At 44.8% G+C, this 141,214-nt stretch overlaps 3 protein-coding genes and 1 non-coding gene across 16 annotated transcripts in view; 2 read left to right on the top strand and 2 right to left on the bottom strand.

Annotated features, from left to right (window-relative positions):
- CNOT1 (CCR4-NOT transcription complex subunit 1) overlaps window positions 1–52,302 on the top strand; it is a 93,114-nt gene extending 40,812 nt beyond the window's left edge. The window contains exons 13-49 of one of the 9 annotated variants that reach the window (XM_051974586.1): window positions 1,629–1,869; window positions 3,762–3,881; window positions 4,786–4,908; window positions 5,146–5,297; window positions 15,123–15,273; window positions 16,411–16,612; window positions 17,859–17,987; window positions 19,514–19,638; window positions 19,946–20,232; window positions 20,834–20,912; window positions 24,899–25,135; window positions 25,226–25,366; window positions 26,475–26,654; window positions 28,617–28,733; window positions 29,268–29,378; window positions 29,783–29,860; window positions 30,118–30,295; window positions 31,162–31,292; window positions 34,163–34,459; window positions 34,909–35,049; window positions 35,152–35,256; window positions 35,867–35,986; window positions 37,847–38,038; window positions 39,324–39,466; window positions 40,506–40,614; window positions 40,725–40,894; window positions 41,167–41,398; window positions 43,697–43,945; window positions 44,723–44,886; window positions 45,126–45,243; window positions 47,507–47,608; window positions 48,055–48,228; window positions 48,479–48,628; window positions 49,380–49,560; window positions 50,179–50,311; window positions 50,661–50,795; window positions 51,158–52,302. In XM_051974586.1, coding sequence (XP_051830546.1) covers window positions 1,629–1,869; window positions 3,762–3,881; window positions 4,786–4,908; window positions 5,146–5,297; window positions 15,123–15,273; window positions 16,411–16,612; window positions 17,859–17,987; window positions 19,514–19,638; window positions 19,946–20,232; window positions 20,834–20,912; window positions 24,899–25,135; window positions 25,226–25,366; window positions 26,475–26,654; window positions 28,617–28,733; window positions 29,268–29,378; window positions 29,783–29,860; window positions 30,118–30,295; window positions 31,162–31,292; window positions 34,163–34,459; window positions 34,909–35,049; window positions 35,152–35,256; window positions 35,867–35,986; window positions 37,847–38,038; window positions 39,324–39,466; window positions 40,506–40,614; window positions 40,725–40,894; window positions 41,167–41,398; window positions 43,697–43,945; window positions 44,723–44,886; window positions 45,126–45,243; window positions 47,507–47,608; window positions 48,055–48,228; window positions 48,479–48,628; window positions 49,380–49,560; window positions 50,179–50,311; window positions 50,661–50,795; window positions 51,158–51,236 — 5,776 coding nt within the window. In that variant the 3' untranslated portion in view covers window positions 51,237–52,302. Of the gene's footprint in view, window positions 1–1,628; window positions 1,870–3,761; window positions 3,882–4,785; window positions 4,909–5,145; window positions 5,298–15,122; window positions 15,274–16,410; window positions 16,613–17,855; window positions 18,003–19,513; window positions 19,639–19,945; window positions 20,233–20,833; window positions 20,913–24,898; window positions 25,136–25,225; window positions 25,367–26,474; window positions 26,655–28,616; window positions 28,734–29,267; window positions 29,379–29,782; window positions 29,861–30,117; window positions 30,296–31,161; window positions 31,293–34,162; window positions 34,460–34,908; window positions 35,050–35,151; window positions 35,257–35,866; window positions 35,987–37,846; window positions 38,039–39,323; window positions 39,467–40,505; window positions 40,615–40,724; window positions 40,895–41,166; window positions 41,420–43,696; window positions 43,946–44,722; window positions 44,887–45,125; window positions 45,244–47,506; window positions 47,609–48,054; window positions 48,229–48,478; window positions 48,629–49,379; window positions 49,561–50,178; window positions 50,312–50,660; window positions 50,796–51,157 lie in introns of all 9 variants that reach the window. The other 8 variants (XM_051974581.1, XM_051974583.1, XM_051974579.1 and 5 more) reach the window with 8 other exon arrangements.
- On the top strand, window positions 15,566–15,701 carry LOC127552666 (small nucleolar RNA SNORA50). The gene has a single exon (XR_007951521.1). It is a non-coding gene; the product is annotated as a small nucleolar RNA SNORA50 (small nucleolar RNA).
- A 1,094-nt stretch (window positions 52,303–53,396) lies between the features above and the next one.
- SETD6 (SET domain containing 6, protein lysine methyltransferase) lies at window positions 53,397–62,947 on the bottom strand. The gene is made up of 9 exons (XM_051974593.1): window positions 58,036–62,947; window positions 57,784–57,870; window positions 57,329–57,473; window positions 57,098–57,239; window positions 55,855–56,049; window positions 55,353–55,476; window positions 54,251–54,431; window positions 54,005–54,147; window positions 53,397–53,871 (listed from the first exon to the last, which is right to left on the bottom strand). Exons 1-9 carry the CDS (start codon window positions 58,060–58,062, stop codon window positions 53,563–53,565), a joined length of 1,353 nt encoding a protein of 450 aa, XP_051830553.1. The 5' UTR covers window positions 58,063–62,947; the 3' UTR covers window positions 53,397–53,562.
- Window positions 62,948–63,045: 98 nt separating this feature from the next.
- NDRG4 (NDRG family member 4) lies at window positions 63,046–131,426 on the bottom strand. 5 transcript variants are annotated; one of them, XM_051974596.1, is made up of 17 exons: window positions 131,411–131,426; window positions 99,907–99,998; window positions 92,618–92,662; window positions 77,389–77,494; window positions 76,323–76,443; window positions 75,115–75,177; window positions 74,857–74,917; window positions 74,356–74,442; window positions 74,075–74,131; window positions 72,556–72,659; window positions 71,642–71,698; window positions 71,487–71,538; window positions 70,499–70,546; window positions 70,062–70,097; window positions 69,833–69,884; window positions 68,268–68,306; window positions 63,046–65,958 (listed from the first exon to the last, which is right to left on the bottom strand). In XM_051974596.1, the coding sequence occupies exons 2-17, from the start codon at window positions 99,973–99,975 to the stop codon at window positions 65,804–65,806; spliced, it is 1,152 nt and encodes a 383-aa protein (XP_051830556.1). In that variant the 5' UTR covers window positions 99,976–99,998; window positions 131,411–131,426; the 3' UTR covers window positions 63,046–65,803. The 5 variants fall into 5 exon arrangements, with proteins under 5 accessions (XP_051830556.1, XP_051830554.1, XP_051830555.1 ...); XM_051974594.1 differs by lacking the exon at window positions 131,411–131,426 and adding an exon at window positions 130,426–130,660; XM_051974595.1 differs by lacking the exons at window positions 68,268–68,306; window positions 131,411–131,426 and adding an exon at window positions 130,426–130,660.
- Window positions 131,427–141,214: the final 9,788 nt, after the last annotated feature.

Below are 141,214 nucleotides of genomic sequence, written 5' to 3'. Positions count from 1 at the left end.
GAACTGTCACATCATACTTATAAAGAAAACAAAGTTTCATAGTTGTAGTTCCATCTTGAAGTTGTTAGGATAAGTAACCTTGAAGACTTTAGGCTCTATTATGGGTATAAATAGGTGTCACTCTTTTTGGCAGTTAAACCTGTGAGATAATGCAGTTTAGCCAAAGGATTGCTACCTTTGATTTAAAGTTTGTTAATAGAGGCATGGCACTTAAAAAAAAAAATACTTCCCAATGATGAGATGCAGCATGATATGAGTATGGACTTAGAGAAAAGACAACCTAAGTTCAAATCTGGCCTTTGTTGTGTAAACTGGGCAAATTACTTAAACTAAGTCTCAGTTTCTTCTGCATGGTAATGGGGGGTTGGGATGGGGTATCAAAGCAATGAATTCTAAAGTTCCTTCCACCTTTAGATCTGCGGTCTTGTAATTCTGTCATGACTTGTCCTTTATTGTCAGTAATGAAAGTCAAGCAAAATAAATGACCACAATCAAATATTCAAGAAGTGTCTGTTGTGTGCTTGGCACTGTGCTAGGAGTGCATACATACATGAAATGAAATATTCCCTCCTTGTGAATATCATACATTTTAATGGGAAAGACAACAAATACACACTCACATATAATTATGTGTATGCATATATGTATGTATACAGAATAAACATTAAGACAAATACAAATAAGCTGAAAGTTGTATAAAAATTGGGGTATTAGGAAAGGCTTCACATAAAAAGTGATGCATGAGCATAAGGAAGAATGACTGAGGTTGAGATGAGAATGGTTTGCATTGCATGCATGAGGGATAGCCAGGGCAAATGAAGATAAAAGTAACAAATGGAGTAAATACATGGGAAAGGTCAGTTTGGCAAAATTGCAAAGTTTTTGAGAGGAAATGATGTTGATATCTTGGAGCTAGGTTGTGTCAGGTTTTAGTAGCTGAATAGAGGACTTTTTTTTTTTCCTAGAGGAAAATTAGGCTTCTATTGGGGTTATTTGAACAGAGTTTGTATATTTAGATTTGTCTTTAATGTTACATTGCTAGTGCTTTGTGTAGGATGGATATGTTAGAAGTATGTAGTGGGAAGAGACTCAAGACACAGACTAATAGGGAAGCTGTTAGAAGAGTGTAGGTGAGCAATGATGACAGCCTGAACCAAGATGGTAGCTTTAGGAGTGGAGAGAAGGGATTTTTGGCAAGATATAGGAACAGAGACAGGCATTAAATTATGTCAAACTTAGAAATGTGGAAGATGGAAAAGGATTTGGGGGAAAGTTATTGAATTTAGGATCTCTTTGGGACATCCAGTTTGAAATGCCTAATAGGCAAATTCTGACAAGAAGCTGAAGTTCAGGAGATAGAAAGATTCACGGAGATCTGGGGATCATTAGTATAGAGATGATCATTATTCTCTTTCATTGATGAAATATTAGCATAAGTTTAGCCAAAATAATAGTTTTTAAGAAATAAGGGCCTTTGGTTTCTTGTTGAGTGTATAACCTTAAGGATAGTAATATTTTTATATTATAGAATCTTGGTCTAAATAGCCAAAAAATGGTGGCTTAATTTAGAAAACTTAATTTTTGGGGATGTTTATTCTCATATGCTATCTAACTTCTATTTTGGTTAGGAAGAGCCTGGACTTGATTGAATCTCTCTTGCGACTAGCAGAGGTGGGACAGTATGAGCAGGTCAAACAGCTCTTCAGCTTTCCCATCAAGCACTGTCCAGATATGTTGGTATTGGCCTTACTACAAATCAACACTTCTTGGCATACACTGCGCCATGAACTCATCTCCACCCTGATGCCAATTTTCCTTGGAAACCATCCCAACTCTGCCATTATTTTGCACTATGCCTGGCATGGGCAGGTAAGAATTCACCACTTTGCCTGTTTCACTTAATTATTTTTTCCTCTGAAAAAATTCTTGTGTTTTAAAATGTCTCCATTCTGTCCCGAAACTTCATGGTACTAAGTGACTTAGGAAGACCTGTATTTAAGGCATAGACTTCTAGCTCTGTGATCCTAAGTAGGTAGAGCTCTTTTTGCCTCAGTTTTGTCAGCTGAAGTCCTTACTAGCTGTAGATCTGATGCCATTTCTCTAATGATGGAATATTTTTCATTGTATTTGATAGGCAGAATTTTCTTGAACGTTTCCTTCTGACTAATCCTTAATAATCCATGTTTCTGGTATTTGTACTTGTTTCCAAAAAATTTCCAATATTCTTTTTTTCCCCCTTAACTTCTGTATGCTAACTTATTGCCAAAAGAATTCACCCACAGTTCTAAAACATGTTGTGATTCTACTTGTTTGTTACACATGCATGTATATTGTTAATCTTTGAGCTCTGTTCTCAAAACAAGATTATATTAGAACATGGAAATCATGTATGCTTTATCTTTTTTTTTTCTTGGCAAAGACATTAAAAAACAAACAAACATTGTTTCTCGAAGTAGCTAGGAAATCTTTTCACTTTAATCTAAGCCTTGTAAGTATGACCTTCCTACTTTAAGGCACTGAAGACTGTCATTATAAAAATAATTTTATTTTCAGATGTGCAATTTAATTTCATTTAGCTTAATAATTGCTGTTTAAGGCTCTTTAAATAGTTATGTATTTTAGTTTGCTTATTGCTTTCTAGTCAGTGAATCTGCATTCTGGTGAATAAGAAGTACAATCTTTTTTTCTTTGAAAATTGTTTGTTTATACAATATTGTCATAATTTTTTTTCTTGTGTTGTACTCATTTCATTCTGTATCAATTTATGCAAGTTTTTAAGTTTCCTCTGAACCTGTGCCCTTCATTATTTCTTAGAGCATAATAGTATTCCATTATAATTCATGTGCCATAATTTGTTCATCCATTTTTTGATTCACAGGTTTCCCTAGTTTTTAATTCTTTGTCACCATGAGAAACAACCTGTTGTAAACATTTTTGTCCATACAAATTGTTCTTAGATCTCCTTGGAGTGTAGCTCTCATAGTTGGGTAACTGGGTCATAGGTTATAAAATTTAATGGGCCCAATTCCAAATTGCTTTTCAGAATGGATGGATCAGCACCAAGAGTGCTAATTTGAATTTCTTCCTCTGAAAACTGTGTTTATAATTCCTAACCATTTATGTATTGAAGAGTGGCTCTTAGACCATCAAAATCATTTCTTGTCTTAGAAATGAAACCTTTTATCAGAAAAAAACAAAAACACAAACTATGGATGTGTTGTCTTCTCGGTCAGTTTAGACAAGTTAAAGTTTCAGTAGAAATAATAGAGGCATTTTTATAATTTAAGAGTGAACTATTTAAAACAGTATTAAGAAATAATATAGGTGCCATAATTAAGTGCTTGGGCCAGTTTTGATCAGCCTTTACAGTTTAAAAGAGTGAAAAATTTTTATGTTATATTTTTCTGGTCTTTGAGAATTAGACATTTTATTATCTTGAGATTTATGGTACTTGAATGAATTTACCACAAGTCTCACTCAGAGTGTAGCGTATCTTAAAATTGCTTCTATTTTACTATGGTAATAGGCTTTCTTTTAATTGAACTAAAACTTCTAGGCAGAGACAAACTTAAGATGATGGAATCTGTTTTCTTAACTAAGCTTCTGGTTTTTATCAGAAAGTTCATATATTTTGATTGGGCTGATTCACCAGATGCTCATGCTTTTAATGTGTAGATAATCTCTGGTAAAAAATTAAAATAGAGTTGTGTGATAGTTGTTTATAAAATCGCCTTGCTCCTCTGCCCCTTCCTCTCCTTTAGGGACAGTCTCCCTCAATTCGCCAGCTTATCATGCACGCCATGGCAGAATGGTATATGCGAGGAGAGCAGTATGACCAGGCCAAATTGTCACGGATTCTTGATGTGGCCCAGGACTTGAAGGTGAGTTGGGGGTTATACTTTGTCATTGCTTTTTTTTTTTTTTTTTGGTTTATGATAATACTCTACTACAAACGATTTCTCTAGGAATAATTGACAATATAACAAGCTTTGACCATATAAGGATTTAGACTTTTTTTTTCCTTGTTAGGTCAGCCAGCTTGTTAATTTTGCTCAGCAGGTACTGCACACTTAGTTTTCCTTAATTTTCCTTAATTGTTATCAGAAGGTGATGGTATTAGTGTGCTTCTAGGAGGTTTAATGTTTTTTAACCATTCATTGTATTATAGCTTCTGTGGTCTTTAAGCCATCTGAAGGTTTTCAATTTTTGGCTATTTTTATGTGTGATGTTTTTGTTACTGTTTCTTTGAGGTATCTATCGCCTTTCTATGGACTTTTATTTATTTGGGATGCAGCTTTTGGTAGCATAGCTGGTCTGATAGGACCAACAGGGCCTCCTGAAAGGTAGTTATCTTTGTTGCATCATTATTGCTCTCTGGGTGTGCTTTATATTTCTGATGTTTCAGTTGAGTTTTTGTTAGAGTAAGTTTGTGCAGAGATGTTTTAGATGGGATATAGATTATGGCTTCAATTTACCATTTGAGTAAAAAGTCGTTGTCTTACTCTATGCTGTCACTTAGCTGTAGGTTTTCAGGTATTTTGGAAAGCACAAGGTCAAGTTTAGTTGGAAGGTAGTGTCATGCTTTTACATTTAGAACATTAGTTCTTATTGTAAGCAAGACATAATGCTATACTAAATAGTACCAAACTATTTTTGTTGTTGCCAAGAAAATAGTAGCAGCATGCTTTAGACTTGTTTGTGAAAATGAGAGGGATTAGAAAGAATAAGACAGAGAGGGAAAGTTACTGATCTTTTGACTAGTAGTCTCTAATTTTTTTTCTTTAGGCCTTGTCAATGCTGCTAAATGGTACTCCATTTGCCTTTGTTATTGACCTTGCTGCACTTGCCTCTCGTCGGGAATACCTCAAACTTGACAAATGGCTCACAGATAAAATTCGGGAGCATGGGGTAAAGCAGGATTTTTCCTTTCATTTCTGAATTTTAATTTTGGTGATGAAAAATTGCTAAAGAAGTGATCTAGTTATGTAGCATTGAAGATGTGGAAAATGTTTTTGGTCTGATAGTTCAGTTCCCCATCCCTTGTCCCCTTAAAAAACCCTATTGAGCTGTAGTAGCTTAGTGCATTATTCTGTCTGATAACAATTGAGATGAAATTCAAATAGATTGAGACTTTCTCTTCCTCAGGAGCCCTTCATCCAGGCGTGTATGACTTTCTTAAAGAGACGGTGCCCTTCCATCTTGGGCGGCCTTGCCCCAGAGAAAGATCAGCCAAAAAGTGCTCAGCTTCCTCCAGAAACACTGGCAACGATGTTGGCTTGTCTGCAGGCTTGTGCGGGGTAAGAATGTTTGTGGGAAATGTACTTGAAATATGGGAATGAAACAATAACAGTGCTTGTTTTTATATATCAGTCAGTCTTGAGTACATTCCTTCCCTCCAGGTAAACCAATTCAGCAAAGTTAATGAACACACTGACCTTATCTTAGTGTAGCCAATAGTATTCTACATGCTATTCTTTTGTGACTAATATAAATAATAATGTTAATATTATAAATTAAAATAATAAATAAAAATAAATAACATTGTTTCTTTTTTTATCCTTTTTTTACGTTGTGGTAAATTAAAGTCATGTACAATACTTTGTGTAGACATTCCCCAATTTTATTTTACTTTTTTTTAATATAGATATTTTCTATTACAAAATGTTCTGCCTATGATTATTTTGCTGTAAATGGAAACTTTTGGTCTTTGGCTTCCTTAGGGTCTTTGCTCTGGTCAGATCTCTTTGAATCAGTCAGGATAGGTTAGGCATATTATGCAGAATCATTATGCTGCCTCATAGCTCCACCAGCTGTGTACCACTGTCCTAACATAAATAATAGCTTTTTTTTTTTTTTGGAAAAAAGTCTTTCTCCATTTCGTTTTCTCTTAACACTTAGAGGGTTTGAAGGCAAAGGCTGTTCTTATGAAACGAAGACTTGAGCCAGATCTCTTTAAAATAATAATTATCAGTCCTACATTCTTATTATAGAAGGGCTTTTACTTAGAACATTTTGATGAATTCTCTTTATTTAGTTTATATTTGGAAATAACAAACATTTCATCAACTACTGAATATTTGTCTCCCAATTACTGTGACCTTATAAGGGTTTTACTATTTAAGTTTTGTGTCTTAAAAGAACCCCTCCTTTCTGGCCCCTCCTCCACTCATACTGCTGTCACCTTCGTCTAGGCCTCCTCTGGAGGCTTCTTCTTACATATCCTTCTGGTCTCAGGTGTTGTTCTCTCTCCCGTGTTCTGCAATTTAGCCACACTGTTTTTTCTTCTCATTCTTGATTCTCCAATGCTCCATTTGCTGTCTTTGCCTGCATTTACTGTTGCTGTTGCACATTCTGGAAATGCAGGTCCTTCTCAGCACTGTTTGCTAAGGTCATTCTCTTTTAAGACACAGTTCATGCACGACTTCTATTAAGCCTAATGCTCTTCCTTCCAAATTACCTTGGATTTAACTGTTTTCAGTTTATGTGTTTTTCTCAATATACATGTGTGTATTTGTGTGTCTCGTCAGAATGTGTGATAAGGAATGTTTTATTCCATGTCCTTTTATTCCCAGTTCTTAGTATGTAATACATACTTTATAAATGCTTCCATTGATCATAGATTTAGAGTGGGAAGGGACCTAAAGTCATTCAGTGGTTTGCCAGTGATCAAATTAGCATTGAGAGTCAGATTCTGGACTTCAGCTTCAGCACTATTTGCAGGACATGGTCACAGTTGCTTCTTAGAGTTTATATTAAGGATTGTGGCTCTGGGGATATTTGGATGATAAAATTATAGATTGAATTGTAGAGGACCTTAGATAACATCTCTTTTGAGTCTTGACTCTTTTTTTCTGATGTGGAAACAAACCCGGGAGGGTTTAAGTGATTTACTTCTCTTCTCACACATGGCCAAAAACCCAAACCAAAATTTAGGGGGTCTTCTCTAAATGTTGCTTTTTGTTTTGTCGTGTTGTTTTCTAATGGATGTTTCTCACTTTGACAGGTTGTGGTTAGGTAGAAAGTATTTTTCCTATTGTATTTTGACCAGTCATTATGCTATTAATGAACCCTATTTTGGATCCTGTACAAAAATACTGGGACCTGCAATATACCTAAGTAAGTTTATATATGTAGTTTTAGCACATTTATTCAGCATTTTGAACTGAATTGGAAAAGGATTCAGGAATTACCAATATTGGCTGGAAGTGTTTCAGTTTAGGGATAGAAGATATCATTCATATTACTTTACATCTTTCTTTGAAACTATGATTTATTTTTGCTCTGTTAGTTTATACATTTGGATTAAAGAACTCAAATTCAGTCCGTGAAATTCAGAAAGTAATAGGTTAAGTAGAATAGTGGATCTGACTAAGGTAAATCCGAGGTACAAGAACTTAATTTTTTAATGAGTACCTGGCATGAGAGCATTCTAGAATATATTTTGCATATGTCCTCCTTTTCTCCAGTTTCCAATAAATCTGGTATGGTGCAGCAGTGCCACCTCTTGGACAATATAGGAAGTTTCCTTGCTTATTAAAATCTTTTCTAAAACTAAAGATAATGGACTAATCCCATTTTTATTTTGTTAGTTAAATTGGAAAATTAGGAACAACTTTTTGCGTGAACATACTGACAAGTGGTCATTGTCTGCTTGAAGACCTGGAAGTCTTGGAAGGAAGGGGAACCTGTCATTCTTTTAGGGCAGCCAATTCCATTCTTGGACAGCTCTAATTGTTAGCATGTTTTTCCTGGTTTCAAGCTTAAATTTGTCTTTTTATGTTGTCTAACCATCATTGCTACTGGCTTTCTGAAGCCAAACATAAGTTTAATCCTCCCAAATAAACAAAAACAAAAAACAAAACCCAAACCCTTCTCCCTCCTCACCTATGTCTTTTTAAGACTAAACATACCCGAAGCGGTTAGCAGAATGGATTAAAAGCCAGAATCCTACAAAGACTAAACATACCCAGTTCCTTCAACTCATTCTCAAAGAATAGAATTCTGGATCCTTCAGCAATCTATTTGAACCATTATTACCAGCTCCTTCATCTTTCTTGTTTTTAAAAGACAAAAAGTCTAGGCACAGCCTTTGTTATGATAAGTAATTTTTGAAATGGAGTTAGATATGAGGAATGAGTACTGTAAATCTCTCAAGCTCCTGAAAGAATACAACCTGATAACATGAAATTTAGTTTTCTTTGTAGGCATTAGGAGAGATAAAGTTAAAATCTATTATTGCAAATGTATTCTGCATTAATGTACATTTTACTTAAATTATGGATTAAATAGGCTTTTATAGATTAGCTTAGAAACCTAACTCCCATTTCATAATTTTTCTGCAGAGGAGTTTTCTTATGTCATTTGCATGTTATTTCCCTCACTGAGATGTGAAGTCTTTGAGGGCAGGGTTTCCATTTTCCTAAATAACTGAGTTCATATCCAGCCTGTCACTAGCTGTGAGCCAATTATTTAATCTCTTTGTGCTTCAGTTTCGTCAACTTGTAAGATAGTGATGATAATAGCGCCCTCCTCCCAGGATTTATTGTGAGGAACAAATAAGCTAGAATTTGTCAGATATTTAGCACAATGTCTGGCACACAGTAGCTAGCTATGGTTGTATCCCCCTGTGTTTAGCACAATATCTAACACATAAGTAATACTTAATGAATGGTTTTAGATTTGACTTGAAACCATGAACTTAGGAAATTTTAAGATAGAGCAGTCTGCAAATTATAAATGGTCAGATTCTAGTAGAAGATTCTGCTCTTAACTTTGTTCTTAAATATATACTACATGGTGAAAATAGACTTGCTCTGGAGCAGTCAATTTAGATACCATTCTTGTCCCCAAGGCTTCATTTTGTGGGTCATTTGTACCCTTTAACTTTAGATCTAAAAAACCAAATGCTAAATGATAAGAGTTAGTGGTCAAATGGGTCCCTTTATAAAAGAAATAGATTTGAGTGTCTTCATAAAGAAATCTATAATGCACTTTTCTCTTCTGTTTTTTCCTGACTTCTTTCTGCCTCTCTGTATTTTTCTGTGAAGATCAGAACAGTAACTCATATTTGATACACAGAGTCTGCATTCTTTATGACTTAAAAGCCCCAAACTTAAATTGAGGTGAGTTTGAGCTTGTTTGCCCGAACCTCATTGACCTTCAAGCATTTTACATGAGTTGATGTTTTAAATTGATATAAGGATGTGAAGGATAATGTATAAGCCATTTTCTAGAATAGTGTTTTTTGATAAAGAGTTAATGGGGAATTGCCTAAGTTTAAGAAATCAAAACAGTGTTAGAATTTTGGTGTTAATCATTTAAGTGATTCTTTATAAGAAGGGAATAATATGTGATATATGTGACTTCTTCCAGTATATGCCAATGAAATGGTTCATCTTAGATTTTGTCATCTTTCTGTCCTGATAACTCACATTTTTTATACTTCTACAATAACAAAACCATTTGTAACCTGTTAGGCATTATTAGCTACTAATCTGCTATAGCAACAATAATTGCTAGCATTTTAAATAGCAACTTCAGATTGGCAAAGCTCTACATGTGTTGTCAAGTTATTACTTGAAACAATCCCATGAGATGGATCTATGTTATTGTTATCCCTGTTTTTCAGATGGGGAAACAAGTAGAAAGAAATTTTAAGTGACTTGCCCTGTAAGGTGGAAGCTGAACTAAGTCCTGACTCTAGGTCAGAACTCTTATTTCCTTAGAGAAAAAATGCCACACATTATCTCCCAAGCATGAGACATAGCTTCATGCCTGTTGTCTCAATTTATTTTGGGTGCCACCTTTTCATAGGAAACAAAGTAAAGTACTAGTGCTTAATTGCATTTTAATTGATTTATAGGTTTTTAAATTTTATTTATTATGTATAGTAGGTTTTTTATTTTATTTTTCTAAATTTTCTGAAGCTTTGTAAGCTCTTTTTCTGTCTAGTCATTGAGACTTTGTTTAATTTTTAGGTATTTGGAGCAAATTTCTAAAGCCTTTGGTTAGAACATTCATGGACCAAGCTTTTCTTTATTTTTGTTTATTTTCCCCCTTATGATCTTCAAATTTTTTCTTCTTTTAAAAAAAATACCTAAAAGTTTAAAAAAAGTCTTTTAAATCAGCAGTATTTGTTCCCTTTCCTTTCTCCTTCCATTTAAGGGGGAAAATAAAAGAAAGCATTTGTTGCAAAAATAGTCAAAGAAAACAATGATTTCCAGATTGACCATTTAAAAAAGGTCCTAGTTTATATTGTATCTTTTTTTGTCAAGAAAAAGGTAGCATATCTTATCACTAACACTCTGGGATAATATGAGCTTATTAAGCTAAACAGAATTCTAGAGTCTTTCGTAGTTTGTTTACAGTATTTTTTTTTTTTTAATAAATTATTTTGTAGTTTGGTAAACCCCTTGCTTTGCATTAGATAATTTTTTCAGAAACGTATCACTTTTATTATTTCTTACATTGTATTGGTATTTTGCTCCACATTTATATCTATAACTCCTTTATCTATACTTTAATAAATGGGGATTGACCCCTTCAGTTATCAGTTTGCCATGAAAAAAAAATCTATGAATATTTTTGAACACTTTATACTAACCCCTCCTTTAACATTCTTTCTTTAATTCTATATAGTTTCCTTTCCCCCTTCTGTTTCCATGTTGGGTAAAAAATATTTCTGTATCTGGTGTATTTTTGTGTTCTTCTTTTGAGCAGATTGGCTGAGAGTGAGATTTGAGTGTCGGCTTTACTATTTTTTTTTTTTTTGTTTGTTTATATAGACTTCTTTTGAAGTCCCTCAATTATGTGATATAATCCTAACTTCCTAAACTTGTTCCCTCTTCTTCTTCCCATTGCATTCTTTTTTTTCCTTTTCCTTTTTGTTTTTAATATTAATACATAACAGAATCACTCTGAGGTTTGCTGTTGAATATTACAACTGTGACCCCTAATGACAATAGGTGTCAGAGGGGATGTGTGTGAAACCTCCTCCTATTAGAACATGAGCAGTATATTCTTGTTTAGTGCCTTGTGACTTTCATGGTTCCTTTTGGATTTTTCTCGTCTCCTCTATTTGCTTTTCAGAGTTTTTATTTAGTCTTTTCATCACAAATGTTTGGGAGTCCTTTTTCATTAAAAGTCCATTTTTTTTTTCTCTATAGGATTTTGTACTCAGTGTTTCTTGGTAAGTTATTCTTGGCAATCAGCTTATATCCCTTTGCCTAGTGAAATATTATCTTCCTACCTCTCTCCTTCTTTCTAGTGATGGCTGCTAAATCATGTGTGATCCTACTGTTGTTCCTTGATGCTTGATTTCTTTATTTCTGGCTGCTTAAAGTATTTTTTCTTTGATCTGGAAGCTCTGGATTTGGCTATGATGTTCTTGGAAGTTTTGATTTTAATGTTTCAGGAGGTGACTGATGAATTCATTCTGTTTCTAGTTTGTCCTTTAATTCTAAGAGATTTGGTCAGTTTTTTTTTTTTTCTTTTCTTTTTGGTTATGGCTTTGGTCTGGAAATGGTCTGATGATTTTAAATGCTTTCTCCTTGATCTGTTTTGAAGGTCAAGTTATTTTTTCTGTGACATACTTTACATTTTCTTCCATATATTGAAGTCTTAATATTTCTTGTTGTCATATAAAGTCATTAGCTTCTATTTGGCCCATCCTAATTTTCAAGGAGTTTGTTACTTAGGCCAGATTTTGTACCTCTTGTATCTTTCTAATTCTGATTCTTATTTCCACAGCTTTTCCTATCTTTTTTTTTCCCCTATAGTACTCCCATTTTGTTTTTATAAACATTTTAAAATTGTTTCTTAGCTCTTGCTTTGTCTCTTCCAGGAATTCTAGTTGGATTTGTGCCCCAACTATGTTTTTCTTTGAGCCTTTGCTTGTGTTTTGGAGTCATTCTCTTTTGGGGTTGTGTCTTGTGTGTCCTTCATGGTAATAGCTTTTTATGATGAGATTTTTCTTCTGGTGTGTCCTTCATAGTAATAGCTTTTTATAATGAGATTTTTCTTCTTCTTTTTTGGGGGGTTGTTTGCTTGTTTTTCCAGCCTAATTTCTGATTTCAGACTTTATGTTTGAATCAGATTTTGCACACTTCTGGAGGGACTGTTTGGCCTGTTCTTGCTTCTACAGTTCAGAGTAAATGAGCTGCAGGCACCCTTTTGGTTTGGGATTTCTACCTTGGTTATTCCACTTAAGATGAACTAGAAACTGGAGCTGAAATTACCACCCCCTTTCCCATTGAGTGAGCCCATGGCTGTGGCTAGTATTTAGACTTGCTTCTTACTCAGCACAAACACATAAAAGTCTAGATTGCTCTTTGCCCAGGAGTGTCAGTCCGATTGAGCATGAGAGCTCAATCCTCTCTTAGCCCACTCGGCATCTGTGGTCTTTGATGGGTAGTGAGGCTGCCAGGAAGTATACATTTTCCCCACATGAACTTGTGGAAGGAGCTCCAAGACAGTTACCCTGTGCTGCATCTTCTTTCAGGCTCTGGACTGGGACACTACCTTATTGTGACTTTTTCTTGGATTTCCTTATCAAGCTAAAGCCTGATGCATTTCTAGATGTCTCTGGAGGGAATTTGTAGAGAGAAGCTTTTTATATGTTTTCTTGGTGCTTGGGCATCTTGGCTTCACTCCCTTTTAAAATATACGTAGAGGCTCCTTTTTATGTTGTTGCGATTTTTTCTTTTAATGATTAACAATGAATTTGGAAATGAAAGTATCTCAAAAGTCCATGTAATTTTAAGTTTTAATAATCCTTAAAGCTATTTTAATAATAGCTATTTAAGCTAATAAAGCTTAAAGCTTCAGTAAAACTTTCAGGTCTCCAGTATATTTTCCTCATAACCTTTTTTTCCCCAGGGAGCTATCATCTTTTATAACTAAGAATAAGAAAATGGGAAAAAAAGAATTGGACAAACTCCTCAGGGTGGCGACCACAGCTAACAAATCCCAGTTCTCCAGAAAAGGGAGGATTGCATTTTTTCTCATTCATATATTATAATAATGTGCTCTTCAGTTTATTTTTGTTTATATTCTCAAATTGTTTATGTTATTTGAACTATTTACCTTAGACTGAAGTGGCTTTTGGAGATTCAGATGGCTAACATCAGCTAACTGAATCACAGATATTTGAATTTGTTTTAGTCATATAACAGTTGTCACACTTTTTCTTTATTATAGACATAAAATTTTTTTTTTAGGACCAACAAAAAGACAAGCTTAAATTTAAAATATTTATAATTACCTGAATGGAATCATGTTTCTTCATGTGTTGTCCAGGACCTTTTCAGGAGTAACTATAATGGTTGAAAATGTAAAATTAAATTGAATTTAGAGAAGGGTAGTGAGAGGAAATTCTATTTTAGAAGTTATTGAGATCACATATTGACTACAAAATAATCTACAGTCGATGGACTTTAAAGAAAAAAAATGTGGGACATTTGATATACCAGAAGTAACTAGTATGACAGTGAAAGAACAAAGAGAACAGTTAAGTTACTACTTTGTATAGGAGTCAAGGGATATAGTAACACTTTAATCTTTTGATTTTGCAATACTTAAATCTGTATCTATTCCATGGATTATATTAAGGAAGAGAAAGAAATTAAAAAAATATATGTAAGTTTTGTGTTTGTTTGAGTAAAGGAAAAAAGACTCCTTATAGCTCATGAGAATTTAATAACTTGTTTATGTAGTCCAATTCAGTGATCACTGCTAGGCACTCAGTAAAAAATAATTTTTGTAGTGGGAAGTTTTTTTTCTCCTTGGACAACCTGTCCTATTGTTAAGCTGGAGGATGAGATAACTTATAAAGTAGCTGTAGACTTTGATAGATATGGGCCTGATAGACTTTTGTTCTTCTCAAAAATATCTGTATTCTGCTGTCATCGTTATATACATATATGTTTCTCTTCTAATCTAGTATTGTAAATTGTTTCTAAAACAGTTGTGATCTTGAACTTGTTTATATTTTATTGCTTTGTTGCTTTGGTTGGTTCATAGTTCCCTCCATTTGGTATTCTATTTACCATATGACTATAGCTAACTTATCATGCCATCACTGTTTTGTGAGAAAATGACTGTTTTTAAATGTTTTGAATAATTTCCAACTACTTTTCCCTTCAAACATCTAGAAATTCAACTTTTTCTATTGCCATAATGGAGAACAATTGCTCTCATAAAACTAATAATAATCATTGTTACTATAACTAAAAGTTTGCCGGGTTTTGTTCCCACCAATGGTTATATTTTCCACTAACCAATGTTTTGACCACTTATCTCTTTAGAAAACCTGGGCTTTGTAAATGTAATTGGTAGATTCATTTTATTTTTTCCTTTATGCTTCATCTCCTACCTGTTAATTTGTATTATGTTTTTAGCTCAAAGGATTGTTAAAAACAGATCTTAGATTTTTAAACTGTCATTCCTCAGTTGGTATTATAAAGAAAAGCTTTTCATAGACTCATTCACATTTGTCTTTGAAATTAGTTTTCAACTGAAAATCAGTTTTGTGATAACTTCTCTTCCTTTCCATGAGGGGATTACCGTTCTGAGATAGGATAAAGTAAAGAATGGTTTCTTGTAAATGCTTAAAGAACAAAGTAAATGGAAAAGGGCACAGCTTTTAAGTATTGGTGTTTCTCCTCTTTCTTCATCTGTTCTCCGAATGGTGGGGGAAAGTACTTGCTTAATATAGGGCTGAGAGACCCTTACATAGAATCTATTATAAACTCATCAGTTAATATTTGAATGGTTTTTGTTGTGGTGTCATACATAGGTGTAGAATATGTTTGTGTATTGCTGCAAAAATTATACACATTTTGACAAAGTGGTAGAGATGGAACTAGGATTACTTCAGACTTTTTGGCTCCATTGTCTTTAATTTTAAAAGGTTGGTAATTTGATACCTGAAAAAAAAAATAATGACTATGACTTAATTTAATTTTTTTAATATAAATCCCATTGTACTATGTCATAGGTAAAGAGACCCACACCAGAAATCTATAAGTTGACATTTTCAGGAAATCATATATAGGGATATGTTAAGAATATTATATGGTATATTTATTAATGTGATATATTTGACTTTATTCTTTCTTTTTCAGGAGTGTTTCTCAAGAGTTGTCAGAGACTATCCTGACCATGGTTGCCAATTGCAGTAATGTTATGAATAAGGCTCGACAGCCACCACCAGGAGTTATGCCAAAGGGACGTCCCCCTAGTGCAAGCAGCTTAGATGCCATTTCTCCTGTACAGGTATATAAGTTTTGATAATATACTACCATCAGTGAAGGTACTCTTTTTGCCATCCGTATTGATTAAATAAAGTGAATTTTTACAGTAACACATTAATGGGGGGGGTGGGGGGTGAGGGCAGAATTTAACTTAATTGCATGTGAAATAAATTTAAAAGTAGATCTGTATGGCAATATGGTTAAGCATTATTTTAAATCTTAGGGACTGCAAATCTTTGAGGTTATTTTTTAGATAAATGGATAAAGATTTCTTTTTAAAATAAGAAAACTGCTTAGACTCTTGAGCAATGAATAAGCACTGCCTTTGAACCTGATATGTCTTGTTTGTAGCTTCTCAGGCCAAGCAACAGTGCTAGAGCATAAGGACTTGTTATAACTGGGGCTCTTCAGGTTTCAACTGAACTGCTCTTTTAAAAACAAGGTACATTTAAGTTACTCCTTGCCACTGAATACCCTTCTCCTCTGAGAGCAATTTACTTCTTCTCTCAGCTATATTGGGGAGATGGGGATTGAGGAAATTTTTCTTGAATGAATGACATGAGTTATCAAACTCTTAAATTCAGAAGGAAGGTATAGAATAGTATGATAATCAAAAACCTGTCCTCGTGGAAAATTTTCTTATAGATATTCTAAAATAATTTTTACAAAATAATATATACCAGTATGTTAATCAAGACCTCCAAATTTTTACTAAATTTGTTGTGCTTTTGAATGAGATTCTTGAATGAGCTTTACTTTTATCAGCAAAGGAATCTGTAACTCATTAACTCCTGCACAATTTATCTTCTGGCATGTAACTTTAAGAGGCCAAATGAGCTCTCAAAGATAATAGATTTTTTTTTTTAATTTCTTGATGTTAAATTTATTAGGTGAAATAGTTTTGGTGTGTGGTCAGTTTGATACTCTATGTGCTTTATGGTTCTGGAATTTGGCAAATCTTTTCTAAAATAAATGCCTCAGAGTCTCTACTTTAGAAAATACAGACTTTAATAGTATTAAAAATGTGGCTGCTGATTCTAGTTTTAGAATAATTAAAAACAATTTTAAAAAGTTTTGGAAAAGTTTGCTTTAATTTACACTGTCAGTTTGTTAACTCTCTTGGCTGAAGCCCCTAGTGATATTCTTTTGTCTTTTTTAGATTGACCCCCTTGCTGGAATGGCATCTCTTAGTATAGGAGGTTCAGCTGCCCCACACACCCAAAGTATGCAGGGTTTTCCTCCAAATTTGGGTTCTGCTTTCAGTACCCCTCAGTCACCAGCAAAAGCCTTTCCACCCCTTTCCACTCCAAATCAGACTACAGCTTTCAGTGGCATTGGAGGACTCTCTTCACAGCTTCCAGGTATGGAAATACTTGTAAAAACTATGTGTTATTAGTGGATGGTCAGAGTCATGATCATGTGGAATTACTATGGTATATAAACTAAGTAGACTTGATAACTTAAGATTATAAGAAATTTTCTAATGTAAGAAAGAAACTTTTAAAAAAGTAACAATTCAGATTAACCTCTCGAAAGTCAGGGTGGCCATATTTTCATTAGAGAGTAAATGACTAATATAATTAGTGTAATTTTTAATTTGTGAAGTTCACATGGCATTTGAATTGTTATTTTCCCTTGAAGGTTGATTGAAACAAAAATTTCATTTCAATTTGAAGGGGTATACGATCAGTGCAGGGTGTTGATCTATTATTAATCCATCAGTAACAGTCCAGTTATACATATTAAGATTTTACAAACTTATCTGTAATTCTTTCTCTTCCCAGTGTGTGCCTTGACATTGAAGGGTGTGTGTGTGTGTGCGTGCGCACATGCACGCACATGTGCATATCCATGTACATATATAGACACATATGAATCTGTGTATATTTATCTTCTTATTTCTCGGATAAACAAAAGGTCTAGAATCTCAAGGGAACTATTGAAAAAGGAATGAAAGGGAATGACAAGTGAGTTGTCAAGTTATACCATAAAGTAGTAATTGTCAGAACTGCTTGGTACTTTGAAAAATAATGGAGCAGACTGAATGAGGAAGAATACGAAAGAATTAATTTCGAGAACATGCTTTTCTCTTACGTCTGAAACTATAAATTACTTGAGGAGAAACAACTCTGCCAAAAACTACTGGAATAACTGGAAAGCTTTCTGGCACAAATTGCATTTAGACTATTATACTTTTTACCACAGTTAGCTGTAAATGGATACATAAAACTTTTGATAGACTTAAAATTTCAGAGCCTTTTCTTAACTATCTTAGCCATCACCATGCTCTTTTTTTTCTCCCTCCTCACCACTCACTTCCCTTGTGTCTGTGTGTACTTATGTTGTTTAAATAGCCTTGGAAGGCAGCATGGTGAACATCTTTCTTAAACCATAATACAATATAGCTTTGCTTTTGGTTTTTGGGGAGTGATGGAGATCTGTGTTGTTCTAAGTTTAAAAAATGCACCTCTGAACTTCTTACACCTAAGTTTGAAGAAAAATGTACTTGTGCTTTAAGAACACAATGTAGTTTTACATTTGAAAAAGGTGAATATACTTAAAAACATACTCATCTATTCATCTAACCATATGCTTTCTTTTCAGTAGGTGGTCTTGGCACAGGTAGCTTGACTGGCATAGGAACTGCGGCTCTGGGACTCCCTGCAGTGAATAATGATCCATTTGTGCAGAGGAAGCTGGGCACCTCCGGACTGAACCAACCTACATTCCAGCAGAGTAAGATGAAACCTCGTAAGTGGTAGTGTTGTCTGTGGCTGTGAATATGACTGGACCTTAGTCAAGTGGCACTTGGGAGGTTGGGTCAATTTTATTGGACCTAGATATTTCGTAACAAAATAGTTGTTAATTGATAGTGCTTCAGAGGGGGAGGATATTAGGGCTTATGACATGGTTGGGGTATATGTTGGTAATGTAGTTCTCTATTGCATTCTTTAAATTTTCTAAAAGTAAAAATTTATTGATTAAGGTTATTGAGATTTAGAGCATAACCACTCAAAGTAAATTTTAGGAATAGATGAGTGATGGCTAGGACTGGGGGTTTTCTTTATTAAGTTTGAACTTAGACCACTGAGTGGCCTAGTGAAAAGTCAGAAAGATATGAGTTCAGATCCTGCCACAGATAAGGATTTACTAGTGGTGTGACCCTGAGCAAGTCTCAAAATCTTTCTTAGTCTGTCTATCTGTAAAATGAAGATTATAATGGCAGCTATCGCTAAGGGTTGTGATGAGGAGAGAAAGGGCATTGCTAATGTTAGCTCTTATATTGACTTGCTTGGCAAAGTTCAGTAGATTTCCTTTCAACTTTAGGTGCAAAAAGTAGTCTTTAAGATTTTAATTAGTAATTGTTTTGTTGCTTGGGAGTTTGATGTACCCAATTTTAATTGTTTTTGAAATATACTGTTTCATTAACTAAATATAATGCATTTTTTTCCCCACTTATCTTTGTGCTACCTTCTTAAAACTAAGTCTTCTGGAAGGTGGACAAGTCACACATTACAAGGTGTGAATGACCCCTTGCCTTTTTAGGCTGAAAAGTAATAGTGATTTTGTGTGAGTAGTGCTTTGCATCAGCTGGTCACCCTGGAGGCTGGTGTGAAAGATGTCTACATGTCCGTGTGTTTGGGCATGCCAGCTTATTATCCAGCTTTGTCTTACTTAGAGAGTAGATCATTTGAATTCATCAGTCCCTGCTTTAAGGCACCAGAGGATAACTTTAATATAAAGTTGTAGGTTAGGCTTAAGGGTAAGTAACTTATGAGTGTGAAACCTAGTGACCCAATAATAGAATGTAAAATGTGCTCATGAAAAAAATCTGACTATGCGGGGCAGTTAAGTGGCTCAGTGGATGGAGCACCAGCCCTGAAGTCAGGAGGACCCGAGTTCAAATCTGGTCTCAGACACTTAACACTTCCTGGTGGTGTGACCCTGGATAAGTCACTTAACCCCAATTGACTCAGCAAAAAACAAATTTTTTAAAAAGCTGGTTATGAGAGGAAAAGGATTTGGAATAGATCTTTTCAGGAGAAATATTTGACTATTCTCTTGAATAGCATAAGTTTTATATTGCTGTCATTGTGTTTATATTAACATAAACACATAATTCTTCAGTTTAGTTTCATATTGGTCCATTCTTTTATCTAAGTTTTTAAATCTTTTTTGGTGTTTAAGGATTGGTAAGGGATGCGGGAGAAGAAAAGGTAGGAGAATCACATGCCCAGGAGTTACTTTTCATTTCTCAATAGCGGACGTGTCTCAGGTGTGGCCAGAAGCAAACCAGCACTTTAGTAAAGAGATCGATGATGAAGCAAACAGCTACTTTCAGCGCATCTATAATCATCCACCGCATCCAACCATGTCTGTTGATGAGGTAAGTACCCAAAATGATTTGTACAGCTGATGGAATAGGACCAACAAACCCAGTAATATCTCACATCATTTTAGTAGTTCTAAACTAGTAGCTTACACTTAATTCTTTTGTTATATATCTTAGTCATTTTGGTTGCTTTTTTTGTTTTCTCTTGTCTCAAACTTGGTTTAAAATTCTGAGCAACATTCATTACTGCAGTACAGATTGTCACCTTATATTGTTTCTTGGCTTCAGTATTTCTTGTTGCAAAAAAGTGTGAATTAATTGAGTAAATCTTCAGAGCTCAACATTTTTTTTCTTTTTGCAGGTATTAGAAATGTTACAGAGGTTTAAGGACTCCAATATTAAAAGGGAACGAGAGGTGTTTAATTGTATGCTGAGGAATTTGTTTGAAGAATATCGGTTTTTCCCCCAGTACCCTGATAAAGAGCTGCACATAACAGCCTGCCTGTTTGGTGGGATCATAGAAAAAGGACTGGTTACTTACATGGCACTTGGCCTGGCCCTGCGCTATGTTCTTGAAGCCTTACGCAAGCCTTATGAATCCAAAATGTATTTTTTTGGGATTGCTGCACTAGATAGATTTAAAAATAGGTAAGTGTTCTTGTTCTTTTGGAATGTTCACCCTCCTCTTAAGGTTGTTTTAGAGAATACATAGCATGCTTTCTAGGAAGAAAATTGTTCAGGAAGACCTGAGATTCAAGTTCTGCCTTAGACAAATACTCTTTGTAAATTTATGAACAAGTCACAGAATTTTTTTGGATGTCTCCTCACAGTAAGTTATTAAGAAGTGGCTGATTTGCCTCATGAGAAGTTTTTATACCATGATGGAAGCATAGATATAGGTCAAAAAACCCAGATGCCATCCTGGCATGATGCTATTTTGAATATATTCATTTCAGTGCCTATTCCTATCCAAGATTGGTATAAGTCAAGATTATAAATAATCTCTAACCAATTGAAATTAAATATTAAATTTTAATAATATTTTGGGGAGTTGTTACTGTTTATTTATGATTATAATGATTTTTATTAATAAGAACTCTTGAGTTGCTTACTTGGTGTGTGTTGGTTTTTTTGGGGGGGAGGGGGTGGGGTAAGATTAGGGCCCAAGACTGTGGTCATTGTATCAATAGAAGTCTTTTCTTTCCTGCTCCTTATGTCCTTCAATGAGATGACTCTTTTTCTTTGCTAGATTGAAGGACTATCCCCAGTACTGTCAGCACTTGGCCTCCATTAGTCACTTTATGCGGTTTCCTCATCATCTGCAGGAGGTAAGTGTGCTGCTTGATGGTCAAACAGACAAAAATTATTTTAAAGGGCTTCACTGCTTCGATTTTGAGAGCACTTTTTGTATTAGGTCACAGCATAAACAATTTTTAACCAATATTCATTGTTAAACTGCTAATGAATATTTTCCTCAGGTTTTAACATTCTGAAAGATTGGATAAACATTTCACATTGACATGATCTGTTGATCTTTTAGTTTATTTGTCATTCACTTTGTAATTTTGTTTCTTTCCAGTTAATTGTAAATGTGTTATAATCTTTTTTCCTCCAGGAGTATATTTACATTTTTTGCAATTTTATTGGGAAGTGGGGAGTCATTAGTCCTGCTAATTAAAAGCATAGACTAGTATCTAATTTATTGAATCTCATAGAATTCAGTCATGTGATCCATTTTGTAAATGGATTATTTTATGCCTTTTGTCACTTTTCTCCACTCTTGTTCATGGTGATCTTATATGTTCCTATTACATTCAGTTATCACCTATATGCATATGAATTTTCAGATGTACATCTTGAGCCCTGATCTCTCACAAGCATTACGCACAAATTTCTAGCTGACAACTGCGTCCCATTCATTAATTTGTCTAGAGAAGTTAATTCTCTTGGACTTCTCTACCACCAGTTTGGGGCAATGGCCAACTTATCCCTTTTCTTTTCCTCATTGGAATTGATCTAAGAGTAGACAGAGAGCTTGGAAGCATCAGGTCCAACTCTGGTGAAAGGGCTCCCCAGAGAAGCTGCCAGCGACTTTCCAGGAAGAAGGGTTGTCAGCTCTGAAGGTCAGCCACTCATTTCTCTTTTGGACAGCCTTCATGACCTGGGGTCGCTGACATCATGCCTGAATTTACATTTGTGTAGCTTCTTAGCATTTTTCCTAGTTGTGTCTTTGTGTGGGATTGTCATTCAAAAGAGCCCCCACCTTCTTTTTCTTAAGGCTCAACCTTAAACCAATTCTCTTATGATTTAGGGTCAAAAGCCTTGACTCTCTCCAGGACACTTTTCTGGGTATTCTCCATTTCCTCAGTGTCTTTTGAGACAGCTGAGGGTGTTGGCACGTGCACAGTAAGGAGGGGGTGGGTTCTGATCCAGCATCAGACTTTTAATAGGTTTGTCACCTTTGGCAAGTGATTTAACCTAAGTGAGGACAGTAATAGCACCTATTTCATGTTGTGATTTTGAGGATTTAATGAGATAACATTTGTAAGACACTTAAGATTTAGCCTACCATGTGCTATTGTATAAGTGCTTTCCTTTGTGTCAGTTTCTTTCTCCTCCCATCCCTTAAAAACAAATATTTCAGGTCATGTGACCAGGATAGAGTACCAAGAGATCAATACCTTTTTACTCTTGGGAGCTGGGATTTTCTTAATCTAACCCAAAGTTATACTTTTTTTCCTCCCTTTAAAAACGATTATCAAAATATAGAAAAACCATTCTGAGGCTCATTTGTTTAATCTCCCTTTATGATTCTTGACAACCTTAAAAGTTCTAAGGGAACATTTGTATTTTCTCCCCTATTAGAATTTAAACATTTCAGCCTTTTTTGTATCTGTTTATGATTGCTTATTTGTATTTCTTTTTTATGTTTCTTTTGAATACAGTGTTTGTATTTCAGTTTCATTTGAGCTTTGTTCTTTTTATCAGAAATTCATTGATGTCATCATCCTTTTCATTAAAGTTCTAATTTAATCATACCTACTCCCAAAGTCTTACTTGCTTTTGATGAGTAAGTTATTTTTGGTAGTAATCTTACCTTTTTTTGCTTTTAGAATATCATTTCCCAAAACTCTTCCCATCATGTGTGTTTTTGCTATATCCTGACTGGTTCCTTGGCACTTGAATTTTTCTTTTCAGTTGTTCACAATATTTTTCTTTTGACTTGGAAGTGCTAGATTTTGGCTATGATGTTTCTGCAAGTTTTCATTTTGAATTTCAAAAGGTGACTGATGGATTTTCTGTTTTCCCTTTGCCTTTTGATTCTAAGAGAGCTGCTTTGATAGCTTCATTGAAAAGTGGAATTTGAATTAGTTCAGGTCATGCAAGGATTGGCTGATTTGCTTTTTAGCAAAGATTTTTCTAGCAGCATTTGAATAATTAAAGTCACTACTATATTATTCCTTTGTTCCAAGTGTGAGCTATTTTCTAAACTCACATTTTCTTTTTTCTTTCTTTTTTTTTTTTGACATATTAAAATTTTTTTTTCATTAAAGCTTTTTATTTTTCAAAAGATATGCATAGATAATTCTTTGACATTAATCCTTGTAAAACCTTATGTTCCACTTTTTCCCCTGCCCCTTCCCCAGATGGTAAGTAGTCCAGTATTTGTTAAACATGGTAGAAGTATATGTTAAATATTTTGCTGTACAAGAAAAATCAAATCAAACTTGGGGGAACAAATTGAAAGAAAATAAAATGCAAGTAAACAACAGCAAAAAGAGTGAAAACGCTATGTTGAACTCACATATTTTCTTTTACTTCATGTGTTCTTTAAATGTCCCACATTCTGAAAACCAGAAACGTTATTTACCTCATTTGCTCCAAAATGATTATACTTGGAGGAAGCTGGGTGGTTCAGGGGATAGTGCCCTGGCTCTGGAGTCAGGAGATCTTGATTGCAAATCCCTTCAGACACTCACCAGTTTTGTGACCCTGGGCAAGTCATTTAGCTCTGTTTGCCTCAGTTCTCTTATCTGTAAAATTGAACTGGAGAAGGAAATGGCAAACCAACCACTCCACTGTCTTTGCCAAGAAAAACCTACGGACAATGATTTTGATGGTGACGCAGCTATGCTTGGCTGGCTTGCCTGTCTCACAAGCACTCTGTGGGGTTAGGGTCCAGTGTGAGACCATGTTAAAGTGGGGTTAAAATGCTATCAGTCTCTGGTCTCTTTTATGTCGGCCTTGCCCCCTCAGCATTGACCTTTCCCTCATAACAAAGAAAGCAGTTCAATGAACTGTGAACAAGAGGACTGTCTAACAATATGGGAAATACTCTCTGGCAGGGATCGTCCACTTCTGGAGATATGTGTGTGGTTTGTGCACTTCTCATTGTTTGTTCTCTAGTACCAGGATTGCTGTGTGATTAATCCCATTTTGGCTGGATGTCAGGTTTTTAAAAAAGAGATCTTAATGACTAAACATTTTGATTAGGTTGCCACTTTGCTAAAAGTTTTAGTGTTGGTCTCTGTTTAGTAAGAAAAAAGGATAATCAGATTCAAAAGTGTATTCTATGTCGTTACACTTAATTCCTGGAGTTTGGGGAGAGCTTTTCATTCCCCTCTTTCCTAGCAATGTAAGTTAGCCTCAATAGAGGGAAGGAAATTATGATGTGAAGGAAGGATTATGTTCTGAATGCATTCAGATGGTTCCAGAAGTGAAGGGGGTAGAATAAAGATACCTATTTAGTGCTGACTCTGCCCGGGTGCCAGGAGAGGCAACTGCAAACAATTAAGTACAAACAAGATGTATAAAGGCTAAATTGTAGGGCTGACAGAAAGTGGAGAGGTTGGGTCTTAGCTTAGACTGAACAGAAACCAAGGAAGTCGGTAGACGGAGACAAGAAGAGGGCTCCTAGAAGGAGGAACAGACAGCGTCAGAAGGTGGAAGGAACAGCCAGGCTGACACCATGCTGAGGGAAGAGAGAAGTACAGAAAGGTGGGGAGAACCAGGTTATCCAGAGCAACTTGTATTTGATCTTGCTGGTCTTAGGAGCCCCACTGGGTTTTATTTATTGTGGTGAGGAAGGGTGACACTATCAGACTAGAACTTTAGGGAAAACCCTGACTAGAGGATGGATTGGAGTGTGGACAGATCCAACGAATAGATGAAGAGGGTCTTCACCAGCGTATATGACTGAGCTAATTTGAGAGGTGTTGAACAATATTCCTCTTTTCCTTTTCACTCTCATATTTCCCAAACTAATGAATTCTTATTCCTTTTTTTAAAAAAAATTATTTGTTTTTTTTTGAAGTACATCGAATATGGACAGCAATCTAGAGACCCTCCTGTGAAAATGCAGGGTTCCATTACTACCCCTGGAAGTATTGCACTTGCTCAGGCCCAGGCCCAGGCCCAGGCCCAGGTTCCAGCAAAAGCTCCTCTTGCTGGTCAAGTCAGCACTATTGTAACCACCTCAACCACTACTACTGTGGCTAAAACCATCACAATCACCAGGCCCACAGGAGTCAGCTTTAAAAAAGATGTGCCAGTAAGTGAAATTTTTTTCTTAGTTAATCTGCGAAATAGTTACTTTGTGAACATGAATTTTCTTGGAACTTTTGTGTACTTTGCCTTCTAGCCGTCTATTAATACTACAAATATTGATACCCTGCTGGTGGCTACGGACCAAACTGAGAGAATTGTGGAGCCTCCAGAAAATGTCCAGGAAAAAATTGCTTTTATCTTCAACAACCTTTCTCAGTCAAACATGACACAAAAAGTGAGTGTACATTGGTTTTTCGTCCATAGTGAACATAAATTTTCCCCTAATAACTTCCATCTCTTGAAAGGGGTTTGTGTGAATGCTTTCAGTTCCTGGTTCTGATATATTATAAATTTGTTTTTTCAGACAAAATGCTTAATAGTCTAAGAGATGCATATTTAAATTTTAAGTCACAGAATCCTAACTCTTAAACTGATGAGGAATCGCAAAGGCCCTTGAGTCTTATATTGTATGGGATAAGACACAGGCTCATCAGGAGTGTAAGGTCACAAAAATAAGAAATAGAAGCAAGATTTGAATTGCACTCCAATTACTTTTTTCCCTTCGTAGTCATTTTTAGTGTTGGCCTGCCAGAGGTTTAAAACTTAATGAACAAAGTCTGTCAAGGTCTACCTACAAAGAAGTAGATTTCAATTAAAGCATATTTCTAGAACTTGCAATCTCAAACTTTGTATTTCAGGCACAGAGAATTCATCCCCAGCAGCTATCACCACCTTCTCTGAGATTACTTTCATCCACAATTTACATACAGGATAACCTAAAAATCTTAGTGTAGTGTTAAGCTACTAAAGCCTGTGGTTTTTTAAACTCACCTAATTATTTATCTTTGTTTAGAAAGTTCCTTCGACCATCAGTAAACACTTAATATCTGCTGTAATTCAGTCAATGTGTTAGATCCTTAGAGTACAAATGCAAATAAAACCAGACAGTCTCTGCTCTCAATTTGCTTAAATCTGTTGGGGAAAGACAGAAAAGTTGAAATGGGGGAATGTTATCTTGCAGGTATATTTAGAGAAGTCCCAAAGTGGTGCAGCTGAGTGGGGAAAACAGCCACAGAATAAGATCATTCCCTCCTTCCTTCCCCCCTCTTAGCCTCCCCCTCAGCTTCTAATGCAGGTAGTACACAGTTGGAATCTCTGTTATCAAGTGAATTTTTTGTAAGCACAATTTGTAATTAGTTATTAGCATATGGTGGCATCTTTCGGTCAGAAAATGGCTTCATAGTTATTTAAATGTGACAGTTGAGCTTTTGTTCATTTGGGTCACTTAATCTAGTTTAATTTCATTTATGCTTTAAACATTTTTATATCAATACTTTGTCTAGGTTGAAGAGTTGAAGGAAACAGTGAAAGAAGAGTTTATGCCTTGGGTTTCACAATATCTTGTCATGAAGAGAGTCAGTATTGAGCCAAACTTTCACAGCCTTTATTCAAATTTTCTTGATACTCTTAAGAATCCCGAATTTAATAAAATGGTTCTGAATGAGACCTACAGAAATATTAAAGTAAGTAGTAGAACTTTTCTTCTACAATTTCTTCTATTGACTAATAAATGCCTGTTCTTACAACAATATTTTAAATCAGAAAATGTACTTTTTTATATAGTTTGCATTTAAGTGAATAAATTGTTCTTTGTTTCTAGCTAAAATAGCTTAAAGATAATAATTGTTCAGTTCCTTAGAAACCTTCTTTCATTGTATCTTTCTGCTGGTGGCTAACTACCAGGATGATGAGAAATGTTGCCTGTCATCTAATATATAAATAAGTCGTCAGAGGTCTTGCAGGATGTGTATTTTTATATGTATTTATTTAGTATAATATAACATTCAAGGGTATTTAATAATTTTTCTAGGTGTACTTTTTATATCAAAAAATTTATCTTTCTTTGGCTTGAGTTCTTTTGGCTGAGCATTTTAAAAATTGATCTCATTTTGGTTATTTGGTGTTTAAGATCCATTTTTGATAAATCTGTGTAGTAATAGAAAATTCCCAATCTTTTTCTTCTCCCTAAAAATAAGAAGCCTGGTCTTTTTTTTTTTTTTTTTTTTTTTTTTTAATCTTAATTTTTTTTTAAGTTAATATATTTAGTTTTAAGATTTTATTATCTCAAAATCATATGATGTGGTTATGGTATAGTAATATGAACATGGTATTGATAATGGTTAGATTGAGGGAACCCTTTCAGATCACTTACGTGCCTTAGAACCTTTCTTGATACAATTATTTTTGCTTATAATTAACTTCATTCCTACTAGCCCAAGTTTGGTTTGTTGTGCTTTTAATAATTGATTTAAAAAGTAGTCTATACTAAAATTTAGCAAGTGTTCAAGAATTGAGCAGATATCTCTCCTATAAGTGCATTTAAGTTTTTTCTACTTAAAATAAGAAGTCCCAGACTGAATATCCTTTTCCCCGTCTTGCTGCTGCTTTCTTTCTCATTTACCTATAGCCACCTCATTTTATATAATGTAGTCATAAACACCCAGTCCCCTTCTCCTTTCCTCCTCCCAAGTAGTGTCAGTGAAACTACAGCACAAGCTATTTACCTTGTGCAAAATTCATCTTTTGTAAGATTCTTGTTAGAAAAGAGCATGTTAAGTATAAGGAAAGTCTGCTTATTAGGATTACTCATGAAACATTTCTGTTTCATATTTGTTTTTTTCTTGAGTATACTAAACACTTTATGAAAAGCGCCAAATAAACTCATTCTTAAAGCACTATTTTTTAAACCTATTGATGGAATTTTTACCACTTTAGGTTACGCTGTAGTGCCAAAGAATCCCTTAATGCCTATCCTAGCACAGTTGACAGTCCATTCAGCTCGTGCTCTGGTGGTAATATTAAGGAACATGACTGCTGCATGCAGCTTTTTAGAAGAGGTGCGATTTGGCTTAATGAATACCCAGATTAAAAAAAAAAACTATAGAGAAATCTGAAGCTGCTAGGATCTTGATAGTGGCAGGCAGAGCACAAACTACATGGGTTGGGAAAGGATGGGGTAATTTACACAACTACACTTTGTTGTATAAAATTCTCACTGTTGTGGGAGATTGTCAGAAATTTCTGGAGAAGAGTAGAATGTCTTGGATAACTTGAAATGGCATTGTTCTAATTTTTTCTGTATGCTTTTTGTCTCCCCTGTTACTCAGGAAGTTTTGTTGGCACCACTCTCTGTTTAGGAGAATTGGCTTTAGTTCTTCAAAATAGATTTGAAGTCAGGTCACTGTATCAGTTCTATAGTGTTCAGAGCGTAAGATTTCCCAATGTTGCATGATTCTGTGTAAAGATGTTAGGTGACAGAGAACTTAATTTGACCGGTGGGTTGTCTCCAATCTTAGTTCTTGTCCTTGGAGCTTAAAAGGCTAAGTTCTGAATCTATAGTCTTTTAGGGTAGAGAAGTAGTTATTCTCACTACCCCATTTTTAAGCTTCAAGCCTTTCTCAGTTCTTTAAAAAAAATTTTTTTAGGTGCTTTTGACGTCAGATAAAGCAGCAGCCAACTTCTCAGACCGTTCCTTGCTGAAGAACCTGGGCCACTGGCTGGGGATGATCACACTAGCCAAAAACAAACCCATCTTACATACAGTGAGTTTCCATTCAAAACTCTGCATGTGGCACAACTATTCTAACTTGGGCATAGAGGCTTTATACTGGGAATCTGGCCCGGGTTTTTGCTACTCCCAGAATGTAGGTTTCCAGGAAAAGGTGATCTGCCTTTCTGAGCTCATGAAACGGTTGAATTAATCTAAATGATAGCTCCCAGTAACTGTAAATGTTAGCTCATATGAGTCTATTGGCTTGATGTCTTTTTAATCTAGATTTTGGCCTATTGGTGGGTTTTGGGGGCAAGTAGACACCTGGGCATATGCTAACACTCTTCTCCATTTTCCTTAGCATGTCACATTATTGTAGGTAAAATTACAATGCAGTTTTATCTCTTGATTATATTCTCTTCTGGAAAGAAGACCAGTAGGATGTAATAGATGTGGAAAAAAGCTCTCCCCATCTTATTTTTCTATAGTTTTCTCTTCATGTCTCTCAGCTGTGTGAGTGTTGGATGCATACTTAAAATGACTTAAATGTGAAGTTCTTTAGATATTTTTTCCTTGTTTGTTCCAGGACTTAGATGTAAAATCTTTACTGTTGGAAGCTTATGTTAAAGGACAGCAGGAATTGCTGTATGTGGTGCCCTTTGTTGCCAAAGTCTTAGAATCCAGTGTTCGGAGTGTGGTAAGAAGATCTTCATATTCTTAAATGGAACTATCTAGGATCAGTCATTACCACCTTGCAATTTTAGTCAATACAATGTCAATAGCATCAAGAGTTGTTTCGTTTCCATACAAAGGGATGAAAATAATTATTTAAAATAAAGCCTCTCTTTTTAGTGTCTCAATATGCTTGTAAGAACACTAGACCTGGTAATTGGGGTGTTTGGGCACATGTGCTCAGGGGTCCTGCCATGAGTTTGAAAACTCCCACTGAGGCAATGACAGTTTCCCCAGTTTTTTTTTTTTTTTAATATTCTGTTCATTTTATGCCATAAAGAGGATTTGAAGATTTTGAGTATAAACATGACTTTAGATGTAAATGTTTTAAAATAAGGTTTTTTGATCAACTGACTGTTGTTGCTTTAGGTTTTCAGGCCACCAAATCCTTGGACAATGGCAATTATGAATGTACTAGCTGAGCTTCATCAAGAACATGATTTAAAGGTAAATATTTATTACCATTATGTTGTAAATTGGTACTCTGTCAGGACATTACATGAGAAATTGGTTTATTTGGGTGTCGTGTACATAAATGAGAATAAAAGCTATTGTTCTGTGGTATAGTGACCCTTGTATTTTCATCACAGCCCTGCCCTTTGAAGGCAATCTGTAAATACTATGGGAAGGGGGGACAAATTAATAGGTAGTGGATGAAGCTGGAATTTAAATGTTTGAAATCTAATTCAACTGTAATGATGCAGTTAAACTTGAAGTTTGAGATTGAGGTTCTCTGCAAGAATCTTGCCCTGGACATCAATGAGCTAAAACCTGGGAGCCTCCTGAAAGACAAGGATAGACTTAAAAACTTAGAAGAGCAGCTCTCTGCCCCCAAAAAGGATGTCAAGCAGCCAGAAGCACTTCCTCCCATCACAACTACCAGTGAGTACAATTAGTAAAAGCACATTTCCCCTGCTTTTTATATCAATTAGAATATTCTTTGTGGGAGATACACAGTGATTCATGGGTATTGATAGTGATGTTCAGGGTATCCTGTAATCCTGATGGGCTTTCTGAATATTCATGGAAAGATTCACTTGTTTTGATTCTGTAAATTTCATTTGTTGTTTGTTTTTTTTTTTTTCTTACCAAAAGTTGAAAACATTTATGTGTGCATGTGTATATAAACAGCAACCACCTAAAAAAGAAAACCCAGTACTACTACTTTGTTGAATAAGTAAAGTTTATTCTCTAAAAGAATTTAGAAGTCATAATTGGAGCTATATTTTTCCTAAGACTGGCTGGAACTCTTACTCCCTTCTATAATGAGCAAAAGTAGTTTCTTTCTGGATTAAGATGATTCTAATAGCCAAGGCAGCTTGTGTTATCCCTTCGATGCCCGGTGATGTTTGGAGAGAATATTATTGTTCTCAGTGCAGCCCAAAGCTCTTCAGCTGTATGTCTTTATCAGGGTCTCTCAGTTCCTATCATGTGGTATCAGCTCATATGACTCCAGGGTCTTGAACATGTGTATGTGTGTGTGTGTCTGTGTGTTTTCTGGTAAAGTAATTAGCGTTCGGGTGTGTGTGTGTGTGTGTGTGTGTCTCAGACAATTCCTGAAAATGGGTCGGTACTCTGGAGGAAAATTGACTAGATTTAGCCATATTTAAGGTTTTTTCCAGATTAATGAACCAGCTGATTAATTTACTCTGAATTCAAATTCAGAGCTACCCAAGTTCTTCTATAACATACTTGGTTTTATTTTCTAAGCAGTTCTAATTTTACTTTTTATCCTTTTTTGCATCAAGCTACTTCTACCACACCAGCTACCAGTACCACTTGTACAGCTACTGTTCCTCCACAGCCTCAATACAGCTACCATGATATCAATGTCTATTCCCTGGGAGGTCTGGCACCACACATTACTCTAAATCCCACGGTAAGTTGCCAGCATTACCCTTCTCTGTATTTTTAAAGGTTTTTCTTCTTTTTCTCCCTCCCCCATGTTTTTTTCTACACCTCCATCCCCTGCCAAACAAACAAACAACAACAATAAAAAAAAAAAAAACTCATCTTTGGAGTTACATTGTTGTTTAGTACCCTCTTCTCTATTGTCTTCTCTTTTATCCTTTTCTCCCTGAATTTCTCTGTTAATATTGTCCATTAATAGGACTCAAGAACCACAAAATGTGTAAGGATGCTGTAGATTTTGGTAATGTTAATAGGAGGTTAGAAATTAATTTGTTTGGGGGAGAAGGCATAGGTAGGCCATTTGTTTCCCTCATATCTCACCTCCTTTCCTTGTTAGCACAAAAGATACCTAGGACAACTTAATAAATTTGCTCTGTTTTTTCCTTTCCCACTCAAATGTTCTCCAATATATTTTTGGGGAAGTGAAGAAGAAAAGATATGAAACAGGGGTCCTCAAACTATGGTCCTCAGGCCAGATGCGGCAGCTGAGGACGATTATCCCCCTGACCCAGATCTATGAAGTTTCTTTATTTAAAGGCCCACAAAACAGAGTTTCTGTTTTTACTATAGTCCGGCCCTCCAATAGTCTGAGGGACAGTGAACTAGCCCCCTATTTAAAAAGTTTGAGGACCCCTGATATAGAACTTAAGAAATGGGAAATAAAGGAAATGGAAGGTAGGAAGAGACCAGTTTGCTTAATAGCCACTGAAATATTTATATTTACTAGTTATATTTCTTGTTACTTTGGTGAATGTCCCAAAAAGTCAGAATGCTAGGTCATCCCCCTCTGGTTTGGGAAGAGTTCGGTTCCATTGAAGAGGAGTTTAGGAGCAAGATTGAAGTAGGCTGGTTTGGGCAGGAAACTGGTGAGTAAGATAGGCCATGTTCTATGTGACTCACCAGTGTGAATAGTTGTATTGTATCTGTCTCTACACCCAAGAAGTTTGAGAGGCACCAGCTGTCATGTAATCTTCAGTGACCCTGTCAACTCATCCATTAAGAGGATTAAATTGAGAATCATGAGAATTTCTTTTTAAAAAGCACAAAGCTTTTTTTTCCCCGAAGAGGCATCTTAAACTTAGTAGTAGTATTAATTTAATGTAATTATCCTTTTCTTTTATACTTCAATTCATAATCTGTTGTAATACAGAACAACCATAACATTTTATTTAAAAGCCATTAGAAATTTAAGACACTAAGCTAAGTTCTTTTGTATGTTTGAGTAGCTTTTCAATAAATCTGATTTCTCTCTACTTTCCATTTCCTTTGCACTATTCTACCTGAAGCATTGGGCATAGCCTGTGAATGTTGAGTCAGCCTACATCAATCTCATCAGCTACAGTTGAGAGGTGGAAATCATTCTGGGCCCATGTGCTGCTGTTGAGCACAGATTCTTTTACCTTTCTGTACTTTAAAATTTAGCAAGTAGTTAACATGGATTGTGGCATTTTAAATGCTTTTTGCAAAGGTAAGCCCCAGGATGAATTAAATCATGACTTAATGTTGGTTCTCAGGTTCTCCTCTCCCACTTGGCTCTTCTTGGCAAGCCAAATCAGAAGGTCTTCTGAGCCTGGTCTTAAGTCTCTACCTCTTCTGGCAGATACCTGGAACTGAGCTTATCTTTGTATATATTCACCTTAAAATTTTCATCCTCATTTTGAGGTAGGGGTTAGTGATTTCAGCATCTAGCTGGAATCCTAAATGTAAAGTTTGTTTGGTAGGGCAATCTGTAGATTAGGCAAGTCACACAGCTTAGCAATATGTTCTATTCAGCCCTTTCCTCATACAGATGCACATGTGTGTGCATATCCCCACACCCCTTAACTACTTAATAGATGTTGCCATATTATGGTAAAAAAAGTACTTATTTTTTGATTATACTATATGGAGTTGTCCTCATGGGGAAATAAAAATGTTCCCAGTGAAAGGACCAATTTGAATAAATTATACTTTGAAATATATCACTTCTTTTTCATCTTGGGGACCATACTTAGGGTTTTATATAGAGCCTTTGAGATTAGCTAGTTTAATCTCATTTGACAGAATTGGAAATAGCCCCAGAAAGGCTAAAGGATTTTAACCCCACACAGCTAGTTATTAGCAGAGCAGGACAAGATAGAGCTCAGGTCATCTGACTTTTAATTCAGTGCTCTTGACTGTCTTGGTTTTTTGTTTGTTTGTTTGTTTTTAAATGAATTCTTCTATATCATTTCCAGAAGTGTGGGTATTCATATGTTTCTTACAATAGTAAATTGAAACTGACTTTCATTATCAAGCAAAAAATTAATAAAGGGCCCAAATTTAAATTATTATAGTATATGGAAGTGAGCTTTCAGGTAATGATGCAAAAGGCTTAAAATAGAAGCTTTGGTATATGGTACATTTGCTCTCTTAAAAGGATGGTCTGTATTGTAAGGCTAATGAAATATGAAGGTCTCAAAAAGAAGAGACAACTGTTCTCTGCTTTGCCTTTTGTTTTAAAAAATACTGCATCCTACTTGTCAAGTCACAAATTCCAATAAGATCACAAGGTAGAAAATTGTGCTTTATGTGGATTCAAATTTGTCTCATTATAATTGAAATTTGGTTTAAAGAAAGATTTATAAACTATAGCATACCAAGGGAGAACTGGCTTTTTGTTGTCATTGTTGTTTGGGGTTTTTTGGTTACTAACATCTCAAGTATTTTTCAAAATTTTCTAATGTGTGGTTTGATGTAGCAATACACCAGTCATTTTAGTTACAAGTGTTTTCAGTTGTTTGTCATTTTTTAGTTTGATTGATTTTGAAAAGTTTTAGTTACTTAACTAGAAGTTGATTTAATGTTTCGTCGTTCCAGATTCCATTGTTTCAGGCCCATCCACAATTGAAGCAGTGTGTACGTCAAGCAATTGAACGTGCTGTCCAAGAGCTTGTCCATCCAGTAGTGGATCGGTCAATTAAGATTGCCATGACTACTTGTGAACAGATTGTCAGGAAAGACTTTGCACTGGATTCTGAGGAGTCACGTATGCGGATAGCAGCTCATCACATGATGAGGAACCTGACGGCTGGCATGGCTATGATAACTTGCAGGGAACCTTTACTCATGAGCATAGCTACCAATTTGAAAAATAGCTTTGCCACAGCACTGCGAGTAAGTGTTAGGGATAAGATTTGTAATCTTAGATTTGGAGAGAAGTCTTGCTTCTCCAGGATTAAGTTGTGTGTTTCATTTTTGATTGTATATAGTGACAGCAATGAGATTCAGTTCTTTACTATGTGTTAAAGACTACTTTTGGGGACTGTGGGAGGGTGGTCTTAGCTATGTCTTGTTGATTCATATTTAGCAGTTAACTTGAACTAATCTTAAAATTTATTATTGGTTTCAACTTTGATGCTAGATAGAAGTTGATGGAAGTTTCTTTTTAATGTTTAAAAGTTTACTTAATTGAAATTTGAGAATTTTTGACTTCTTAGTATAAAGTAACTTTTTAAAAAAAAGTAGCACAAGCTCAGAAAGTTACTCAATTTCTCTTCAGTGGGAAAATACCAAAAAAAAAAAAAAAAAAAAAAAACCCACTACAATGTTTTATCCTTTTGTAGGCCGCATCCCCCCAGCAGAGGGAAATGATGGAACAGGCAGCAGCACAGCTAGCTCAGGATAATTGTGAATTGGCATGCTGCTTCATTCAGAAGACTGCAGTAGAAAAGGCAGGTCCAGAAATGGACAAGAGATTAGCAACTGTAAGTGCTTTGGCATTTGCCTTTTCAAGAGCTTTCTGTGAAATAATACTTCCTAAAAAGAACCTTCTAACAAAACTAACCTTGTAAGACTTTTGTTTATAGGAATTTGAGCTTCGAAAACATGCAAGGCAAGAGGGGCGCAGGTATTGTGATCCTGTTGTTTTGACGTACCAGGCTGAGCGGATGCCAGAGCAGATCAGATTGAAGGTCAGAATTTATAGCTATCTCTCTTTCCCCTCACACAATTTTCATGTAGAAGTAGAAGGTAATTTGGAATGGGAGATGGGAGTTAACTGCTTCCTTTTAATTTGAATCATATGCTGTTCCCAAGTTATTTATAGAGGACTTGGCTATTGGAATTTTTGGTGAAATTGACCTTAAATACCCTCTGGATTGGAAAGGTGTTGAAGTATTTAAGTCATTCATCTTTTGGCATTTATCTTCTTGTTTGTTCCTTCTTTTGTCTCCCTTCAATCATGTCTTTTAGTGATCATATGTTTTTAGTGCTAGTTCTTTGTTAGTCCTATTAGGAAAGTGAGATTCTGACAATTAAAAAAACAAACAACTAACTCACGGTTACTAGAAAAGATTTACTGCTTATATCCCAATAAAAGCTTTTTATTTGGGGTTACCATTTGTTAAATTTGTTAAATTTGCACACAGGTAGGTGACTCAGACTAATAAAGATGTATAATCTTTCCTTTTTAAAATTATGACTTTTTAAGATTTTGACTTCATAATTTTCTTAGCTGAGAATGCTTTCTTCCTTTGGAGATGTGATTATCATTACTTTTATTATTAATTTTTTCCAAAAAAGGTTGGTGGTGTAGACCCAAAACAGCTGGCTGTTTATGAAGAGTTTGCACGTAACGTTCCTGGCTTCTTGCCTACTAATGATTTAACTCAGCCTACAGGATTTTTAGCTCAGCCTATGAAGGTAAGTTGTTGACTTTACCTGACTTGAAACTTTAATCAGTATGAATGTGAATATATTCCATTAGCTAATTCTTGGATTACTTGGATTCTAGAATCTTAATTTTGGTGATTTAAAAAAAAAATGTTTGCCATCACTTTGTTCTTCAGTCGCTTCTGTCCTGTCTTATTCTCCATGACCCCCTTTATGGGAGGTTTTCTGGGTAGAGATACTGGTATAGTTTGCCATTTCTTCTCCAGCTTATTTTCCAAATGAGGAAACTGAGGTAAATAGGGTGAAATGACTTGCCCAGAGTTACACAGCTACTTAATAAGTGTCTTGAGGTCAGAAGTGAACTCATGAAAATGTCTTCCTGACTTCAGACTTGGTTCTAGACATTGTCCCACCTACTGCACTTTCCATCACAAGTTCAATCTTAGGGATTTTCCTGGTTTTGCATTTGTACAAAGAAGTTAATGTTTCTCATCTGAAAGTAATGGATGCATCACTGGACTTGAAGTCATAATTCATACTTTCAAGTCCTAAGTATCAACTTATTTTAATTAAAACCTTTTTGTTGAATTTTTAATTTATACATGCATATGTGTGTGTTTATTCATTTATTTATTTATATATTTAATTTTAAGAAATTGACATTAATTTCTTAAAGTTTTGAGCCCAAATTCTTTCTCCCTCTTCCCCTTTTCTTTAAGATGGCAAGCAACTTGATATAGGTTATACATATATAATCATGTAAACAATTTTCATAGTAGTCATATTAACCTCCCATCCCCCTCATCCTGCCTTCCACATGAAAAAAAGAATGTATGCATTTATCTGCATTCAGATGCCATCAGTAGTTCTTTGGAGATGAATAGCATTTTTCTTAATATGTCTTTTAGAATTGTTGGATCATTGTATTGCTAAGAATAGCTATGTCATTTACAGTTGATTATTGTACAGTATTATTGTTACTGTGTGTAGTATTCTGGTTCTGCTCATTTCACTTTACATCAGTTCTTGTAATTCTTTTCAGGTTTTTTTGAAACTATCATGCTCAATGTTTCCTATAGCACAATAGAATTCCACCACAATCATATCCTCTCAATTTTCAATTCTTGCCACCATAAAATAGAGCTGCTATATAAATATTTTTGTACACATAGATTCTGGATTTTAAAAAAAAAAAACTTTTGGATCTCTTTGGGATACAGACTTAGTAGTGCTATTTTGGGTCAAAGGTTTTATAGCCTTTAGGTATAGTTCCAAATAATTCCAAATTGTTTGGGCCAATTCAGACCTCCCCCAGCAGCACATTGGTGTTCCAGTTTTCCTCCATCCTCTCCAACATTTTATCGTTTTCTTTTTTGTCATATTAGCTAATCTGGTAGGTATAGGATGGTACCCCCAGAGTTGTTTTAATTTGCATGTGTCTAGTCAGTAATGATTTAGAAACCTTTTTCATAATGACTGGGACAGCTTTGATTTCATTGGTTACTTATTAATTGGTGGTGGTGGTGGTGGGGTGACTGCTATTCTAACACTTAACTTAGTGCTCTCTATATTTGTGAAATGATTGTAGACTAGTCTCTGACATTTGACTGGCTCTCTGACTTTGCCTAAACTGACTTCTGTGGGCCCTGGACTTTTTATCCTGTAGAATTGGAATAGTAAATGGTACTATCCATGTACTCTTCAAGTGTTTTCTAAGAAAAATGTCTTATAAATATAAACTGCTATAACATCTGGTCATAAGAGTATTTTTTTCCTAATTCAACATCTGTATGATAAGTCCACCTTTAAAAATAGCAATAGAGATATGTACTGTGACAATACAGGTAGGGCACTGTCATTCATGAAGGTTTTCTGCTTCTCTCATAACAGCAGGCATGGGCTACTGATGATGTAGCACAGATCTATGAAAAGTGTATCACAGAACTGGAACAGCATCTGCATGCCATCCCTCCAGCCTTAGGCATGAACCCTCAGTCTCAGACTCTCCGGAGCCTTCTGGATGCCGTTGTAATGTCGCGCAACTCTCGGGATGCCATTGCTGCCCTGGGCTTGCTGCAGAAGGTCAGCTGCTCGGTGAAGTTTGATAGGCTTTTTTCCAATGAAAACCATTCCTAGTTATTGACTATTTAATGATCACATATCTGAATGGTATTCTCAAAAGTTTTTCCCTTGTATAAACTCAATGTAGATTTTTAAAATAGAGATCAAGGATGAAGTTACATTGATATGGGTAGGGACTTCAGAATCTTTTTTTTAGAGAAGATTTGTGGAGGTACACAGGTTAAAAAGCTGGGAAAAATAAGTTACCAGAGCCTTAGGCTTGAGAGAATGTGTTCCAGGACAGAACATAGATGATTTTCTAACTGGCATGAAAGTAATTAGCAGATTTTTATTGGGTAGTTACTATGTACCAAGAGCTGAGGATACAGGCACAAAGAACTAAGCCTTACATTACAGTGCTTACATTCTGACATGGAAAAACCATATCTCCAAATGGATAAAGAGTATGAAGAGAATATAGAGTAGAGAGGGAGGAAGGCACCAGTAGTTGAGGGTTCAGGAGAGGCTTCCAACAGAGGATCCCTTTTTTCCCCTCAGGTCCCAGCTCAAGCACAACCTTTTGTGGGGTGGAGGTGAGGAAAAATTTCTTTCGGGGTGGGGGGGAGGGTGCAGCCAGTGCAAAAGGCAAAGAGATGAAAGATATATAGAGGGTTTTGTGTGTAAGAAACAGTGTGGCTGGATCAAAAAGTAGGACCAGGTTAGGAAAGGTTTTAAAAATCAGAGGAATTTGGATTTTATCTGAGTGGTAGAAGGGAACAACCATCATAGTTAAGATCTGTTCTAAAGGGAAACTACTTTGGCAGCAGTGTTTCTCTTGGATTAGACTAGGGAAAGACTCGACACATGACAGACACTCAATTAAGAGTGTTACAAGAATTCAGGGAAGTGGTGTTAGGGTTTAAATTCAGGTGGTAGCTGTGGGAGTGGAGAAATGATGTAGAACAGAAATAACAAGGTTCAATAACTGTTGATTAGGTACATGAGGTGAATGAGAGGGGAGCATTCAGTGAAGATTCTAAGGTTATGAATGTGAGAGACTGGAAAGATGTTGGTGCCTTTGATACAAAATTCAAGGCGCAGGACATGAGGAAGATAATGTTTAAATAGATGAGTGTGGAAACCGAATTTAGAAGTAAAACAGAAGGGGCATGCAAAAGGAAGTTAGGGAGAATTCTGTGATAACTTGCTGATAGCCAAGACTTTGGGAACAAGTTGTGGTTTGAGGGAAGGCTTTGTTTCTGGCTGTAAATATATTGGGCCAGCTGATTTTATTCTTGTTCTGTAGGCTGTGGAGGGCTTGCTTGATGCCACAAGTGGTGCAGATGCTGACCTGCTGCTACGTTACAGGGAGTGTCACCTCCTTGTACTGAAAGCATTACAGGATGGCCGTGCATATGGGTCTCCATGGTGTAACAAACAGATCACAAGGTCAGTACCAAATTCAAGGGAAGAATTTGAACTGCATTTCCCTTCATATATCTTAAGATTTTACATATCCACTAGAACTCAGCTTCTTAAACCATATGGTTCAGGATTCCATATGTGTTCTTGTAACTGAGTATGGAAGTCATAAAATGATGATTTATTATCAGTAAAAGTTTGCTTTATATACCTATATACCCAGGGTCATGTAAAATTTTCTTGGGCAAAAAGAGGTTGCAAATAGAAGATAAGAAGCCCTGCTTTAGACAACCCTTTGGCACCTAGCACAACAGAACAGTGTAGGGACTCTTTGCTTCTCTTTCAGAAATGCTGAAAATTATTTAATCATTAAAATCTTAAGTTTCTTATGGAAAAGGAAAAAGATAACATTTTTTTCAACAAGAGCAAATTGTAGTTTGTTTAAGAATAAGCAGATGCTTTGATCGCAGCATTCAATATTTAAATAATTTTATGCAGAAATTCCTGGCTTAGAGAATTTGATATAAAACCATACTTTGAACAAAGATTCATTTTCTTACTGTGGGTAGTTTTGTTAGGTAGTAGGTGTGGGAGGAGAGATACCAAAATTGAGTTCTTGTTCTTTCCTTCATGGAATTTAGGATATTGATCAGAGGGGAATATGAACAGTTCTTAAGATACAACCTAAATAAGCATGTGGCTTTTATATTTTGGTGTCTCCCCCTGAGGAGGGGAGATGTGTGTATGAATTTGCTACCCATGTGAGACCAAAGAATCCATTAAGGAGATATCATTTAAGGTAGATTTTAAAGGGTGGAAAGAAGCCCAACAAATAAAGAGTACTGCCAGCAAGATCAGCATGAGTGCAGGTGTGGCAGTGAGTCATAGTATGGGGCTGAGTCTCTGGTGATTTTACCAAGTTGCCTTAAAAATGTGAAAGGCCATTGTTGACTTGATGTCCCAGGTTTCTTTAATTTGGAACACATTTCCTTTTAGATCTAAAATTCACTTCTTTATTATCAGTGTGTTAACCTGAGGTCAGTAAAAACAAATTTAACTTTTCTAGGTGCCTGATTGAGTGTCGGGATGAGTATAAATATAATGTGGAAGCGGTAGAGCTATTAATTCGCAACCATCTGGTTAATATGCAGCAATATGATCTTCACCTGGCTCAGGTAAAAAGAAGGGGCAGGGTCTTCCCTGAACTGAGTTGGAGAATTCTGTACTTTAGTGAATTTTTATGTCCATAATACTCCTGCTGATTTTGTGGTTTTCTTTTTACCAGTCAATGGAGAATGGTTTGAACTATATGGCCGTGGCATTTGCTATGCAGTTGGTGAAAATACTGTTGGTGGATGAAAGAAGTGTGGCCCACGTGACTGAAGCCGATCTGTTTCATACCATTGAGACTTTGATGAGGATCAACGCTCACTCACGAGGAAATGCCCCCGAAGGGTGAGCTCAGCACAGTTAGTTGTAACTGTTATGCTGCTTCGTTTGCAGCATGCAGGTGGTGTCAGAGCCAGGGATCTATGTTTGAAGGGGAAGAACTTAGCTACCAGATAGACTCTGTGCCTTGTATTGGTCCCTAATCTCATTAGTGAGGATGGGCTTGCCAGTGTATGACAACCCCTTCCCCAAATAGGGAGTGGCATATCGTAAGAGAAATGGGGGTCCTGTGGCGTTAGAGGTGTCTCACATAACCTCCTCTGTGTTTCTTGCCTCAGGTTGCCCCAGCTGATGGAGGTAGTGCGGTCAAACTATGAGGCTATGATCGACCGCGCGCACGGGGGCCCCAACTTTATGATGCACTCAGGCATCTCACAGGCCTCTGAGTACGATGATCCTCCAGGCCTGCGGGAGAAGGCAGAGTACCTGCTGCGAGAGTGGGTGAACCTTTACCACTCAGCAGCGGCTGGCCGCGACAGCACCAAAGCCTTCTCTGCGTTTGTTGGACAGGTAGAGCTTTTGGAGAGAAAGGTGCTTTTTATTCGGCATAAGTGGGGTGTGGCGCTTCCGATGTCACTGATGGCCAGGAAACTGCTAGTGTAGTTAAGGAATGTTGTTATTTTTCTGTTTATGTGGATACTTTGAGCAATGTCCTAGTTTATTTATTAGGCTATGACTAATCAAATGTTGGCTAATGAGACTGCCGAGTAAATCCAGTCACAGATGTGCTTTATTGTGAGATCCTTAGCCCTGAGCACATGAAAATAGGGCACTTAATGGGGTTATGGTCTAATTTTAATTTCTTGAGTTAAAATTCTCTAAAGCAAAACCTCAACTTATGCACACTCACTAAAACAAAACCATCATAACCTTAGATTGGCAGTGCATTTACTAGCATACAAATTAACTAGCTTATTCCACTTTCAATTTAAGCAGATTGGTTTTAGGAAATGATTTTTGATCATGTGAGTCAAATTTGTTCTAACTTAAAACTCTTAATTTGAAAATGTCCAGAGCAGGGCACTGCCTCCCAAGGATGAGATTAGCAAAAGGTAGTGATACTGTGATAATTGACTGGCAGTGATCATTGAATCTATGTTTATATTTCTAGCCTTTTTTCCCCTACGGGGCCTACCTGCCAAGAATTTACAACCTTACTTTTAATTATATTCCCAAGTAGCAGCCTGGTAAGAAGGGTCCCTTTTGTGAGACCCTTTCTGGGATAGAGCTGTCAGCTTCCTTTCTTTGGCTTCTTGCTCTGCTTCCCAAGTTAAGAAGTCACCCCACTAGGGAAAGGTCAGATGGGGCCACATGTTGATTATTGAAATAAGGCATGTGGTAGCTTTAGTTTTTAACATATTAAAAATGTCTTTTACTTTGCAAGGTTAAATGCTACTACTACCGTGGAGTAAACTTTATTCTTCAAACCCCAGGAGGGACTCATGTATAAAATTAGGGATGAGTAAAATGAATCCCTTGAGTAGCTGTTGTTGCCAAGTTTATGGCTTTCTGGAAATATAGACAATAATATTTCATTAATATAGCATTTGTCACACGTTTGCACTGACCTCACCTCTTTTTCAAAAAGAAAACACATGTTGAATTTTAATTTCTTCTTAACTTCATTTCCCATTTACCTTTTTGCTTTTTATTTCAGCAATAGCATCATCCTTCAAAACCCTGTACTTCCCAGACCCCGCAAACAAGACATACTGCCTTTATTCAGTTTTTTTTTTGGTTATCCATTTTAAATGTATTAAATACCCCCTCTCCCCCCCAAATCCCTGGGGTTTTTCTTTATTGTAACTATTTATTTGGGGCAAAAGTTTTTTTTATTGGCTAAATTGATTGAACATGATCCTGCTTCACCTCTAGCCGGTGTGGCAATGTAATTTGCAAAACTCTTTTTCTTATTTGAGTTAGATTTTTCTTTTTTTTATTTGTGCTTGTGATTGTAAATATGTAAATATGTGATTGTAAATTTACAGATGTAAAAAATACATCTGTAGTTGTATTTAATGAATTTTTAAAAAATGAATCTTCTTTTCCATTGGTACCTCCTGCTTTCACAAAAGTCATTTTGAAATTAATCTTTTTGGACTTCCTAAAGATAGTTTTCAACTAAGCCATTTTAATGACAAATCAGTAACAATTTTTAAGACATTTATATTATTAACCTAAAATTCCTGTGGTCCTCTCAGGAAAAACAGAACTTTGATATAGCTATTAAAAATGATTCTTGATAATTCACATAGTCTTTTGGGCTTAAGTAACTTGTCATTCTAAAGCTGCCATATTTGCCCTCTTCCTTAATTTCTGTATTCTCTATGCTCCATTAAATTTGGGCTAATACTAGATTTTCAGGTGGAAAAACCTTTCTCGTGTATCTGATACCAACTAAAGTTGGGGATTTTCAAATGAGAAGAAATGACATTTTTTGTTTTTGAAAATTGTAAACCTGAAGTCATTCCAATGTCAGGAATTGTGTTATAGAGATTACCCTACTTCAGTGGGATTTACTCTGGCAAGCCCAGCCAGTTTGTGAATGCTGTCAGTAATCCTGACAGCACTCTCTATTCTTTAGAGGAACCAAGAGTTAACCAAGTTGAACTTACACTGGCTTCCTGGTGATGAACACAGGCCACCCCGACTATTGGAGGGGGTTAATGGACAAGCAGAGAGCTTGTGATTGTCACCTGTGCATTATTAAGCCATCAGATTTTTGTGAAATGTTGAAGCAATCTAAAAAGTTGCTTTTTGGATTGTGTCATCTTGTATTTAGGTCTTGTTTTCTTGTCCCCACGACAGATGCACCAGCAAGGAATCCTGAAGACTGATGACCTCATAACAAGGTTTTTCCGTCTGTGCACTGAAATGTGTGTTGAAATCAGCTACCGGGCTCAGGCTGAGCAGCAGCATAATCCTGCTGCCAACCCCACAATGATCCGGGCCAAGTGTTATCATAACCTGGATGCCTTTGTGCGGCTCATTGCACTGCTGGTCAAGCACTCAGGGGAGGCCACTAACACAGTCACCAAGATCAATCTATTAAACAAGGTTGTCTGTCCTTGGCCCATCAGTTTGCATATATACTCTTTGCTATGGATCATATCTTTACCTCTGGCGAGTTAGTTACTGAATATTATGGTAGTCACATCTGAGATTTGCTATGAGGAAAGTGTATAATTTCTGATGAACTTGAACATTTCCCATTTCTGATAATTTCATTCATCTTATTACTCAAAATTTAAATGAGTAGATAGATATTCCATAAAAAGCAGGCATTTAGAGTGGAAAACTGATTTCCAAAAGTTCACCTTTCAAGTTTTGCTTCTAGAATCGAAATGATTAGACTTGAGATATATCGGACATTTGATTCCTCTGTTCACAAAAACCTGGTTTAGTTTCTCTTTAGCTCTTGACTGCTTATATAGTTAATGAATGTAGATTCTTTATCTCAAACAATGTTAAGTATGTTTAACATATATCTATGTTAAATGTATGTCTTGAAGTAAACTCCTTCCCATTACATTTAGTTTCATAGATTATATAAAACCCAGGTAGTCTCTTGTCAGTGAGCCAGTGTGGTTTTTTTTTTTTAATCTATAGAAGAGTTTAGGCAAAATCAATTTGTTTGAATAATAGGTGCCCACTATTCATGAGGAATGTATAGCAAACTGTTTAATTGAAACTTATCCACATATTTTTCCCCCCTATGGATTGCAAGTGGAATTTCAAGAATGTATATTTTTTAAAATTACACATTTTGTAGGGGAAAATTATATGTGAGAAACTTGTTCTTTGATAACGTATTGATATGCTTGTCATCTTTAGGTTCTTGGTATAGTAGTGGGTGTCCTTCTACAGGATCATGATGTGCGACAGAATGAATTTCAGCAACTTCCCTACCACCGAATTTTCATCATGCTGCTCTTAGAACTAAATGCTCCTGAGCATGTGTTGGAAACCATTAATTTCCAGACACTGACAGCTTTTTGGTAGGTGCTTGATCATAACATTTATTAGATTTTTGCTTATGTCACCACTTCAGTACATTTTTTGGTAGTATTTACACTGGTTGTAGGTAACTTGCAGAGAGGTGAAATCACTTTGTCACATTAACTGATACTCTGAAATTAACTTGGGGGAGGGTACCATTATAATACTTTTTTTTTTTTAAACTTTTCACAAATTGTGCTTGTAGCAGCAAGGTTAATGAATTTTTTTTTTCTTCTAGCAATACATTCCACATCTTGAGGCCTACTAAAGCCCCAGGCTTTGTGTATGCCTGGCTTGAACTGATCTCGCATCGGATATTTATTGCAAGAATGCTGGCACACACACCACAGCAGAAGGTGTGGCTGTAGTCTGTCTCCTATAGATGAAGACAATAATCAGTCTTATGGGATGTGGGACTTAGTGCTTTTAGATAGCCAGCTGGGGGTAGTGTTGGCAGACTTCTTTAAAGGGATGTAAGTAGTGTGAGTCTGCATAGGAATAGTATTTGTATTTTACAGATGAGAAAATTGTGGCTGAAAGGTGACGTTAAATTACATTCATTCAAATATCATTTACCAGATTGAAACATAGTTCTTTTTCCAAGTTAGCTCTTTCCATATATTGTTATTGGCCTCAGTTCTTTTTGAACAAAGGATTGTGTACCTTTTCTGTTCAGAAAGGTCTTTTTCGTAGGTACAGAATAGTAGTATAGGACAGGGACTTTACACTTGGAAAACAGCTAACTGGGGAGACACAAAAACAGTTAAGTTAAATAAAAGTATAAGGCAGAATGGGACCTTGTTTTAAATCCCTCATGAGGTTCATAGCAATTTGGCTTCATAAGGAAGGATGAGGTTTCTATCTTGGGACCGTAGGAGTTTTAGAATTAGAGGTAACTTTAGAGATCCAGTGCCATTTTATGTGGAAAGAATCTGAGGCCTAGAGAAAAGTGGTCTATCCAGGTAGTTAAACCTGGAGGAGCCTTTTGAACTGAGGGACTCTATTTTAAATGCTCTTTGGTCAGATAATAGACATTTCCTCCAGGATATAGAAGTAGACAGAGCTTCAAGAAACTCCATTGTTGTAACTGCTTTTGTTTTATAAGATTTAAATATTTTAGAGTTGATGGGAGGTTGAGCTGAAGATTGAACAGGTTTCATTTCAGTAGGATGAGAGGAAAAAATGTGCATTTAGGAAGAACTATGAACAAAATTTGGCTCTGCAAGGTAGCATGACTTTAGCAAAGGAGCAATGGCAGTCAACAATTAAGGTCAAACTTTTGAGGGGTGGCAGGGGCAGAACATTCAAAGACTGGAGCAGGGGTGGCTTTTGACAGGCTTTTCTAATGTTCCATGTGCAAATTAAGGCTGGGGAGGAGTAGATTGGGTGAAACATAAAGGGAAAATCCAAAGCAATTACCTGAATGTATAGTGTGAGAAAGAAGTCAGATTTAACTCTAGATGATGAGACTTTGGTAACTAGGATGATGTTGATATGATTGCAGGTTTAAATATCTTTCATTTCAGGTTATAAAATATCTAAATGGAAATGTATAATTAGACTGATATAGATAAAGCATTAAGAGGTTAGTAGAGTCATTTGGGCCTTCAAGGTTAGACTTGTTAATAAGGTGCATAGTTACAAAAGTCGTAACTGTGAATTACCCCTCTTGTAAGGGAAGGAATTAGAGTCAGGATCTTAAATGTCGATGGTTAGGCAACTGAGTTAGATATTGGTAAAGGAGATAGTAGTTGTAACAGAAAAATCAAGATGGTCTTCATGAAATTATTATGCTAATGAGGGAACTTAAAGCATATGACTTTATCAGTATTTAGACCTTGAAGGATGTTGTCTTGAGATCATTGGTTTTGTTCAGAACACCAATCTAGTGGTTTTGATATAGAAAGAGTAGGTAAGGAAATGGGGGGGGGGGGAGAGAATGAGATTAAACAAAAGAAAATAAGTCATATTTCCTTGTTAGCTTAATGTGGTAGGTAAATGGATAAAGTCAGGTTTCCTAGGTTTTTATTTTTTTAAACAAGATAGGGGAAGGATCTGCACATGCAAATAGAGGCAGTTACTGAGGAAGAGATTAAAGATACTGGGTCCTGGATGTTGGGCAAAAGAAAATGGGATTGACAAGCCTATAGGGAAAGGTGAAAAAGTGCGATTATTTGCCCAGTTTTAGGTGGAAATGGGACTGGGATCAGAAAGTTAGAAATTGCTTAAGATAGTTTAACTTTGGGTCTTAAATATTTTCAGTGTCTTATTAGTCCTTAATTAAAGGTCAGTCCTTTGGTTGACCAAAGCTTTTTTAAGCTGTATGCTAAATTTTTCTTTCTTTCTTTTTTTTCCCTAAAAAAGATAGGCTGAAGATAGAATTTTTTGAGGTCCTTGTTGGAACCACCATTTTCTTGCCAAATAGGAAAAGTTAGGGACATAAGCTAATAGTTTAAGTTTGATTATAACAGATAATTGTTCCCAGTTTAGCCTGTGAATAAATTGATTTTTAAACTGAGGATCCCTGGTAATAATGGTAATAAAATAGTATTATTAGTAGTAGTATAGTGGGTGTTTTGGCTTTACATAGTTAATCACTCCTTTTCTTTATCTTCTTAGGGCTGGCCTATGTATGCACAACTATTGATTGATTTATTCAAATATTTAGCTCCCTTCCTTAGAAATGTGGAACTCAGCAAACCTATGCAAATCCTCTACAAGGTAATTTATTTTCATTTGTCAAATATTTTTGAATCTTTTAAAGACTAGAGGTAACCCTTGATATTAAGACCTGTAGAAATAGAGAATCTTCAAAATAAAAGTGAAAGAGAAACCTCTTTTTAATGATTTTTAGATGTGTTAAGAACATGTCATCAGTTGGGTAGTAAACAATAATATGCCTAAATTATGATTAATTTCTTTTGAGAGTATGAGTCCTCCTTCCTTTCATCTGAATCAAACTTGAAATAATTGTTCCTTGTGTATGTTTACATACTGCCCTGAAGTCAGGAAGATCTGGATTCAGATGCTGTGGGGCAAGTCACTTAACCCTAATTGTCTCAGCAAAAAAAAAAAAAAAAAAAAGTGGGCCTATGCATTCCTGGTGATGAAACTGCTATTCTTTTTCACTTTTTCCTCTCCCAAACTTTTTTTTTCTCAATATACAGGGTACTTTACGAGTGCTGCTGGTCCTCCTACATGATTTCCCAGAATTTCTCTGTGACTACCACTATGGATTCTGTGATGTAATCCCACCCAATTGCATCCAGTTAAGGAATCTGATCCTGAGTGCCTTTCCACGAAACATGAGGCTACCTGACCCATTCACTCCCAACCTGAAGGTAAAAAACTATAATTGTGGCAGCTCCCAAGTCAGAGAGGAGGCCCCTCTTTACTACTCTGCCACATTTGGAACCAGGTGCTCCATGTGAAAGATGGTAGATTCCAGGTCAATGAACCTTCCCACTCTAGGGGTAATGTGTGGTAGGAGGCTCTTTGTGCCTGGGATTCTAGACAGCAGTAGCTATAAGAGTTTATTTGTTGAAATGGCTACCCTTCAACATTTGGTCTTTCTGCCTTTGTCCTCAACAGGTGGACATGTTAAGTGAGATCAACATTGCTCCTCGGATCCTCACTAATTTCACTGGAGTGATGCCTCCTCAATTCAAAAAGGATTTGGATTCCTATCTTAAAACTCGATCGCCAGTCACTTTCCTATCTGATTTGCGCAGTAACCTACAGGTTTGATTCAGTTTAATCCTTGCTTAATGCAATGATCTTAATTGATGCTTTTAAAATTTCTTCACTCCTGCGTTGCCTGGTTTTAAATCAGTACTTTCACAGAATCATCATGTGAAGTTTGAAAGGACCTTAGAGGCCACCTAATCCCAGTCATATTTTAATCCAAAGCCCCTCCATAACAATTAATCATCTTAACTTTGTTCCTAATCAGGAAGTGGGTCCAAGATAGACAGTTCCTTCTCCTTTTAGCCTTGATTGAAAAGAAATATATTGACTCTTTCTAGTGTTGGACAGGTGAAGTTTACATGGGCATTATTCCTGACTAAACTTTTGTATAGTGCGATAGGAGTAGGTACGTGTCTATGCTAAGCATACCCACTGTGACTTGGGTCGGACACAGGTGTAGACCTTTTATTTTCGGTGCCTGCCTTCTCTGATTTGCTTAATGGGATACCTTGATGTTTGTTTCTTCTCTCCTGGAACCCTTCCTCAGGGTTCTCTTTTACTCCATCCTCTCCCACTCCCTCTCCAACCCCACCACTGAAGATGTTCACTCCAGCATTTAGAAGATGACCATCATCTTTACTCTGTTGTGGCTTGGTTTTGGAGAATGGAGGCTGTTTTTCAGGGATAGAGCTTTCATCAGACAGCCCCTCTGCCTACACTTCAGAAATAGTGGCTTGGAAATTTCAGTGTAAAGCAGCCCAGTGAGAATCCGTAGGGAAGGCTTAACTTGGGTTTTTCTCACTAGGTATCAAATGAACCTGGCAATCGCTACAACATCCAGCTGATAAACGCACTGGTGCTTTACGTCGGTACTCAGGCCATTGCCCACATCCACAACAAAGGCAGCACGCCGTCCATGAGCACCATCACTCACTCGGCGCATATGGACATCTTCCAGAACTTGGCTGTGGACCTAGACACAGAAGGTAAGTAAAGGGGGTGAGGGGGATGGACAGACAGGGACTAGTCAGTTACTCTTCTAGTCACGATGACCTTTAGGCAATTTGGAAATGGTTTTTGTGTGTCAGAGTGAAAACTGAGGGCCTCAGTGTGGGAATGTGTAAGTATCACAAGGAAGGTTTCTCCTTTTCATCCTCTCCTTTCATCAAGCATTATTGACAGTAGAAGACAACAGCATGGGCAGGTACTGTAACCTGTGAGTGTGTGAACCTCCATCTCTTCCCAGCCCATTCATGAGGGAGGTGGGAAAGAAAGGTAGCCTTAGCTATCATGAACAAGAACATCTCTTGAGCACCGTCACGGGACAGACAGTTCTCTGAGAAACTGTAGCAGGCCGTCTTACCTGTGCTCACATGATTGGTAAATGGCGGAGCTGGAGTGCAGAGCAAAGCTTTCATTAGTCTGGGGCTCTTTCCATTTCCTACCATAGATTCAAAGTTCAGCTTAATGCCAAACCTATGGATTCAAAATTCAGCTGGTTTCCTTGAAATGTTTTTATGATGTGAAATTAGAAAAGCTGTGCCAATTTGCCTGAATGGCCAAGTAGCTCATAGAGCCCTAAGTCATCTTGTTGTGATTTCCAGGTCGGTACCTCTTCTTGAATGCAATTGCCAATCAGCTGCGGTATCCAAACAGCCACACTCACTACTTCAGTTGTACCATGCTGTACCTTTTTGCAGAGGCCAACACTGAAGCTATCCAGGAACAGATCACCAGGTGAAACTCCTGCAATTTTGACTAGCGTTCCAAAGATACTCAAGGAAGAGAGAATGGGAGAAAAATTACATCTTTATTTTCATTAACTTTTTTCCCAGTTATTTAAAAATCTTTTTATTTTGAGAGGCCCATATGCTTTACCAGGCTGCCAGACAGTTCTGTAGCAGATTCAGAATCTGTTCCAGACCATCATCCCTCACCCTTAACCCTAATCCTTTGCTGTGACAAAATGCAAATTAAATCTTAAATGGTCCCAAATTGTAGAAATAGTAACTGAAAAATTGAATGAATCTACTGTTCTCTTTGGATTCCGTAACACCCTGCCCACCACCCCCATCTTCTATTACAGGGTTCTCTTGGAACGGTTGATTGTAAATAGGCCACATCCTTGGGGTCTTCTCATTACCTTCATTGAGCTGATTAAAAATCCGGCATTTAAGTTCTGGAACCACGAGTTTGTTCACTGTGCCCCAGAAATTGAAAAGTAAGTTTGCATGTTGGTGTGATTTTTGAACTAGAAAGGGAGAGCTCAGGAATAGAGCAGAAGAATGCCCTCTCTCTGGTGGGCTTGACTTGGTTGGGGAATTGTCGGGAAATAGATGTGATGTAACTGTTGAGTATCTGTGCCATCGCTGCGAAGTTCTCAACATTACACTGTTTTCAAGCGTCACATGCCAGTAAATCAGGATTGAGATTTCTCTACCAACACCCCCTGTTGTACAAAGTGACATTCAAGCTTTGACTCTCCTATTGGGGCTGAGGGGATTGTAACAAGACTTCTCCGGAGTTCCCCTGGCTGCCTTAGGGACCTAACTCCTCTTTAACATCTTGTCCACTTTCTTTTAGGTTGTTCCAGTCCGTTGCACAGTGCTGCATGGGACAGAAGCAGGCTCAGCAAGTGATGGAAGGGACCGGGGCCAGTTAGAAGGGCTGCCTCTGGCCTTGTAATCGTGCCAGCCTGGAGGGCCCCATGCCACCAAGTTTCACAAACTGACTGAAGAATCCTTTTGGCTCTTCCTGACCTTTCCAGCCCCCTTGGTTCTTGGGTATCCGCCCTTGCCTTGGGGAAGTCTCCCATCTTTGTGGGCACGTTCCAAAGTTTAAACACTTTTTTTTTTTTTGACTGGCCAAAATTTAGAAGATGCTGTGAATATCATTTTGAACTAGTGTAAATACATGGAACCGAAACCTTTGTCTGGACTTTTTGGGTTTGTGCAAATTGTGTTAAAGGCAGGTGGATAAACTGGCACCTGTTCAGCTTGTAATAAAGGGGCAGCTGCTGATGCCAAGCACTTGTCTAGGGCAGATCTCCTTGTCCTGACATTCCCGGACTCCCAAAGAATATTGAAAAGCCAGTTTAATATTATGTAACTTATTTTTTTCTTTATGTGGACAGGGGACCTTTAAAATCACTAAGTTGTTAAAAAATGTGGATGTGTTGGAATATGGGGTACTGTGGAATGGGGGTGGGAGGGAGGGTTTGGGATTAAGGTCCGGTTTTTTAACACCTCTCCCCCATCTTTTTTTTTTTTTTTTTTTAACCTCCCCCTCCCCCTCACCCCCCTTTCCACCTAAAGCTGACAGCAGGGAACACAATAGTTGGAATAGCTTCTCAGTCTGCTGGAGAAGACATACTTTGGGCCCTATGGGACAGGGTCAGCTCTTTTATCAAGAGAAGCCAGACCAGATCTATAGCATTTCTCCCCTCCTTCCTGACACTTGTAAATTGTGGGGGATGGGAAGGGAAAGGGAAACAAATCTATGAACTGCCCCTCCCCCCACCTCCACCCCACCCCCAATGGCCACACAGTCTAAGTTTGTAAAAAGAACAAAGGACCAATACAGCCCATTTTGTAAGGATTTTGAATGTTTTGTAAATGTATTGGTCCATGTGTTGTATTTTGTAGCCTTTATAGTTCCTGGGCTTTAGTTCTCCCACTTCTTGTATGTATATGCATACTGTAGTTATACATTAAAAGTCATGACATGCACTCTAGTCCACTGTGGCTTTCTCAGTAGTGGTCAGTGCTTGTGGCAAAGATTAAAAAAACACAGTCCCTGCCCTGAATAGCCACAAGGCACAGGATGGGGCATATTTAGAATAGGACCCTGATTCCATTTTGGATTTGAGAAGTCATGTCTCTCTGTATACATTATTTGTCACTAAAAATAGTGACGCCGAATAGAGAGGTAATAAATGGTCTCTAGGAAGGGCTGCAATGTTGAGCTCTTAGAGTAAAACTTTTTTTTAAGGCTTTGACTTTGGCCAAGTTCCTTGGTATGCTCAGCTTTATGTAGAAGGCAGACAGGGCTGCTGTACCTATCGGGTATCTAGAAATGACCAGTCGGCTAGCCCTCAATGTTGCCTGCACACCTTCATCCACTAATAAACAAATAGCCCCTATGGAGGAATTCATTGGGGGGAAAAACCTAGTCTTAGGCCCTACATAAACTTTTTCTAAGCTGATTTGTGCTACCATCTAGATATTAGATATTAAAGTGGTTCTCTGCCTTTATAATAGTTGATAACTGAAAACCTCAGTAAGGCACCTATAAATTAAAAGTTTAATCCTGCACATCATGCTAATTTTAAAAAAGAAAAAAAAACAGTGCCATGGGTTTCTATTTCATTATTCCATGGTCTAGAATGAGGAGAAGGTAGAAATGACTTAGGAAAATGGCCATGGATTCAGAGGACCTGGATTCAGCTCTGCTGCTGACCCTTCACTTGTTTATGTGACATTAGACAAGCTACTTCACTTTGTTGGACCCAATTTGTATTATGTATAAAACCAAGGGAGGGGGTTGGACTAGATGCCCCTAACTCGTTCTACCTTTACATCTAAGACCTCTAATGCTTCTGACTGGAGGCATTAGGTTTGAGGAGGTAGAGCCAATCCTTGTGTCAAGCTCGAATTCTGAACAATCACTGCCACTTCCAAAAAAAACACTTTTTGCATTTCAAAAAAAGTTGTGTAAAGGTAGGGAATAGGATCTCCATCCAATGGAAATTCCTTATTCTCTCTCCTGTGTTCCAAAATGCAGCACTTTTGCTTCCTCCTTCCCCCAAGTAGGATTTCAGTCATTAAGTGAACTAAGCAATTTTATATAGCACAAATAGAAAGTCAACAAAAAGGTACACTAAAAGTCCAGAGCCTGGAAATTCGACCTAGCAGATCCAAATGACTGACTGAGAAGTGATTTTTGCTCATCTGCTTCCCTGGTTTGAGGAGAGAAGGGGAGACCAGAGGTTAGGAGCTGGTCAGTTCCAACAGCTGGTGCAAGATCCTCTTCTGCCCGTAACGCACGTGCAAGGCCTGCTCTTCCTTCCAGCTGAGTTTGGCCCGAGCCTCCTTATCATGAAGTAGTTCTTGGTCACTTTTTAAGTCTGTGGCGTAAGCCTGCAAGGTCAGGAGGGTGCTGTTTCGGAGAAGCATCTTCCAAGAAGCTTTTAGTTTGGGGATAGTCTCATTTGTCAGAATTAAGCTGTTCTCGCCATCTTCCTCCCAGCTGTCTCGTTTCTTAAGTTGCCTGAATTCCTTAGCTGGCATGCAAAGCACCTGTAATCAGAATATAAAAAATTAATTGGAATTCCTTCCAATCTAAGAACCGAAGTTGGTTTTCAGATTCCTAAAATTATTAGAAGGCAAAGCCAATTCAAAATGAGCAGGCTTGACCAGTTCCAGGTTTCACCTTGAGTGTAGCAGACAGCTCCTCCTCAGTAATCACCTCTTCTCTGCCAATTACAAAGGCGCCCTCCTCGCCTACCATCTCCAGCTGGCACAAGAAATCCCAGCGCTCCCCCATCAGGCGCGTCTCTGCCTCTGTTGTGGCGCCTACGTAGAACATAAGTAGAGGAAGCATGTTCTCAGATCCCTTTCCTTCCCTTCAGAACTTGTTTCGGGGAATCCCTGTGAGCGGCTCCCTTGGAGTACACACCCTGTAGGGCTGCCGCCCGCACTGTGGCCATCTGAATGTCAGCCGAGTCATCAGTGTTCCCGGGATATGGTTCGGCAAAGCCGTACATGTGGATCAGCTGCCAGTTGGCCATCTGGCCATAGGTGTTAAAGATCTCTTGGCCTTTGGGGATTGGCTGGGTAGCTACCATTTTTAAACATTCCTGCAGGAAGAAGCAGACAGCTGAGAGTCCACATCAATTATTCTAGGAGCCAGATCAAGTTCTGTCCCTCCATTAATTCTGTTAACCTAAAGGAAAACAACTATTCCCAAGATGGATAGCAGGAAACAGTAATGGGGAAGGACAGAAATGAGTTACAAAGTCTGAGTACTACTTGCCAAATAGGGTTTTGGATAAGCTGCACCCTATCTGTGAAATGAGAGGAAGTAGATGACGGTTTTAGGATCAAAGTTCAGTTTGCTTTGTTGCTATTTGATGATGCTGGAAGAAGCTTCTCGGTATTTGGATGAAAAAGTTGAAATACAAAAGCCAAGCAATAAATGACCTTAGAGGAGGAATATGGTTCCTGTAATATGGCAGGAAACCAGGCAGCTAGTCTATTTAAACATTTTCTAAGGAAGGTACTACAGAAGCAACAGCTCACATTTATATAGTACCCACTATGTCAGGGACTGTGCTAAGTGCTCTACAAACAGGCAAACAAAGTTGGGTCTTGCTTCAAGTTCAGTGCTGTGTGCACCATGTTGTTCCTTGGGTGCCCCAGCATGTGTAAAACTGGAACAAGAAATAGCAATGGGACCTAGCCCTAGGAACCCAGGATCTGTCAAGAACTAAATACAGCATTTCACTTGGGATAGTCAGGTGACAGAGCTGGAAAGAAAATGAGTCCTGGGAATGTTAGGATCCAAAAAGAAAGGCTGTTCTATTTCTTGGGTCATCTGTGCTTCAAAGAAAGTCAGAAATTCATACTTGGGACCTGAGCTTAGGCTGATTATATAAATGAATAGATAGGAGTTAAACTAATAATCACACCAGTCCTCATGTATTTGGGAGGCAAAATGCACTGTGTACAAAAGAACAATAATTAGATCGTCCTATCTAGCCTAAAATGTACCCACTTACTGGGGAGTATTCCAGATTGGCATTGTGGTTGGCCACATGGTTCAAGATATCAGCAGCTGGTACCATCATAGGGGGGTTGGGCTCCTCTTCCTCCTCCTCCTCCTCTTCAAGGGGCTCCTGAAAACTGTCACAAAGAAAGAAGCCATGAAAAGTTGCCACAAAGGAAGGCGAGGAGAGAGGAAGGCCTACTCCAGATTTTGGATGCAGAACAGAAAGATGAGCTACTGTTGTTATCCCTTCACTGGATCAACACCTCTGGAGCAGAACTTGGCTTCGGTCCAGACAAGATCATAACCCTTAGGCAGTCTGGTCAAGTCTATCTCTCTTCAGAATCATGTTTGTAAATGCATAAGATAACAAAGGAACTAGATTAAAATAGGTAGCAAATCCTTAAGCAGATTTGTGGACCTAAGAAGAAGAAATTCAAGATGATGGCTCCTCCCTCATGCCCCAACAACCCAATCCTGTATCCCCAAAATGTGAATACCCAGATGCAGCTCACCTGTAGGCCATGACCATCGCCACCAGTTGGCGGTAGAGTTCCAGAGATTGGGCCTGGAGGGGAAAGACATCGGGGTGGGCCTCCAAGAAGGGCAGGACGATGGTACCATACTCGTAGCTGATGCTGGCTAGGTCCCTTTCCACAGCTTCAGGCACACCAGTGCCCTGTAGGAGCTGTTTCCGTTCTTCCTCGGACCTGGAGGCGGAATGGATCAAGGTGACCCCTTCAGACCAAGGCCCTGAGGAACACTGCAGAACGCTAGAGCCAAGGGCCTTTGGAGGGAGCTAGGTCAAGCCTCTATTTTATAAACAAGCCCAGGTTCAGAAAGCTTGCAGATTTACAGCCAGTGAGTTGTAGGGGACTTGGGTTCAAATTGTGTTTCTGCCACTTAGTACCTGTGTATGCTCAGGAAAATCACAGCCTCTCAGGGTTTCAGATGGCTCCAAGGAATAGGCAGGGGTCCTCAAACTTTTAAACTAGGGGGCCAGTTCACTGTCCCTCAGACTGTTGGAGGGCCAGACTATAGTAAAAACAAAAACTTTGTTTTGTGGGCCTTTAAATAAACGTCATAGCCCTGGGTGAGGGGGAAAATCGTCCTCAGCTGCTGCATCTGGCCCGCGGCTGTAGTTTGAGGACCCCTGTGAGGGTATGGGCTTGTGTCTCCAGAGTGGTCAACCAGCCACAATGCATGTGGGCCCCTCACTCCAAGCACTGCTCTATGAAGAATCTGGCTCTGGAGTGTTCAAAGGGAGCCACTCTCCCGGGTTAGACCAGAGCATGGGACAAGAACCCTCATGGAGCTGACAGAGTAACTAACAGAGGAAGCCACAGAGAAATAGTCACCCTAAGGGCCAGGGGGCTCCCTTCCTCTCCTGAGCTTCCATCTCATTGTTTATAAAATACTCGGAATATCAGTTTTCCAGTTTTACTATGAATTCGGTCACTTCCCACAAAGATAGTCCGGTTACTTTTATCAGAAAAATACAATTATGAAAAGAGTAGAGGAGGGGAAAGAAGGAAAAGAGAAAAGGAAGGGAGAGACGGAGATGGAGAGGGAGGAGAGGGGACGAGAGGGAAAGGACTCTGAGGAAGCAGATGAGCGACAAGAAGAGAGAGGGGAGACCCAAGAAAGATTTCTCACTCTGGGAGGTCTGGGCACTCTTAGAGGTCCGGAAGGGTTAAGTGAATGAAACCCCCCTCCTTGCCCGCCCCCCTCCCCGTCCTCCAGGCCCCCAGCTCTCACCAGAACATAGGGTGCCGCAGGCTGCCCAGATCCGGCCAGAGGGAGAAATAGCACTTCCAGGGAGAATCCTCTGCCAGGTATTCGTAGAGGAGGGCCAGAAGAAGGGGCACCCAGCCCGACTGGCTCTGCAGGGCCCCATGCTCTGCACGACAACCAGGACTCCGTCACCCTGGGGCCCCCGGAGACCCCCGCATCCGGGGCACCTCCCCAATTCTTCCCCAGGCTCCCTACCTTTCTCCAGGAGGCCCCTGATAGAGGTAGTCTTCTGGGAGAGGAGCACAGCCCGAGGCACCACGAAGAGCAGCTCCCCGCGCTGCACATCCTCCAGGGCTACCATCCCATAGCCAGACACGGTGCCTTCCCGGCTCACGGAAACCTGAAGCCGGGCAGACGCTGGGACCGAGCACCAGAAGCTCCGCCCCCTCGCCACCCCGCCACTTCTCGAGACCCGCCCCTTTCCACAGTTTCCAATAGCCACCGGCGTCCGAGGCCCGCCCCCACCCTGAGCAACCAATGGTCTACCCAGAGACCTGAGCCTCGTGCGTCGAACGCCCCGCCCCCTGCTATTCAGACCTCGCTTTAGTCGGCGACTTCCAATGGCCATGAGTGCCTGGGTCCCGCCCCCTCATTAAGCTACCAATGAAGACCCGCATATCCGCCCATAAGCCCGCCCCCTTCGGGATCACCTTGGGACTCAGCTCCAGTCCAACCTCTCGACACCAGTTTAGGAAGGCCAGGAGAGGCTTGTCCCCGCCTCCGGAGGTTCTTTCCGCCTAACAAAAGAACGGCAGGGCTCGAATACTCAGGCACGGAGGCATTGAGCGCAAGCTGGTCTGGCCCGACCTGGCGCCGGTGGAGGAGGGAACGCTCCGCGAGCGCCGGAGGGCGGGGTCCTCTCCTTCCCAGCCCCTCCCTACTCCGAGCGCCCCATTCCTCACCCTTGGCCGCTTCGCCGCCGTCGCCATTGTTTTGGCTGCGCGTGGCCGTCGCACTTCCGCCGAGCTTCCTAACCCGTTCGGGGGCCAACCCTATCTTAAAGGGACCGCGGACCGCCCCAGCTACGGAGGCCGCAGAGGGCCAAAAGCAAACTCCTGGACGCGCGCTGTTGCCAGGCCTGTCCCCGCGCCTAGCCTAGTCCTGCGCCTGCTCCTGGCGGGACCGTGTGAAGAGGGCTGCTTGGAGTACGGAGAGGCCGAGAGGCCTGGGGCTCGCCGTTCCTACGGGCCACCTCCGCTCAGGCCCTGGGGCAGAAGAACAAGCACTGATGAAGCGTCTCCAGTGGTCCCGGATCTGCGGAGAGCGAGTTCTCTCACTTGATGGGTCTCCCCGCCCGCACTGTCTCTGCAGCCATGTAAGCAACCTCCGGCACCCCTCCCCCCACATATGTAAACTTGTTATATAACACTGTGCTGTTAAATACCACATTAAGTATCATGTTATATGTTGTAATATTGTGTTACATATTGTTGTTACATAATTGTGTCCAGTTACACTATGTCTGACGAGGGCAGACCAGACCAACATGAGCCCAGAGCGCTCTGCGCTGAGTCAGCCACAAAGAGTCCTTAGGAACGTTCCGGGGGGTTCCCTTGGTTTCGCGCATCTCTGGTTTCCTTTGGGCCCAAGTAGATGGGCTTTTTCTAGGGGTCGGGGTAGTCTATTAAGCGAGCCCTGACTGAGAGCCACTCCCCCGCTCCCGGAACTGTCACAGGCGGCCCTCCTGGGCCGTAACTGCCTCTTGCCGCGTAACCTGGCAAATTTCAGTCAGCGTCTGTGTGAGCAATCGCCTTGTAAATCCCAGCCGGAGCAGAACGCGGACCCAGTGCTTTGCCACGTGGGAGGAGCGAAGGGCATTCAAAACCTCTTCCTCAGGTGGAGGGGAGTGAGCGATTCCAACCGGAGGCAAACAGTCAGTCGTTTCAGCATTGATGGATGAGAGTCTGTTGAGAACAAAATGGAAGGGATCAGTCCGTCTCTCCAGGATTATGTCCTTATGACTAATCAGTCATAATTTCCCCATGGTTTTCATTGAACCAGTCTTGATGTTTAGGTTCTGATTCAGATGAGCAAATGCAGTGCTGTATACTAAACCTCCGAAAGCTGCCCCCTCCTTTTCTGCTCCATTGTTGCCACGTTTTTTTGGCTCAACTTACCCTCCCAGTTGGTAACAAACTGTTATCTCTCAGAGAAGCAAACTAATCTACTTACATCAATTCTTCTAGCGGTCTTTTTTGGGCTGCCATTTTTGTGGAATGTGAATATTCAGCTTGGAGAGGCTAAGTCTATGATCACTCCAGCACTCTGCGCCGCACAGTGCCTTGCTCACTCTCACATCCTGCCTGTCTCTTCTCCTTACGATTACATAGTCTATTAAGTGCCACTGTCTGCTGCAAGGGTGCATCCATGAGGTTTTACTGCATTTAGAGAAAGGGAATACAGGGTTGATGATGATGTACATGACCATTGCTGATGCTGTTTCCAACTCCATTCCTCCCGAGGACTCCCTGCTATATCTCGTAGTCTGAATTTACTCCATCATTAAAGTCACCCAGAATGGTAAGCCTGGCCTCTTTTGGTGCACTGAGAAGAGTCTCCAGGTCTTCATGAAATTTTTCTTTGACTTCATCAGGGTTTGTCATCAGTGGGAACGTAGATACTGATGAGATAATGGCAATCTTGCAAGTGACAGTTGCATTGTCATAAGCCTCTCATTCACTCCTTTCAGAAGGTATACAAGCTTGTTTACTAGATTAGTTTTGATTGCAAAACCTACACTAGCTTCATGGTGCTCTCTTTCACTGCATCCACTCCAGGAAAACATGTATCCAGTTCCTACTTCATGAAGCAAGCCTTCATTTGCCAGCCTTGTTTCACTCGGGGATGCTCTTTGGATGCAATATCTGTTAAGTTCTCTCCAGGTCTCCTGGATTTTGTGTTATCTATAAGTGTATGCACAATTCATGTACCAACGACGAGAAGAATCAGCTTTTCAGAAGCATTTGTATATTTTTTAGTGTCTCAACTGCAGAGTGGGATCCCTGCCTGCTGTGGTAATCAGGCCAGGATTTGGTAAGCATCTTTTCTAGCCCCCTTCTCACACATGGAGCTGCCAAATCCTGCTTCCAGTGAGAAGATGAAGCTATGGCCTGAGCCGCCTGTGTTCAGGACTGTGACTACAGCTCCCAGTTATCCACACCTGCTGCTTCTTCACTTGCCCATCACCACAGGACTTTGAGATAGATAGAAATGTCCAAGTGGTACGGTAATGTCTTCTGGTTCACGCATAAATTGGGTTTAAGTGAGGCAGAGTTAAGTCTGGAGCCACCATTGTCCAGTGGCAGGACAGATTGATGATGGCTCGAGACGCGGGGGATGACCTTGGTGGCTTCTGTGTCTGACCAAGTTCCAAGCACTCCATAGCATCTGCTTCCCCTGCCTTCATGGCCATTGGAACAAATTGTTCTCATCTGACTGTTACACCAGGGGAAGTCTTTACCTGCCTGGCGTAGACTCCTCCCCCAACTCACCATAGGATTTGAAACCCTTGGGTTATCCTCAACCTGGTTTACCCCATCTGCAGAAATGGTTTATCAGGGTGCACCTGTTGTGCATGCTATAGCTTCTTGGAGCCACAGGTAAGGGGTGGATCAGGTGGACACCAAAGGTGGAAAGCAGCCTTCACACCAGAGGTACTAGTCTTCTCTGAACATACCCTACACCTGCTAAATATGATACATAATGTTGGATATTATTGTATTATTCTATATGTATTCACATAGATTCAGATTTGGCCTCAAACACTCACTAGCTGTATGATCTTGGGCATGTCACTTCACTGCCTCAGTTTCCTCATCTGTCAAATGATCCCACATGGGGTTATGCAGAATGAGACAGCACTGAAATGAGGGAACACCACCCGCTGCTGTAGTTCACCAGATGGAGGAGTTTCAGCTTCCCTCCTAGACTCTAGTATCTTCAGCTCAGCATCCCCTTGATAATCTTAATTTCATGACCTTCCATGTCTCTCCCTTTGCCACATTTCTCCTAACTCCCTAGGCCCTCCATCCATCCTTGCCTTTATAAGTTAACTATTTAACTTGAAGGTTTGAAAATCACTTTTACATGTTATCTCATTTGGCCCTTACAATCATTGTGGGAGGTTGGTGCAATGTTATCACCATTTTACGGATGAGGAAAACTGAGGCAACAGTTCACCTAGGCTCATACCACTTGTGCATGAGGCAAGATTCCACCTGACTCCAGGTCCAGTCTTCCAACCACTCCCCATGAGTGGGGATAACGAGTCACAACGGTGGGTCCTTATCTGCAGAATGAGAGAGTACTATCTTACAGTGTTTGTGCAGAATTTTTGTAAAGCACTTTACAAACTCTGTGTGCCATATAAGTGTGAGCTCTTTCTGCGATTATGTCACTGAAGCTCAGCAGCCTGTGAACAGGAGCAGGAGCAATGCTTGTGTTATTTTATATGTATGCTTAGGTTCAGCAAGATTGTTGGCAGAGTGGGAGAGTGCAGCCAGTGCAGGGCGAATGGCCTGAAGCATCATGGGCTCGGAGAGCACCTGGCCACAAAGGGGCAGTTGCAATGGCAGCAGATTATTCAGAGTTCAGTCACTGGGAAATGAATATAAACTGCTTGCATTTTTGTTCTTCTTCCCGGGTTATTTATACCTTCTGAATCCAATTCTCCCTGTGCAACAAGAGAACTGTTCAGTTCTGCACACATATATTGTATCTAGGACATACTGTAACCTATTCAACATGTAAAGGACTGCTTGCCATCTGGGGGAGGGGGTGGAAGGAGGGACGGGAAAAATCGGAACAGAAGTGAGTGCAAGGGATAATGCTGTAAAAAATTACCCTGGCATGGGTTCTGTCAATAAAAAGTTATAAAATTAAAAAAAAAAAAAAGATTATTCAGAGTTGGTGAATCAAGAATGTAAGCCGCTGTGTGTGGGGCTGAGGTGGCCGTGAGAACTGTGCACACACTGAGGATCGGGAAGCTGAGAGTCTGAGGGAGTGTCTGAGTCTCCGAGACGAGCTAGGGACAGACCCTCATTGAGAAAGGAAGGGTCGGGAGCTAAGTTACCGCACGCTCCTTGACAGTTCTGTGATTTGACATCCTTTCTAGCCTGGGCCCAAAAAGGGGTCCCATCGGTTCCAAAGTCTTCTCATAGCCACCTAATCCTGGAGAAGCGGGTTCTCTGAGAAGCACCTCGATGCTTGGCTGCCCATTGGCAGGGGCGACAGAGACAGCTCTAAATCAGTTGGCAAAATTAGGCACCTATTATGTTGCCAGGGACTGTCCTAACTGCTGGAGATATGGAGAGAGACAAACTGAAGAGGGCTCTCTCTGCTGCCCATCACTGCAAAGTCTACCTGGGCTACAGCAAAGCTTCTAGACATTTTCCTGATACCGAGAATTGATGGAGTCGGCAGGATCAGAAGCCAGCTCCTGGGTATCATGGGAGTCTATTGGGATGTAGGTTAATGTGTGCTAGAGGAGCAGGATTTTTAATACTGTGTGAGAAGCAGAGAGAGGAGGGTGGGGCAGAGAGAGAAAGGGAGACAGACAGTGAGAGAGATAGGTAGAGAGAAAGAGGGAGAGAGAAACAGACAGGGACAGAGACAGTGAGTCGAGGTTATGTGGGCATCTCAAAACATTTTGGGCCTTCAGGTTCAGTCACCTGGAGAGTTTGGGAATATGGCGAGGACGGAGGCTGATGGGTTCTGCTGCTAGAGCTGGGCACTCACTGGACCCGGACAGCGAGTCAGCCCTGAGGGGCCACTACACTGGCACCAGTTTGAGCCTCTCTTTCAGCACCGTCCCCCCAGGACAGCCCAAGTGGCCCCAGGAGGATCATATCCATCACCCGTGCCGGGCAGAGTCTAAAAGGACCGCGCTCTGGGGCAAGCAGGCACAGCCACACTCACATTCTTCTTAGTTTATTAAGGTTTTTTTTTTTTTTCAACACAGTTAATTCTTTCTACAACAAGAGTTTGTATTCATTTTACATTTGTGGTCATCTCAGAGTCTCATGGCATCAATGCCAATATTAGCATCGGCTGCCAAGATGCACAAAAATAGGTTTTTCACCTAGTACAGAGAAGTAGGGAGTCCATTAAATTTTATCTCAACCGAAGTGGGGAGGGAAAGCAAACCAACAGATAATCAGACCACGTCCAACAGAAAGCCACACAGAGAGACTCGATATATATATGTGTATATATAATATGTATAGATATTTATAGATATCTCATCTTGAAGAACACACCAAAAACCCAAGAAAAGTTGCAGCACTATCTACAATAAAAAGGATTATTCCTACCAGCTTGTCAAACATTCACATGTAATGTTCAAAGGAAGCACACGGGAGAAGAGAGCTGGGTGTTCTGGTCATTTCTGGGATGGTCATGAACATGGCTTTTAGCATTATTTAAACCAGATTGTGTGTCAAGTGGAACTGGGTATGTGCTTTGCAATGCACACAAACCTTGGCTCTCCTAAAAGTAGGGGAGACCCCAGGGAACTCAAGGCCTTTGCATTTTCACCTCTCACCCCAATGGCTTGCCGACTGTCAGAATCATTTCCTTAGGATGCTGACAAAATGAGCTCGTTTCTGCTTCCCTCCTGCTAAGGGGGGCCTCAGGCCAGGAGCTGGAGAGAATCTGCCCATTGCCATCTCCCCCCTTCCCTATTCGGTTCAGAAACTACTCCTTTGCCATTCCTGCTTCCATGATACAAGTCATCCCCCCGGACTAACTCTAGGAGTTGGGGATAAGATGTGGAATCATGACCTCAGGAGCTTGGGCCAGAGGGAGACAGCGTAGTTCTATCTCCAGCCAGACCTAGAACATGGAGGAGAAAAATGATTCGTCTCGTACAAACTGCTTCTGGCCAGTCCATCCTTCCCGAAGCCTTTCTATGAGGGGACAACCTTCAGGATGATCCACTTGGTTTAAGACAAGGAGGGTCTCCATACACCGATCCTGGCTTCCATACTGCACCCCCATGGGATCTGGGTCAATCACTACCTTCTCAATCTCTGGGGAGCCCAGGAAGAGCTGCCTTCGGGATCACGGAGACTGTGTGCTAGCTACTGCCAAGACTGAAGGTCCCTTAGGGGCCACCTGGCCCAAAGCTGATCCCCAAGACTGTTCCTAGGAAATCCTCCCCTCACTAAGCTCCGTCCTAGGCAAAAAAATCAGCTTTTCAGAGCTTGAGGTTCTCTGACGTTACATTCCCCTACATAAGACCTTATGCCCATTTCAACAAAGGATTTACATGGGAACGAACTATGTTCTCCCACAGAACGGAGGGGAATCAGACATACCGATTTAATGCAGCAGCACCAACCGACCCCAGAAGAAAACTAGGGGAAGGGGAGGGACAGCTAGCCCCCCACCCTGGGGGAGGACCTGCCTGGTCTCTGCAGGTAGGGCTGCTCCAGGCCACTTCCTCCTCCTCCTCCAAGCAATCATTGGAAGCACTCCCCCCAAGCCTAAAGCCCCCACTCCCTTTCCAGACTTTTTTTCTGATTAGGGGCCCCAATTCCCTTTTGGGGCAGAAATGAAACTCCCAGGTCCTCTCCTGGACCCATCTGTCCGACCATCCAAGTCAGAAACTACTGTCCCGCTAGCACAGGCACGGAGTCCCTAGTGCGGCCCAACAGGGAGGCAAGCAGCCTCTGGGGATGGGGTCTCCGGGGCCATCCATCCAATGGCGCCCTTAGCCTCCTACAGCCCAAGGTGCAAAGGGTCGGTTGGGGGAGATGCAATTTAAACTTTTGGTTGTTATTGCTGATTGTCATATATGCAACAAGACTTAAAAATATATCAATCTCTATATCCAATAGTGGCGTGGGAAGGGTGTAAAGGCTCCCAGGCTCTTTGCAGACATTTCCTCCCAGAGTCCTCTCCTGCAGCCCATCCTAGCTCTTTAGGCCAGTGGCTTTCCCAACCAGGGCAAGATCTCCTCTCTTCTGCTCAGCACCCTGGAGACCCCCTACCACTTCTCTGGGGTGGAAACCATAGCTTAGCAGTCTCACGTCCTCTTTGAGAAAAGATCCAGGTTTGGGGGGTCAGGGGAGAGGGAACAAAGAGGCAAAAGGAAGTGACTGCTTTCTCCCACGTCTACTGACCCTGATGTGGGACCAGAACCAGGGAAACAGATCCTTACAAAGCTCAGCAGACCTGTGCCATGGGAGGTTTCCTTGGGTCCTGGAGCCAGTGGCCCAAGCAGATATGGGAAGGAACCATTAGAAAGGAACCTGAGAACATTCAAGTTCTTCAGGAGGGGGAACATTTGTGGTCTGGGGAAGCGTCTGAGGGTTAGTGGCCTGGCTCCCCAGGGAGGCCCAAATCTCCACAGCTGAAGCACAGGGGGAAGGAAGGGAGGAAAGGGCCTGGAGCCGGAAGGTGACGGCTAAGGGTCACTTCTCGGAATGCTTTGGAGATTCTGTCAGGCTGAGTTTTTTAAAGGTGGTTTCCTCCTTGGGATATTTAACTTTGCTCTTTTCCCCCTTTTTTTAAAAAAAACAAAACAAAACAAAAGAATTTAAGCCCTTTCCCCTCCCTCCCCAAAATAAAACCAAGGACGTGTGGGCAGGTGATCAGGGACGGCAGTTGGATGGTGATTCGATGATGACGTGGGGTCTGGGAGGCAGCTCCGGGGAGACAACGGGGGCCTCAGCAGGACACCTCCATGGTGTGGTTGATCTGGCCCAGAGCCTCGCTGCTCTCCGAGTGGGTGCAGGCCCGGGGGCGGGAGCCATCCACGGAGCTGGCGCTGGTGAGAGAGGCAGTGCGAGAGCGGGCCAGCCGGGTCATGCTGGCTGATGGCACTGTGGAAAATGGGTGGAGAGAGGCAGGGGGAGAAATGGGGAGGGAGAGAGAGAAGGGGGGAGAGAAGAGAAAAGGGGGAGAAAGAACAGGGGAGGGGAAAGGAAGAGAGAAAAGGGAGAGGGAAAGGGAGTGAGAAAAAAGGGGGAGAAAGAAGGGGAGAGAGATTGAGAGGGAGAAAAAGTGGGGAAAGGACAGGGGAGGGGGAGAAAGAGAGGGAGAGAGAGAAAAGGGGGAAAAAGAAGGGGAAAGAAAGATTGAGAGGGAGAAAAGGGAGGAAAGGAAAGGGAAAGGGGAAAAGGGAGGGAGAGAGAAAAGGGAGAGGACAGGGGAGGGGGAGAAAAGGGAGGGAGAGAAAAGGGAGAGAAAAGGGAGAGGGAAAGGGAGGGAGAGAAAAGGGGGAGAAAAAAGGGGAGAGAAAGATTGAGAGGGAGAAAAGTGGGGAAAGGAAAGGGAAAGGGGAAAAGGGAGGGAGAGAGAAAAGGAGAGAGGATAGGGGAGGGGGGAAAAGGGAGGGAGAGAGAAAAGGGAGAGGACAAGGGAGGGGGAGAAAGAGAGGGAGAGAAAAGGGAGAGGGAAAGGGAGGGAGAGAAAAGGGGGAGAAAGAAGGGAAGAGAGATTGAGAGGGAGAAAAATGGGGAAAGGACAGGGGAGGGGGAGAAAAGGGGAGAGAGAAAAAGGGGAAAAAGAAGGGGAGAGAGAGATTGAGAGGGAGAAAAGGGGGAAAGGAAAGGGAAAGGGGAAAAGGGAGGGAGAGAGAAAAGGGAGAGAAGGACAGGGGAGGGGGAGAAAAGGGAGGGAGAAAAAAGGGGAGAGGGAAAGGGAGGGAGAGAAAAGGGGGAGAAAGAAGGGGAGAGAAAGATTGAGAGGGAGAAAAGGGGGAAAAAGGACGGGAGGGGAAAAGGGAGGGAGAGAGAAAAGGGGGAGAAAGGACAGGAGGGGAAGAAAGAAAGGGAGGGAGAGAGAAAAGGGAGAGCAAGGACGGAGGAGGAGGAGAAAGAAAGGGAGGGAGTGATGAAGAGACAAAGTGAGAGAAAAAATGAGAAAGACATAAGAGAAAGAGGAAAGGAGGAAAAAGGGCAGGAAAGGGGAGAGAGAGGAAGGGAAAAGAAGGGGGAGAAAGGACAGAGGATGGGGAGAGAGAGAGAGAGGGAAAAAAGGGGGAAAGAAAAAAGGGGGAGAAAGGACAAGGTAGGTTGAGAGGGAAAAGGAGGAAGGAAGAGGGAAGGAGAAACAGAGAAAGAAAAACACGGCAGCATTAGAGCTGGTAGGCAGGAGCCTGGAGACCAGTGGGTGGGAGGACACGGGTGGGCGCACACACAAGCAAAGCAGCCAGCAGCGCCGTTCCTGCTCCATCCAGCTGTCTGAGGAACCCGGCCCTTCTCCTGGCCGCGGGCCCCCTTTGAGGACCACGTGATCAGCTCGCTCACTCTCGGCTGGAAGCATGCGGTAAGGGCCAGGGGGCACTGCCAAGCTGATGGTAGCCGAGGGGGCACAGTGCTCAGGCACAGCATGGCCAGCTCACACAAGGGCTCACCTCAGCATTGATCTTGATGCCCCTTAAGGGTGACTTCTTGGGATAGACAAAGGTGGAGGGGGAAAATTGGGGGAGGAAGTCCAGAGTGGGGGATCAGGGACAATCTAGCCATGCATTGATGAGTCCCAGGGTGCCAGGTGGTCCCAGAACCCCACTAGGATGTGTGGGATTGAAGAATGTTGTCTAGACGAGGAGGGAAGGGGTGCTTTCTCGGACCCTGCTTCTGGAGGAACTCATCAAATGCTTCTCAGACTGGAGGAGTCAAGAACTCCTGGCTCACCGGGAGGGTGCAGAGCGGGAGGGGCCTTCCCCAACCTCTTCAAAAGCCCCAAAGGGGTGCCCCGAGCTCTGGGCAGTTCGCACCGCCGGCTAAGGCTTAGAAGCCCAGGGAGCCCCAACGAGCTTGTAGCTCACCTCTTCTTGGATACCTGCTGCTTAGACATCTTTCGGGCTGGGCCCTCTGTGCCCACCCAGGCAGCCCCTCCTGCCTTCACTGACCACGCTCTCGGCTTTGGGGTTCTCCTCAGGCCCTAGAACCCCAAATACCCAAGAAGCAGGAGGTCGGGCGCCCAAGCTGGGGCTTTCCCCCGATTGCTGGCGTCAGAGGTCACTCCTTGGGGCGGGTGGGCAGCGAGCTACAAAGCAGCTGGGGACCCCAACCAGAGCAGATACGACTTCCCTGCTGTGATGCATATAGAAAGGGAATAGGGGAGAGGAGGGTCCATGCAGCAGGTAGGTGGGGGCGAGGACAGGTGACAAACGTGAAGGGGATACCTGCGCCTCCACTCAGCCTTCGGTCCTTCAAGTACGCAACTAAGAGAGAAGATAAGAGAGCAAGAGAAGGGGCGGGGGGAGGGTGAAAAACACGGGTTGAAGAACTTTGTCTCCCCAGGACGGGGGAGTCAGCGTCACGGCAGACACAGAGAGAGGCAGACACAGGGGGAGAGCGGGCTTCCCCCCAAGCCCTGCAGTCCCCGGAGGCCAGGAGAACGCTCGGGCAGCGTTGCCAGCCGGGAGGGCTCGGGCCACAGAACCCGGTGAAAGCGTATCCAATGCCGACCAGGGCAGGGACCTGGTGGGTCCATCCTCCCCAGCCCTCCTGGCCCATCCTCTCCTGCGTGAGTCCTTGGGGTCCGGCTCGGCCGGGGGGCCGAGCTCCTCCTCTCCTGACCTCAGCTGTTTGCTTTTTTGTGACCAGTGTGAAACGGACTAGTTGACTGCCGGGTGGGGAACTCAGAGACCCGGATTCTCAGGGCCCGTCCCGTGCTTGTTACTGGGCTTTCTAGTTCGTCTCTGAGAAAGCTAGCGGACCATCCTGATTTTTCTCCCGAGTGAGGATGTTTGGGCAGATGTCTGGGAGGCTATGGCCAGCCTGAGGGGGCTGAGCACCCTGGAGACATGCTGGGGGGTGAATGCAGGGAGGCCCCCTGGGGTGTGGGGGGGAAGTGGGAGGAGAAAAACTCCGGCACAGGGAGTCTGCTGGCCGGGACCACCAGGCTTCTTCCCTACTTCCAAAGTAAGAAGGGGACAGGGAGGCAGAGGAGGGCGGCGGGGGGCCGCTCCTTCCAGGCTGGCTTTCTGGATAAGCCAAACCACTGCCAGGGCTACTTCTCCATGGGCACGAGACCCAATCATTCCACTGCCTTTCCCGTCACATCCGGCCCTGTCCCCTTGGCAGCAAACCAGAAATGAGTCAAGGGCCTGCCTAGTGGTCCCTCTGCTTCCTGAACAGCCCCCTGGGTTTGGGGACCAGGACCTGCTGTCCGGGTGTGAGCCAGCCCGTCTACAGCTGGTCCCCCACAAAATGCCTCAGGCCCAGACCTGGGGCTCAGTGCATGGGGGCAAGTCCTGCCCACCCACTCTGGTCCCTCCCCCAGGACAGAAAGGACAACTTGGGACTGTACGTGCTGCAGAAGAACAGGCGACAATCCCCCACGCTGCCAGGATCTTCAGCGTTTCCAGGAGCTCGGGCCCCAGCGGTCCCAGTTCTCCCTGATCTCGTGTGCCACAGGCAGAAGCTCCCCTTTTCTCCCTCTGCCCCCAGGTCATGGGTTGCACACCCCCCCAAGGGGGTGAAACAAAGCCTGTGAAACAGGGCTGCTGTCTCCTGGGCACAAGCACCTTCTGGGAGTCCTGACAGGTCCTTCCAGCCCAGGCGAGTCCTGTCAGCGAGCGGCTGGGCATCCCTAGCAAGGGGGAGCCGCCTACAGAGAGACCCCGACTGGCTCTGCTAAGGGCACAGACCGGCCCGCCGGCTCTCTGCACGGACCCCTGCACCCTGATGCTCGCTCCGGCCCACCCCGGCCCCCGCAGCCTGAGCCTCCCGAGTCGGCACTTACTGTAGCCCATGCCCTGAAGGAAGTACTTGAAGGCTTCAGTCAGTTTCCCCGGCTGTGGAGAGGGAGAGAGAGGCATCGGTCAGCAGCCGGGAGTGGAGCCGAGGACCCTTCCACTGGGGGTCCCCATCCTGACCCTCCCAAAAGGAGGCCCCGGCCACTTGGGAGGACCAGCACTCACGCCCTGCATCGACTGCTGCCCTGGGAGAGGATGGGGGCCCTCGGAACTCACCTGGGTGACCTGGGGAAGTCCGCCCGAGTCGGCCATCTGCAGAGGGAAGCGGCACAAGATCAGGCCTCCTGCCTTCCTCCCCACCTTTTCCCCCTCCAGGGAATAATGGCAGGATTTACAGGGCATTGTGTACATTGTCTCATTGGTAAGTGGTCCAAATGTCAGAAATCCCTCGTGACCAGGGGGAGCCGGCTGCAGGCTTCCGTGGCTGGTCACCCCCTTTTGTGGAGGGGCTGGCAGAAAGGCGAGGGCCCATGTGGCTGAATCTGAACCCAGAACTTCCTGCCTCAAAGTCCCTCTGAGCGCAGGCTCGTGTACAGCACTCGCGCGGGGCTCGGGGACGGCCGTCTGCTCTTGGGGTTCTGTGCTTAGGACCCGGAGCTGGTCAGACCCTCCGGGCGAGGTCCCCGTGTGTGCCGCGGGACCGGGAGCCTTACCTTCAGGAAGGTGGTGTTGGTCGGGTCCAGCTTGGAGTTACACTCGACCTGGGGGAAGCGCAAGAGCTTCAGGCTTCAGCAGCCAAATGAGACCCCCTGAGCCCCGGGGGCCCCAAGCAGCCTCCCCCGGGACTCCTCCCAGTGACAGCTACGTAGCCAGCCCCGGCCTCTCTTTCTGTGAGGCAGCTCTGGGACTGTCCCATGTCACTGATGGGGAAACTGAGGCACGGGACTTGCCAGGTCACCCTGGGGAGGGGTTTGGCCACCCCCAGGCAGGTTAACAGGGGGATTTCCTCCTGCGGAGGAATACCAGCCGCAAAGTTTCTAGACACTTTTCTCTTCCAGATGCCTCTGAAGGAAGTTGGGGAAGGCTCAGTTTTTCAGAAGAGGCAAGAAAGTGGCAGAGTCAGCCGCTGAGCCTCTGTCCTCCGGGCACCATGTTCTACCCACTGACCCGCGGGGGGGCCCTGCTTTGGGGGGAGGCCGCCCAGCCGCCGGGCTCCCGCTGCGAGAGGGGCTCTTCAAGCCGTGGAGGACCCTCTGGCAGAGCTAAGCTCTACGCTCTCGGAACCAGCCTCAGCCAGCGAGGAGCAGGAGGGAGACCCAGGCCCGAGCAAGGGAAGGAGGTGCTGGGAGGGCCTGGGCGGGGACTGCACTCAGGTGCACAAGATACCTGGGTCCCAAGGGGTGACAAAGGTGCTGCTGGCTGGGCCAGGGGAAGGGGGCTCCTGGGGCTCGGTTCTGAGGGGGGATAGATGGGCAGAAGGAAGGGCCTGAGAAGGGCAGGGGCTTCTCCCAGCTTCTCCCAAATGCATCCAGGTCTTAGTGTGTCCCCGAGCTGCCCAGCACACCTCCTCAGGACACAGCCTGGGAAGCCCCCAGTGACCAGCGGGCTCGGACCCTGGGACCCAGGCTGTCCTCCCGGCTGCTCTGGGCCAGGGTCTGTCCCTCTCTGATGTCTCTCATGAGGTGGCTTGTGGGTACTCACCACCCCGTCCTCTGCGGGCGCATTGTCCCCGACCACAAGCATCACTGGGCAGCTGAAACAAAGAGGGACCAAAAGCAGAGGATGATTAGGCCTTCGAGGGCTGGGAAGGGCTGGGGCCGGGAGCGGGCACGAGCGGCTGCGGCAGGGACACTCACCGAAGGGTCTTGGCGTTGGGGACCGTCCCGGGCCGGTTTATGTCCAGATCTCTGCGGCTAGGAAGGGGAGAATGGGCGGAAGGAGGTGGTGAAAGGTTTGCTGCTGTGGCCATATCGAGATCATTCCTGAGCCTGGCCCACTCCCCAGGGCGCTCCCACCCAGCACACGGCCATCACCGCTGGGGCTGGGGGACGGCTCAGAGCTACAAGAGTTCAAAGGGACCTCAAGGGTCTATAGGGACTCTACCTGGGGCCCCCGAACAAAGACCGCTCCCTAAGATCGCCTTCACACAGGGAGAGTCAACCAAGCAACTCCCAAGGCCTTCCTTCTGCCGCGGGGTAACTCTCGCTGTTGGCAAGCTTTGTCCTGAGCCTTTAAATTTCCACCCACTGTTCCTCTTTCCGCACTCTGGCCCCTTCCCCCCATCAGGCCTTCACACCCTTGGCAGTGGCCTCCGTGTCCAGTCCGGGCTGCTGGATCCTGGCCAGCTCTTCTGTTAAAATCCCCAGGGGCCCTTGGTTTGTGGTTCCAGACCCGAGCATCTTGCTGCTCCTAACGCAGCCAGAGACAGCCTACTTCTGGGGCCGCTGCAGTGCCCTGTTAGCTTGTGCACTAGAACCCTCACTTGTTACACTGGTCACACTGACTTCTAAAACCCAAGTTCAGTCTTATTAGACCCAGCCTGCCATTCTGGCTTTCCGGACCCCAAGGGCTCTTCCCCCCAGCATTCTGCCTAGAACCTGCAAATCCGAGAAGGATGCTCGGCGTCTCGTGGCCGTGAGGGAGGCCGGTGGGGGCTTCCCTGGGGGGACTCAGAGACAGAGCTCACTGGGATGGTGGGGGAGGCCGGGGCGAGGGGAAGGGTGGGGGGGAGAAGATCCCCAGGGCAGCCTCAGTCCCAGTCCCATCACACCTGTTGTACATGTTCCAGAAGAGCTGAAGGTTGAACTGATTGACGGTGCTGCTGATCTGCTGCCGGTAGCTCTGCACCAACTCTGTGTTGTTCACCAGCTCCTCCTGGCCCCCCGGGAAATGAACAAGAGCGATTGGACGGGGCGAGCCCCTGACCCCGGCCCCGAGGACCCCCAAAGCAGCCCTGGCTTTTGAAGGCGCGTGCATGTGTGTTTGTGAATTCTCAGTGTTCATAAAACACCGGCCCATAGAAATGGTTTTTACAATTTTCGGCAATGTCTTATTCTACACGGCAAGAGTTTTCAGCATTCATTTTTGTAAGACTTTGCATTCCAGTTTTTTCCCCTCACTCCCTTCCCTCCCCCCTCCCCAGGACAAGCGAGTAATCCGATAAAAGTTAAATATTTAAACAATTCTTTTAAACATATTTCCATAAGAACTTGTTTTTAAAGAAAATAAAACTCCGGTCCTCCGCCAGCTCTCTCCTGGCGGTACTTAGGTTCCTAGAAAGGAGGTTCAGTTCAGGGAGGGGAGAGAGGAGCAGGAAGGAGACCTCAGGGAATCGAGGAGACTTGAGAATTCTTCCCACAAAATCAGCCCCCAAGACCTGTCCATCCCTCACCCTGCCCCCCTCCAAGCCCCATCCGAGCAGGATAGCCACGTGCCCCAGAGTAGGGGCTTGGCACACAGTGGGTCCTCAAGGAATGTCTGCTCCATTGGAGCCAGAGCTCGAAGGCTCCTCCTTGGTGGATTGGAGATCTCTGCTTCTGCTTCCCTGGCTAAAGTCCCACTTTTTCCCAGAAGCCTCTTCTCGTCCTCCATAATCTTTCGCCAGCTTGGAGGGGCTGGTCTACAGGCTACTCCCCGTCGCCCTGTGAGCTCCCCAAGAACAGGGAGGTCTGCTTCGTCTTTTTTGGTATATTCGGCACTTAGCTAGTGCCTGCACACAGCAAGTGCTTAATAAATGCTTGCCCCCTTGACTCGGCTCAGATATTGCTCACAGCCCCTTCCCATCACCTTCTCTTTGGGTAGGTCTTTGGGGGGGGGGAGAAGGTGAAATTTGGCCCCAGAAAGACATGAGGGTAAAATCTGGGGGTCTAGGCTCACACTTATCAGTCAACGGGGGCTGGGTGGCGCCATGGACCTGGAGTCAGGAAGGCCTTGAGATTAAAGTCCAGCTTCAGATACTTACTAGCTGTGAGACTTTGGGGGAGTCAGCCTGGGATGCCTCAGTTTCCCCAACTGTAAAATGGGGATACTCCCAGGGTTGTTGTGAGGATCAAAAAAGAGCCTAATTTGTAAAGTGCCTGGCACACAGTAAGTGCTTAATAAATGCTTGTTTCTTTCCTTTCCTTGCTTCCTCCTTCCCTTGCCTTTGAGGATGGCTGGGTGCAGGAGCAGGCTCTATTCCCAAGGGAATGATTGGGATTTTCAGATCCTCACAGACCCTGGAGTCGATCCGTACAAATCCCTGCTCCAGAACCCAAGGGGAGCAAGTGGACACGAGACCTTGCCCTTACCTGGCTGAACAGGTGAGAAAGAACCGTGTCAGGTAAAGTGCTCGTCAAGCCCGAGAGCTGCAAGAACAGAGAGCCAGAGGGAGGAAGGGGGGCGGGAGGGGGGTGTTAGTAGCCCCGGGAGGCTGCTGGCCCTGCTCCCTCCCTTCCCCACTACCCCCTTTCCTCTCCCTGTTCTTCCCCTTCCCCCTCCCCGACTGGGTCACCCAAGGCCCCTTCCCCCACCATTGCCCCCTCCTCCCCCACAGTCCCTTTCCCCCCCCCCCCCCCACCCCTCTGCTTACCTTGGTGGCTGCCCAGTCAATCCACCCTTTGCCGTTGGGGTCAATGTTCATGAGCACCAGGCCCTCCACAAGGTCAGGGAAGATCAGCTGTGGTCAGGGAAGGAGGGGGTGGGGTGGTTAGGGGAGGCCCCCCAGGGAGGGGCCGCTCTGGGGAATCGTGGGGGTGAATGCCAGTCTGTGCCAGGCAAGTTACTGGGCAAGGGCCCGAGCTCGCTCTCGCCACGGGCAGAGGTGACTGGTCTCTTTGGGCCTCAGTTTTCCCATTTGTAAAATGGGATTGAAAAACCCTCCTCTGTCCCCTGCCCTGGGTTATGGTTGAGAAGATCAGGGGAAACAGCTGATGTGAAAAGGGTGCGAGCAGGAGGTGAGAGGGGTGTGAGGAGGAGGGTGGAGCTGGGGAGAGCAGGGTGGGCAGGGCTGTGTCACTGGGGAGGCAAGGAGGGCCGGGGGCTCCGCTCCCCACCCCACCCCCTCCCCCGGCCCGAGGGCACAGACACTCACAGCAAACTTGGCCAGGACATAGGCTCCAGCACCAACCCCGATGCCAATCACGTACTTGAACCTGAGGGAGACCGTGGTGTCAGGTGCGCAGAAAAGATTGGGGAGTCCTCCCGGAGAGCCCCTGGAAGTCTGGGCCCCGGGGACTGTGCCCCCTCCCTCGGGGTCTCCTGGAGAAGGCCGGGAAGCAGAGCCACCCACAGCCTGTACCCAGCTCCCCCCGGGGCCCAGGGCAGCCCCAGCCGCCTGGGACACACTCACCCAAAGTGCTGGATCACACTGGGGACCATAGCAGCCAGCTGCTCCATCGAGGGAAACTGATACCTGGGGACACACAGCAAGGGGCTGGTGAGGGGGTGCGGAGAGAGCCTGGGAGAGGAGGTCCTGGCTAGGCAGGGCAGGCTCCCCACCTCCGGTGGAAGTGGTCATACATCTGTTTTATATTCACTGGGAGGAGGAGGAGTAAAAGGTGAGGAGGAGGAGTATGAGGAAAGGGAGAGGAGGAGGAGGAAGAGGAAGAAAGGGAGAAAAGGAGGAGGAGGAAGAGGAAAGGGAGTCGAGGAGAAGCAAAGGGACAAGAAGAGGAGGAGGAGGAGGAGGAGGAAGGAAGAAGAAGAGGAGATGGAGGACAAGGAGAAGAAAGGAAAGGAGGAGGACAAAAGGGAGAGGAGGAGGATAGGGAGAAGAGAAGGAGCAAAGGGAGAGAAGGAAGTAGAGGAGGAGGAAGAAGAAAGAAGAAAAAGGAGAGGAGGAGGAACAGAGGAAGAGGAGGAGGAAGAGAAGAGGAAGAGGAAAGTGAGAGAAGGAGGAGGAAAGGGAGAAGAGGAGAAAGAAGAAAGGAGGAGAAAAAGGAGAGGAGGAAGAAGAAGATGGAGAGAAAGAGGAAGAGGAGGAGGAAGAAGAAGAGGAAAGGGAGAAGAGGAGAATCAAAGGGACAAAAGGAAGAGGAGGAGGAAGAAAGGAAGAGGAGGAGGAAGAAAGGGAGAGGAGAAGGAGTAAAAGGAGAGGAGGAGGAGGAAGAAGAAAGGGAGAGGAAGAGGAACAGAGGAGGAGAAGAAAGAAAGGGAGAGGAGGAAGAGGAAAAAAGAGAGAAGGAGGAGGAAAAAGAGGAAAGGAGGAGGAAAAGGAGAGAAAGAGGAGGAGAAAGAAGAGGAAAGGGAGAGGAGGAAGAGAAAGAGGAAGAAAGGGAGAGGAGAAGGAATAAAAGGAGAAAAGGAGGAAGAAGAAAGAAGAAAGGGAAGATGAAAGGAAGGAAGAAAAAGAGGGGTTGGCAGGAAAGTGCTCCTGGAGTCAGGCCCACAGGGTGCCTGCCTCATGAGGGTGCAGGGTGAGGTGGGGGGTGACAGGGAAAAATCTCTTCACATTGATTTGACACTTGCAGTTGTCTGTCTGGGCAGAGCGCTCACCCCTCGCTTGGACCAGGCAGATGGGGAGGGGCTGTTCACATTGTGGGGGGCAGCAGTACTTACCCCTGAGGAAACTGCGAGGCCCCCACCTGCTGCCCGGGGGCATCCACGTGGCACACCACAAAGTGCTTGGTGATCTCCTGCATGTCTTCAAAGTTGAAGAACGCATTGAAGCAGAGCTTGTCTACAAAGAGACAAGTGGACTCTTGGGAGGATGAAGTAGGGGACCTCCTCCTGTCCCATGCTTTGGGATGGAGGACATGGCCTCTCATCCCCCTTCCTTCCCGATCCCCCTCAGTCTCCTCTTGCTTGGCTGTTTCCTGTACTTCCTCACTCCCTCCAAATACTCCCCCTTCCTCAGATCCAGAATAATTCTATAGTTCTATACTTTGAATGCAAGGACACGAAAGACAAAAATAAGGAGAACTATTAGCATTTTATCTTGTGGCTGTTCAGTCATATCTGACTCTTTGTGACACCATTTGGATTTTCTTGGCAGAGACAATGGAGTGGTTGGTCATTTCCTCCAGCCCATTTTACAGATGGAGAAACTAAGACAAACAGGTGAAGTGACTTGCTCAGAGTCACACAGCTAGTCAGTGTCTGATGTTGGATTTGAACTCAGATCGTTCCAAAGTCCAGCACCATCCACTGAGCCACCTTAATGTCTCTTTTAGCACTAGCTGTGAGACTGTAGACAAACCACTTGGTCCCTTCATCCATTAAAATGAGGATAAGAATCCTTGTAGTATCTTACCTCACAGGGTTGATGTGATGCTTACATGAGATCATGGATGAAAAATGCTTTGCAAACCATTATATAAATGTCAGTTATTACAATAAATTTTAATTAATCTTTGGGAAACAAAAGGAGCTTAGTGTCCTTCAAGTTCAACCCACTTCCAGTTGTTATGAAGGTGAAAGGGAACACTGTAGCTGTCCCTTCCTGGTTTTATTTCTCTCTTTCACTTCCCTGATCTGGCATTGAACTGAACTCTAAGCAACTGTCAAGTTGGGAAGAAACTCAGGGATCATCTGGCCTAATCTTCCATTTTACAGCTCAAGAAACTGAGGCCCAGGGCAGAGATGAAAGCCTGTACTGTAGGGGCAGAAGTCAGACTCTACTTACGGTTGAGCCCCACATCATGGTAGGTGAGGATGGCAGGGCGGTTTCCCTTTGGAGAGCCCCTGATCACCACATGAAGAAGACCATATGGGGTCTCTATGTCATGTTCCTAGAAAATAGACAATCACAATTCATCCAAACATCAGACTGTATCCAAATGACTAACTGTAACCCTATTCCGTAAGCCTTTATGTTTTTTTCCCCTAAACTTGACTTCTTAAGTTAGGTTAATAACTACTAACTCAAATTAATTTCCCAATGTACAAATTTTAAAATTTAAAAACATTTATTTATATATAAACATTTATATCTATATATGTACTTATGTACATATACATATTTATATCTATACCTGGAAAACATTATTTATAATAACACAAACATATTTTTGTCATTATTATTGCTCTCAATAACATCCTCAGGGAACCAGTCATCACAGTAGTAAGAGCGTTAGGTCAAAGAGCACCAATGGCTTCATATCTCCCTGCTTAATGCTATATTGCCTCCAAATTTGTAGCTCTCCCAGCAGCACTTATATCTTCATACTCAGTACTGAATCTTAGAATTTTAAACTGAATTCAGCAGTTCAGTGGGAAGAGAGTAGTATCCCAGAGTTGTTCTTATTACATTTCTTTAGTAATTAGCATTTAACTTTTTTTTTAAGTCATTACTGATGATTTGTGGGTTTGCTTTTTTTTTTTTTTGGAGAACTGCCTGCTCATGACTTTTGGGAAATCTGTATCATTCCTTGTAGCCATAAATTTCAGAATTTCATCAGAAATAGTTTTGGATACTCTCTCTCCCTCTCCAACCTTTTCTCTCCTTTTTATGTTGGATGCATTGATTTTTGTTGTATTAAAATTTTGAGGCATCTAGGTGGTTTGAATGCAAGAAAATCTGAGTTCAAATCCAGCCTCAGATACTTATTAGATGTGTGTCCCCAGGAAAGTCATTAAACTTGTGAATGACTCAGGTCCCTCTATTAAAAATTAGGGATGATAATAATAGCACCCAACTGAGGATCAATTGAGATAATATTTGGACAAGCGTTTAGCACGGGGCTCCTAATAGGTGCTATATAAATATTTATTCCCTTCCCAGATCCTTTGTTTTACTTATCTATAATTTCCTTTCCCAATCAGAGGTGCAGGAGTGGTCCTGACTAAGCAGAAAGGGGAAAAGCCTTTCATTCCAGGCCACAGCTTGCAGTCATGGAAGAAAAACACTGTCTCCCTGGCAATGACTTGGAATGCCAAATGAGGTTTTCCATTTATTTCTAATCCAAATCGTGTCAGACTCGGCTGGAACAGCAGCCTTTGGGGACCAGAGAGGCAAATGAGCCATAAACGCAGGAACACCAGCCAGACCAGGACTGTTCCAGGGTGAGCCAAATGCAGGAACAGAAATCCCACCGAGAAGGAGGAGACCCTTTTAACTGCACTGTGACCACATTCAGGGCTGGGTCATTATCGTCCTCCCTCGGGACCCTTGCTCCTCTGGCGAGTCTCTCTGTATGCTCCATTTCCTCTCCACCTTCTCTGTCCATTCTTGCTGCCATCTATCCCTGAGATGACTGGACCAGTTTCCCCACTGCTTTCCCTAATTTTTCTCTCATGCCCTCAGTCAGGCTGGCTTTCCTCCTACCAGACAACTACTCTGCTCAAAAAGCTTGTCTCCTAATCACCCTCCAAAGAAAGCCCAGATTTCTTAGACCAAGATTTCTGTGGCTGTGAACTTGGTTTAAAAATTGTTTTGATATGAGCAGCTAAGTGGTGCAGTGGATAGAGCACCTCAGGAGGACCTGAGTTCAAATCTGACCTTAGATACTTAACACTTCCTAGCTGTGTGATCTTGGGCAAGTCACTTAACCCCAATTGCCTCAGCAAAATAAAAATTAAAATTGTTTTGATAGCTGCATTTCAGTACAATTGGTTTTCTTTATAATCCCACATATCTGATTTGCTGCATTTCTAACAAAGGGTCTCTGGGCTTCCTCAGTCTGATTTCCCAGAATCCATGACACCAGCAAGATGAGACCCCCCCATATTTATGCCCATCACTGTCCATAAGGACCCCGATCTAACTCACCCTCATTATGCCCTACTATCCCCTTTCACACAACCACACCACAGCCAACTGGGCGGCTCACAATTTCCCCTCAACTTCTCCTTTGCTGATGAGTTTTGACCACCCTTTTCTGGGTGGTCCCTGCCCCCTCCCCTATATCTGAGCGCCAATGCATTCTGCAAGGCTCAGTTCCCAAAGCCACCTCCTCCAGGAAGACTTCCTTCATCCCTCCCCCAGCCAGGCAGTTTATAAACACTGATGAAGGCCTACTGTGTGCCGGGCACTGTGCTAAGTGAAAGAGTCATCCCTTCTCTAGTCTGATGAGGGTGAAAACATGCAAAGAAGCTGTTCACAACCTAGTGTCTACAGGACAAGTTGGAGACAATAATTAGGAACGAGCGCGTCACAGCCAGCCTACGTGCTCTGAGTCTAACAAACTGTACTTTTATGGTTCCTCCTTCCAGGTGTGTGGATGGTTCCTGGGCAGGGGCGGGTCCAGGATGGATCCACGTGAACAGCATGGGCAGTGACGTCATACTGCAGCTGCCACACGGGGCCCAGGCAAGAAACGGGACACTGTGTGCCCCCAAAGCACCTTCCTCGCAGAGGGCTCAGCCCCCTGGCACTGTGGGGGCGCCCGCCTGAGCGGCTGCATCCCATGTCCTCCCCCCCTCGCCCGCTCTCAGGTGTGGGGTCTGGGGGACTCAGGACACTTGGCCCATTTTACTGATAGTGCAGCTGCAGCCCAGAGAAGACCATCCCCACCCCCCATCTCCAAATCCAGTGTCCTTTCCACAGGGCCATATCACTCATCCCAGGGAAGAAGACCCAGGTCTCCGGGTGGGAGGGGGCCAGTGCTCTAGGACTGGGTGCCCGGGCGCAAGGCTGGGCAGGGGTAAGTAGCCATGCCTCCTGCCCAGGTCCCCTGGGGGGTCCCAGCCTAGAGCACAAAGCCCGCTGGGAGCAGAGGGGAGGGGTTAGATGTCCCTTCTCCCAACTTTCCCCTTTCTGGGAAGCTCAAAGGTTTCCAAAGAGGAGCCCCCCGGCGGCTCAGACTTGCCCCCGAACCTTCTCCTTCTCCCCTATTATGGAGGGAGCCGGGGTTAGAGCAGGCTGGAGGGGGAAGACAGTGTGCTTCCCGGAGGCAGCGGGGATAGACTGCTGGGCCCCGACCCTCGGTGAGTCACTTAACCCCTGCCTCAGTTTCCCCAACTGTAAAATGGGGATAATATGACCCACTTCCCGGGGTTTCTGTGAGGATCAAATGAGAGATCATTGTAAAAATCTCTTCGCTCAAATCTCTTCGCTCAGGGCCCGAGACTCTCTGCTGGGCCAAACCCCCTTGCCTTCCTTCCTCCATGGTAGCCTCTCCTCTGGCGGCTATTCCAGGGACACTGGTTCATGGACCTTGTCCCTCCCGTCCTTCCCCTGACTCTCTCTGACTCACAAGACTTTTTGGATGACACAAAGCACGTAAGAGCCTCCGGAGCCCCAATGCCGTGCACTGCCACCCCAAGGGCACACATCCCTGTTTGGGGACGTCCATGGTCAAGGTGATCAAATTGCGATGATAAAGTCAGGCTTGGGAATGACCGAGGGGCCCGGGCTCCATCCTCAGCCTCAGGGTCACACGCAGGGCGACTTCTAGCAAGCCCAGTCCCCTGCCCAGCTTGACTCTGCCCAGAGACCACCCGGCCATCCCTGCAAAGCACATTCAAAGACCGGAGAGGGGCAGACGGGCTCCGAGGGGAGGATTTCCCCATCAGCCGTTGCTCCCAGCTGAGACCCCGCAGCCCACCGGGCAGCCAGCCCCAGCCGAGGAGGCCGGCTCTGACCAGGGGAAGCGGCCCCTCGGGGATCACGGGACTCAGAGCCGGAAAGACTGACCTTCACCATTATCTAGCTCAGTAATGACGACACTGGCTGGCCTGCCCCACCAGGTCCCGCAGGTACACAGAGGCCGGGCCAGGACATGAAATGGCTCCCTCTGGTTCCAAATCTAGGGCTCCTCCGAGGGAGTTAATGTACAGAAACATTTTGCCCACCACAAAACACGAGGCAAACATTAGCTATTCTCTGTTTGCTCTTTCTAGTCATCTCTCCATACCGACTGGTTTTTTTTTTCTTTTGTACTTATGTTTTCCCAATTATACACAAAGATAGTTTTCAACAGGACTAGGTGTTCAGCACTAACCCAGTCCCCAGGGCATCCTGTCTAGACTGCCTCCGAGGAGTTGCCTAAGGTTGGAACACTACCATCCCACGGGGGAGCAGGGCCCGTGAGAGCCAGCCCCATTTGCTGTCTTGGTGCCCTCGGCTGCCTCTGCCCCGTTGTCTCTTTGCCCCTCGGTTTCTTGGCCAAATACTTCCTGCCCCCTCTTTCTTTTGCAAGATGGCAGCCCCAGAAGGAGCCATGGCCCTCTCCTGACCCAGGTGGAAGGACTGACCCTCCGAGTGGTAGCCCAGGTCAGCTCCCGCAGCCTGGCCGTTGTCCCTGGGACCTGACAAACCCCGCCGGCTCCTGGCTACCCTTGGATTTGTAGATCGCTTCTCATTTACCCACTGAGGCCTCCTGGGATGACTCAGCCGGGCTCAGAGGTGGGAGGGAGCTCGTCCAGCCAACTTGGACTTGATGGAGAACTCCCTCGCACCGGCCCAGACAAGTGGTCACAGCCTTGCCCCTACGGCCTCCCCGGGCCTCCCCAGCTCCGGCCAGTCCAGGACCCCAGAGCGCTCTCTCTGTGGACAGCTCCGCATCCAGGGGGCCAAGGGAAGCAATCCCAGCCCGGCTGCTCCAGCACCTGCCCCCGGCTCCCTGGGCTGCTCCCATTGGCTCCCGGTGATGTCAGACCCTGCGCGGTCCTCCCGGCGGGCCAAGGACTCGGTCGTGTTCCTGCAGGCACTGCAGCTGCGGTGGGCGGGCCATCCCCGGGCTCTTTGACAGCCCCTGCCCCGGCTCTGGAATCCCCCGCCAGAGTCTGGGGGAAGGCGAGGGGGAGGGTGGCCAAGGGCCCTCCCCTCGGGCCCAGGCTCGCTGGCTCCAGCTCTTGACCTTGAGATGTGTCCCAGCCTTCCAGACTCCGCCAGCGAGTGCCCTCTGCCCGAGACCCTCGGAGGAGGGACACGTCCTGTGCTCTTCACCTCCCCAGGGATGGGAGGGGGGAGAAGACACATGCCCCAGAGGGACCCAGGGGAGGAGAGGGGGGAGGGCACAGCGTTCTCATGAATAATTCAAGGCCAGCCCCACCCAGCTGCAGAAGGGGAGGGAGCATCTCTGCCCCCCAGACATGCCTGAGGACAGAGGAGTCCTGGTCAGGGAGAGCTAGAAGCCCTCCACCCAAAGGAGAGCCACTGCGGCTGCGTGGGGGAAGGGGCGCACCCCCCCCAGCCTGGGGGGGGGGGACCCGCAGAGGAGTCCTAGCCCTGCCACTTCCCAAGGTCCAGAGTGTTCCCTGTCCTTCTCTGCCCTTGTTCCCTGATGCAAATGGCGAAAGGGGATGCGCCCGCTTTCTGTGGCCCCCACGTACCACCCTCTGCCTCATAACCCCCCAACTCTGGTCCCGACATCCCGAGAGGGGGCCGAGAGCCCTTGCCACTGACCAGAGGACAAGGGTGGTGCTGGAGACCCAGCCTGGTGCCCTGCGCGCGAGCACAGACACACACAGCGTTGCCCTAGGGAACCAGTGGTTACAATTTGCCAGTCATCTAACCTGAGATATCGAGACTGCATGGCACTGCCCGTGGGGGGGCCTTGTCCCCGGGTTTCACCTCCACACAATGCGCAGGGACTAGGAGGATGTGGGTACAGCCCCCTTCCCACCAGCCCCCTCCCCACCGCAGCAGCAGGAGCAGCTTCTTAGAGCAAAACAGACCGCTGGGCTTCCCTGTCCACTGCAGTGAATGCAGTCCCTGCTTGGGGGGTGGGGTGGGGGACGCGACGGACTGGAGGGCGGAGTAACACAAACGGCAGCATCCCCCTCCCCTGACACTTCCCCCAAACACACACACACACACACACACACACACACACACACACGCACCATCTATCCAGTGCCTTGTGACCCAAGACACAAATTACCCCCAGCCTGATGGACAGACCGGACACATTTCCCTGTCTCGGTCTGATGTCTGTCCGTCGGACGTCTGCTCGCCCCTCTCCCCCCTCCCCCACTGAGGTTTTCTCTGGGGACGCTTCCTCCGCTCCCCCAACTCCCCGCTCCTGGGCTTGATTATTCCGAGCCTCCCGCCTTCCCAGCCCGTGCCCCCGCTGCTCAGCATCTGTGCGGACCGGGCAGAGGATAGCGCGTCCGTCGCAGAGACCCCCGGAAGGTGCCCTGGGCGCCGATGGCCGTCGGACCCCCCTCCCCCTCCGTCCCCAAGGGGCTTGGCCAGCTCCGGGCGGCCGCACGGTGTACCTACCCCATCCCAGCACTCGGGCATCTTGCAGGGTCTGTGCGGGCCGTCCCTCGGGAGGACCGTTATCGGAAGGGATGCTAAAGCTTAGTCACTCGCAGCCCCGGCAGGAGTGCCCGGCCCGGAGGAGTGCGATTGGCAGCTCTGCAGCAAAGGCTGGGCTTCTCCGCCGGGATTTATACCCCGCTCCAGCCCCCGACGTGAGCCCTCCCCCTGCCCAGCCTGCCAGACAGGGGGATGCAGTCACTTGCTGAGATGGAGGCCCGGGGCTCCCTGATTGGTTGAGGAGGGAATTAGTCACCCTCCGATTGGCCCAAGCCATCCTCTCTTGCTCTAGTCTTATTTTTTTTTTTTTTTTCAATTTCTTTCTCGTTAAAAAAAAAAAAAAAAATCATTACTGATGTTTTCTTCCTCCTCCATCTTTCTTCCTCCCACTACACACATGAACCAGTTCAGTTCTAGCCAGCGCACAGCCGCACATGGACACACATGTGCTCACTCACTGCCTCTGTCACCAGCACACACATGGAACCCAGAGAGATCCCGCCAAGCTGGGGCTGGAGGACCCTCAGAGCCAGCAGCAAACAAAACAGGCTGTAGCTGGGTACCCGGGTGTTCCCAGGGGTCCCTGACATATAAAGTCCGCCCGGTCCAAGGTTACTTTCCTGCTACCTCCCCACCCTGGCATGCGTGCCCCGGGCAGCCTCAGAGCTGACCAGCCTCTGCCTCCACAGGCCCGGAGAGATGGGCTTTGCTGCATCAGAGGGGGTTCCCCCCAACTTAAACTCAACACACGTTTCCCAAGTGCAGACTCCATAGAAAGAAGTATACAATAAACAGGTACAAAAACGAGAGGAGATTCGGCTCTTGCCCGAAAGGAGCCTCCCTCGTAGGACCCGTGGGTATGTGCATCAGAAACTATGAGGCAGATCTCTGGAGAGGGTAAAATGCAGGGGCAATAAGAGAAAAGATCCAGGCGGGCTTCCTGGCAAGGGGGCCCTGGAGAGAGGGGAAGGATTTTTTTTTCTTGGTAATGCTCAGTCACACAGCCAGTAAGTGTCAAATGTCTGAGGCTGATTGAGCTCAGGTGGTCTTGGTGCTCTAGCCATCGCACTATCTAGCTGCCAAAGAGGAAGCTCGGCCCTACGAGCCTCGGTGAGCTTCTCCTTGGGATCGGGGACCACAGAAAGGCCTGAGACGTCTGTAGCTCAGGCTCCCACTTGGATGGGGGCAGGATCGGGAGTATTCCTAATCTACTAGAAACTGGCACAGAGATGGGGCGGACAAGGCCTTTCCCATGATCCCATGGGCTGGCATGGCTGGCTTGGCTGCAGCTGGCACCTCAGGTTTTCTGGGGAAGAGCCCCCAGCTCTGGGCCTTGGCAACCTTCCTCTGTCCTAGTTCTGGCACAGGAGGCCGGGTTCAAGGAGGAGCTGGCAGTCCCAAGTATGGGGCAGGAGAGGAGGACACAACTGCCCTTTCTCCCTTGGCCTTCTTGAAAGATCATAGAGAGGAGAGAGAAAATGGGATGTTCCATCACCACAGGGATCAGCTGCTAGCTGGTAGTTAAGAGGGGAGAATCAGGGAAGGCTTCCTGGAAAAGGGGCCTCAAAGGAGAGGAAGGATTTCCAGGGGAAGGATGTCCGGGCCCATTCTCAGTCACTCACAATCTTGTGATCTTGGACCTCAGCTTCCTCATCTATTAAAAAAAAAAGGGGTTTAGCCTAGGTGGCCACAGCCTTGGACCTATGGTCCTAGGACCCCCAAGCTCATTTTCCAGGTAACTGGGCTTTTGCTGGGTAGGCAGCAAGTCACGGACCCAGCCTCAGTCTGAGGTCCCCAGCCGCCCCCTTAGGAGGAAGGGGAACTGAGCAAGTGCCTCCTGTTTTCCGGCTCTCGGTTTCCTTCTTTGTTCCGAATCTATCTAGTACTCCAGGCCGTCTCCCCTGGGAGAAAGCGAGGTTGTTAAGGAGTTCGGACCACTCATCCTTTCTTCCCATCTCCAGCCTCAGACTGGTGCCGGCTCAGAGAAGGCGCTTAATAGATGCCGCTTGACTCGTAAAATACGGGGATGGGACAAGATGGGGGCCTCTACCTGGAGACTGAGATTTTAAAATCTCATTTGTTAATGTATTTCAAAAGAATGGACTTCCTTCGCAATCCCGTGTTTTCCTTTGTGCATTTAAAGGCATGTTTCTGAGCAGCAGCTTTACCGGAGGGGTCTGTGACCCCCCAAAAGGCTAAGGACCCCCAGAAGGGGGATCTCTGGGCCCTTTTCCAGCTCTGACATCCGGGCGCATCTGGGATGGGGCGGGGCCGTCCATCTCTGGGATCTTGTCCTTTCTCTTCTATCAGGTGGCCCAGAGGTGGGGGGGGAGGGCGGGGAGGAGCCAGGGAGTCCCTAAGCAGCTCTGCTAATTGCTTAGCTGGCTTCTTAGCCCCCCAGGGACCGCGGAGGGATGTCAAGAGGGGGGTGCATTATGTGGAGACAGAAAGAGGAGAGTGGGGGGGAGCGGAGGGAAGAGGCCAAGCCCCGGCTTTGTCCCCGAGAGGCTCCGCCTCCCCTCCACCTGACTGCTCTGCAGCAGTGGCTCCCAGGTTCTCCGCTGCCCTAGCTCCAGAAATCCCTCCTCCCAGCCCCCCTCCCCCCTCCCGGTTACTAGCCGGGCTGGAGCCCCGCCTCCCCGCTGATTGATGTCTCCTGGCTCACCCCCGTTTCAGGAGGGTTAAACAGGGGCGGGTCGGCGGGGTCCGAGGCTGCCGGCGAGAAGGCAGCCCTTTCCCCCAGCGCCGGGAAGCGTTGGCATTGGGGGCGCAGGTGAAGGCCCCACCTCCCCTCCCTCCCCCGTTTTCTCCCCCAGCTCCTGCTGCCCTGACGCCTCCCGCGTCCGAGGGGGCCAGACGTGCCTACTGTGTGCCAGGCGCTTTACAAAGCGTGTCCCCTTTGACCTTCGCAACCACCTTCTGAGACGGGTGTGTGATCGCTATTTTACAGAGGAGGAAACTGAGGCAGAAAGCTGCAGGGGCTCGCTAGGGTCACCCAGCGAGGCGGTATCCTTCCCCCGTGGCTTAGCCCAGCGCCTGAGGGGGCGGACGGCTCACCCCGGCCCCCACTGCCCGGCACGGGTGTCCCCGCCCCCACATTCTCACAGTCCGAGCTGTGCATCAATGGGCGCTACAATCTCGATGCCCCGTCGCCAGTGACCGCGGGCCCGTCCCGCGTGGAAGTGGCTGCGGTCCAGGCCGGGAGCTGAGAGACCATCGAATCCGTCCCCTCGAGCTGGAAGCCTTCTCGGAGATCCCGCTCATTGGGTCCGTTTTTACCGTCTCCAGCCGTTTTTGGGGTTGTCTTGGCAGAGACATTGGAGTGTTTGCCAGTTCCTTATCCAGCTCATTTTTACAGATGGGGAAACTGAGGCAAACAGGAGCGGTGATTTGCTCAGGGTCACTCAGTGTCTGAGGGCAGATTTGAACTGGGGCTTCCTGATTCCAGGCTGGAAATACAGAGGTAGAAATAGGGGCTCGGAGCGACTTGTCTACTATCCCCCGGACTTCAAATGAGGAGTATTTTTCTCTTATATTTCACACCCTCGTTTAAAAGTTAAAAAACTGTGGCCCGGAAGGGTCCCCGCTCATAAAAGCAGACGCAGAATTCGAACCCGAGACACCCATCAGAAGGATGTCCCCAGGGGCTTGGAGCCCCAGGAGGCAGCACTGGAGAGTTTACACCCCTGGGGTGTATCGCTCTTTAATTTCTGGCCTTAGGGCCCGGCAGTGTGATGCTGCAGGCATCTCTGGGCCAGCGTCCCGGGAGGCAGGAGCCGCCCCAGCCCGGGTGACCGGCCCCAGCCCGGAGGACCGGCCCCAGCCCGGAGGACCGGCCCCAGCCCGGAGGACCGGCCCCAGCCCGGAGGACCGGCCCCAGCCCGGAGGACCCGCCGACGTGGGACCCGTGAGCCTTTGTGGCGGTGGAAGGAGCCCGTGGCGGCCGAGCCTTTCCTGGCCAAGTTAAGGCAGGCCGGCCTCTAGCCCCTCACCCAGCTCCCCCGAGGCCGGGGCCCCCTGCTCACTCTTCTCAAAGGGACCGGGTGAGGAGCCAAGGGCTCGGGAGGCAGAACGGGTTAAGGCGGAGCATCCTTTTCTGCTCGGGCCGGAGCCCAGCGCGTGTGCACAACCGTCAGTGATGCAGGAGGAGACTCGGCATCAGCCCACCGACCGGCCTGACGTCACTGGGCGGAGCCACTCGCTGGAGGGAGAGATCCCAGGACAGCCACATGACACACCTGCGGGGCTGTGCCCCTGGGCCCCGTCTCTGGGTCACAGCAGTGTCCTCGTGTTTGTCCCCGGGCCTGGGACCCCTGAGGCGGGAACTGGGCCAGGGAGGAGGCCTTGGGCCACATCCTCCCCCCTTCCTGAGGACGGGGAACCCGCAGTTTGCAGAAGGGCAGCAAGGCCCCCAGCTTGTGGGGACAAATGCAGAAATCCTGGTTTATGTCTCAGGAACCTGCTTCAGGTGTGTGTGTCTCCCCGCACACCAAGAAAAAAGAGGCTCAAAGCCTGAGAATGGGCTGCTGACCGCGGCTTCTGCAATACTCACTTTTCCCACCTGGAGCCCCTTCCAGGAAGCAGCCATTGATTTTCACACAGTAGATGCAAGCTAGTATTGGGAAAAGGGTCCCCTAAATCCAACTCCCTAACCAGGCCTGAAAGGGCCCTCCACCCTGGCCACCAGCCCGCTGAGCCACAGGGAAGCCTCTTGTGACCTTGAAGACTCGGCCAACAATCCTCCTCAGCTACAAGATGGCAGCTCCAACGCCACCAGTTAAGCTCCCCGTGTCCCAGGATGACTTGCTGCACTCATTCTATCCATTCACCTTCCAAAGCGACAGCCCTGAACTGGAATGTACTTCACTGGAGCAATCCCTAAAAATTTCCGGCCTCTCCAGGTCCTTGGAACCCTCTCAGAAACACTGTTTGCTCCCTTTGTTTCTGGGGGAAAAGCTACCTGAGGGTGGGCAACTAGTTAACTCTGGTGGCTCTGCTCCCCCCCCCCCAAAAAAAATTTTTTTTTTGAGTATTTTGGGACAGATTGAACTCTATGGGGAGGTGCATTAAAAAATGCTCACCATGAACTGCCTTTCCTTGAGACCAAGGGCCGACTTCCAGGACTCCCAGACCCACTGCTTTAGAAAACCCCATTCCCACCCAAGTCCCATGAAGCCGCAGAGCTGAGCCGATCCACAGTGACCTCGCACTAAGAGCCCTTCTCATCTTGCTTCTGGCCTTTGGAGAAGACACGTGGCCAGGGCTTATGGGCAAGGAAGCCATGGGGAATGGTGGGGTTGAAAGTGCTGAGCCGGCAGAAAGGAGCTTTCTCCAAATGCTTAAATAATTCATCTTGTTAGTCAGAACATTCATGCCAGCTCGGGCTCAGAGCCAGCTCCTTTCAAATGCCCGAACCCCGGCAGGAGGTCCAGGTGGGCAGTGCTCAGAACCGGTGGGATGGGCAGCGTCGGCATTAAACGTGTCCTTCGTGGGGCCTGAGCTACCCACTGGGGGTGGGTGGGAGGGGGGCCGGAGATCGCCAGTCATTTTCTAAAGCTAAGCTCCCTAGGACGGAGGATCTCTCACTTTTGTGCTGCTATCCCTGGCAGCCACTCCAGGCCTGGCCCATCATGGAACGCACTTAATCAGTGCCAGCTGAATGCCCGATCACTGATTTTTCACTAACCTAATCTTTAGAAGCTACCGTCTGCCCTTCCTTTTACCAAGGACACTCTCTCCATATATATATTATATTTATGTGTGTATGTATATGTCTGAACAGTCTCTCCCTCACTTCAAGTACAACTAAAACATCAACGCCCTCCTCCGAGTGCTAACTGCCATCATCCCTTTGCATCATCGCACCAGCTCTTCCTGAGAGCTGACCAAGTCTCCCACTCCCCCCCATTCTCTCGCTGCTCCCGCTAACTTTTTCATGTTATCTAATTTCCAATTTCCCATCTGGTTATAACCACATTTAAATGTCAGCTTAAAGTTTGCAAAGCGCAGGATACAGAGCGTCTCGTTTGATGCTCACACAATCCTGGGAGGTAAGTGCTGGCGTCAGGCTTATTTTCTAGACAAGGAAACTGAGGCAAACAGAGGTAACTGCCTTCCCCTTCCCCGAGGTCACACAGAGAGGAAAGGTCTGAAGCAGGATTCCAAGCTGGGACTTTCTGGCTCCTGGTCTAACATCCCACCTTGGAACAAGGCAGCCCCCTTTGCCCTCCCCTCTGTAGCTCGGTTCAGCTCATTCCCATCTTCTCATTTCCCATATCCCCGTTTGTGATATTTATGTGTGTGTGTACAGAGAGACAGAGAGAAGGAGAGAGACAGAGAGACACAGAGAGACAGAGAGACAGAGAGAAGGAGAGAGACAGAGAGACACAGAGAGACAGAGAGACAGAGAGAAGGAGAGAGACAGAGAGACACAAAGAGACAGAGAGACAGAGAGAAGGAGAGAGAGAGAGAGACACAAAGAGAGAGACAGAGAGACAGAGAGAAGGAGAGAGACACAAAGAGAGACAGAGAAAGAGAGACAAAGAGACAGAGACAGAAAGAGACACAGAGAGACAGAGAGACAGAGAGAAGGAGAGAGACAGAGAGACAGAGAGAAGGAGAGAGACAGAGAGACACAAAGAGAGAGAGACAGAGAGAGACAAAGAGACAGAGACAGAAAGAGACACAGAGAGACAGAGAGAAGGAGAGAGACAGAGAGACAGAGAGAAGGAGAGAGACAGAGAGACAGAGAGACACAAAGAGAGAGACAGAGAAGGAGACAGAGAGACAGAGAGAGAAGGAGACAGAGAGACAGAGAGAGAGACACACAAAGAGACACACACACAGAGACAGAGAGACAGAGACAGAGTCAGAGAGAGACACAAAGAGAGACAGAGAGACAGACACAGAGAGAGACAAAGAGACAGAGACAGACACACACACAGAGAGACAGAAAGACAGACAGAGACAGAGAGAGGCAAAGAAAGAGTGAGAAGGGGTAAAGAAGGAGGGAGAGAGGGAGGGGGGGAGAGAGAGAGACAGAGACAGAGAAGTGTGTGTGAGTGTGTGTGTGTGTACACCTATCTATGCAAAAACATCTTACAAATGTTATCTCATTTTATCCTCCCAGTCATCCTGGGAAGTGGGTACTGTTACTTGCCCATTTTATTTGTTTATTTTGTGAGCAAATCTGGGTTCAGTGACTTGCCCAGGGTCACACAGCTAGGAAACGTCAAGTGCCTGAGGCTGGATTTGAACTCAGGTCCTCTTGACCCCAGTGCTGTTCTCTGTGCCTCTCAGTCACCCCGAATTTCTCCACTTGACAGAGGAGGAGCAGGGAGTGAATGGCTAAGTGGGACACCCAAGGTCACAGAGCCAGGGAGTGTCTGAGCCTGGCTGCGGATGCCCTATAATCAATCTGTGTTTAGACTGGACCGAAGCGATAAGCACAAGGGAGGCAGGGGCTGGGCTGAGGTCTGGAGATCTGAGAGAGGCCCGCTAACTCGTGGTGTCATCCTGGGCAAGCGCTCCCTACCTGGGCCTCAGTTTCCCGATCTGTAGGCTCGGGGCCCCAGCTGGCTCTAACAGCCGTCCCTGTGATCTTTTATGCCACCAGACCCGGACGCAGCTCGTCACCTGGGTTACGGGGCTCACCGCGTCCGGGAGCCCAGCTTGACAGCCCCCGCTCCCTCGGGGCCCACGCCCCCACATCCCCCCTGGGACAAATCCCTGGGACAAGCCCACACCGATCAAGGACTTGCAGGTCTGGCCTAGGTGGAACTATGGTGGAATGATGCGGGCCCTGAGCCACAAATCTGGGAGGAAAATGTCAAGGTAGGCTGCTCCCTCCTCCCTCGCCCTCTCCCTTATCTAAGCCCGGTTTGCCTGGCCCTCGGGGCGAGTGCTTTTGGGTGGTTCCCTGGCCCGTGGCACCCCAGAAGGAAGAGCCCAGCTTGAGCCTCCCCCTAATTTAAGGGCTCCCTTGGCGGCCTGGCCGGAGCACCCTGAGCCCGTGGTGGGCAGGGCCACTGGAGGGGGCCTGCTTTGTGGACGGAGACTGGACACAAGAGCAAACATCCAGAGGCCCCAAGAGGCATCGTGGGCGTACCCCTGACAGGGGGTCATCCTGTAGTGCAGAGGACTAGGAAGGAGGGCAGAGTCTTATTTTGAAGGAGGGGGGAAAACCCCCAAACCTTTTCAGGGTTAACAGATAATCTGTCATCAAATGAAGGAGGACGGGGTTGCTAAGGCAACAGCTACCATAGAAACAGCAGCTATTTCTGAAAGCCAGCCTGATTTTCATTGGTGGAAAACGCTGATTCAGATCACAGCACAGCTCCCCCCCCTTCCCCCCCCCTTCAGGGAGCCCGTCTCTCCCCTTGCCTAGGTCCTCCTGCCCTTCCCTGTCTGAGAAAGACTGATGGCCTAGGAACTCACAAGGGCATCGCCCCGCACCCCCTGTGGGAAGGAGAGGGCCGGGGGGGGGAGGGGGTGAGCGGGCCACCTCAGGGGCCAGCTCTCTTAGCTGCGAGCCCCCCAGACCTCCATTCCCAAGCTGGCAGCGGGAAGGGTCAGTGGAGGAGTCACCCTCCTTTGTTCCATCCCTTCCCCTCCTCTTGACACCCCCAGACCTTGGGGTATCTGGGCTGCCCCCAAACTTGCAAAGCCGGCATGAGAGGTTCAGAACTGCCCTTGTGGGTGGCCCTACCTTCCAGTCTGTGTCCACAGCCGAGAGGAAGGCGTCAGAGTTTTCCTGTAAAGATAAACAGCAGAAAAGCACGTCAAGGCTCCCGCTGACTTACGTCCCCAAATATCCCTGTCCTTAAATTTGGGCTGAGGCTCTGAGGCTGCGAGGTAGCACAGTAGATAGAACCTAAGTTCAAATCCTGAAATGGACCTTTAGGTTCAACCTGATCCTCCATGAGCCTTGGCTTCCTCCTCCGTAAAATGGGGATAATAATGGCATCTACCTGACAAGGTTGTTGGAAGCATCTCCACAAGCACTAAGTAAATGCTATCTAGAAGAATCTATCTTTCTGACTCAGTTGGGTGCCAAGGTGAGCTAACTCAGAGGGCTCCTTCCCTGGGACCTTTTGGTGATTATGGGACCCTCACAGAATGTGGGAATTGAAGTTGGGAAGATTTGAGTTTGAATCTAGACTTTCTGTGTGACCCTGAGCAAATTATTTAATCTCTGTTTGTCCCAATGGCTTCATCTGTGAAATGGGGTAATAATGGCGCACTTTCCTCACAGGGTAGTTGAGAGGACCAAATGGGGTAATATACGTTTGGCGCTTTGAGACTCTAAAAGCACCACATCAATATTAGTTCCTCCTCATTATTATCAGTGTTACCTTCCCTTCCTTCCTCAGTCCCCTCTAGCAGCAGACATTCATCTTTGGGCTAGGGTGGGGAGGAGAAAGGTAAGTCTCCAGTCTGGAGGCTGTGTTAGGTGTCTCAGGAAAAAAGTGCTTCTTGCATTGATTTGAGGGGAAAGAGAGAGCGGACAATCATTAGGCGGGAGGACTGGGCCAGCTGCGGCCCCCAAACTCTCCGTTAGAGCTTACTCAAGGGAAGAGGCGTCTATCATGGGATGTGGGGGGAAGATGTGGGTGAGCCCCACAGAGCCAACGAGACGGTGCAGACACGGCTTTCTGGAAGTCCCGATGGGCCACCTGACCCCAAACATTCTGGGGGAACCTTCACTCTGACTCGTGGGTCTGGATCGGGGTGTGCTCTGGGATGGACTCCCGGAAAAACTATAGAAACAGGGAGCTGCTGGACAAAGGATTCAGCACCTGGGACAGCGGAAATCCTGGAGGGAAGCAGGGAACCTGTAACTAACAACATCAGGGTGGGGGACAGCAGAGTGCCTCAGGGGAGGGGCAGAAGGGGCCTTTGGGATCCCCATTAACAGGGAGCTGAGGGAAGAGCCCGTAACTCTGTTAGTGTCCGTTCCAAGTGACCCACAGCTGGGAGGAATGCTAACATCCTGGAGGAGAGAGCCAGGTACTAAGGGGAGATTGAGTGACCACGGGAGCACAGGGCCGAGATGTACAGTCATACGGGGGCTTTAGTGGAGGTGTGTGAGGATGCTGTAGGACTGGTAGGGCTTCAGGAGGAGGCTAGAGATAACCCCACCATTCTGTGCCCTCAGCAAATCCCACTGTGCTCACTCTGGGGCACCCTGGTTTTAAGAGTGCTAGTGGGCTTGGTGGGGGGGAGTCCAGAGGAGGTCCCACAGGATGGGAAAGGCCTCGAGGGCCTATCACTTGAGGACGGGATGAAGGAAGGCGGCATGTGTATCCTGGAGAAGCCATGGGGATACCTTCAGAGGCTGCCCTGTGGTGGAGGGGTCAGTCTTGCCCGGCTCCAGAGCCGATCTGGGCCAGAGCGCTGGGCAGACGGGCAGAGAGGCTCATTCAGCGCCTGATGAGACACTTCTTAACACCTGAGCTGGCCCACGGGAATGGGCCGCCTAGAGCGGCAGAAGGGCTGGAGGACCATGTATCAGAGGGGCTATAATTCTTAGCATTTACAGGGGATTCCAAGGTCTGTGAACACTTCACATTTTCATTTGAGCCTCACAACCAGCCTGGGAGGTAGGTGCTTTTACAATGCTCATTTTAGAGAAGGACAAACTGAGGCTGAGACAGGTTAAGGGACTTGTTCAAGGTCATGCAGCTGGCCAGCACTGGAGCCTGGAATTGAACTCAGGTCTTCTTGATTCCCAGTCCTGTGCTCTTGTTTCCTGAATGAGTTAGAATAGGGGCTGCTGAAGCTCTTTCCATTTCTCAAAGTTTGTGATTCTGAGAGAACCAGGGCAGACATCCTTGATGCTCCTCATCTCCAGACTCCAGGCTTTTGCAATAGCTGTGCTGATGCCTGGCACTCTCCATACCCAGCTCCTCCTGTTGGCTTCCAGGCCAAAGCCTATCTCATGAAGCTCCCTCCCCCCACCTCCTCCCCCAGTGGCCAACATTTCCCCTCCTCATACTCCATATGTCTCTTATATGTACCTAGTTCTTTATATGCCTCTCCCCCATTAGAGTGTGAGGGAAGGGACTATTTTCCTATTTTCTTTGTATTTCTAGCACTTAGCGCCATGCTAGGCATATAGTAAGTGCTTAATATATGCTTGCTAGACATATATTAAGTGCTTAATATGTGCCTGTTGGCTTGATGAGGAATCCGGCCAACATAGGGCAGCTGGGCAAGGTCTCCAAGCAAAGGTGAGTGATGGCCAAAAGCAGCCCAAGGAGGCAGACATGGGTCAACTAAGATAGTCAAGCGGCTGGAGGATCTCACAGAGAAATAACTGAGAGAAAGAGAGAAATGGGGACAAAGAAGGGAGAGAGTGAGTTGGAGGATGGAGGGAAGGAGAGAAAGAGTGAAGGAAGAGGGAGAGGAGGAGGAGGAGACAGAGGATAAAAAGAGGAGAGGGCAGAAAAGGAGAGGAGAGATGAAGAGTATGAAGAGGAAGGGGGAGAGAATAAAAAGAGAATAAAGAGAGAACAGGGCAGAAAAAAAGAAGAGAGATGAAAAGAAAGGAAAAGAAGATGGAAAGAGGATAAATGGTAATGAGAGAAAAAGAGGCAGAGAAAAAAAGGCAGAAAAAGAGAGGGAAAAAAAGAAGAAGGAGGGAGAAGATGGTAATGAGAGGAGGGGGCAGAAAAAGAAGAGAAAGAAGAAGATAAATGGGAGGAGAGGCAGAAAAAGAGAGAAGAGAGAAGAAGAGGAAAAGGGTAAACAGAGGAGGTCAAGAGAGGGAAAGAAAGGGAGAGGGAAGGAAGAAGATAGAGAGGGAGAGAAGAAGAGCAGGAAGAGAGTAAAAGAAGAAGGAAAGGAGACACAGAAACAAAGAGAGCAAAGAGAAAAGAGAGGCGAGAGAGAAGTAGGGAGTTGTTTTGAAACTTGGAGACGTATAAGATATTTGAAATTCTCCCTGGGATAAGCGCACTGTTGAGATGAGCAGGAGTGAACTTACACACGGAAAACATGGCACTGCCCCGGGCACAGATTATTCTTGTGATAGCTCTGAAGCATCAGGTCCAAGGCACAGCTGTGTGACCATAGGGAAAGTACTCAACCTCTCTGAGAACCAGGCTTCTTTGTAAAAATGAGGGGGCTAGAGCTGCGAGATCCGGGGTAGTGGAGGGAATACAACCTCCACTCCAATGAAACTGCAGACCTCTCAACATATCAAGTTGCTAGAAAGTTTTCACAGCTCTCCGACCTCTAGCTTCTCGCCAAGTACATTTGAGAAATGGAAGAGAAGAAGTGAGCTGAGCTGGTGATATCTATTTCCGAGAAAGAATTAGAGAATATAAAAGAAGAGAAGACAATTCTTTTCGTCTAATGCGAAGGGTCCCGTGAACTCTGAGGGATGGAAGGAGAGAAATAAAGGCAGGGAGTTTGATCTTAACACAGAGATAGGTCAACATGGGGAATAATGCTGGCAAGATGAGTGATGAAGGGGAGAGAAGAGACATTCCCTTCTGGAGATGTTTGGGATCGAAGGAAGATGCTGGAAAACCAATAAAATCAGGAATAAGAGAAATAAGAACTAAATTAGGAGAATAAGCCGGCACTTAGGATAAATTAGAGATTTATTATCGGTAAATAGTTGATTTTTAAAATTTTATTTTATATGCCTATATGCCCAAGGTCAGGTAAAAATTTCTTGGGTGAAAAGGGGTCTTAAGTAGAAAACGTTTAAGAAGTTCTAGAGCATGTTGCTAGGAACACACTCGGAGGAGCATGTTGCTTAAAGGAAGAGAGAGGGAGATAGCTGAGGGAGGAGGACCTTGGAAAGGGAGAGAGCAAAGTTCTGGAAAGGAGGGGAGAGGCAAGCAAGAACGGTGGTCAACTGTCAACACATTGAGACAAGTCAGCTAATGACTTACTTTGACATTCCCAACCCCCGAGTAAGAATTATAATGAAAGGCTGCAAGTAATAAGAGAACATTTCTCAGATTTGTTGAAAGAAAATGAAGATTTGCAAGAAATAAGGAGAAACTCTGGGTTATCTCCTACCACGCCATAGCACTGGAAGGTAGGCTCAAGAATATGGAGGGAAATTAGCTTTGGTGAAGTTAAATGGTCCCTCGGCTAAGATCCAGAGTCCCTGGGGGCTGGTCCTTACTCTGCCACAAATTTACTGGCTGTCTGTTGTTGCTGTTTGTCCTTCCTTCTCAAAGAGGATCAGGACATCAGGGAGGTGATACCATGACAGGCAAGTGAATTGATGTAGGTGAGGGTGGGCCATGCAAGGTCACCTGCCTCATCTAGGTCATCTGACCATCTAGGTCCAGAGGTAAGATATCCTCATGTACTATGTGACTTTGGACCAATCATACATTTTCTCCCAGCTCAAGTTTACTCCTGTGGAATACGAGGGGATTGAGTGGACCGAGAGATCTCTAAGGAGGAGATTTTAACTGAACAAGAAACAACAGCTTTCGAATCTTGGAGGGGGGGATTTTAACAGATAAGAAACAATAGCTTTCAGATCTCTAAGGAGGAAGTTTTAATTGATTAAGAAACAACAGCTTTCAGATTTTGGAGGGGGAGCTATTTATTCATATGTTCATTCATTCATTCATTCATTCATTTACTTGTTTATTTATTTATTTTGCTGATTTTAACTGATCAAGAAACAACAACTTTCAGATCTTGGAGAAAGTGTTCCATTTCCCGAATTTTATAGCGAATACCACTAGAGGGAGCAGGGATAGAAAATAACTGAGCTAGGCAGAAAGTAGTCATAGTTCCAGGCCCCTGGGGGCTTTTGAGTTTAGTGGAAAGGGAAGAGAGTAACTCCCAAGAACCAAAGGACCACATCCCCAGTCTTCCCCAAATGCCAGGCTCCTGAATACAAAAACCCAAAGGTTTTGGGAGGATTGCGTTACAGAGACTGGCTAATGGTGGTGGTTGGTTCAATGGCACATGCATGGAACTTCAAACTTTTTAACAAAAGGAGTAGAAAGCTGGGCAGAAGAACCAAGGGAAATAAGGGAAGAATCGGGGGGTCTGGCAAGCCTGGCTAAAGGGAAGAATAATGACAAAAGAGGACATCACATTTACCCTGAGATGATGCAGCAGAATGGCCTGCCACTGATCTTAAAGAAAGTATCATAAACCACTCTGATCCAGCTGGGGACCAAAAAGATAGAGGTCACAAAACAAAGATGTCTCCTAGCTTCCCGCCCCTATGCACTGATGACAGAACCCAGGATAAATCAGAAACTAGCGATTGAAGGCCGGTATAGTTAATGGTGCTGTCAAAGAATAGCCAGCCCCAGCAGGAGAGGACAAACTGTGAGCTAATGGACGACTTAAAACTCCTTTAACAAAGGAGCCCATTATATCATTATATATTTACCTAAAAAGCTGAGCTTAATTATAAGCCAGGCAATACTGCCCACTGGCAAATGAATTTGGGTTTTCATTTCACTTCCTGTTTGAATTCCTTGTATTTTACCACTCTCTTGGAGTTTCCCCATTCCTTCCTAACACATTATTTTTTTTCCTCATAGATAACTATCCTCTCTAGGGAAATTACAGGCTCAAGGTAAACAGAGCATTGGTTTGCCCCAAAGTTAAGCTCGTGTCTCAAGAGGCAGTTCAGAGAGGTTGGTGGGGCACCTTCAATTTAAAAAAAATGTCTCTGGTTCCTCTCCCAGGAACTTGAATCGATGTCCAAATCTTTCATTTGTGATCCATTTCTTTGGCTTCTGTGTTCTAAGTCCAGAACAAGAGAAGTGTGAATGTCCAGGTCAGAGCAGCTAGAACACTCGTCCAGTTCTGGGGGCCACATCTTAGCCAAGGGGGCCTTTGACTAGCTGGACCCCATCCCTGAGAGAGCAGCCAGGAAGTGAAGACATGCCAGAGGGGAATCACCAAAGGAACTGGGGAAGCTTAACTTAAGATTTAGGGGGCTGGCCATGATCCCTATTCTTTGGAGTATCAGAAGTGGAGTCAAATGAAAGAAAGAACAGATATTCTACTTGGCCCCAGAAAGGTCAACTAGTAGGTATCTCAGTCAGGATTTAAACCCAGGTTTCCACTGGTTCAATGGCTAGAATGCTAGGCCTAGAGTCAAGAAAAATGAGTTCAAATTTAGCCTCAGAAATTAGCTATGTGACCTTGGGCAAGTCACTTCATCCTGTCTGTCTATTTCCTCACCTATAAAATGAGCTGAGAAAATAATGGCAAACCACTCTAGCATCTCTGCCAAGAAAAGGTAGATATAAACATCAATGACTCTGGGTCTAGTGCCCTATATCATGCTATGATACTCCTGAACGTAAGAGGGGCTTCACGCTTCCGTCTGGACAGAAGTTCAGTTGGACAAGTTGATTTCTCCCACTTCTGAGATTCAATCATTCTACCCATTTAACAAATGACTCTCCAAATATGTTTTAAAAAGCCCAAACCCTTGTGTAATTTCCTGTTACAAAGACCATTGGATATTAGAGTTGGGGAGGAACCTTGGAGATGAGGATAGAAACTGGTTCCAATCCTGCCGCTGGTGCTTACTACCTTGGGAACCATGGACAGGGCTTTTAGCTTTTATAAGCCTTCCACACAAAAAGGAAGCCTAGGGGACAGCCTCTAGGGCCCCAGTGAGCCGAACATATCCCATCCCAATCCTCCCCTCATTTTACAGGAGTGGAAGTTAAGGCTTGGAAAATGACTTGCTAACTTAGCGTGAGTGAGTGACTGGCTCATTTTTCTCCTCAGAAGGAGGGATTTGGGAGTGCTAGGGTAAAGACAGAAAAACGATTTCTGAAAGGGGAATGTGGGGGGCCATAGAGGGAAGGGAGAAGGGTGCAAGAACCTGAGTTCTTTCCTTAATTGAGCTGGTGAGGGACAGCTGGAATTTCTTTTTCTGGCCACATGATGGCACCAGTGTTGCTTGACAGCCAGACCTAAGTTAGTGGGGGGAGGCAGCTAAAGTAGGAACTAAGTGGCCCCCCCCCATGAGGAACTCACCAACTCAGTGTCTTGTCCTCTCAGCAGCGGCTTCTCTTCGGTGAATCGCAGCTCATGGAGCCCTGCCATGGTCACCTCTTGGAGCAACAACCCTGAGACCAAGAAGGAAACATCTCGGTTAGGGAACAGGGAAGCTATAGAGGAGAAAAACCAACTCTTTGGGACCCAACCCTGGCCTTAGGCCTCATTGACCAGAATCCACTTCCTCAGGCATCAGGGAAACAGGGATCCTGTGGCTCTCCTGGCTTTCACCATTAACTATTTTCTCCATCAATCAACAAACATTTATTAAGCACTTATGGTGTACAAAGCACAGTGCTAATTGGCTAATTATAGGTCATAGGTCAAGCTCCATCTGGTCATTGCTTTGAGTCTTGATCAAGTCAGATTGAATGTAAATAGCAATCATTTCTGCTTTGGCCAGAAAGTCTGAAGGCCTTCCCCTCCCAGATTCATTCATTCATTTATTTAGATTTTTTTGCCTAGATGAGAGAGATTCTTTGCCTCAGTTGTTACCTAGCCTAGTCACTGCAGCCTTAGGGTCTCCCATTGTATCCAGGGCCATCTTCAGTCCTCCTGACCTATATCTGGTAGCTGGACTCAGATGGCTCTGGAGGAGAAAGTGAGGCAGGTGATCTTGCCCAGCTACCTCTCAAGTGAAGTATGGACATCGTGGCATTACCTCCCTGATGTCATTGGTCCTTTTGAAAAGGAAGGACAAACAGCAACAGCCAGACAATATTAATTGATATTTTCTATTAAGCGCATATTATATGCTGGGACTGTGTGAAATACCTTGTTCGAGTACAAATAGAATAAACAACTGGGATGGTTTTGCTACAGGCCCAGATTCAATTATAAAGGATAGTGAGATGGCTTCAGAACCCACAGAGGTATTTATTGTGCATTTCCGTGGGTACCAAGGACTAGGATGGGGAGGGGATCATACAGACGTGGAAAGCCAGCCTACCTGCCCTCAATGAAGGAATTCTGGGAAACAAGATTAACCCACATAAACAGAACAACGGGAGGACAGTTAATGTTCGCCTGTGCGTTCTGGTTCTAGGTGTTGGAAACCGGTCAGGAACAGCCAGGCAAGACGTAAGAAAGAAAGCAGAACATCTCAGCTGGGTGTGAAGGATGAGAATCAGAGGGACAAAGGTGAAGGGGAGGGAGGGCGAGTGACAGGGAAGCAACTGACTTAAGATGGAGCACAGGGTCTGTATCTGGGAATCAGCCATCACTCACTCAACAAACTTCTGTTGGCCACTTACTATAGGCAGGCACTGTGCTAAGTGTGGAAGTCCAAAGGGAGGCATGGACATAAATAGGTGCACAGAAAACAAATGCAGAGTGAGTGGAGTGTAACCCCTAGGAGCTGGGGAACAACTCTTGGAGGTGCTGGTGTTGGAGAGAGAGCTTGAAGAAAGCCAGGGACTCTGAGCATGGAGCTCTTAATCCAGACCTGCTCAATTCTCTTCTCTTATATTGTGTTGTCCCCTCATCTTCTCTTCTCTTATTTACTTTTCTTTTTCTTCCTTTGTTTTCCTTGTTTTATTTATTTTTTTTTCTGCTGAGGAAATTGGAGTCAAGTGACTTGCCCAGGTTAACACAGCTAGGAAGTGTTAAGTGTCTTTGGCCAGATTTGAACTCAGATGCTTCTGACTTCAGGGCTGGTGCCCTCTCCACTTTGCCATCTCACTGCCCCTCTTCTTTCATTTTTCATCTTCAGTCAATCAATAAACATTTATCAAGTGCCTGCTATGTGCCAGGCACTGTACTAAAAGATTAAAAGAAGAGACAAGGGACAGTCCTTGCCCTCAAGGAATTTAATAAACAAATTATACCAATGAGCTACATACAGAATAAACAGGATGGAATAGAGGGAAGGCATCTTCCTCTCTCTGTTCCATCCTTCCTCCCTCCTTTCCTTCCCTCCTTCTTTCCTTCCTTCCTTCATTCTTTCCTTTCTTCTTCATTTCTTTCTTTCCTTCCTCCTTCCCTCCCTCCTTTCCTTCCTTCCTTCCTTCCTTCCTTCCTTCCTTCCTTCCTTCCTTCCTTCCTTCCTTCCTTCCTTCCTTCCTCCCTCCCTCCCTCCCTCCCTTCCTTTCTTGCTTCCTTCTGTCCCTCCTTCCCTCTCTTCCTTCCTCCATCCCTTCCTCCCTTCTTTTTAAAAAGTACTTTCGGGATAGAAGTCTGGCTAGATTTCGTGGGGCCAGCTGGTTAATGCAACGTCAGGTGACTAAATGGTCAAACACTGGTAGGATACTCTGACATTTCACTTCCAGCTACAACGGTGCTCAGTGATCCCTCTGTGACAGTGATGGTGGAGAGGATCATGGGAATGTTTATTGGCTGGCCCTCCTCTCTCCACGAGGGCAAAGTGAATGACATGCTGCTATTTTTTGACTGCTTGTCTTGAATCATCAGTCACTCCAAGGGACTGGCTACGAGGGCCTGGCCTGGCTGGCCCATTTGCTTCTGGTGCTGTTTGGAAATTACTAAGAGCCAACAGGGTATCGACCATAGAAGTGGAAATGGAACTTTGCCCATTCGGGTCCCAGCCTCCTTTCCTTAGGCACTGAGAGTGTGGGTGGGTGGAAAGTTCCGAGGGGAGATGGGGGGACTCCAAGGCAGAGTATAATTCATGGATCTCCCAGGGAGGCACCTTTGGGACTCGATTCTTCTTTAGTCTCTGTAAGGTTACGGGATTCAGCAATGGCTTTACTGACAAACGCATCACATCAGAAAGGATTTGAAAGTAGGAAATAGGTGACTTATTGGATTTCCAATGAGGAGGGAAGATGTGTGTGCGGAAAGATTGTGCAGATTTGGAACTATGCCCAAGGGCTATCCAACGTACATAACCTTTGATCCAGTAGAGCCTCTATTGGGTCTGTATTCTCTAAAGAGATCACAAAAAAGGGGAAAGGGACCCACATGTGCACGAATATTTGTGGCAGGTCTCTTTGTAGTGGCAAGAAACTGGAAACCGAATGGATGCCCATCAGTGGGAGAATGGCCGCATAAGTTGTGGTTTATGAATATTATGGAATGTTATTGTTCTATAGGAAACGACCAGCAGGACGAATACAGAGAGGCCTGGAGAGACTTACAAGAATGATGCTGAGTGAAATGAGCAGAACCAGGAGATCATTGCACTCGGCAACAACAAGATTATACAATGATCAATTCTAATGGAAGTGGCTCATTTCAACAGTGAGGTGATTCAGGTCAGTTTCAATGATCTTTTGATGAAGAGCCATCTACACTCAGAGAGAGGACCAGAGACTAAGTGTGGATCTTAACATAGTATTTCCACTTTTTTGTTGTTTGCTTGTTTTTTCTTTCTGATCTGATTTTTCTTGTGCAGCATGATAAATGTGGAAAGATGTATAGAAAAACTGCACATGTTTAACATGTATTGGATTACTTGTCTGGGGGAGGGGGAGGGAAGGGAGGGAGAGAAATTTGGAATACAAAGTTTTGCAAGGATGAACAGTGAAAACTATCTTTGCATGTATTTTGAAAAAAAGCTATTTAAAAAAAAAAGATATATCAAAGAGCTGGAGCAGCTAGCTGTGGTATACGGAACTTATTGGACCAAATCTGCTTTTTCAATCCCCCAAAAGGCTGTGCAAATCCAGGAGAGTGTCCGGGCCTCTACAATGAAACAGAAGTACTGCACAAACCAGCCAGTCTAAACCTATTTCACAGGTCAGGAGACTGAGGACGGGAGAAAGGCTTTGCCCAAAGTCCTGTAGATAGCAGATGGAAGAGCCAGGACTTAGGCCTCCGAGGACCTGGAGGTCACAGCCCATTCCCTGTTGTTTGGTAGCCACCTTTTCTGGCCTCTGTTTGCCCGTGGCTACATCCTGTTCCATCATATTAGAGATGGGGGACTCCAATGGAGGGGGATGAAGACTCAGGAGTTCAGATCTCACCTCTGTAAATCAGTGGAGGGGTGGGCAAGTCACTTTTCTGAGTTTTATTTTCTACCTCTGTAACTGAGAGGGTTAGGCTTTAGAATTTTTTTTTAAAAAAAAGCTTATTTTATTTTTCCAATAAATATACATTTTTAATTAATCTGTCCCCCCTACTACTTTCCAAATGAAGGGAAAAGAGCCCCACCAAACCCTTGACGCACAGCTCCCATGTTATGATCTCAGGTCATTTCAATGTCACAATCTATGATCCCATAAATCCTAGTTCTTGGACAGACGATTTAACCTTTTAAAGCTTCTGCTCAGATGCTTTTTGGCAATTAATACCTGGTTCTGGTCTGATCTTATCAAAGGATCCTCATCTGGAAAATGTGCTAAGTGGGGCAGTCGAGAAGCGTGCTGAATCTGAAAGACCTGAATTCAAATCCAGCTTTAGACACTGGCTGTGTGACCCTGGGCTTGCCTCCGTATTCTTCATTGTAAAATGGGGTTAATAATAGCATCTTCCTCCCAGAGTTGTTCTTACAGCTCAAATGAGATAATATTTGTAGAGAGTTTTAGCCTCACACACAGTAGGGGCTTTATAAATACTTATATGTAAACACTCTTCCTTCTCTGAGGAAAAAAAGAAATATTTACATTGAAAGGCACTTTATCGTGGTAGAGCTGGATCAAGGGTTAGGAAGACCCGACTTCAAAAACTTCCTTTAGCATAAGCTTCATGTTCAGTTAACTTAACCTCGTCTTTAAAGCAACCCATTTAAGACTTTTAATCGCTCAATCAAGCAGTTTATCAATTATAGCTGGCGATCTGTGTTGGTGAAAGGGCCCCGCACTGATGGGTAGTTGATATAACACTATTCTACCAGGTTATGCGATGAAAAAGAGTTTTATAAGCCTTACAGTGCTGTAAACTCCCTAATCATTTATTAGTGATATTTCAAGAGATGGGAATGTGTCTAGGACTTTTGTCTTTACAAGGTGAAAGCTCCACGACTTCCTACAGACATAGAGGGAGAGGTCCACGGGAGACTGGACAGCAGAGAGATGGACAAGGGCTTGGGTCCAAGTAAGCTCCCCCATCCAGTGCAGAAGGAGACGGCCAGAAGTCCCCCAGGACCCTGGCTCCGGCTGTTAGATGTGGGGAGCAGCCGTCTCCTCAGCCCTCATGGTCACAGAGCCACGTCCACGTGCTCAGGGTACTCCCCCGAGAGGTCTGAAGGCCATCCCAAGTGCTGGAGCGGGGTCCCCCCCATGATGCTTCCGGTACACCACCTCCAAGATCCAACCAGGGCCTTTCAGAGCTCCAGCAGGGGGTGTGACCCAACTCCCAGCTGGGGATGGTGAAAGAAAACGGAGACTGATGGACGCCAGCATGGGAGGCCAGGAATTCTGGTGGAAAGTGGGGTATGGGGGGAGCTGCTCTCTGTAGCAGCAGAGCCATCCTGATTATGGAGGGGACGGGATCAGATCCAAGAACACAGGAAGGAGCAGAGCCTGGCCTTGGCCCAAAGGCTGCAAATATGAGTAAACAGAAGAAAATTACATTTACCCTGAAGAAATACTGTGGGACAGACCCAGAGTAACCCCTTGAGAATTACAAGCAGAATCACAGAAAAAGTCAGCTTGGTCTCAAGGATGGCTTGAAAAAATAAAGCAAGAGATATTGATATTATAAATGAAATTTGAGTTCAGGAGGAAAAAAATGGAGAGTTCTATCATAATAAAAGATTGGAAACTTCATCTGAGAAGTAGAAAAACAGAAAGGGGCAAATATAATGCAAGGATTCTAGGAGACAAGAACATTACAACAGAATCAAAATACTAAAAACTAAGAAAATATAAAAGATTTTGATCTACCATTGCAAACATCTGACCTAGAAAAAAAGGTCTAGGAGAGACAGTTTAAGAAACATTGGCCAAAAAAAGCCTACGTATTTTAACAAATTGCAAAAAGATATTATCCATCTTGATTAGTACCACAGGACAAAGAGAAAATAGGAGGGGAAATCCATTAGTTCATTCCTCAAAGAAATATAAACAAGAAACAACCAGGAATTTCACAGCCCAAATTCAGATCTTCTAGGCCAAAGGGGAAAAAAAAAAAACATTGTAAGTTATCAGAAAGAAAGGAACCGCAGACAGTTCAATAATTACTATAAAGGAGAAGAGATCCCAGAATGTGATATTTCAAAAGGAAAAAAAGCTTACAACCAGGAATAATTTGCTCTTTAAAACTGGGTACAACCTCACCAGCGGAACATTGACCCTTAATAGAATGGAGGACCTTTAAGCATTCTTGAAGAAAAGACCTGTCCTAGAGACAACTGTTGAAAGGCAAACCCAGGTGACAAGAGAACGTAATAAATAATAATTAATAATTAAACAAAAATAAATAAATAATAAAATAATAAAGCAAATACAAATTCGAACAACCAGAAGCAGCTAAATGATACTGAAATGCTTCCATGTGCATGGGCCAAGCCCCCTTAAGCTCTCCCTCTCACAGAGAACTTCAGAATGCTCCAGAGGATCAGGGAAGGAGGAGATCCATCTTTAAAAAAAGACCTGTTGTAACAAAGTCTCCCCTGGGAGAGCCAGGAGGTGCTGTGGGGCCACCCTTGAGAAGCAGAGAGGACCAGATATCCAGGATGCTGTGAGGATACTTGGACTCTTCAGTGGGTTTACAGCTTTGTGAATGTGGCTTTTCTTGCTGTAATGAAGTAATTATCCATCCTTCATCACCCTCCACAGACCATTTACAGAGTCTGCTCGTCCCACTGGAATCCCAACTCTTGAGTTTCTACAGTTTCTTGGATTCTCCTTCCATTCCCTCTTTCTTACTACCTATCTCCTTTCTTCAACCAAATGTTTCCTTGATGATATCTTAAGGATGGTTTTACAAATGAAAAAGACCAGATCCCACTGGTTTTATTTCAGTCAGACTTCCTTAGAGTTGAGGCTCAATCCCTCCAGGTGGGAACTCTCCCTTCTGGTTCTTACTCCCCCCAACATGGAGAGCCTGGCACCTGGGCCCACTCAATCTGCTCTGCCACCCTGGGGAACAGTCAGGCACCCCTGCTCTATCCCGCGGGCTTGGCCAAGCTCTTGATGTTCCCTGATGGTTTCCCTGGAAACTGGATAACACAATGCAGATGGGGCGTATTTTTAGAAACCCATTCTCTCCCCTCTCCCACCCTTTCTGACATGTGGCTTGATGAAAAACCATCACACATGAACACACCCACAGCAGAAGAGACAAGTTTCTCCAGCGGGAAGGCAAGAGCTTCTTCCTTGTCAAACTCTTCCCCCATGAGGAATTATCTCTTGCTACCTGCCTCCTTCAACGCCCAAATAACCACCTGGTGAGACCATCCCCATTCCATCCCTGACCAATTCAATTATGTAACCGCACTGGAGGCTCTCTCCCAGGAGGATGCTATAAAAAGTCTAGAGAGTAGGCAGTGTCAAGGCAGATGGCCCACAGTGGGGAAGATGAACGTTACAAGAGAAACCGCACTGGAAGGACCACGGATGTCAGAGACCACAGGAGAACGGAAGTCGTTTCCACTGGGAGATCTGGGAACGTGAATTTTTCCATATTTGCTTGTAGGATGGCGGTTGTTCGGGGTGATGGCCCCAAATCTGCCAGAGAAGATCAAGAGTGTTCTCCTTAAGGAAGTCACTGTGAAAGCTCACCTAGAATATTAGATTCAGTTCTGGGAACCTGGATTAATATCCTAGGAAGGCCATTAACAGAAGAAATATTAACACAATCAGAGAAGGGTCCCCAAGATGGCGAAGAACCTGGAAACCATTCCACTGGAGGATCCATCAATGAAGAGCGGCACTTAGTCTGAAGAAAAAAAATGGCGTGGGGAGGATTGGGTGAGTAAAGTCAAATGTAAGGCCCGAGGACAGAGACTTTCATTTTTGCCTTTTGATCCCTAGTGCCTACCATATCCCTGGCACATAGGAGGCTCTTAGTAATTCAAATATTGAAAAGGCTAGCACGCGGAAGAGGGATCAGGCTGGCTCTCTTAGCCCCTCAGGGTAGACTGAGGACCAGTGGGTAAAAGATGAGAGATGGTGGTACAGATTTAACACAAGGAAAACAAACTGTTTTATCCAATTCCCCCCACAAAGTATAGAGGGCTGCCTCACAAGGTATCATGGGTACCCCTTCATGGGGAGGGGGCATTCATTAAAGGAATGAATGAAAGGTCAGATAACCTACTTATTGGTACAACTGTCTGATACAAGTTGGACTAGATCAGGATTTCTCAATTTTTTTTTCCACTTGTATCCTCTTTAACCCAAGAAATTTTTACCTGATCCTGGCTCTATAGGTATAGAAATCAAACATTTACTGACAATAAATCATCACTTCACAATTTCCCCCCTCACTGAGTTATATGACCCCATATGAAGTTACAACCCACAGTTTGAGAAGTTTTGTTTTAGATAACCCTTCCTGCTCTGACAGTCCAGTATTCTAAAGCTAAATATAAACCAAGTCATTATTGCCCCAATTAGTTATGGTCCACAAGAGGTAAGCAAGCATGGATGAGAGGAAATTACCATTAGGGATACCCAAGGCTATTTCATCCTTTTTCCCACCTCCCACCTTCTATCTTTTCTTCCATCTTTTTTCTTACTCTTCCACTTGTCTTTTATTCATTGATTTATTCATTCTCTCATTCATTCAACAAACATTAGCCACCCATTGTACTGTGCCAAGGGAGTTAGAAAAGAATAGACGAGACATTGTTGTCGTTAAGTATACTGAACCAAAGGAGCACAAGAGATTCAACAGAGATACAGCCTTAACACACACCTCTACATGATGAGTGAATCGAGCAATTACAGAACAAAGTGTTCTACAAGCTCTGATGGAAAAACACCGGACGGCTTTGGGGTGCAGGTTCATGGAGGAAGTTGAGTTTGAAACAGACTCTAAAGGACAGATTTAAGCTAAAAAGGGACCTTAGAAGTCTTCTAGTTTAAGCCTCCCATTTTACAGATAACACTAAGGTCCAAAGCGAGCAGTTATTTTGTTCCAGTTCACAGAGATGGGTGAGAGACAGACCCAGAATTAGAACCCAGGCTCCCCATCTTCAACACATATGGAAGCCTTGTTCTACAACCCCAAGGATGAGGGATGGTTCAAGGGACTAAGAGGTACAATAATAGCCAAGAATATATTTAATGTAAATGAGAGACGAGGAGGGCTGGGACACTGTCTTTTCCAATTCTTTCCCCCTTCTGTTACTTTATTAAACAAAGTCTATTATTCTGTTTTAAAATGTTATTGATACTTTTGTTCATCAGATTGTTGTTTTTTTTAAATACCAGGGACACTTCCCTGTATCCCAGAGGATCCTCCTTTCTCATAAAGAAAAATAGTTAAGAAAACATTGGAGTTTGATAGTATATGATCTATTCTGTCCCTAGAATGTACTAAGGGATTTTCTCTTCCTTTTGACTCTTCTTCTTCTCAGCTGAGCCCAACAAGCCCTAAAGCCCATCCCCGGGGGAGCTTGGGAAGAAAGAAGCTCATGATTTCTTGGATTACAAAGGATTGTTGTCTTTGTTCAGTCACTGTAGTTGTGCCCAATTCTTGGTGACCCCATTTGAATTTTTCCTAGTAAAGATACTAGAGAGTCTGCCATTTCCCTCTCCAGCTCACTTGACAGATGAGGAAACCGAGGCAAACAGGGTAAAATGACTTGCCCAGGATCACACAGCTAGTAAGTGTCTGAGGCCAGAGTTGAACTCAAGAAAATGAGGCTACCTGGCTCCAGGTCTGGCGTTCTAGCCACTGTGCACTCAGGTGTTAGAATAACAGGTCAAAGTTTTGTCATTAATTATCCACGCTTAGGAGAATTACTTAAGCCTCCTAGTCCGCCAGCTGAGCAGGTGGGCACCTGATGGGGGACCCCAAAAAGATGACTAACAGGACAGTATGTTGAATGACTTGGCGCTTCTCAGAAGAAAACGACTGCAGAAACCACCTCCACTGGTACGGACTGGCAATAATTCCTCAGCTTTGTAACCGTAGAGTTAACTGGGGGCCATGGGAGGGGGCTCCATGTCCGATCCAGAGCAACATACCCAGGGGTCCATGACCTCGCGGCCAGCTTGCTCTCTCCATCAGGCTGCCAACAATGGAGCGCCCAACGTGGAGCCGTCCCAAGAACCCGCCCAGGGTGGATTTCTCCTTCTGGACCTCGTCCCCCTGCCCACCCGTCTCCAGGCTCCTGTCCACAGTGAAGACCACGGCTTTGGGGGCACTCAGTCTGCGTCCTCTTCCCCAGCTCCTACCACTTCCCACCTGTTTGATGTGGGCAGGTTCTATCCAGCTGACCGCGAGCCCTCCCATGGACCGCTTGCTCTGTCCCTCCGTCTCCCACCCAGCATCTTCCCACCGACCATCCTAATGCGCGAGCTTCCCAGCCCCGGCTCCAATCCCAGCTGCTCTGGGTCTTGCCCATCACGAACATCTTCCCCTCCCGGGGGCTCAGTGTATGATCTTGTGCCGCTGACGTGGTCGCCACTAAAAGGCAAGCTCCTTGGGGTCGGGATCTTTTTTGCCCTTCTTTGTACCCCTGGCACTTGGCGAAGAGCCCAGCCTATAGAAAGGCTTGCTGACTAACTCCCGGAACGCTCTGACTTCCAGTTCTCTTATCTGGAGGGGAGGGACGGCACTGAGGCGATCAAATCACCCACGTTTCCCAGGCCTTGAAACGAGAACTAGGGTTAGAATCACTGTCCTTTGGGGAGTGACTCGCCCACGACGGAGCTAGCCGGGCGCCCGGTGCACAGCGGAGAGAGTCTCCGCATTGGGCACCCTGCGAGACCACTCGGCCCCCGCTGCCCCAGGAGCCGGCCCTTCCTGGAAGGGATTCTCTGCTCCTCCCCCTTCCAAACCCATGCTGGGGACGAGTCTGAGCCCCATGGAGGGGCCGAGGCAGCCGGACGGTCCTGAGTGAGCCCAGAGGGCTGGGCTCAGAGCACAGGGGGCTAACGATCCGAGAGGAACACACCTAACGTTCTCCAGGAACTTAAAGGCCTGTGGGAGTGCAAGCTCCCTTTTTTGTACCCCCCACCCCTTGTACCTAGCATCGTACCTGGTGCACAGTAGGCACTCGCTTGTTCCTATTAGTACTCCCAACCCCTTGCACTTAGCATCATACCCGGCACACAGTAGGTACTCTCTTGCCACTTTTTGTACCTTCCACCCCTTGCACTTAGCATCATATCTGGCACACAGTAGGCACTTTCTTGCCAGTTTTTGTACCCTCCACCCCTTGCACTTAGCATCATACCCGGCACACAGTAGGTACTCTCTTGCCACTTTTTGTACCTTCCACCCCTTGCACTTAGCATCATATCTGGCACACAGTAGGCACTTTCTTGCCAGTTTTTGTACCCTCCACCCCTTGCACTTAGCATCATACCCGGCACACAGTAGGTACTCTCTTGCCACTTTTTGTACCTTCCACCCCTTGCACTTAGCATCATATCTGGCACACAGTAGGGACTTTCTTGCCAGTTTTTGTACCCCCCACCCCTTGCACTTAGCATCATATCTGGCACACAGTAGGGACTTTCTTGCCAGTTTTTGTACCCCCCCACCCCTTGCACTTAGCATCAAGCCTGGCACACAATAGGCGCTCTCTTGCCACTTTTTGTATCCCTACTGCGGAGGCCGTGCCTGAGAATCCTCAGCTCAGATACAAGGAAGGAGCAAGATCTCTTCCCACAGACATAAGTCCTTGGACTCTCTCCCAGGTACGTAGCAGATAAAATAACCAACGTTCAGAAGAAGAGGTGTATACATTGTGACCCTCGGTACTGGGGAAGTTCAGGAACCAGTTGAAATAATGATACAAAAGGTTAACAAGACAATATGCTCTCCTTCCTCACTGCTTTTCCCACGTGAAAGAGCAAGTTTTCTCTGGGATACGAGGCCCTGCCTGGCTTGCATAAACTGCAGCCCCACTAGCGCTTTCCTCTGTTCTGCTCGCCCTGCACCATGGCCGGCCCCCTCCCGGCACTCAGCATCGTGCCTGGCACATGGAGGGCACTTAGCATACATTTATCATTGACTAAGGGGCACAGCTGTAAGTGCTGGCTTTTACTCTCACTAGTGGGCAAGCCTAGAGCAGGTCCCCCCTTACTCACCACATAATTTTCCTTTTGTTCCCACTAGGCTCTGTGAGAGCTGCTGAGCTCCCGCCACGACACTTGGCACAGGCGCCTACTGTTTGCTAAACTCAGTTTTTTCCTCATCACTGTCCCATTCATGAACTTAATTCAACATTTATTAAGCACCTACTGTATGCTAGGCCCTGTGCTAGATCCCGGGGATACAAAAGGAGGCAAAAGACAGTCAGTCCCCCGGTCACCGAGAGCTTACGTTCTGACGGGCATCCAAGCGAGCTGCTCACCTGGAGGGCGTCCGTCCCCTCCTGACTGACAGAGAGGAGGGCGACCCGCGGGGGCCCCAGAATCACAAGGCTGTCGGCACCAGGCCGGCTCCCAAAGGGCATCCTCGCCGAGGCAGAAGCGGACGGACGCGAAGAGCCGCTCCCCGGGCAGGAAGGGCCTGGAGGTGGACGGGCCTGGAGGCACCAACTGCCAGCTAACTGCCACCCTAACGGGGAAGGTGGGGCACGACCGAGGGTCTGCAGCCTGGTCCTACCTCTTTTCAGGAGGGGGAAGGGGCTCCTGCTCATCTCGGAGCGGTGGGACCCCAGGGACATGAGGCGTCCGAAGCAGGCGGAAGCCATGGCCCTGAGCAGGAGAAGGAGCCCAGGCCCCCCGAGCCAAGATTCCCCCGTTTCCACGGAGACAGCCCCAGCCCGGCCACCGGGGGACTGGCCGAGCGGCGGGTCGAAGGCAGGAGGGGACCCTCTTCTGCAAAGCTCCTCCTTCGGTCCTCCTGTTTCTGTCTATCTGTGACACAGCTGAGGACGCCTCAGTTCCGTCCAGGGGTTGCTCCTCCTTGGGGGTCACTCGTGTCCGGCCGGGCCGGACCTCAAAGTCACAGAGTGGGGGTCTCCCTGAGCTCAGGACTATCAGGCCAGTTCCCTGAAAGCGCTTCTTCAGAGCGACAGAACACCACAGGCTCTCGAGCTAGAAGGGAATCTCAGGCGACTTCAGCCCAACATTCTCAACTTAGAGATGGGGAAACGGAGCCCAGTTCTCTGAAAACGCTTCCTAAAGGCGACAGAACATCACAGGCTTTCAAGCTAGAAGGTGACTTCAGCCCAACATTCTCAACTTACAGATGGGGAAACTGAGGCTCACCATGGGACACGGGACTTTCTCAAGGCCACAGAGAAAATCTGTAGCAAAGGCAGCATCTGAAACCAAAGCTTCTTCCTACTAACACTTCTGCGACTCCCTCAAAATGCAGAAAATGGAGAAAGGAAGAAAGGCAGGTTTGGTGAAAATGATCGTTGTGAAATCCCAGGATGCCGAGGTCTGAGAAAGTCTCTTAATTCTACTTGACTTTTGATGCATAAAATATCTCTTTGATAAATGGGCCTGGGGCTTGGAAATCCTGGGACATTTTCAAAGCATTAAATTTTTTACGGAAAATACAGAGTACAAACTCATATCACAAGACAATTTCTTTCACTCCCATTAAGTGTGATAAAAGTTTATATTATAAATATAAATAGATAACAAATATATCATTAATATAACATAATATAAAAACAAATAGAATATATTTAAATGTAAGCATATATTCTTATGTAAATGTATGTATATATGTATGTTTTTACATAAAATTAAAAATAAAATACATTAAAAAAGGCTTTTTTGCCTTTCAAAAATAATTTTTAATGATACCTTACAAACACGAAGGGCTATCTTTGAACCCACTCTCCTACTTTCCACCTCTGTCATTACTTTCGTTACCTTTAATATTAATTTAACGGAATTAATTTAATATTAATCACTTTAATAAGGAATTTAACTTCAGTTTCTTCATCTGTAAATGGAAGCGGGATATGTGGGGGATGTGTGTGTGTGTGTGTTGTGTGTAGGCTGGTCAATAGGGTCTCTTCTAGTTTTAAAGCCATAATCCTCCTGCCTCAGGATCTCTGTGAATTATCCCCTCACCTTTTTCACCTTGAGTCTGAATAAATATGAACCTCTTCAGCAGTTCTTACGTTAACTATTGAAAATATTACTTAATTTCATGAATTTAATGAAGATATCTCTTAATTTTAAGTCACAATTTTAGAAATGAGGAAAAGTACAGTGGTTAACTCGGGAAATAAATGGATTAGGCTTCAGATCTCACCTCTGGTGATTACTATTTGTGTAAATAATTTCATGCACCTCATCTGTAAAATGAGGAGATTGGACTGGATCAGGTTTTTTTTGTGTCCTGTACCCTGCCGGTAGTCTGGGCAAGCACAGGGACCCCTTCTCAGAATCACATTTTTTAATGCATAAAATACACAAGTAAAAGGAAACCAATTTTCTCTGTCTTGATATCACTCCTCGACCTGAAGGTCTAGGGATCAGAGGGATGAGGGACAGCCAGGAAGAAGGAGCTTCTGCCCAGCTCAGGGGCTCCATCGTGGCCCCACAAAGGACGGACATCTCTGCCTCCCGGCCGGAGGGTTAGTAATCAGTCCCCTCTGGGAGGACGGCTGTCTGCCTTGAGCCCTCCCTCACACATCCCTGGTGAGCATCCCTCAGTTTGAAGGAGGGACCATTTTCCCTGCAGTGTTTGGATGTTCCCAATATATTTCCTAAGTGGCCTCCTCCCAGCATATTCTCCTTCTGTGGAGCCCTGCAGCTAAGGGCGAGGATACCAGGCTGCCGCAGGTGCCCAGGCTGCCGCACAGCATCACTCAGCATAAAACGGTGCACTCTGGAAGCGCGTCCTCCCACTCCCTTACTGGGCAGCTTCTCAGGGGCCAGTTGTCTCTACCTTCCCCTCTTAGGACTTCTGGGGATTCCACCTGGGAGATAGAGAGGGATGACGGATGGAAACACAGGATTGTTTTACTGAAATGATGCTTAGGAAAAAAACAATGATGCGATTTTGCCTTACTGGGGACCTCAGTACCAAAAACATGAGCCACAGAATTCAAACACACAACACCTTTACAGACTAAACCCTCACACATGTATTCTTGTAATCTGTGGCCCCAAACCAGAGCCCTGGCTTTATCTGCAATCTGCAGTCTCAGTCACAATCAATCTCTCTCTCCTTCCCTCCATCCCTTCATCCTTCTATCTTTGTCTCTTTTTCTCTGTCTCTCCTTTCTGTGTCTGTCTCTCATTCTCTCCCCCCTCATCTCTCTCTCCCTCCCTTCTTCCCTCTCTCCTTTCTTCTCCTTCTCTCTCTGCATGTGTGTCTGTTTCTGTGTGTCTATCTCTCTCTCTTTCTCCCCCCCCCCCAGTGTGGCTGGCTGCCTCTTATCTCTCATTCTCTCTTCCCCTCCTCCCGTCTCTGTCTCTTTCTTTCTCTCTCTCTCATCTGTCTCTCTTTTTCTCTCTCTTCCCCCTCCCATCTGTCTCTCTTTTTCTCTCTCTCTCATCTGTCTCTCTTTTTCTCTCTCTTCCCCCCTCCCATCTCTGTCTCTGTCTCTCTCTCTTTGTCTCATCTGTCTCTCTTTCTCTCTCTCTCTTCCCCCCTCCCGTATCTGTCTCTGTCTCTCTCTCATCTGTCTCTCTTTCTTTCTCTTCCCCCCTCCCGTGTCTGTCTATCTCTCTCTCTCTTTCTGTCTGTCTCTCTTTCTTCTCCCCTTCCCCCCTTGTCTGGCTGGCTGTCTCTTGTCTCTCATTCTCTCTTCCCCCCTCCTGTCTCTGTCTCTCTTTCTCTCTCTGTCTGTGTCTGTCTCTCTCTTTCTCCCCCTCCCCCAATCTGGCTGGCTGTTTCTTGTCTCTCATTCTCTCTTCCCCCCACCTCCCGTCTCTGTTTCTCTCTGGCTTGTGTCCACACCTAGAGCTTCTCCCAATGACCTCTGGAAGCCTTGCTGTTCTTGTGGTCAGCTTGAATGGCCAGATACTTTTCCTAATAGCCAGATCAGATTTACCTCTTTGCAATTTCCCCCCATTGTTCCTGGATCTGTCCCAGAGGGCCTGAGTCGGTTTAATAATCCCTTTTCCATATGATAGCCATTTATCTACTCTCCAAGCTTAAAATTTCCCAATTCTCTCAACACGCCTTCTTATGGCATGAACTGACACTTCTCATGTGGCTGCCCTCCCTCGGGCCCTCTCCAAATTAGCAATATTCTCCCTAATACGCAGGGTTGGACAGTCCCTGCTCTCGAGGAGTTCCCACCTTAATTAATGGTCACAGACTCTCTGAATCTCCCTATGGACCCCATATTTTGTTGTCGTTTGGTCGTATCCAACATTCCGTGACCCCACTTGGGGTTTTCTTGGCAAAGATACAGGAGAAGTTTGCTATTTCCTTCTCCAGCTCCTTTTACAGAGGAGGAAATAGAGGCAAACAGGGTTTAGTCATTCTCCAGATGGGATGGAGTGGAGCATTTTATAATGGCACAATAATCTCCCAGTCCCAGCCCCACTATCTCTTCTAGGGGAACCCGAGTTTGCATGGGCTGCCATAATCACACCGTCGATTCCCATTTCATTTTCATCCCAATAAAACTCCCAACAATCAACAGGAGTTTAGCCACGTCTCCTTCATTCTGTGTTCATAAAGCTGGTTTTCAGGAGCCCCGACGTTAGCCTTTACATTTGTTCCTATGAAATTCCATCTTCTCACAACCAGTCCAGTATTTCAATCTTCAGTCGTGGGAACTGGGAGAAAATTACGGCACTGTTGGAACTTAGCCCTGCGCGGCTGGGACGCTGGACCACTTCTTGCTGCTTAGGGAACCCTCGGGCTGACCAGAAACCCAGTCAGCTCCAAAGACTCATGCAAGAAGTTTTCTCTGTGGATTAAGTCATCCAGGTTTCTTTCTCTGAAAACTGGTCCCTTACTGGCCAATCAGCTAGCATTTCCAGGCTCCTTTGATTATACATATTCTGGGAAGGGGGCCCTAAGTTTCACGGGATTGATAGCCCCTGGTATAATGGAAGGTAATCTCAGAAGGGCACCGGGAGGAAGAGGGGAAGGAAGTTGGTGGTGAGGATACTAGGAGAGGCTTCCTGAGGAGGTTTGAGTGAGTCTTGAAGGAAGATTGAGGGGAGGAGGAATGGCACGCCAGGCATGGGGAACGGCTAGTGCAAAGGCAGGGAGGTCAGAGACTGGCATCTCGTGTGTGGGGAAACAGCAATAGGCTAACGTGGCTGGGGTGGGGAGTGAGGAGGATGGGGTAAAGCATAAAAAAGCCTGGTTGGGAGGAAAGGAGCCACGTTGGGAAGGGCCAACAGCAGAGTTTTCCATTTGACCAGAGGTAACAGAACCATAGAGAAAGATAATTCCAATTTTGTCTACTGCTTTGTATGGTTAAAGACCAGAGCGGCTGCCTCAGCTTCTTCCTGGAAGCAGAGGGAATCACAGATAATACATGAGTACAGACCTAAGGGCTGTCGGGGTTCTTACAATAGCAAGGTGAGCTCGGGTGGTCACGGAAAGTGCCTCCTACCCTGGGGTAGGAGTTAGGTAGAGACTAGACAGGGGAAGGTCTGCCAGGCAGAAGGCACAGCTTGAGCAAAGGCATGGAAGCAGAAACATGAAAACCTCTGCAGAGTCAGCAGTAATCTGGCTGGACTGGAAGTGGGTTTGGGTTCAGAGGCGTAGGGGAAGAAAGGTTTGGAACCTAGACTGACCTCCGGGTGGGAAGAGCCTAGAAGGGAGGGCCGATGGGACCTGAATGGAGTCAGAGGGGGTGGAAATGGCATTTTAGGATACCAAGTCTGTCAGCAGGGTGAGTAAAGTCAGAGCCCCTCATAATTCCAGAATTGCAGAGCCCAGAGTTTTCCCCTTTACAAACAGAAATGAGGAAATGGTCTGGGGCACACGGCAGGCCCGTGGGAACCAGATCCAGGCCGGTGTCCAGAACGTCAGGATACAAATTCTCCTCCCGGATCATGGGGTTGTGGATTCACAATGGCACACGCGCCCGGCTCCTTCCCCTACGGAACAATGACCCTGGTCCTAGGGGACGTGAAGATGGCTAGAGCATTTTCCTCGAGGGACGTGGTGCAAGAAAGATTTCCATTTAACAGATGAGCAAACTGAGGCTCATGGGCCGCTGGCCAAAAAGCTGGAGAATGTTGGAGCTGAGTGCTCCTAGCTCCAAATCCAGTGTCCTTTTATCTATATTCCATAACCCCAAGCCTCAAACTTAGACGGGAACAAACGAACAAACAAACTCAAAAGCTAAGTTTTTCTATCCGTCTCCTTCCTACATCCTTCCTCACCTTGACCTCTTGCCTTCCTTCAAAACTCAGCTCAGGGGCGCTGTAGTGGATAGATAAAGGAGAGTCAGGAGGACCTGAGTTCAAATGTGCCTTCAGACACCGGCTGTGTGATTCTGGCCAAGCCACTTAATTCTGATTTCCCACCAAAAAGAAAAAAAAAAACAGTTCAAATCTCATCTTTTACAGGAGGTCTTTCCTGATCTCCACGGCTAGTGACTTTCCTCTATGATTGCCTCCTATTCATATTTATATATATAATATATATCAATATAATGTATGTTATATATATATAATTTGTCAATATAATATAATATAATAATACAATATAATATCAATTATATATAATATAATAATATAATTCAATATAATAATATTGTCAATATAATAATAATACAAAGTGTTTTAAGATATGCAAAGGGCTTGTAACTCATTCGATCCTCCCAGCAAAGAGTTGTTATGGCTATTTTACGGATGAGGAAGCTGAGGCAGAGAGAAGTTAACTGACTTGCCTATGGTCACACAGCTAGTAAGTAACCGAGGCAGAATTTGAACTAGAGTCTTCTTGACCTGAGCTCCCTCCCACCGTATATATCCATTTACATATTGTTTTCCCTGTTAGAATGTAATTTATTGGAGGTCAAAGACTCTTTTTCCTTTTCTTTATAGCTCTAGTGCTAAGCACAGTGTCTGGCAAACAATAAGCATTTAATAAATGCTTATCCATCACTGTAGGGGTGAAGCGCCTCCCTGAAGTTCAAACATCTGCTTAGTGCTACGCGATTCTTCAGGCCAGCCTTAGCCAGAGATTCTTTTATTTTCGATTTCTCTACACCTCTATATCCACTTTCTAAGTTGCTCAGACACTCTTATTTTTCTCAGAGTAAATATATTTGGGAAAAAACAAAAAAAAATAAGATAAAATGTGACTAGTCTGAAAAATTGGGTGGTCATTGCCACCATGATGATAATCGCATATAACCACCTATCACATTTCATTTTTAAAGCCCTTTCATTGTTCTTTCTTTCTTGTGATTTGTTCCCTTTTGATCTGATTTTTCTCGTACAACATGACAAATGTGGAAATATATTTTTAAAAATTGCACCTATTTCACTTATATTACTTGCTGTCTTGGGGGACGGGGGAGGGAAGGAAAAAAAATTTGGAACACAAAGTTTTACAAAAATGAATGTTGAAAACTATCTTTACATGTATTTGGAAAAATAAAATACTGTTTAAAAGAGCCCTCTGCTTTCTTGTTGATCACTTTTTAGTACATTTCCACTATCAATCAGACACTCTCTTAAAGCGGGACATTCTACCCTAGTCTCGTCTGATGGATTGGCCTTTTTTTGTGGCCCTGTCCCTGGTATGCTGAAGGCGTTTAATAAATGCTTACTGACTTTACAATCTCTCCGATGGGAGGATGGCGTGGCGCTGTCCCATTGTCTTTTGGAAATATCCAAGGGCATGAAGCAAAGTCACCTTTTGGAATACTGCTTTGCTCCCCATCATGGCTTCTCCTTCCCAAGGACTTTTTGGGTTCTAGATCTCCTGTGGCTAGGGGCTTCTCAAAGTCACGGGCTGGGCTTTGTATTATTTTTTAATCTTCTGCACTATAAACCTTCACTGAAGGCTGACCAACTTGAACGCCCTTCCGTATAGTTAAGGTCACTTATCTCAGAGTTCACACGCCGTCCCGGACTTCCAGGAACTCGGCCCAGTGGTATGATTGTAATTCACTTCTCCGGCTCCGACACCTCCGAGCTTCCCATCACTGGGTATGAGAGTCAGGAAAGTCCCGAAAGAGTCCGGGCCCGGGCTCTGGTGTAGCCATTTCCTTCTCTGGACCTCAGTTTACTCTTCTCTAAAATGGGAGGGCTGGACCGGACGATGCTAGGAGGGCCCTCCTCTGCCGCTTTTGGCCCAAGAAGTCTGTGATCCTCTGGATTCTAGCAGGGCTGGAATGTTTTTATTTTTTGAAACCGAGTCTTGGTCTGGGCAGCTCCCGATTTTTAAGCTGGCAAACTGAGCAGTCCCGCTCGACACTTCCCAGATGCTCCCCGAGTCTATTTATAGAGAAGGAAAACCTACGTGCTTGGCTTGGCGTGGCCCGGCTTCTCCGCGGCTCGCCTCCCCCTTCGCCGCCTCCCAAGTCAAGGACAGCTGAATGGGTTGTTCAAGGATACCCAGACGGAGAGCATCTCCCGAGCTGCAGGCGGGCTCACCGGCCGCCCCATGGTCTCAGTCCCATTTCTGGGCCCGGCCAGAGGGACCCCCCTCCACCCGACCCCAAAGAGCCCAAGGACAAACCTCACTGGGCTAAACACAGCTTTGTTTGTCCACGTGCAATTTGCCTTCCTGGGCTGCATTTTGAAAAGTGCTCATTTGTGCTCTTCACATCAACTCAGATCCACGGTGGTGATTAATTATATTCAAGTAAATGTCAACTTCCGGGGGGGGGGGGGAGGCACTGTCCAGCACATAGTAGGTTAATGTGGTTATGGGCTGACTGATGGAAAAGAGTATGATGTTTCTGCCTGGCTGCAAGCCAGGTCCGGAGTCAGGAGGACCTGAATTCAAATCCAGCCTCAGACTCCCCAGCTGCGTGACTCTGGGTAAGTCACTGACTCTGGTTTTTCTCCTCTGTAAAATGAGCTGGAGAAGAAAACGGCATCTTTGCCAAGAAATCCCCCAAATGGGGTCCCAGAGAGTCAGACTTGACTGAAATTCCGGACAACGACATTAAAGTAATCTCGGAGAGGTCGACATGGGGGTACAGCGGAGTGGATAGTGAGCAGGAGGAGCTGGATGGGGTCCCACCTCTTCCCACTGTGCGACCGGACAAGTGACGGAGCCTCTGGGTGTTCCGGGGACCTTAGTAGGGCCACACTCGTTGGGAAGGTGGTTGTGGAAGGAGCGTTTCTTGATACTAAAGTCACACTTCTTTTTCACAGAGCAGCCAGATCACAGCAATAGCAATCTGAGGTCAGAATAGGATTTAAATCCTGGCCCAGATCCTCCCTAGCCACGTGCTTCCGGCCAGCTCTATCCCAACGTCTCAGCCACACTTTCCCCAAATGTAAAACGGGGACAGACTGACAGCAGCCCCCTCCTAGGGTTTGGGGAGGCTCGAATGACTGAACACATTGATGTAAATCACTCTGCACACCTCACTACCCCATGAAAATGCGAATTATAGTTATCATCGATCAATACTAATCATTATTATAACACTTACAAAATTCTTTGCCATATACATTTTGGCCCTTAGCTATTCCTGGTCTCTTCCAGAGCCAAGTCTTATGACCCTGTGATAACTTCAAAAGCCAACTTGGGAGAATTGTCAGGGATTGTCAGGCATTTCAGTCCCATCATTTATTCGCTGGTTCATGGATTCAACAAATATTTATAAAGCAAAGGTTTTGTATGAGGCGCCAAAGGAGGAAAACATTTGGTTTGTGTCCTGGGTCATATCGTGCGGACACACTCAGAGCCCACCCACTCAGGACACAAAACGTGCCCGGAGAAGACAAACCCAGGCGTGGAACGGGGACCTCGGCCTCCGCAGCCCCGCGCTGTGCAAGGCTGACTCTCAGGGCCCGGAGGAGCAGAATCGGGCTGGTTTCCTCACCAATATGGAGCATGGCCCACACCGGCTTTGGGCTACTTGGCAAAAGCCTTGGGTGTCATTGATGGCGAGCAAGCCCCCGCCCCTCTCTGGGTCTCCTTTGTCTGGTTTGTGAGGGAGAGAGGACCGCACCATCCTGCTGGCCCATCAGCAAGCAGGATTAAGTGCTTAGGTTCTGTGGCACATGCAAAAAATCTATATACACACAGAAAACCAGACACACACACAGATAAATCGGAACACTCGAGGCAGAGTTTTTATCATTATTCACTTGTGGCCAATGCTCTGTGACCCCATTTGGGGTTTTCTTGGCAAAGACACTGGAGTGGGCTGTCATTTCCTTCTTCAGCCCATTTGACAGATGAGAAAACTGAGCTTGCTCAGGATCACCCATCTAGGAAGTGTCTGAGGTGGGATTCCAACCTGAATCCTTCGTCTCCTGAGCCCTCTCTCTGCCTCGGTAACACAAATGTCGGAAGGGCACAAAGGAGACACGATATCCTCAAAGACAATTTGAAGGGTCCGTGTGAGTGTGTGTGAAGACTCGGAGGAAGCATCTTAACTGAACTTTAAAAGAAGAAATGCATTTTAAAAGTGACGAGGAAGAGGGAATGTGTATGTGTGTACATATATGTAGAAATACTACTTACACATATAGACACAACATGTGTCATGTGTGTATATATCACATGCATAATGTTCGCATTACATATATGTAGAAATAATATTTACATATATAGACACATGTGTCGTGTGTATATATCACATGCACAAATTACACATCATACACGTATGTAGAAATACCATTTACACATATAGACACATCATGTGTGTATATATTACACGCACAATATACACATACTACACACATGTAAAACACCATTTACATACAGACACAACATGTATGTGTATATATTACATGCATAATATACACACACTACATACATGTAAAACACTATTTACATATAGACACAACATGCATGTGTATATATTGCATGTATAATATACACATACGACACACATGTAAACACTAATTACATATAGACACAACATGCATGTGAATATATTACATGCATAATATACACATACGACACACATGTAAACACTAATTACATATAGACACAACAAGCATGTGTATATATTACATGCATAACACACACATCATACATGCATGTAAATACTATCTACACATATAGACACAATATATTTATTGTGTATATGTTGTATACATATGTATACACATGCATACATGTACACACATATATGTGTGTGTGTGTATATATATATATATATATATATATTTTTTTTTTTAATACGAGGGATGATGTGCAAAGAGCAGCAGCAAGAGGCACGTTCTATTCTGGGCACAGAAGCGATGCTCGCAGTCCAGGGTGGGTGGAATGTAAAGTGTGTAGAGCGAGTAGGAAATGAGGGCAGAGCCAGATTGGGGAAGCTCTTGAATGCCAGGCTAAGGAGAGCCGGTTTTATCCCATATCCAGGGCTGCTTAAGCTTTTTTTTTTTTTTTTAACCCCTTCTTCTTGAGAAGTTTTTACACGACCTCGGGTATAAAGACGTTTAAATGGATATATTAAAAAAATTTACTGAAAATAAATAATAATTTCACCATCCTCCCATTCAGTTATAAGACTCCATGTGGGGGGTTAGGAAGTTTACGAAGCTGGACTAAAGATGAAGTCATATGTAGGAAAGATTATTTTGGCAACTGGGGAAGGTTGGGTTGGTGAGGAAAGGCTGGATTAGGGAGATCCTCTCGGAGGCAAATAATCCAGGTGATGAAGGCTGCACTAGGGCTACAGTCAGGAAGAAAGGTGAGGAAAGGGGTCGTGGATATCGCAGCGATACCACGGGCAGGACGCAGTGACCGACTGGGTGTGAAGAGGGCTGACGGGGCAGAACCGAGACTCCAAGATCTGGAACTTCCGTGTCTACTCGTCCCAGTAGAAATAGGGAAGTGGAAGGGAGAGGAGGGTAGTTTTTTCAGGTTTTTTTTTTTTTTAAAGCGATCTCTAGTAAAATATTATTATTTGTATATCTTGACTTTGGAGTCCTTAGTACTAGACTCACATGATTTGGAGATGGATGGAAACTTAGAGAGCAGCTGGTCCAATCCTCTCCCTTCACTGATAAAAAAAGACCAAGTTCCAGAGAAAGGAAATGCTTTGCCCCAAATCACACACATAGTTAAGTAATTGAACTGGGATTTGAATCCAAACACTGACCCCAGATCTAGTATTCTCTCTCTAACTTTAATTGCCCAGAAAAAAAAAAAAGTGATTTCATTAAAAAACACACACACAATTTTTTTCCTTAACCAGGAGTTTCAAAATAGCACAGTTCCCAAACATCCCCGGCCCCAACCAAATATGGTTTGGCTGCTGGTTGTCAGGCTTCCCAGGGCTCTACATTCTGTCTCCAGGGAAGGAGTCACACAAGTTAAAATGGAGTTGGTATTCCAAAGAAACCCTGGGAAAGCAGGTTTATTATCACATGTCAAGCTCATTTTAAAAATATTCCCAGAGGTTCCCAGAGGACCGCCGTGGTTCAGTTGTGTCCAACTTTTCACGACCCATTTGGGAATTTTGTGGCAAAGGTACTGGAGGAGTTTGCCAGTTCCTTCTCTACTCATTCTTCAGATAAGGAAACTAAGGCAAGTAAACAAAGCTATAAACTTCTCAGTTTATAATTGAGTAAACTGAGCCCCAGTTGGGGACTTGCCCAGCTAGTAAGTGTCCGAGACCGGATTTGAATTCAAATGTTCCTGACTCGAGGACCCATATTCTATCTATTGTATCACTGAGCTGCTCTAAGGGATAGAACCCCAATTCTGCCATCCCTGAGTTCTTTCTGATTCCAAAACATGTGGGATAAGTAGAGAGAATTAGTTGGTCACTATTTCCTTGCTCCAAGTTGAATGGTGGTCCCTGAAGTCCCACTCAGCACTGAGCCTATGTCCTAGCAGGGCTGGAATCAATATCTCATCTGTTTCCTTTGCCCAATTCCCGGATTATCATTGTGACTCCTAAGCTAACCTCGCTTTCTAACCCGTGGAAAGAATATTAGGTCTAAAGAGGAGAAGTGCACATTCTCCAACAATTCCCTGAACTCAAAAGTTCACTGGAGAATCAAAGGCCCAAAGGACTAGCCCTCCAGGAATGATTGTGCCCCTTCCACGGGGCCACGATGCTACACTAGGCTTAGGGTTTCCTTCGGTTAGCAGGCAGGGACATTCATTACAGCAGGGGCCTGGGGCAGGGAGGACCTACAGCTGTCTCTTCTAAAGAGATCTCCCCCCAAGTTATCTCCGGTCTGCCGAGGAAGCTGGAAGGGGGACAGGGCAAGGGAGGAAGCAAAGAGGGTCACAGGGTACAGGGTCAGAGAGAGACAGGAACAAAGGGCTGGGGGCAACAATTTCTTACTGTCCTACTTCCACGCACTGGTATAGAGGCAAGTCTCCTTCAATGGGACAGAAAGAAACGTGAATGAGTATTATTAACGTGGACCCAGTCTCCCACCTCACTGCACAGTCAAGATAGTAGAGGCCAGAATGTTACTCCTCCAGGGAAAGGTCGACGGGAAGAACATCGAGTTGGGGATCAGAGGGCTTGAGCGGGACTCTCAGCTTGACCATTTACTGGGGCAGAGACCAGGCACAAATCGCTTTCCCCTACTGGGGCTCAGTTTACTCAATTATAAACTGACAAGTTTATAGGATCACTTAGACCCCTCCCAGCTTAAAGTGCAGTGATCAAGGCAAAGGGATGAAGAAAAAGGAAATGGTGGCTAAACCCGGGGTCGTGCCCACTACAGACGGGGCAGTCAGAAAAGATAGCCCGGAGAGCCACTAATCCCCTCGTTCTGTTAACTCTTTATGACCCAGGGACCAAAGCACACCAGGCCCTTCTGTCCTTCACCAGCTCTTGAAGTTCATGTTCATTATTCCCTTAAAGCATTTTACAAATATTAGCTCATTTTATCACCAGTGCTGCTTATAACCCTTTTACAAATAAGGAAACTGAGGCAGAGATTAAGGGACTAGTCAAAGGTCACAAAGGCGTAAAGTAAATGTCAGAGGCCATGTTTGAATTCAGGTCTCCCTGACTCCAGGCCCTATACTCTATAAAGTGCACTTCCTAGTCGGCTTTATAACCTACAGGGGACACATCCCCACTGTGACCAGCCACTCACTGGGAAGGGGTTTGGCTCAGAGCTGACTGGACTCTGGGTAGTAATGTGAGAGTCAGTGAAGTTGGAAAGAATGGAAGGAAGAAAAGTGTTAAAAAAAAAACAAAGAATCAGAGACTGGTCAGAACCATTAAAACATGAATAGAGAGAGAAAGAGGAGAGGGAGAAAGGAGAAAGGGGGAGAAATAGAGAGGTTTAGGGAGATGGAAAGAGAAAAGCAGAGAAAGGGAAAGGGAGAGGACAGGGAGAAATGGGGAGAGAAGGGAAAGATGGGGAGAGAGGGGGAGAGGAGGAGAGACAGAGAGAGAGAAAGGGGAGAATGGGGAGAGAGGAAGGGAAAGGTGAGGGGGGAGGAGAGGACATATACAGAGAAAGGAAGGAGAAGAGAGGAAATGTGGGAAAAGAAAGAGAAAGGCAATGAAGGAGAGAGGCAGAGGGAGGGGGAAGAGGAATAAAGAGATGGGGAGATGGGGAGAGAAAGACAGAGGGGAAAGGAGAAGAGATAAAAAGAGGATAGGGAAAGGGGGAGAGAGAGAGGTAGAGACACAAAAAGAGAGGAAAACAAAGAGAGAAGAAGAGAAAGATGAAAAAGAATAGATGAGAAAGAAAGCTGGAGAGAAAAGGGAGAAGAGGGAAGAGTGGGGATGGAGAGAAGAGAGACAAAGAAAGGAAGGAGAAGGAAAGAGAGATATATGGAGGGGGAGAAGAGGGGAAAAGAGAGGAGGGGGAGAAGGAAAGAGAGAAAAGAAGAAGAGAGAGAGACACGGAGAGAGAGAGAGAGTCAGAGCTATCATTCATTAAATTTTAAGCTGACAGGTGCCTGAAAGAAAAGTATTTATTTATTTATTTGGACTAAGTAAAAGAGGCCATCCTTTGCCTCAGTTGCTACCTAGCCTTAATCACTGAATGGGTGCGACATCAGTCAAAATGAGATCTGTTGAGGACCTTAGCTTAAAAAGGCCCCGGCCTCCCATTTCATTCAGGGCCATCTCCCTTTGTCCTGATTTCTATCTGGCCACTGGACCCAGATGGTTCTGGAGGGGAAAGTGAGGCGGGTGACCTCGCACAGCCCTCCCTCACTTCACTCCAATTCACTTGCGTGTCCCAGAACCACCTCCCTGATGCCACGGTCCTCTTGGAGAACGAAGGACAAACAACAACCTTGTGACCACCCTGACTGAGGGCTAAATTACATTCCTCCACAAAAGTGATAAAAAGCCAGATCAAGTACCCAAGGTACATCATAAGACAGAGAGCCCACTAGCTGGTTTTTGAAAGTTTGACAAAGTACCTTGTCTCCACCAGCCCTGGGGAGCAGACAATCCTATCGCCCATTTCACAAACTGCAGCCCTGAAAGGTTGAATGATTTGCCAAAGTTACAAAAGGGGTCAACAGGCAGATGTGATATTTAAAATGACTTGCCCAGGGTCTCCAGAGCTGGAATTCAAGCCCCCTGGATCCTGACCCAGTCTCCTTTCTATCGCATCTTTCACATCACATGATCTAGATGTAACATTCAAGAGAGTCCAGAAGCCTTTTAATCTCCCCTCCTTGTTTCAGAGAAGAAGAAGAAGGGCCAGGAGAAGCTAAATGAGTTATCCAGCATCACCCAGATATTTTTTTCTTTTTTTGCCTTTATTTAAAAACTTGATCTATACATTGTGCCTTTTTCTTTTTTAAAATACATATTGTTTTATGAATCACATTGGAAGAGAAAAATCAGAACAAAAGGGAAAAACCATGGGAACGAAGAAAAACAACAGAAAAAAGAAGTGAACATAGCATATGTTAATTTACATTCAATCTCCAAAGTTCTTTTGCTGATGGCAATTTCTGTACAAAATCTATTAGGATTGCTTTGGGAACACCCAGATAACTAACATCCGAGTCAGGATTCAAACTCAGCTCCTTATTCCCAAATCCAACACTCTTTCTCTGACAGTACACTTCACAACACATTAGAATGTAACCTTTAAAGGGTAAGGACAATTTTTGCTTCTTTTCTTGGTATCAGCAGCACTTAGCAAATGCCTGTTGATTGATAATCGCTCTCAGTGTTTGTTCTCTCCCACACCAAAGACATAAAAAAGTTCCATTAGGCTTTGTATCTCATAAAGATACTTACTTGAAGTACACAATGAATTTTAGGGATATTTCTCATCCAACCATCCCATTAATAAGGAAAGAAAAATACAGTGAGGTCCCCATTTCTGGGAATAATTACTCCTCTGAAGTGGTTAAATGTATTCCATTTTGTACTATTTGAAATTACAATTATGTAAAATATGGTAATTGGTTCCAGCCCAGTGGAACTGTGCAGTGTAAATTTTAATAATGTGATCACTTCAGAGGATTTAGTATCCACACTATCAGGACCCTCTGCATCCCCAAGCTAGACCCAGGAACCCCAACTCCCAGTAAATAAATAAGCAGGAGATCCTTCTTCCTCCAGTTGTTGCAGTCTAACAGTTGTACTTAAGCTCCAAAATATTAATTCTTGAAAGTGCAATAGCCTGCAATGACAATCAGACTATCAGTAGCCAGGGAGAATGTCCTTCTCCATCACTGACTTCAGTTCTAAGAACGCCACCATGCTCATCTTTGGAAAGCCCCAGAACCCCCTTTCCCCATCCTCCCACATTTAATATTACCTAAAAACTAGAGAAACTGCTCATGAACCTTCTTCCATTCAATGAGAAGAAAAGGAAGTGAGATTGGAGAAACAAGTGGTAGGGAGATCAGATGAGAGAGGGGAAGAAGGGAGGTCTTCCTAGGGAATTCCTTTTGTTTTAAAAGAGGATTGCTTGAGCTTCCCCCATTTTGGAAATTCATGCCCTGTGTGTGGAGAGAGGTTTCTCTCTGAGTTAGTCTGGGGAAAAGGGCCCGGCCATTGTCAGGGCTCTCGTGTACAAATGATCAATCTCCACTCTTGTGGTCCCTCCCTCTCCATCTTATTAGCTTGCTCATTTACTCTGGATTTAATTTTAATATCCAAAAAATATTTCCTGAGGGAGAGGGAGAGAGAAAAAAGGAAGAAAGAATACAATACTTCTGCCTTCATTTCATGGGAGGACCAGTATCAGCAATCAAAAAATGGCAGAGCTGCTAAAGGTTCTGTTTTGTCTTTGGATCTTTCCCACCAGGTCATTAGTTTCTTGGGTTGATATTCTTAGGCTAAGAGTACACATGTGTTGGATCTGAGGGAGGGAACCAGAAGGGTCCTGGAAGGTGGTATATGGAATCTCCGATTACCAAGGCCTAATAATCCCATAAATCCCACCAAGTCACTCAGTCTCATAGCCAGGAAATCCCGTTTCCCTGGAAGTTAGTCAGATTTTGCTCACAACAAGAAACTTTTTTCCTTAAAGAAGATAGTGATTGGGGTGATATTAGTAAAGACATTTACAAAATTTTAAAGTGCTAGATAAAGACTACCTATGGAAAAGGCTCAGAACACAGAAGCCTCTGGGGAAGGGGGTGGGGAAGAGGCAATGTACCTGTGACAGGATTCTAATGGTAATTGGGGGGGGGGGTCCAAGACACTGGCCCCTTAGTTTCCAGTAGCCAGCAGTGGATCTTACTCTTTCATGCTGGTGACATTCTCAGAGGAATCAAATTCAGATCCTGACCCAGACACTGACTTCGTTGGGGATCCTGGCTAATCATGATCTCTCTGTGCCAGTTTCCTCCTATGTAAAGTGGGGATAATCCTGTCTCACACCAAGCACTAAGATGGCAAATATAGAACATGTTAAGTGATATTAAAATGCTAGCTGTTATTCTTATTTGATGTGCACACAAACTGGACCCTGAGATTCCTCAGGGGTATAGATTACTTCATTTTTCACTTTCATGTCCACTGTTCTCTCCTAACAGCTGCTTAATAACGTTTGGATTTAATTTAGATAAATACAAAAGGAAGGATAGAGAAGAGCTGAAAAAAGTCAAGTCCTCAGGGACGACCGGGTTCATCTGCCCCCACCAACTAACGCCCCGTTAATGATTGCCGTCAGTAACTGACCTTTCTGGTTATCAGCCTTCATTTCCCCAATCTATCCTCCTCTTCCTCACCTTCCAACCTTAGAGCAAACATAACACGATTTCTCCCCGGCCCCCAACATCCCCCAGAAAAGCACACCGGCTGTTACAGCAGCAAGGGCCGGCTAGCACCTAGGACAGGGCGCCTAGGACAGGGCTCCTGGCTAGGGCAGGACGCAGGGACCAGCAAATCCGAAGGCAAAGTAATTAACCTTTCGCATCCCCTGAAAGAGACCGTTAGGGTTAGTGAGAAATCACACACACACACACACACACACACACACACACACACACACACACACACGCGCCTCGAACTGTCACATTTACCTGTTAACAACTCTATCTTATGGCCCAGGACCTTCATCTCCGCTTTCCCTGCCCACAACAGGTGCCCGGGAGCGTCAGGGGCAAAGCTCCAGGAGAGGCAGCGGAGTCTCGGGAGCCCCGAGGGACAGACGGGCCGGGAAGGGGCAGCGAGCAGCGGCGCCCGGCGGTGCCCAGCCCGAGGCGAGGCGGCAGGCGCGGCCGGGAGCGTGGCGAGCGCCCAGGGAAGCCGGCTGCCTGACTACTCAATGCGGCTAAGTAGCCGCCTCGTGGGCTTTCCAAAAAGGATCCACCAATTGCAGGAAAGCGAATCCCCGAAAGGCGGCTGCAACCTGGCCCCGCGGATGGGGTGAATTGGGGGGAGGAGGAGGGGTGGGGGTGACGACTAAGCAACCTCAGCTGCAGCCCGGGAAACCAACCCCCGCACTCTCCCCACCCGAAACAGAGGAGGAGACTTCTCCCGAGCGTCCTGTCCCCGGCGTCGGCTCCCGAGGAGCAGCCGCGCGTGGCGTCCGCACACAATGTCACCCGACAAGCCCGAGCCAGCGCCGGCCCCACCCCGCCCCCGTCGCCACCGCCCCCAAAACAGATGGGTGCCTTCTCTCCCGGAGAACAATGGCAGGGGGGGGGTGGGCGCGGGGCTGGGATCGGGGCGAGCTAAAGAAAGAGAGAGCGAAGGAGATGCCAGCCCCGTCGGGCTGCGCGGGTGGGCGCGCGGGGCCGGGGTGAGGGGCTGAAACCCGCCGACTGCCAACACGAGTCCCAAGCGCGGCGGCGGGAAAGCTCCGAGCCCAAGGGCTGGGCGGCGCTAACGGGCCGCGGGAGGGACATCGGGGAGGGCGAGGCAGGGCTGAGCATCTTCTCCCGAGGTCTAGGACTGAGGGGAGGGATTCATTGTCGGGGCGTGAGTTCCCCTACGAGAGGCGGAGGAAACCGGGGTGTCCTCGTGGGGTTCTTGAGGGAAGAAGGGGGACAGCCACAGACTTACCCGCTCACTGCCCCTTAGCCGCCGCCGCCCTCCTCCTCCTCCTTCTCCTCCTCCTCCTCTCAGGTGCCAGCCCCCTAGGGGAGCCCCGGGTCCCCGCTTTCGGAGGCTCCCTTTCTTGCCTAGGGTGAGGGGCGGGGGCGAAGCAATCCAGGTGTGTGCGGGGGGCCGCAGCTGACCGAGAGGAGTGGAGGGCGCAGGGACAGGGTCTGGTGTGGACGCTCCAGGGGCTGTCAGGGGCTCCCGGAGCCTCCTTCGGCTGCTCGGGTGCCAGGCGGGCTCGGGGAAGGCTTGGGGCCTGGGGGAGAAAGGCGGCTACGTGGCCGGTTTAAATGGGGGCTGCACCACTGCGTCAGGGTGGGGAGGGGGCAGGGGAGAAGGAGGCTCCCCCGGCTACGGACTAATCAAATGCTGCCGCCAGCGGGGCAAGCCCGGGTCACAGGAACCCAAATCCGAGACCCCCCCTTTCCCACCCCTTTTTCATTCCCCTCCCCTCCTGGTCATACTCCTCCCCGAGCTGGGGACTGCTGGGATATTTGCCTTTAGACACGGCAAGGGGAGGGGTCTCGTCTCCCTTCCTGGTCCCCGCTCGGGGCGTTTCGGGGCCCGAGTCCGAGCCCTGCCCCAGCCTGACCCGCCCTTCTGATCCCACGGGAGCGGCCCGAGGGTGCCGTCGGATTGCCTCGGGAGAGACGCCCACGCCGGCTGGCTTTGTTTAGAAGCCCAGGGTGGGCGGGGGCGGATGAGTCTTACTGGATGGTTGGAGACTAGGACCCACCCCCCAGATCCTGCCCTCCCCGTCTCCCCTCCTCTCGGTGGACTAGTCTGCTGGATGGAAGGTCCAGAAAAAAAGGAAGGGGAAGGGTTGTGAGTGAGGGAGAGGGGTGGCGGCCCCCAGAGGGGTCCCACAAGTCCATCAGCTTTTGTTTCAGGCCTTTAGGGTTTTCCTCCATGATTTATTTCTTCCGGGGACGAAAGGATCCTTCAGGGATGTCCTCATCCCTAAAGGCCCTTTTAGGACTAGGGCTAGGGGGCTGTTTCGAGGACGTAGAGATAGGATCTGGGGGGCGGGGGGAGGGGAAACACCCCCATCATTTTTACCCTGAGCTCATCCTATCCCAAAGTGTCCCATTGTCCTTGCCTAAAAGTCTGGGGAAAGCCGCCTCCAGAGAACGGACCTTCTTGTGCTTTGGAGAAAAGGGGAAATCGGGAATGCAGTTCGGGGAGCTGTCCTGGAAGGGAGGCGGCTCCCGCGCGCAGGACTCGGGAGCCCGAAGGAGTGGCCGGCGGTCCGGCCGCCTGCGGCTAACTGGGCAAAACGAACGCAGCTGGCTTTGTGTCCAAGGCCTGCCCCTGCCCTCGGCCGCTCGCCTCCCGGCCCTCTCTCAAGTTTCTCGCAGCGTCTGGCCAAATGATAGTGAAATGAATGCCAGAACTCTGGCTGCTCCCTGCCTGGAGTCGGCTCGAGCCCTCACATGTCACAACAAACACGCCACGCTGCCTGTTTACTTAGCGGGTGTTCTCATTAAAAATATCGCCACGTGATGGCTAGGAAAGGTAGACTCTAAGTCTTCAGGCTCTCCAGTATTCCCGAGGAATTAAGGGGCCATTGAACATCCCAGTAAATAAAACAGCTCGGGTTCATCTTGTGTTTGAGTCTCTGCTACCGCGTGGGAGTTTGGGCATTTTCATTCTTTTAGTGATTTTTTTTTCCTGAGGCAATGGGGGTTGAGTGACTTGCCCAGGGTCACACAGCCAGGAAGTGTTAAGTGTCTGAGGCCAAATTTGAACTCAGGTCCTCCGGACTTTAGGTCTAGCACTCTATCCCCTGAGCTACCTAGCTGCGCCTCTTATTGATCTTTCAAAAATCCTTATTGTAATGCTGTATAAATATCATTTGGCAAGGTCTAAATTCTTCCTCAGACTTTCTGGACGGATTATTAAATCGTTTTCCAAAGAATAAGCTAATAATGAAAATGATTCAGTGCGAGTGTCTGTGTCTATGTGTCTGTGAGATGCAGAATCTAGCTTTGTTTGTTGTCCCATAATCTAGCAGAATGGGCTAATTCACTCACTCTTTATAGGTCTGGGGAGGAAGTTATAAATTTGCATTAACAACCTCTGGGACATTCAACAAATGGCAGGTTTTAAAGGCATGTAAACACACACACACACACATATCCACACACATATATTTGATTATTTCTCAATTACATGTAAAAAAAAAATTGAACATTCGTTTAAGAAATTTTGAGTCTCAAATTCTCTTCCTTCCTCCTCCTGAAGAAGGCAAACAATTTTATATTGATTATACATGTTAAATCATGCAAAATATCTTTCCACATTAATCATGTTGCAAAAGAACAGACACACAAACAAGAAAGATAAAGTGTGAAAAATATATACTTCAATATACAAAGGTGGAGCTTTAAAAAAAAATCCAGCCAGAATCCTGCCGTGGAGCTTTTGGGCACAATGGAATTGTTGTTGTTTGTCCTTGGTCCTGGAGGAGGGCCATGACCTCTGGGAGATGATGCCATGACATGCAAGGGAGGATTTAAGGGAGGGAGGACTGGGCAGAGTCACCAGCATCACTCTCTCCTCCAGAGCCATGTGGGTCCAGTGGCAAGAGCTAGATCAGGTTGACTGGAGATGGCCCTGGATGCAGTGGGAGACCTTGGTCTTTTTCAAATACAATGGAATAATTGGAGTTGGAATAATCCACCCAGTTGGAATAACACACACACACACACACACACACACACACACACACACATATCCAAAGAAGACTCTTAATAATGCCATTATCTAACCTGGCCTGAAGCTTGGGTGAATAGTGCCCTGGGCAGGAAGAATGCCATTGTTAATTGAGGTCTTTCCAGTAGTCCAAAGTGAATGACTTCTTCTGCTGACATGAATGTTCTCCTTTGAAACAGGAGAACTTGTAGATCTTAGAGCAGGTTTTATCTTGTTTTTAAAGGTAAGTAATTGCAAAGGAAAAACACCCCAAAGTTAGAGGGCCAAGTTATTTGCTAGTCCTTCCTGGTCTTGGAAGTGTCTGTCTACTTTGTCTTCCAATTGGCTAGATCAATGTTATTGTTGTTCATCATCCTTCACAAAGGTGATGGCTGAAGGTCACTGGCCTCTATTAAACTACAAAATGAAGGGAAGGAAGCTTTCCAACTTTGGAGTAGGACAGGTCTCCACAGATATTCAGGTTCTGGGGTTCTTAACTTAGGTTCCGTGAACTTGTTTTTATTATTTTTTTTAATAGGTTGGTGACTATTTCAGTTTTTATTGGTTTCTTTTTTAATCTTATGCATTTTATTTTAGTCATTTAAAAAAATTTCCCTGCACTGCCAAAGGACTTTATGAGTCAAAAAATATTAAGAATCTTTGTTCTAGTCTGCCGTCCCTCCCTCCCCCATCTGAAAGATGTCTTGATGACTTGCCTAGAGGTCACAGATAGTAAGTAGCCAACTGGTATGCAAATTCCATCTTCAAACTCATCTTTTCCTATCAAGCTGGTGATGCAACAAAGCAACACTAAAGAATTGCTAGTAGCCGATGAATGGTAACTGCTAGTAAAAGAGTGATCTCATTAGAATGAAATAGGAAAGCTCTATTGAAATTCACTTCTCTCTCACCAGTCCCAACTGGAAACCTCTAGGACCAAGGTGACCATCAGTCTTGTGCCCAGATCAGGATGCCTGACTACATTGTGATTGTGTGCATAAGCACCCCTGCCCTTTGAGTGTGAGGCAATATCTAAAGAAGGACAACAAGTTTTTAATGAATACTTGCTGTACACCAGACATGGCACTATCTGGTTCAGAGACACATGGAGAGGCAATAACAAGAAGGATGTGGACGGAGAAAAGGCCAGCAGATCTGGTGATTGGTGGATGACTTGGAGAGAGTAGCTTCTGTTGAATGATGGATCACAATCCAGATTGCAGAGGGTTTAGAACAAAGTGAGAGGAGAAGTTTAAGCACCTGGTATGGACGACTTAGAAAGGGAGGGGAAGAAAACAGTAAATTTCCTGCCAATATAATGATGAAATCATTAGCCAATGGTGTCTTTTGAGCTTCTGCCTTTTACGTCCTAGGGGAAAGACAAAGACCTTCAGAATCAATGTGGTGATGCAACGATAACCCAATGTCAGGGCGGGGTAAATCATTTCACTCCTCCACTGAGCTCATCATGGGATCATAAATTTAGACTTGGAAGGGATTTTAGGAGCCATCAAGTCCAATGCTTTTATTTTTTAAGAGAAGACAGATTTAGAGAAGTTAGTGACTCATTCAGCATCCCACAGCTAATAAGTGATTGAGGCAGGATTAGAACTCATTTTCCTATCTCCAGGGATGGTGGTTCATCCACTGTACCACCTAACTCTCCAAGCTCAGGAGTTCAGTCAAGTAAATGTTTTTTGACAATTCAATTTATAGCTTCAGAAGAGTCAGCTTCTTCGCAGTTATCTGGTCAGTTTTCAGGGGATAAAACTTTTCTCCTTAGGACTGCCCAAGTACTGACCAACTCAACTAGTCAGACCAGCTGTCTTCATGCCGTGCTTCTGTTCTCATCTCCTTCCCACTTTGTATCCACCCTGAAAACTTTGGATGCTCTTACCCATTTTTCTTTGCTTCTTGTCCGCCTCCTTTAAAATATAAGTTCCCTGAGGGCAAGGAACAACTGGCTTGTATTTGTACTCCCAATGCTTAGCCATGATAAATGCTTAGTATATAATCTTTGCTTTTTCTCTCTGGGTCTCTCTCATCCTTGATCTCCCTGTATCTATCTGTCATCTTTCTGTCTGCTTGTGCATCTGTCAGTCCATCCATATGTTCTATCTGTATATGTCTGTTTGTTGTTCTATCTCTCCATCTGCCTGTTTCTGTCTCTCCATATACATCTTTCTGTCTCTATCCACCTAAGTATCTGTCTTTTCGTTTGTGTATTCGTCTGACTACTCATTTATCTGTCTCTCTATCCAATTATCTGTATACTTGTTTGTCTCTCTCCCTTCCTCTCTCTTTCCCTATCCATACAGCTATCTTTTTGTCTGTCTACCCATCCATTTATCTGTCCATCTGTCTGTCTTTCTGTCTCTCTGATTCTTGGTCTGCCTGCCTGTCTGTGGGTCTCTCAGTCTGTCTGTCTCTCTGCCTGCCTTTTTCTCTGTTTCTGTATTTCTGTCAATCCAACTATCTTTGTCTTTCTGACTTTCTGTTTGCCTACCTGTCTATCTATCCATCTATCTGTCAGACAAAAATCTGGAACAGTAAAAGACTTACTTTCACTTCTACTTCTTATTTTGGGCTTAACTGAGGTCAGCTTCTTCTACTCCTGGATTATGTTTCACCAAATTCTGTAGGCCTCCTTCAGTTTCGTAATGTATAAAATCTCTCCTGTCATTCCAACCATTACTTGTTTTCCCCCTGAGAAAGGCAGTCTCTCACTATTTCTCTGTCCCAGTTCTGTCCCCTCTTTCCTCCTTCTTCCCTTTTAAGATTTAGAGTTATACAGGACCTTCAAGTATACCTAGTCCAACAACCTCAATCAAAGGTTAAGGAAACAAAGAAGTAGAAATGCTGAAAAGCTAGTTAATGTTGTATCCTCTATTACTTTTTCCTTGAAAATCCTTGAAAATGAGATCTCATGGAAGTGTACGAAGATAGATCTTAGGCCATTTTAGGTTCCTCCCTATCATAGTGTCATAGATTTAAAGATGAAAACCCTCACTTTACAAATGGGGAAACTGAGGTTCAGCAAGTTTAAATGACTTGGGCCACAGTATTAAAGGTGGAATCTGAACTCAGGTCCGCCTAATACCAGATCCAAGCTACCCCACTTGCTTCTCTCCTATAATCCTCCTTTCCCTGAACTCTTTGCTGGTCTATTCAAGGCCTGGACCTTCCCCAACCATCCCCCACACCAATATTCTGGCCTTCTCCCATACTCTTATTCTACCTCCAGAGAAGGAAACAAATCACCGTATGCAGGTGCAGTTGTGACAGATCCAGCACATCATCTTTGCACCTATTTTATCTCTTTTCTGTGTCATTCTCAATGTGATTGACAGCCCACCTCCCCATCATCATGATTAAGAAGGGAGTGTCTGCCAAGAAAGTCAGACTGTGCTCTTTTAGGGGGAAATCCATGATAGAGCATGGAGAACAGATCCAGAGAGTACACCCATCAAACACCAGGCTTAGCTGGGGACTTGGGAGTCATAGAACCCATTTCTCATTTTACAAAAGTGGAAACTGAGGCCCCAAACCAGAGATTGCTCAAGACTACAGGGAAGTTGTTAATAATACCAAATCTGGGACCCAAGTCTCCCAGCATTCTTTTCACCACATTCAGTATGATCATTTATCAGAGGTCCTCAAACTTTTAAACTAGGGGGGGCCAGTTCATTGTCCCTCAGATTGTTGGAGGGCCGGACTATAGTAAAAACAAAAACTTTGTTTTGTGGGACTTGTCATAGCCCTGAGTGAGGGGGAATAAATGTCCTCAGCTGCTGCATCTGGCCCATGGGGCCGTAGTTTGAGGACCCCTGAGATCATTAAAAAAGTGAAGAAAATGAAATTTCATCTCAAGTGATGAAAAAACTTGCCATAGGATCTTTGACTTATTGCAGAAATTTGAACTCACCAGTTGACTCCTCTGTCTTGGTTTTATACCCGTAAAATGGGGATAATCACATGTCATCATTTCCCAGTGGAAAGAGTTTTGTAAATAAGATTCTGTCATGTCTCCACACTATTTCCCAGAGTGGGTTTTCTTGGGAATGACCAGAAAGATGGCAGAGGAATGGATAAAAAGAAAGTTTGGGCATCTCTATTTAAATAGTCCATCTGTTCCCTCTCCATGCTACTATGTCTGTGACCTAAATATTGACAAATATTGCTCATTATACTTAATTTGGAGGTATAGTGGTTAGAGTGCTAGACTCAGAATGAAAAGATCTAAATTCAAATCCTGCCTCCAACACATTTTACTTGGTGTATGACCCTGGGCAAGTCTGGTAATCTCGTTCAGTCTCAGTTTCTTCTTGAGTAATGTTAAAGAGCATTACAGGAGTAAGTATTTAACAGGGGTGGGATAAAGAAGTGTAAGACTTTTAATTTGCATTAATAATACTGCCTTAAATTCAGGCATTCAAAACAGCAAATCAAACTCTGATTTATAGTAATAGCCAGTTTCTAAAGTGTAAATGGTCACACTTAAAATTTAACAATCAATTCTGAAAGCTGGCTGGCTAGAGCTGGCTCCAGCACATCCCTGGATATCTGTATCCCTATCTCCCTCCAGCCTCAAGCACACAGAGAAAGCCAACACCCCAGCAATTCTTTGATTCTCAACACCTGCACTCCCGACATACTGCTATAAGCAGGAACATCTCGGCTGACATCATCTCTCCTTGATGGATCTAAGATTTCATCTCACTCCTAAATCCCTGAACTCCTTTAGCCTTGTGTATTTTATCATATGACTTCTACCAATTTCTCTTTTATCATTTGTTTTGATAAATGTTTGCTTATTATCCATGATTATTTTTCGTGATAAGTTTTTGGCCGGAGGGGAGCTCACCTGGTAAATATTAAACCAACTTCTATCCTCTTGTCGTCCTCCCTGGAGTGACCTGGGAGAATGAATAGCTTTTATCCTGATCCCCAAAAGAGGATCATACCCCTAGCCTGTAAATAGTTTATATGAAATAGGTAAAATTCCAGGGCAATATCCATTCTGGAGATAGGGCGTGTTCACTGAGTCATGATGATTTTCTTCCTTCCACAAAATCAGAAATCACAATTCCTCAACTTACCTAAATATCCATACTACATGGTCCCAAGTCCCTCTGGCTTGGTTCAATTGGCCCCATGCACTGTTGTTACCTGCTCCTAAAAGAAGAGGATTGAACTAGTCTGAAAAACTACTTGGCCAAGAGTGCTGGGTCTGGAGTCAAAGTCTGGCCTGTGCCTTATTAACCATGGGACTTGGGGCAAGTCATATAAGGTAACTCATCTGTAAAAGGATGGGATCTGACCAGATGACCTCTGGGGTGCCTTCCAGCCCTAGCTCTACAATTTTGAGATTTTCTCTCCCATTGAAGAAAATTTGGAATAAGAAGCAACCATATCGATTTCTCCCAGTCATCCATCTGACAATGAGAAAATGGCCTGGACCCCAGGGAGACCCTCCCTTATTTCTAACAATTTAATGCTCTCTGCTTGTACCTGAGCTGATTCCTTGAGTCAGTGTGTACACACGATGCTATCTGGGAACTCCTTTCATTCTCTTCCCCCTCAGGGCTTGGTCTGTGGTAGGAATGGTGGGGTTCCCTGGATTTCAGCTAAATGGACACAAATTTATTCTTTTATCAGGCTGCCTCAGTAAATTACTTCGGGCACAAGATGAGCCTGTTCTCTTTAATAGATACTCATCAACCCCAAGGCCCATTACGGGCTTTCTGAGGAATTGCCCTGATGAGAGACAATCTGTTCTTTGAACATCCTTGATCTCCCTATTAGTAATTCACAGAATCTGCCCCGTTCTTCCTGTTGGCCTCCAAACCATTTGGCCAAGAGCCTTTTCAAAGATCGGGATGGGGGAGATCACAGGCTGCCATTTTATTTTGCAGATTTTGTTTCCTGAGTTAATCCCATCTAACTCAAACCCAGGAAAGGATTAAGAGTAAAATGGAAGCTATTAGTGCTTTGAATGGCCCAGGACATGGGAGTTTTTAGAGCTTTGGCTAGGGGCTACTAGCTAGGGATCAGACAACAAAGATCTCAAACAAATCCAGGATTTCATGGTGGTGGATGCCCTCCTCTAGTGCAGATCCTACCCTTCCCAAACCTGGTTCTTAGCCATCTCCTCTCATGAGTGTCCTACGGGGGATCCACCCAGTGTGCTGGGACCCACCTTCATCTTCCCTTAGACTCTCAAATGAAGGAAGCACATAAATTGTACCCAAATACTTGCTATGTGACTGGTGTGTGATGATATCCCTCATTTCAATTCTTCTTTAAAGTTCCCTATTGTTTTTAATGTTGAACCTGCTCACATCTATCAGGACTCGCTCCATCACGCTCTGTGTGATACTCATTTTCATTTCTGCAGGCCTTATGGGATCCCATGACTCACAATTAGACAACAACACTGGCAGAGTGTTGGTATTAAAAAGATGGACCGAATTTTCCTGAAGGAAATCCAGTTTGTTCTCATTCTCTTTTTACAATTTTGGCCAAACTGTTGTCCATTTGTAATGTTTATTCAAAATATAGATATATATGTTTATATATCTTGGATAGATAAAAGATGTGTGTGTGTTTTGTTGTTCACTTTTTTCAATTGTGTTTCATTTTTTGTAATCCCATTTGGTGTTTTCTTGGCAAAGTCATGGGAGTGATTTACTATTTCCTTTGCCAGCCCATTTTACAGATGAAGAAACGGAGGCAAATGGGGTTAAATGACTTTCCTAGAGTCACACAGCTGGTAAAATTGTCTGAGGCTGGATTTGAACTGAGGAAGATGAGGCTTCCTAACTCCAGACATGGAAGTCTATGCATTATGATGCTACCTAGCTGCCCTACCTATAGACATACAGACACACACACACACATACACACATATATATACGTGTATGTGTGTATGTGTATGTATCTATCTGCCTATTTTTCTATCTCTCTCTATATCTCCCCATCCATCCACCTATCTATCCATCCATCCATTTATCTGTCCATTCATCTATCCATCTATCCATCAATCTCTCCCTTCATTCCCTAATAGACAGG

This window comes from Antechinus flavipes, chromosome 2 (genome assembly GCF_016432865.1).
Source record: "Antechinus flavipes isolate AdamAnt ecotype Samford, QLD, Australia chromosome 2, AdamAnt_v2, whole genome shotgun sequence".
NCBI lineage: Eukaryota > Metazoa > Chordata > Mammalia > Dasyuromorphia > Dasyuridae > Antechinus > Antechinus flavipes.
The sequence above is the reverse complement of the archived record's forward strand: the minus strand, read 5'-3'. Positions and strand labels throughout refer to the sequence as shown.

Excerpts from the sequence above, each read along its gene's own strand:
- SETD6 (XM_051974593.1), bottom strand. The coding sequence starts at position 58,062 with ATGGCGACGGCGGCGAAGCGGCCAAGG. Across the intron at positions 57,871-58,035 it reads CGGCGGCGAAGCGGCCAAGG|GCGGAAAGAACCTCCGGAGG; the intron begins GTGAGGAATGGG and ends TTCTTTTGTTAG. Across the intron at positions 53,872-54,004 it reads AGCTGTCTGCTACACTCAAG|GTGCTTTGCATGCCAGCTAA; the intron begins GTGAAACCTGGA and ends TTCTGATTACAG.
- NDRG4 (XM_051974594.1), bottom strand. The coding sequence starts at position 130,462 with ATGAAGGTCCTGGGCCATAAGATAGAGTTGTTAACAG. Across the intron at positions 76,444-77,388 it reads CCATGATGTGGGGCTCAACC|ACAAGCTCTGCTTCAATGCG; the intron begins GTAAGTAGAGTC and ends GTCTCTTTGTAG. Across the intron at positions 71,699-72,555 it reads TTCTGGAACATGTACAACAG|CCGCAGAGATCTGGACATAA; the intron begins GTGTGATGGGAC and ends TCCCCTTCCTAG.